Source organism: Pogona vitticeps, chromosome 2, assembly GCF_051106095.1.
Source record: "Pogona vitticeps strain Pit_001003342236 chromosome 2, PviZW2.1, whole genome shotgun sequence".
NCBI lineage: Eukaryota > Metazoa > Chordata > Lepidosauria > Squamata > Agamidae > Pogona > Pogona vitticeps.
The window spans coordinates 159,088,395-159,213,313 of NC_135784.1; the positions used below are offsets into that span (position 1 = coordinate 159,088,395).

At 41.3% G+C, this 124,919-nt stretch overlaps 2 protein-coding genes and 1 long non-coding RNA gene across 7 annotated transcripts; 1 reads left to right on the forward strand and 2 right to left on the reverse strand.

Moving 5' to 3' along the window:
- Window positions 1-467: 467 nt before the first annotated feature.
- ORMDL2 (ORMDL sphingolipid biosynthesis regulator 2) lies at window positions 468-5,499 on the reverse strand. Of its 4 annotated transcripts, none has more exons than XR_012083951.2 (4): window positions 5,369-5,499; window positions 2,844-3,018; window positions 2,261-2,494; window positions 468-1,307 (listed from the first exon to the last, which is right to left on the reverse strand). XR_012083951.2 is itself a non-coding variant. In XM_020783014.3 (4 exons), exons 2-4 carry the CDS (start codon window positions 3,015-3,017, stop codon window positions 1,172-1,174), a joined length of 462 nt encoding a protein of 153 aa, XP_020638673.2. In that variant the 5' UTR covers window position 3,018; window positions 5,369-5,499; the 3' UTR covers window positions 468-1,171. The 4 variants fall into 4 exon arrangements, 3 of the variants coding, with proteins under 3 accessions (XP_020638673.2, XP_020638680.2, XP_078240691.1); XM_020783014.3 differs by having other exon boundaries at window positions 2,343-2,494; XM_020783021.3 differs by having other exon boundaries at window positions 2,343-2,494; window positions 5,272-5,390.
- Window positions 5,500-5,554: 55 nt separating this feature from the next.
- Window positions 5,555-109,462, forward strand: SARNP (SAP domain containing ribonucleoprotein). Of its 2 annotated transcripts, XM_020782993.3 has the most exons (11): window positions 5,555-5,738; window positions 7,830-7,929; window positions 22,079-22,125; window positions 24,237-24,304; window positions 37,683-37,734; window positions 43,349-43,422; window positions 50,525-50,553; window positions 52,640-52,665; window positions 55,850-55,918; window positions 105,627-105,716; window positions 107,564-109,462. In XM_020782993.3, the coding sequence occupies exons 1-11, from the start codon at window positions 5,703-5,705 to the stop codon at window positions 107,603-107,605; spliced, it is 633 nt and encodes a 210-aa protein (XP_020638652.1). In that variant the 5' UTR covers window positions 5,555-5,702; the 3' UTR covers window positions 107,606-109,462. The 2 variants fall into 2 exon arrangements, with proteins under 2 accessions (XP_020638652.1, XP_020638658.1); XM_020782999.3 differs by lacking the exon at window positions 55,850-55,918.
- Window positions 85,722-86,953, reverse strand: LOC144586400 (uncharacterized). Its single transcript, XR_013541204.1, has 3 exons — window positions 86,835-86,953; window positions 86,400-86,462; window positions 85,722-85,800 (listed from the first exon to the last, which is right to left on the reverse strand). It is a non-coding gene; the product is annotated as an uncharacterized LOC144586400 (long non-coding RNA).
- Window positions 109,463-124,919: the final 15,457 nt, after the last annotated feature.

Here is a 124,919-nt window from a genome sequence, read left to right on the forward strand (position 1 = left end):
GGTGAGTGGCTTTTTTAGCCAGAGAAAGTGAGGGAAGGGAACAGCAGTACCTGCGCTGCTGCCTTGATGAACCGGGACAAACCGGTTCATGCCTATCTCTAGTGCCTATTGCTGTTTTGTGACTAACCAGACCCACCACAACACCCAGTGTGCAAATGAGCAAAATCTTCCCAATCCCAGAATGGCATCCAGATAATCCCAAAACAGTGGGGATCCCTGACCGAAAGCCACCAATGGGATCTTTATCTTAAATCCACTTGTTTCACCCTTTTCAAATGATTCTGTTTATAAATATGGAAAGCCTGGAATTAGAATTTCTTGAAGGGAAATAAAACCCTCCTGCCTCATAGCCTCCATTACTGTTTATTAAAAATATTTTTTTAAAAAATAAAAATAAATAAATAAATTTAAAAAGATGATGGGGAAAGATAAGCTAAGTGGACAAAAATTATTCAGAAGCAATGCAGAACACTGGCAAAACTATATTTTAATTGGAGTCTATCAGAAATAGCATAGACTCAGATTTTTTATTTTCCATCAGAAAACCCCAGAAGGTGAGAGTGAAGAATCCAACATATGTTGCTTAACAGTTACACTTAAAGCTGATGTATTCTTACCCAGTGAGAATCTAAGGACTATAGTAGATAATTATATATAATCTTCATAGCACAGGATCAGAATGGTTGGTTAATCATTACATCATGGTAGTCCACTTTTTTTTTTAAAAAAGGCCTCTTTCAGATGCTCTATTACCCTGAAAAAAATAATAAAATCTAACAACACAAACTGGTTTCAAGCAGGAATGTCTAAAAGTAGAGAACGTTTACACAGAATGGCTCTCTGTCAGAAGCTGATACAAGTCACCAATTACAAACAGCTCAAGCCGAAATCTTGCAAGGAAAACCACCCACCAGAGTCCTCAAATGTCTTCTCATTCCAGGAGGAGAAGTGCCAGCCCAACTGCTGACTGGCAACAGGGACAACAGTCCAAACGTCCTGGCCAGAAGCAGCATGCAGCGTTGCTCTCTTCTCCAGAATCCAAATCCTCTTTGGCTCACTGTGTGATGTACAGTCAGTCGTACAGAGCTTCACATGGTGTGATCACAGCTTTCTGTGAGGAGCTGGGAGTTGTTCTTCTTGTGACAAAGTCAGTCTCAGGAGTAGAAATGTTTCAGTATTTGTTGATACCAAAGATGCGGACACCATGGAACAGGGGTAGCTTGGGCAGGAGGACGCTCAGCAGCGAGGTTGTGTTGATTATAAAGTGCATGGGGTCATACTTAGTATAAAAGCTTGTTAAGATGTAGCTGGATGGGAAAGAAATGTATTGTGTTAGCGCTACATATGTTCAGAATGGCTTTTCAATCTTTGGCACAATTAGACTCCAACACTTGAAAATATTTTCTGATTTTAAAAAAAATGACTTGCCTTAATTTTAATTTAAGGATGGATGGTGGAAATAGGTCTCCATGCTTTAAGATACATCAATAGCTAGAAATGCTCCTTTTTCTTTTTAAATCCTCAGAGCATCAAGAGTAGAAAAATACTTATAAAATTGTGTTTGTAAACAAAGTCCACCTAATCATGCTTCTCACTAGCAAACAGATGCCTTAAAAACCCTTTCAATAGGACAGAAATGCAGAATGAGAGGCCCTACAGATGTTGAATGGCAACATCCATCATTTCTAACCTGTGGCTTGGCTGCCTAGAACTGATAGGAACTGCAGCACAACAATATCTGTTGTGCAACAAACAGTTGCATTAGGCTTCTACAGAGATTTAAATTACTTATTTATTTTTAAGACCAGGCTAAAGAAACTGTGGCTGCTGAATTCCAGTCTTCAGCATGTGTAGCCAGCTTCGCTAATACCGATATACATTAGTTGATGAGAGAAGTAATTCAACAACTTCTCTGGGATGAAAGTTTGCCCAAGAGAACATCCATTCTAATCATGTGCCTACAGATGTCTGAGTTGTAGGCAATGGTTTCAGCTCTCTAGGCTGCAAGAGACACACAAGGAGAGAATAGATGCTCTGCTTCATAACTATCAGATTAATTTTTTTGAAAGTACCAAAGCAAGTTTTTTAAAGATGCAGAATATATCTCACAATCAAAGCCTTAGGCTCTTTATATGTCATTCTTTGGCAAGGACTAGACAGCATACACACAGCCCAAGTACTGAGAAAACAAGCGAAAGCTTGATCAGAAAGAAAATAGGCAGATTCAGAGCTATGACGCGGTACAGCATAACCAAAGTACCCTGAATACCATCTGTTTCCAAAGTAGTAGACTTTATAATAAGAAATAATTAATGCAGCTCTGAGCAATTCCTGGTGCTTACAGGACAATTGGTGAGATGATCAAGAACTTGCGGGAAGAAGTCCATTGTGTACCATAATCAATCTGCTCCCAGTGTGTGAGCAGGCGATCCTTGCCCTGGTCAGGTGTTTCAAATGGGGTCCCTTTCACTGTGTGCAGGAGCCAATACATGGCCTAAAAAAGAGAAAGAAAAAACATTGTGATCTTTCCCCCTCTTTTTTATGGGTACAAGAGGAAAGAGGACAGCAGGCATGGCTTCTTGTACTGTCAAGATTAAAACATAGTTCCAAGGAATTTTGGAGGATCCAACATATAATGACAACCAGGACTGCAAGACAGAAATTCTAAACAGATTTCATACTTCCGTATACATATTAGGCAAGACTTCTCGGGGAAAAACAAAAATAATATATATCAGAGAAACAACTCCACTGAGAAAACAATCTAAGAGCAAAGATGAAAAATAAAATTCAAGGAACTATAGCCCCTGACCAGATCTGACAGTTAGTGAGAGTTGACCTACCAGGTTATGGATGACATTGGTCAGAGTCCAGACCACAGGAACACTAAAGAAAGGGATGCTGAGAAGGATCACATGGAGGACAGCCACCGAGATGCCATAAGCAAGCCAGATGCCTCGGCTATTCATCACTCGAGTGTTGGGATTTACTTCACTATGGGCTACCCCAACATTCATCCTGGAGAAAACACAGAAAAGAACTCCAAATTTTCAGTAGGCTTAATACTGTTCTCTTCTCTTCCTCTATGCAGATTTGGCCTCTGAACTTGCTCATAGGCTTCTTTCAGGTATTACCTCTGAATATCAGCCATCCTCAGAACCTCCTAAGCATCAGTGTCAGAAAATAAAGGTCAAAGCAAAACCGTCCTCTGCCTTAATGTCAGAGAACTGGTGCAAGGACATGTGCTTAACTCAGAATAATCAGAGCTTCCAAATTTTTACATTTATCATGCTCAATTGTCTTAGGACAGTAGTTCCCATCCCGGGGTAACCCAGGTGTTCTTGGACTGCAACTTCCAGAAACCCCAACCATCACAGTTGGTGGTAAAGTTATCTGGGAATTGCCTACTTCATATCTGATGAAGAAGACTGCAGTACATGAAAGCTTATGTGAAATGAAATCTCTTAATCTTTCAGACAATGCAAAACTCTTCATTGTTACAACTCCGCCTTTCCACATCCTTCTTTTCCCACGTCAAAGCCACTTTGAACTATTATTCAAAAAGAGCCAGGACCATGCAGGTTTACAAAAACTATTACTGTAGATGTATTTTGCTCACCACAGAGGATCAAGCAGAAGAAAAGGAACAGAGTAAAAGAGTATTGCTGCCTACCAGCTTGTTGACTACAGCTTTAGTGGGGACAAAGGAGGGATATAAACATATCAAATATGCATTGCTCTACACTTTGCAGTAGTCATTTTATGAGCTAACTTGGTGGTCTTGGCCAAGAGAGATTATTCCAGAGATCTCTATCAATTATTTAAAAGGCTTGTCTATAGCTTAATGTATGCTTTAGTGTACACCAGCTTTTAGTGTAAAGCTGAACCCCTTACGTTAAAGAAATTTGCTTCTTCATTCCAATATGCCACGCAAGGACCAAAGCAGAGAAAGCAGATGCACAACTTTCCAGTCCTTTCCATCTATCTCGGGGAAGAAAACCATAATCACTTTCGAACAATGTGAGTCGAAGAAGAACTGGAGAGGAATTGTGGTTTTGGGTGGAAGAATGAAACACGGCAAAATCTTTCTGTTTCAACCTAGCAAGCAAAATACCTTAGTTCAGTGGAAAGTAACTCACTGTGCACAGAAAAAACTTCACCAAACAGGACTTAGAACCTTGATCTAATTGTAGAGGGCCAGAAGTGTAGGCAATATCAAACGTGATGGACCTACAGCGCGACTCGATGTAAAGCAAGTCTCTTATGACAGCCCATGGAGCTGCCTGATTATGGCTGTGTGCTGTCAAATCACCTCAGACTTTTGGTGACCCTATGCATGAGTGATTTCCAAAATGTCCGGCCCTCAACAGCCCTGCTCAACTTTTTTGTAAACTGAAGTCTGTGGCTTCCTTCAGGGAGCCAATGCACTCCCATAGTTAGTCTTGCTCTTTCCTGATGTATTCAAAGTGTGACCCTCTGTTCTGTCAATTCACTTTGCTTCTAGAGAGAGCTGATTTGATCCAGGGCCCTCCTGTTCCTTCGTTTGGTTTTGATGGTCCCTAAAGCTACCCTGAGTGCTCACTGGAAGGACAGATCCTGAAGCTGAGGCTCCAATCCTTTGGCCATCTCATGAGAAGAGAAGACTCCCTGGAAAAGACTCTGATGTTGGGAAACTGTGAAGGAAAGAGGACAAGGGGACGCCAGAGGACGAGATGGTTGGACAGCGTCATCAAAGCAACCAACATGACTTTGACCCAACTCCGGGAGGCAGTGGAAGACAGGAAGGCCTGGCGTGCTCTGCTCCATGGGGCAAGAAGAGTCGGACACGACTTAACGACTAAGCAACAACCACAAAAGCTCTCCTCCTGCACCACAATTTGAACAAATCGATTTCCGCCCGCCCTCGGCTTTCTTCCCTGCCATCTCTACCTGTTCGCCTCTGAGGGCTAGCCAATGTCATACAGTACTGTTAGGTGCCGTCGACTCGTTTCTGCGAGATGTTCAAGACACTGCGGCCACCTCCACCCACCTGCCCGTCCACCCAGCGAGTTTCTATGGCTGAGGAGGCAGCTCGGAACTCAGCTCTCCTGAATCTCAGTTGAAAGCTCCGGCTACTACACCGCCTCCGCCTCCCACGACGCCCATCGATATCACTGCCACGGGACTGCCGGGAGACGGTCCAGGTCCTGCCTTCTTCCGCACCCAACAGGCCTCCCCATTTCCCATCCCTTGTCCAGAGACCGGAGGCAAGCACCGATGCCTGAGCCCCACCTCCGTTTATCTCCTGGGTCTCCGGAATTAAGAGCCCCAAAGCCCAAAGCAGTTCGCGTCCGCTAGTCATGACCGTGGCCACCCCCGTCTCTCGTACCTGGCGGCTTCCGCGACACCCCGTGAGGCCGGCCAAGCCGAAATCTGCGGATCGCTGCGACGCTACAGGCGGCTTCCAGGAAACGAGCCGCCCTCCGCCTTTCCTCCTCCGACCTGGACCGGTTAGCCAATAAGCGACGTGTCCGATCTCCTTCCTTCCTCTCTATTGGTCAGTATTCGCTGCCATTCTTAACTTCCAGCCGTTTCTCAGTGAAAGGAGCCAATGAAGATAAAGGACGTTAGGAGGTTTAAAGTTCAAGAGAAACAGCGGTCTCGATTGGGTGGCATGTGAGGGGAGAAGGCGGGATTGGTTTCCTGAGAGAGGCGACGAGAAGATGGCGGCGGAAACCGTGGAACTGCATAAACTGAAGGTATTGACTGCGGTCTCGGGGTGGTGCGTCTTTCTTGCTCCGAGGAAACGGTGCTTGGCTGTCTTCTCGAATTCTGTTGATGGCCTTGTGTTTCCTTTCAGGGAAAAGAGGGAGTGGTTTTTCCTCTGTGGGTGGGTTTCTGTTGTCAGACCGACGGCTCCGCCACCTTCCGCGGGGGCGGGAAAGAAACGCTGCGTCTGTCCGGGTCCCGTTACCCCCCCCCTCCCGGCGTTGAGTGTCCTCCCTTTCCCTGGCTTGGTCTCGAAGTGCGGGCCTTTTCTTGCATGTCTCTCTGTCTTAGCTCCTCGCATCTCAAAAGAGGGCAGCGCGTTTATTTCCACATTGTTATTTTGTTTTGAATATATATATTCATTTATACTGCTGAGGGCTGTGTAGCTATCCGAACTAGCTTCCCACACATGTTTGTTGAATATATTTTTAAAATCTATTCCCGTGCTTTGGAATTGTAGGGTGCTAAGAGTTTCGCAGTAATGGCGAAACTGAGGTTTTCGTGCTTTCAGTACGTTAGGAAGGGACAAAGGCATGTTGGAAAAGTTAAAGGCAGCTGGAAGAGGAAGGCCAAACGTGAGTTGAGTTGACTCTATAAAATGAAGCTAGGGCCTTGAGTTGACAAGAGCTGCTGAGGACAGGACATTTTGGAGATCACCCTTTCATAGGCTTGTCATAAATCTGAGGTAACTTGGCAGCACATAGAATGTGCTGTAATGAGAGATTTGCTTTATATTGGCTCATGCCATAAGTCAATTAATCTTGAAACAATAGAAATGATATTAACATGACTTAGTGAGGAGGAAGAAAATATGCAAATATTGAGCTTTGTGTGAAAAGTACCATTTATTGCAGCGAATTATTGAAGATAAAGTAAATGAGTGAAGTACAGGAAGGAGAAGTATGTATTAGCTGAAGAACTTGACACCCTGTTTTGGATCCACCACAACATAATTGTTTAGAGTTGCAGCATTCAAAGTCAAAATGGCCATGATGATGCCCAGCTGCTGGTAGAAGAGAAACAACAGTAGAAGGGCCTGAAACAGTAATCTGAAACACAAAACTAATGTGTGGAATAAAAGTTTCACCTGGTAAGCTGATGTTTACCAGGCAGCTATTAAAAACCCTGTAAAGGAATTGTTAGAGTTACACTGCTGTTTATAGTTTTCTGCAACTGGCACAATACACATTTGTTTTTATTCCTAAAAATGGAGATAAGGGTGTTTTTTTTTTGCTTCTATCATTCAGTTTGATGTCCATAGCCTTAAAGAAACAGAAGCAAAAAGATAAATGGATGCTACATTTGAATGTACTGTGAGGAAAATTTGCAGTTAGAATTCTTCTGTGACGTAAGTGCAAGGCTCATTATAAGGACAAGATCCATGATTATTCATATCCTAGAAGAGAAGCATCATAATATGTCCCAGTCAGTAAATAGGTCACTTTCCATCACCAGAATCAGATTTGCAGAGAAACTTTTTTGATCTCTTTTTAAGGCCATAAAATCAATTCTGTTGGATAATTTACACCAGCATAAAGCAAGCAACATCACCACAGACGCAGAGCACTGCTCATTAGAATTCCTGCTTCGATATCTCTTAGGATTCAGTGCTGCCTGCAAATAAGGTGCCAATCCATGTAAAGACTTAACCCTGCCTAGACTGTAATTGAGGTGTATATCAAATTGATTCACACACAGCAAGGAATCCTTGAGGAATCGCAGTAGGAACTCCAATGAATGGCAGTTCTCCTCTGCAGTGATATCATTTCCCAAATAGCAGCATAAGTTATCCAATAGAATTTTGGCTGTTGATGTAAAAAAAACTAAGATGATTATGGAGTTTCAATTAAATTGCATGGTCTTGGACTGCCTGAGGCCTTTTTCTTTCTTTTAGATCTGTTATCTTTATGGATCTTCTGCATTTTTCTTTCAGCTGCATGAGCCCAGTGTGCTTTGTTGAGGCAGATACAAAAATGACAGTCACTTTGGTGGTTTGTAATACCAGAACTGAATGTAAAATCCGTAGGTGGACATTATTAGATCCAGCTGTAAGTTAAGGCAAGTTCTTCTGTACTTTACAGCTTGCTGAACTGAAGCAGGAATGTTTAGCCAGAGGTCTGGAGGCAAAAGGAAATAAACAAGATCTTATCAACAGATTGCAAACCTATCTTGAACAGCATGGTAGGTACCTAAACCAAGTCTTTTCTATCCTGTACCAAGATCCTTCATAATTGAGCCTATCCAACAGATGCTGTTGCGAAATCTGAACAAGTTTGTTTTGTTTGTTGTTTACTTGTAGGGGTGTGAAATTCAAATCTTCGATTTTTCTGTTTAGTTCCCTTACTGGTCTCTTTTCATAATGCTCCCTTCATATATATATTCCCTTCATGAATAAAAAGAGTTTCTGACAAGGACTGCATTGACAATAACGAGAAAGATTATATTCTTATGTTACATATATCTTGGAATTAGGAGAGTCATCTTGTATTTCTTATGGGAATTAGGACATTTTGTCCATCAGTTACCATTGCTAAAACATTCTTGGCAATGATGATACTGTCTTAGCTGAGGCATTGCTGTTTCTACCTGTAGTATGTCTTATCTCAGTTATAGCTCTACATCTTGACAATACCAGGATGACAGTTGCTGGGTATTGCCTCTGATTAGCATCTGCTATAGACCCAAAGTGCACAACAGATTTTGTATACATATTTGGCATCTAGTATAGAGTTATTTTGAAGTGTACAGAGGCAGGAAAAAAGTAGTCTGGCTGGAGTGGAATTAGAACCCAGGGGTCACATGCTAAGGATGCACTTTACTTTTTAATTTTTTAATTTTTTTTAAATGAGTGAAATCAAGGAGGCTATTAGAATTCTTGAAATAAGTCCTTTCAAAAACTGAAAGATCAAACTAGCATATTTCAGATCAAAGAACAGTGATACAAAGGGGTCTGACAGGAGGAGGAAGGCCCCATAATGTCACAAGAGAATTCTAAGAATCACAAAGTACGATTGGTAGAGATGGCAAATCAGATGTAGTGATACACTCAAAATCTATTGGGAGAGCTAAGAAATATGCGATCAGGAAGTTTGTTATAATTCTGGATTCCAAGCAGGGTCACTTAAAACGGAATGGCGAACACTGAGATATCAGGCTAATATACATCCTCCCTCTTGTCACATCAGTAGAAGAAAATTGATAGTTCCACTGGTGATGGGGGCACAGAAACTCTCGAGTAGAGATTGCCATCTTCCATATTCTGCTCCATAGAACCAGATGAGGGGATATCTGTTTCAACAAGTTTTATTGAAATGACAACAAACTTTCTATATAAATGAACACTTAATCAGTCCAGATTAGCTTTCAGCCTTGCATTTATAGCATCAACATTACAGACATGATTTCCATCTCTAACCTCTGGTCCAATCCCCAATATTTGGTACTCCCACCCTGGGTCTGACAGGTTGCCTTAGTTAAATGTGGCATGAGGTTCTGCAATATGTGGTCTATAGGAGTACGGGTGGATGGGACTGGATAACTTCCCTTCTCTTCCCCTTACCAGGGGGTCTGGTAAGTTCTGTTCCAGGCTCACATCTAGGTCTGTTTAGAGGTAGGTGGGTGAACTCCAGGAGCCTTTCCCTGACCCAGGCGTTTTCTCCCTCTTTTTCTCTTCTGCTCCAGAATGAAAGTTTATGGGGAGGTGGCTTATTGCTATGACATTCTGCCTTAGCTTTGGGTAACCTTAGAGAAACTACCTCTCTCATCCACTAGTGCTTTTTCTCAATATATCCCTATTTGGACTGGGGGGATAGCTCTCACTGCCACCTATCTATGAAGCGCTTCCTCCTGCTGTTCCTCTAGAGCAGTGGGTTTTGCATACATATTCATACACGTTAACTTTAATATCTCACTCCGAAAGGTCAAGGAAGAAGTTATGGCGCAAAGCCTCTGGGCTGCAAGGTTGAAATATTTATTTGTTTATTTGTTGACTTTATACCATGCCCATATAGTCAACAGACTACTCTGGGCGGCTAACAACATATAAAATAAACAATTTAAAATATAGGAACAATAGACAAGAACTCAAGATGGAAGAACAAAATAAATCAAGAAATGACTGGAGAGAAGGCTTGCCTAAATAGCCAGGTTTGCAGTTGGCCTTTGAAAATGCCCAGCAAAGGGGCCATATGGATCTCAGAAGGGAGGTTATTCCAGAGGCGAGGAGCCACTGCCGAGAAGGCCCGGTTTCTTGTTTTTTCCTTCCTGGCCTCTCTCGGCATTAGACCCCTCAACCTCACCTCTTAGCTAGATCGGGTGATATGAGTAGATTTAGGTGGGAGGAGGCGTTCTGTCAGATATCAGCAGTTTGAATCCACACGACAGAGTGAGCTCCCATCGCTTGTCCCAGTTCCTGCCAACCTAGCAGTTTGAAAGCATGCAAAAATGCAAGTAGATAAATAGGTACCACCATGGTGGGAATGTAACAACGTTCCATTACCATGTCACCATGGAAACTGTCAACGGACAAACGCTGGCTCTACAGCTTGGAAATGGGGATGAGCACCGCCCCCTAGAGTTGGACATGACTGGACATTTGTCAAGGGGAACCTTTACCTTACAACACATATAAAGTGACCCACATGCTGTTAGGGTTCGACTTTCGGCTCCCTGTTCGGTTTAAAGAAATCAGTAGATTTTTGTTGCTTCCAAACAGGTGAAAGATTTTTTGATTGATTTAACAAAAAACAGGTGTCCGCAACATGATTGTGAGTCTTTTCTCCTTCTGCCAACGGGTCTGGAAGGGGTTTCCAATCTTCAAAGAGGAACGGGTTTTCATAACTATTGTTCCATGGTCCCGGTAGATCTGAGGGGACCCAGTCTCTTATGGTCTTCCCCATTGAGCCTTCCACCAAGGGCACGGTCTCGTCGTCCCAGTCATCATCCCACAGGATCTGTCTCTCGGAGTCTTGGTTCTCCCAGGAGCTTCCCTGTTAACTCCTTCTCATCTCCCTTACTCTCCATTCTAATCTTTCTTTCTTTTCTCTCTCAACTCTCTCTCCTCTCTGTCTCCTCCTCCACTCTCTTGCCTTGGCTTCACCCCAATAAGAGGGTCTGGGTGAAATCTCCGCTGTCCTTCTATAATCTGCCTCTTCCTTAAGCACTTTTAGCCTCTCCCATAATCCCATCCAGGGATCCTCCATCCACACCCATTCCCAACTGGGTGGACGGCAACTGTCCTTCCCTTCCCTCCTTTCTACCTCCCCTGTTCCTGCCTCAAACTCCACCCTCTTTCTTCTCTCCCGCCTTTTCCTCCTGAACCTCCCTCATCGTCACTTTCTGCACCTCTTCTGTTCGTTCCTCTATTTCTGGCTCTTGCTGAGGTCTCGGTGTAGGCTCTGGTGCGGGCTTGGGTTTTGCTTTCTTATCCTTGCTGTTGAGGAGGGATGGTTCTCCAGCGAGTGGAGTATCCCTCTTGCCTTCTGTCTCACATGTGCCCCCAGAAAACATTTGCAACTTGCTTGGAGGTCATGACTCCCAGACTGGGAAACATTTCTCTACAGCCCCAGTTTTCTTCTTCCTCCCCACCTCTCCTACAGTCTTCTCCTCCTTTGATTTCTTCACCCATGTCTGTAACTATGAGGCACTCCTTTCCTTATCTTGTTCTCTTTCGCCTATAGTCTCTAATTCTCTTTTTATAACTTTAACATCCCAACTCCCTTATTCTGCCTCTAGTTTTGAGGGCACACCAATAGGAATCCTGAAGTTTCTGTTAGCGTCCTGTTGCTCACAATGATTTAGGATTTTTCACAGATAACATCACTGACACTCAAGCAAACACTTGAAATTTAAAAAAAGTGCTGGAAGATGTGACTCCTAGGTCAAAAGGCAGTTTTGATCAAGCTGCACAGGAAGAGCAAAAGAAGGTATGAATAGTGGTATTTTTAATGAAATAACTAGATTAAAGCATGAAATGACTTTAAGTGACTGATGTGCATAGAGACAAAAAGGAAATCTGTTGCTGCACGATGCATATACAGTAATTACAAAAATGTTTTATTTTGTAAATGACAAAGTCAGAAGAAACAGTGTTAATATTGAATGAAGATGTACCACAAGCAGTTAGGTGCTATAACAGGAACTCTGACCAGATAATATTAGGTGCTATAATGTTAACTCTAATGAAATAATATAAATCAATCTTAACAGAAAATCTGTCACCATGATTCAGATCTGTTCTCCAACCAGAAATGCTAAAGATAAAAGTTACTCTTTATGCACATGTCCAAGAGGAATTTGATCACATACAAAAATGACACATCCTGACACGAATGCAAAAGTAGTAATTAAAGCAGAACCAAACATTGTTGGAGAATTTTATTTGTTTATTACTTGAATTTTTGGTGCCTAAGCACTACTCTGGGTGGCTTATAATAGTAAGCAAAACAAGATAAAAATGAAACTATTTAAAACAAAGATAGCAACTAACCAGTAAAAAGTTAAAAAATAGAACAGGTGAACAACTCATAGAATTATGTGACGCTTGCAAAATGTTTATTGCAAATACATGCTTTAGGCAACCAGTCAGATCAGTGTACACATAGACATCACCAGGTGACTGGCAAAGTAGTCCAACAGGCTTTGTAATTGAAAGTAGTAATCATCACCATCATTTTAGAACTACATAGCTGGAAGGGACCCTATGGATCATCGAGTCCAGACCCTGCCAAGGATGCACAGTGGAGAACTAAATTCCCAACCTCTGCCTCTGCAGCCAGAGACCTAAACCACAGATCTATAGATGGAGTTGTTCTCTTTACCAAAAGAATCAGATTGTGGTACTGGCTTTGAATTGTTAGTATAAAAAAATTAGAATAGAACTGAGGAAGAACACAAAAAGAATCTTAGTGCCAAAATGTAATTTAAATTACATTTCTTGTGAATTTACAGGCTGTATGACGTGTACATATATAAATTCATTTGACCATGAACAAGAACTGTGAATAAAAAGCAGATCTGTTATAAGGGAAGAATGAAAAAAGATTCCTGTATCCAAAATAAATATTTCAGAAGAAAATCAGTGTGTGCTTTATATATTACAGCAGAGTAGTTTCGTCGTGGATCATGAAAAGTTATGGATTGTTGTAAAAGAAAGGAGTGTGCCCTATCATTTGTTTTTCCTGATACATAACCTATAATCTGCACAAGAAGCTATGGGTATGAAAAAACAGTGTAGTTTCCCATAAGCAAAGATCTCATAGAAGGATGTATAATATCTTCTTAATTTGCTTAACCTGTATGCAGAAATGTGATCCAGAAAAATGGATTAGACTCAGAAGAAGGAGGAGTTGATATTGGTGGGAGTAGTATCAATAATTAATGGTATATAGAAGCATTATATTAGTGGGAGATAGCAACAGAGAGTTGAAATTAATAATAATAATTTATTGTCATTGTAAGTATATACACATACAACGAAATTCACAAATTACTATTGATATAGCTGAATAAGAAAACACAAAAGCAGGACTGCAGTTGAATATTGGAAAAACAAAAATTATGTCTACAGAAGAATTTCATAGCTTTAATATTGACAGTGAAGGATTTGAAATTATTAAAGAGATTGTATACCTCAATCTAATCATCAATTAGCAATCCATATGAAGACTGTAGCCAAGAAACCAGAATCTGTCAGAGATTTGGAGGGATATCTGTGAATGAACTAAAAGGTCCTGAAATGTAAGAATCACCACTGAAGACCAAAAGGAAGATGATCTATAACTCATCTCCCAAGTACTACATATGAATATGAATGCTGGGTAGTGAAGAAAGCTGAGAGGGAAAAGAAGTGAGTTCATTTGAAATGGGATGTGGGAGGGAAGATTTTCAAATACCATGAACTACCAGAAAAACAAGTTGGTACTAGATCATGTCAAATCCAAAGTCTCTAGAAGCAAAAAATGTTTAAACTGAGGAAGTCGTACTTTGGACACATAATGAAATGACAAAGCTTGCTGGAAAAGACAAGTACAGTGGTGCCTTGCATAGTGATTGCTCCGTTTAGCAATGAAATCGCTTTGCGATGCATTTTTTGCGATTGCAAAAGCGATTGCTTTGCGATGTTCCTTATGGGGAATTTCTCTTTGCGATGACCGATCATTGCAAAGTGACCATTTTTGGCCAGCTGATCGGCGGTTTCAAAATGGCCACTGGGAAAAAAACATGGCCACTCGCTGTTTTCTGGGACGGATTCCTCGCTTAAGAGGCACCAGTAATGGCTGCGCTATGGAGGATCTTTGCTGAACTGTGCGTTTTAAGCCCATAGGAACGCATGAATTGCATTTTAATGCATTTCTCTGGGCTTTTTTTATTTCGCATTGCGGCGTTTTCGTTCTGCAGCGATTTTTGAGGAACGAATTAACGTCGCAGTGCGAGGCACCACTGTAATGTTGAGGAAATCTGAAGGCAGCATGAAAAGACGAAGACAAGATTGGAGATGGATTGACTCAATAAAGACACCATGGTATTGAATTTGCAAGAACTGTGCAGGACTGTTAAGGATAGGTCCTTTTAGAGAACACTAATTTGTAGTGTTGCCATAAATCAGAGGTAAATTGATGGCACATAACAAGGAGACAATTGGAATTAAGTTGTACAACACAGCCTTTTGAAAGATAGCTGCAAAAATGTTAAACACGCATACCAGTATATTTTTTAAAATGGCAGGTGAAGCACTGGAAATGCAACCAAGACAGCCTCCTCCTTTAAAAACGTTTCAAAATGAAAAATGCATGTGTTAGTGTACAAAGTCTTTAGAAAACACAGCAGGTGTCTGAGCCTTCCAATAAGAGTGGTTAAAGAGTCATCTGAGGACAAAGCATGATTTATTTCTTAATATAGTTTACAGTTCTGTGCCTGGATTCAGCAGGATCACATGGATAGAGCCACAGGACTATATTTGTTAAACAGCCATTAACTTCCTAATCAGAGAAAGTACTCTTCTATTATAGCCGATCAGTTACAAAACAATATTTTAAAAAACCCTCCCACCTTGGCATATATAAGACAAATAGGACAACTTTACACCACTGATTAACATATCCATCGCTTTCATGATTTGAGGAAAGAAACTTCCAAAACAATTCTTTACATCTTATATGGACCAACTCACTAATGTGAGGTTCCTGGAAGTTTTTCCAGAATTTTTTCCAATGTCCTAGATCAGGGGCAGGTCCTAGATTTTGTTGAGTGTTAACCGCCATAACCAGTGTTTGAGGAAGGCCGGTAGTTGCAGTCCAGCATCTGTAGCACTGCATTTTGTCAGCCTTTGCCCTAAATAGAGCATCATCTGATATAGGATGTTTATTAGACTAATACTCACTAAACAATTTTTTTTAATGTCCTCAGACTCTATAAGTGCTAGAGCTAATATGTGTGATCCAGTGGTAAGAGTGCTTGACTAGAATTGGGAGACCTCAGTTCAAACCTCCCCTAAACCCATCCTTTCAGTTGTGATCCCCTTTTATATTAGCCAAGTAACACACGGAGTGTCACATTTGCAGGGGGGAGCATTTAATGTGGTAAATTTCTCTCTTCTCATACATACACATACCCGCTAATGATGTCCCGTTCCAAAAGGTCAAGGAAGAAATTATGTAACAAGGATTATAACACATATAAGGGAACCCGTGACCTCTCAGAAAACAGTTTGTGATCCCCAGGTTGGGAAACACTGATGTTTATAACCTAACCCATGAAGTTCATTTTTTTGACCTTTGGTCAGTCAGTCTGTCTTTGCCTTATCTTCCTCACTGGGAGCATTATGCATTCATGCTCTTTAAATCTAAAATGTATCAGTGGTCTACATAAAATAGCTGAGGAGTCAGACTGATGTAGTGGTTAAGAGGTTCATGGATTGTTGTGAAAAATGTCCTAGGCAAAGGAAAATGAGACATGGCTGAAAATGGAACAAGAATTAATCACAGGTTATTTTGGTTTCAATTTCATTTGTATCATAAAAATATGAATTCTTATATTTTTAATGGTTTGAATTATTTTAAGTATTTGTACGGTGCATTTTACTCATTTGCTCAGAAATCAATAAAATATATATATTTTTACTATCCTGGACTTTTTTCGAGCTAATCAGCTAAATGTACTCTCATACACTTTTCTAAGGGCTGATCACCTAAAATAAGATCTCAGAACAGCTAGAGCACAGTTAAACTGAAGTCTGACTTAAATGTTAGTTAAATATTTAATAATTTTTACTGAGGAAGATAACTTTGAAATTGCCGAAACTGTTAATAGCCATACATTGGTACCATATCCATTTATTAGAACTTCCATATATAGGTTCAGTGGAATTAATGATTTTTTAAAATGAAATGATTTATTTTTTTCTTTAAAAATGGGCATTCTTCCAATGGAAAAAAATGAAGCACTAGACATTTTTCCATTTTGGAAAAAAATGCAGTGCTTTATTATTTTTTTTTTCCATAGGAACTAAGTCCACCTCAACTCAAATGGCCCACTATTGTTGCAAATAAACAGCTAGCTAGGATAGTGGTGAGGATAGTACTTATGAAAAGAATTTTCTAGAAGAAATGCAGAAATGGAAAACAAAGGCTATTGTATCTGAAAGGTAGATGCTCAACACAGATACGTTGAGAACACTGGGAAAATATAAACTCTGCTATTGGGAAGTATTATACAGCTGTGTTTATTTAATATGGTGATATTGTCTATATACACCGGAAAATGTTGTTCAAATCAGAACACAAGGTGTATTTTAGAAAGCATAAAACATTGGTTTACGTACTATATCGGGAGTGCTATGTCAGACTACTAGCTCACTCCCATCGGTCGCTCATGTACTGTATAGGAAGAGGCCATTGTATCTCAAGCATGAGGTAAGGAATTCTGAGCAATATTTTTCTTTGTTCATTCATGTCAGATACATTGCAGTATGAGTAATAAATATATCAGATAATTTTTGCCCAATAACAGGCAACACCAAGAGCATTTGAGGCAGCTAGCATCAAGACTTCCATGATACATGTTGAGGGGCCTAGACTGTAGTGATGTAGATGTGACATTGACTATTCTTCATACTCGCAAAGGCTAGTGTCAGTGGAAAAACTTCATTTTCTTAGGTTCACTTTGGTTCTGTCAAGTCCAGTCTTTTGGCTCTTGAGTGACTTCCAAGTAACCCAGTTCTCATTGTGACTGGGAGATAGACTTTCCAGAGGTTCCGTCCATTATAAGAGGTGGGTGGTTCATTCTTTCTACATTATCATTTGACAGTATTTGTGGTTGCATCAAGATTCATAGAAGGAACCTCTGCAAAGAATGTGAATACATTTGGGCAGTCTCTGGGCAATGACAGCACCTATCAGCTGATCCTTACCCTTTGGAAGCACCAACATAAGTTTGTACAAGCACAGTTAGATGAGTGACTATATGATTTTGACAGTTGCCTTAAAGCAGCTACTAATAACCCAAGGATCCTTGTCAGCACTCAAGCTAACTATAATCATTATTAGCATAAAGGACTTATCAACATCTAAAGCAGAGGTACTGCATCAACTCTGCCAGACACATGATTGTGATATACAGTGGTGCCTTGACTTATGTACGTAATCTGTATTGGAACGGTGGCCATAAGTCAAAACGTTCATAAGTCAAAGCACCATTTCCAATAGGAATGCACTGAAAACAAATTAATCCGTTCTGGCCAGAAAAAAAAATACCTAAAATAAAAAATAAAACACTGCAAGTCCCATGCTGGGACTGCAAAAAACAAAACTTCACCAAAAAACAAAACAACACAGAAACGTAACCTCCCCAGCCCAAACCTACCCTCCAAAACCCACCCAGAACAACTTTTTAAAAAGGAAAAAGTAGCACCTTACCAGTCCGAAGTCTCTGTGGAGGCTTCCCGGGCTTCCAAAGCACTGGCACCCAACCGCTTCTTCCTCCCCCTGCGCCGCCACGGAGCCCCTCTTACCCACGCCTTCAACAGTGCTTACTCACAAGTAGACCCATACCTTGTGCAGCACTTACTCATGAGTAGGCCCACACCGCCTCTCCTTCCTCCTCCTGCACCCCAGGAGTAAAAAAGTTCCCTAACCTCCTGCTCTAACTGTTGGAGCAAAAGAGCTACAAAGAAGCAGCCTCTTTGCCACCAATGGTTTGAATTTCCCGCCTTTTCCCCCTGCCTTTTTCCATTCGTAAGTCAAAACTCCGGCTGCAACTCAAAGCAAAATTTTGCAGCCAGAGCTGTTCATAAGTCAAATTGTTCGTAGGTCATAAACCATGTAATGCAAGCTTATCTTTAACACATTGGGAGAGTTTTGTAAGCAAAAAAATTATTTTTAATCTGAGCAGTGTCTGTGAATAGGCACTTGATGATAACATTGGAGAAGCAGCACCAAAATGGGTAGAAACATCACAGCTAGCCCTTGCTCACAACAACAAACTTTCTCCACCTTTTAATGGCAGAAGATGGCAACCTGGCTAAAGCCCCGAATTGATATTTGCTAGTGAGCCTGTAGCCCAACAGTGCATGAAGTCAGCCTGTACCCCATTTCCAAATACCCATCACCAGCCCATAATGGCCCTATTCATGGTAATGCTCCAACTATCACCATTTCTCAGAAGATACGGTTTTTTAAAAGCCAATTGACAGAAGTTTGGTACAACATTGGGGACGTGGTGGTGCAGTCATAAGATTGAATTCATGCAATGGAGTGAGCCCCCGTCGCTTGTCCCAGCTCCCGCCTACCTAGCGGTTCGGAAGCATGCAAAATCCGAGTAGATAAATAGGTACCACCACGGTGGGAAGGTAACGGTGTTCCTTGTCTAGTCACGCTGGCCACGTGACCACGGAAGATTGTCTTCAGACAAATGCTAGCTCTACAGGTTGGAAACGGAGATGAACACTGCCCCCTAGAGTCAGACAGGACTGGACAAATTGTCAAGGGGAATCTTTACATTTACCTGGTACAACATTGGATGGAATCATATCAAATATTTGTCCAGTCCCCAAGGCCTATGATGAATTCATTGAATCAGTGAAATAATAATTCCAACTGTCCATACTCTGGGGATTCAGAATCACTACTTCCAACACCTAACATCAGAAACAGTCACCGAAATGAATACAGTGGTGCCTCGCTTAGCGATTGCTCCGTTGAGCGATGAAATTGCTTTGCGATGGACTTTTGGCCATCGCTGGAGCGATCGCTTAGCGATGTCCCCTATGGCTAAAATTCGCTTTGCCATGATCGCGGGGCAAAGTGAACTTTTTTAATCATGGCAAAGTGAACTTTTTTAAACAGCTGATCGGCGGTTCCAAAATGGCCGCCACAAAAACAAAATGGCCGCCGCTGTTTTGCCTCGCTTTAGAGGCACCCAAAATGGCCACCGCTATGGAGGAATTTCGCTTTAAGGTAAGTTTTTAGCCCATAGGAACGTATTAAACGCATTTTAATACGTTCCTATGGGCTTTTTAATATTGCTTAGTGATTAAATCACTTAGCGATGTTTTTCCCGGAATGGATTAACATCGCTAAGTGAGGCACCACTGTACTTATTTTTCATTATATGAACAAAATCCTTTGAGCAAAGAAAATACTTTGGCTGGTTTCTTCAGTTTCAGAAACTAGAAGAGGTAAGTGCTTTGCTTTCAGAAACTAAAAGAGACAATTGGATAAAACTCATGAAAGAAATAACTTCTTTGTTAAGGCACCAGAAGTTTTATTTATGTTGACAATCTCACACTTCCTGCGCAGAGATAATTCAGACAATAGAACATCTTCTGAGAGATATATTAAATGTACTTGGCACATATTATGATTGAAATCAACTTAAACCCAGTCTTGCTAGGATTCAGATATGAGCCTTTCATCTGAGAAACAAGGTGTCTCAAAAACATCAGGTTACCAACTAGATCATTATTGTTTTGCCCCCAAATATCTAGGTGTTTACTTTGGATCATATGTTGACCTGTAAGAAACACTCCCCAATCAGATAGTAAGATGTGTTTACATTCAATGTTTTAGTTGTGTTATTTAACAGATTTATTTTTGGATTCGAAACTACAGTAGTAGTAATTAAGATGATAAGTAAGTTACTTGTTATAAAGAAGTGAGAGACCCATGCTCTGGCTTGGAGACCTCTTAATTGGGAGGTATAGAAAGCCTCTTGGTGAAATTTTCTAATTTTTGAATTAATGCATTCTGGAGAGACCCCAGGAAAAGAGAGATTTATTATGAAGCAAAGGTGGGCAACTTCTGGGGTCAGAAGTGCAATTTTGTCCTTTCTCCCAATCATCTTCCTGTATGCTGAAAAAAATGGTCCCTTGTGAATTTTATTTGCTCTCTAAACATAATTCCTGCAGTTTGCTTTAGGTCTTGTTTAAGAAAATGGAAGTGACCAGCTGTTGCAATCCATGGGTATGGAGATGGTGACATTATGTTTAAAGAACAAGTCACAAAACTGAGAAGAAGATTCTTTTGGGGAAATGTTGGTTTGGTGCAGGCCTCCAAGATCAAGAGAAGGGACCAATGGAAGGATATGCATTAAAGAAATGAGGCAGTTATTGGTATGGGATGTGCAATTGACAATCAGTGAAAGAATGCAGAGCAGAGAAGTGGATTTCATTTTGTAATATCTGAAAAAAAGATGTGCAACAGGATTCATTAGGCCTCTTTATGCAATTTAATTTTAGTGTGGATGAAATAGCACAAGAAATTAGCACTATCGTAGCTGATGACATTTTGAATTATTCCAGATTTAATTATTGTTTTCAAATGGTGCTGATAGTCTGTTTAGGTGGTAGTGTCAATTAGATTCGAAATAAATTGAATAATTTTGTCAATTATGAGATGATTTTTATCCCTTAAGTAGTTGTTCAGTTTGAACTGCAATCATTAATTTATAATAAAGATAAATTTGAAAAATATGGAATGTGTGAATCTAAACTTTATAGATTAAAAAATCTACATGAAGAAATGACAAATTATGCCTTACAAAACAAAGAGCAATATAAGAAATTAAAATAGCTCCAAATAGACAAAACTGCAATTTATTTCAAATCCAATTGCTATGACCCAAATAATTAGATTATCAACATAATTTGAAAACAGCAATACGATCTGGCACTATTTCAGAAGGCCTCGTGTTACAAACATACAGCATGCTATTTGTGGTATGTGGTATTATAAAAAGGTAATATCAAACTTGAGGGATTCCAGCCTGGGAGTCAAACTGCAATTTGGGAAGGATCTTGAGTAAAGCATCTGTGCATAAGTTTCACAGGCTACAAAGCCATGTTCAGCTCCATGATTTATCTTCTTCAGGTACAAATAGCTACTAATAAGAGTAGCAAAAAGAAAAAGGTCTAGGCACATAAATAATGCCTGTGCACTGGAGGTTCTCCACCCGTATTCTAGGTATAAACACTCTTCTCTGTAGCTCATGAGATGTGATGACAGGAGTGACATGGGGAGGAGACAAAGAAAAGAATTAGGGACAAAGAAAACAATGCTGACGGGGAAAAATGACTTAACGTGAGGGTTCGAGTGTAGCCTTTGCCTTACAATATTTTTTTTTTAAAAAAACAGGTGTCCAAACTAGTGTTTATTTCGTTATTCAACGGTAAAGCTTCTTTTAAAGTGTCCTTTTGTAACATCTCTTGCGGTGCCAACGGGCGGCTTAAGGGTAACCATAATTCAGAGTCAAAGGGGTTCAGGGACTTAATAAATGTTGGTCCCAGTACAGATACTTGAGGAATCACACTGTTCACATTCCTCCATTTTGGACCTGACTGCCTTCTATTTCCTGTCCTTCATTCTTCAATCTCTCATCTTATTCCAAGCCTGCTTTGTTTGCTTAGAAGTCTTCGGAGATTTTTTCAAAATATTTTTTGAAGTGCAGGCAAAGCAGTGTCTATGAGATAGTTTTGTTGATAAGTTAATTGAAACTTTCTAAGTACTCTAAAAGGTTAGTGAGACAGGACATAAAATTTCAGAAGGTGATTTTTGTTTTTAGCAGGATTTGCGCTTACGTTTGAGATTTTTATCCTTAATGTTTCCACAAATTTATCTGGATCCATAATTGATTTCAATTGCTATAATACAGTTTTCTCTACATCTCCTAACTTTGAGGCAATTTGGATGATTCTGAAAGTGCATGACATACTAAAATAGAAAATTCTGTCTTAAGTTGAGACTGTGAGCAATCTAGCAAGTAGAATTAAGGTGCAGGCAGAAAATGAAATATATATAACTGGTAACTTTGTCTGTTTTTTCCGCCCTGATTATTTTAGCTGAGGAGGAGGCAAATGAAGAAGATGTATTGGGAGAAGAAACAGAGGTAAATATTCTTCTGTGTAAGACTGTTCTTTAGTCTTGTAACCCAGGTAACTTACATTATTCCCCATCCTGATCTTAATTGTTTTTTACCTTGGGGGGCAATTAACAGAATGCATAGCAGATCCATAGATTGTATTTTTGTCACCAGTTTGAGTTTGAACTAATAAATAATAGCACTACTGTTGCAAATACTTGTAGAGTATGATTTCCCCTTCCCCTCTGCATATGCAGGAATACTAATGATCAGGAGGAAATAATGGACTTGGATTTATCTGTATTACTGGGTTTGTACAATTTATGAGCTTTGAATCTCCAAATAAATATTCATATACTTTAGCTTACTTGCAGAACCAGCAGTAGTAAGGTACCCTCAGGATCCTTTCAGTTCTGTGATTCTCATTTGGCAATACTCTACACTGAACACAGTGGAACATACTTAATAGATAAATAGCACTTGAATTTCAGTTGATCAGACAGTTGGGGTTTTTGTCTCCATCTTAGGGAAAACACCTACCTGTAAAGATTTGTTTTTAGCAATTACATCAGGGCAGATACTTCTGAATTCTGAAGTACCATGAAAGCTCTGCGATCAACTGGCATTGTTTAAAAAAAAAAAAAAAAAAAATTCTTGTCCTGTGTAATCAAGGGTTGGTACTTTAAAATTTTCTAAATCTCTTTGAATATTTACTAGAATTCTTTCAAACTTAGAAAGCTTGGATATAGTGTTCTGTATATTATTTTTCAAAAATTAAACTCACTCTAAAAACAGTAAGAAAGAAAATGGATGTTGTGAAGTATCTGGTGATTCACCAGCAAAACAGAGTGATTATCACATTCTAATTCCAGTTTTGGGTTAGTATTCACATTTTTAAAGAATGTGAACTGATTAATGACTTGCATTTATGAGTAATTAAAAAGCAGGAAGTGCTATACAATCTTGTATCTGAAAAATTTAGATTATTCACATAATCAGTAGTTTACAAAACCAGAATAGCTGTTTGCAAAGATATAATGATACTGTACATCTGGATAATTGGACACTTCAGTTTTAATCATTTTAGAACCAATTTGTGTTAAGAATTCTTGATGGCTTATGTTGGTCCTGTAAATAAATGTAGTGGGGAAGACTATGATGGGAAACTATGCTCTCTAAGAGGTTTATAAACAACTTATGACCTCCTCATAGATGTCAGTGACATGATCTCTGCAGGTCCCAAAGACCCATACACTCCAGTTCCAGAAATAAGTATGAAATGAATCTCTGACTTCCATACTGACTATGCAAGTTTGATTATATGTGCAGTCACTGTCTATAGAATCATCAGAAAGAGCTTTCAGGAGGAATATGAAGACAGGAAAACCAATTAGCCTGAACAGTCAACAGTAGGTTATATATACTAAAAATGTAAAGGAATTGCTGTGTTTGTGCTGAAATAATTTGACTTTTATGACCTATATAATCATGTATATTTAGCATTTACTGTACATTTAATTATATTTGGATTGTTATTCTCCTCCTACTAGTTGCGAAAAGAAGCAGGGAGTTACACAGGATACTGGACTATGTTTGCTCAGTCATCTGATTCTCTCATCCCATGCTTTTGAAACTTCAATATATATTGCCCACATATCCTCAAATATGCTTTGTTTTTAAATGGAAGTGAAACTCATATGGCTAACATTCCTGGCAGCTGTAGTCTTGCTTTTATGCTGTCTGATCATGGAAGTCATAAATGACTATGGCTCTCATAGTCATGCCTTCTAAGAGGTTTGTAAACAACCTCACAAAAGTTACTTGCCTGATAATTTTTTACTGGTTCTCTAGGCAGCTGAAAACTATCTTTTCCAATCTTCTCCCTGTCAGTCCTGCAGAAGAAGAAGCCCCCTCTCTGCGTTCAGCGCTGTGCGCCAGCCATGACTGGAACTAAATGGGTGTCAACACTGGCTGTGTGTGTGCAGCTCTGATGCAGCAATGTGTGGCCACACACCCATGCAGCTTAGAGGGAATGTTGGACTGAAGTCATTCTTGTAGCCCTCAGCAGCAGCAGCATCTATGAAGCTTAGTTTCTGTTCCCTTAGTTGACCCTCTACATTTTTACTGTTGTATTTCAGGAAGAAGAACAGAAACCCATAGACACTCCTATCAAAGAGGAAGTAGCTACTGAGAAATCAACTGAAGTGTAATTATCTGTCCTTAATAGATTAGAATTGGTCAAACATTCATGTCTTAATATATATCTTCACTGTGTCTGTGACACCTGCTTATTGATATTTTGTTTATCTATGAATCTGCTTGATAGATAGATAGATAGATAGATAGATAGATAGATAGATAGATAGATAGATAGATAGATAGATAGATAGATAGATAGATAGATAGATAGATAGATAGATAGATAGATAGATAGATAGATATGAGAAAGTACACAGGTAGTAGAATGGACAAGGAAGAGTTATTAGGGATTACATTTGGGGAAAAAAGTCTTTAGAAAGTAAAATATGAGATGCCAGGAGGCTAAGTATAATGAACACAAAAAGTAAGTTAAACTTAATGTAGCTATTTTTTAAAAAATACATTTCTTTTCCATTGCATCAGGGAAGATTGTTGGAAAGAGAATTTGGAACTTAATGTAGCTATTTTAAAATTGACAGTCTCGTATTTGTTTATGGGACATCTAAACTTCATCGAGTGCAGAAATTAGGAATTTACTTATATTGTGTTTGGGGCATATGTATTTAATCTGTATAAATGAAGGTGTTATTTTTACCAAGCTATTTCATTGACAGTACTGTATATTATCTTTCTTTATGCATATGTGAAGCAGAGAATCTGGCATTTAATTCTAGTAAGCATCCCTAGGTATTTAATGCTAGGATGGTCATCCGAGCATTAACAAAGACAAAACAAAGTTACCCAGTTGCATGCTCATTCTCATTCCACATCAAGGAACAGCCAAGTTGTAAAAAAGAATAGGGCCACCTGTGTCAACGGCATGCTTTAAAGACTAAAAGAGAGAAGCAAATTGCCCATTTGTCCCTAGTGCCATTCGTCAACTGAACATTTGAAGGAATACACAGCTTACTTCTGACCTGATAAAGCAGGCTTGCACACAAACAGTATTATAAAAAGAGGTCAAGGAAGGTGAGCTAGTACCTCCCACAGCAGTTGCCCTGCATCTCCTAAGAGGTTGCCTCATATTTTGAAAACCATGATTTTATGATAGAAAATAGAAGGCTTGTGTCGGGTTTTAAGCACTTCTCATGTACTTGTTTTCCAAGCTGTTTTCGGCTTTCTTACCAGATTCTTGCAGATGACCCCTTGATACAGTAATCAGTTTGAAATGTCCTGGGATACCTGAGAGAATGGGCCTTGAAATTAACCTCCTTAATTTTAAGTATTTTTACCTGCTTTTTAATGAAGGGGACACTCAAGCCTCTAGTAATAGACAAACAATTCACTATGCAGCAGCAGTTTTTGCAGCAGAAGTATAATACTTTATATCTAGTTAGTTCTGTGCTGTTAAGTCAGAAATTATGTATAGCAAACCTAATAGGACTTTCAAGGTAAGTGAGATATTTAAGGGGTGGTTATACCACATCCACTCCCCCAGAGATTCCATGGCAGATTGTGAATTTGAACCCAGCCTCATGAGTCCTAGTCCATCACTCTGTTTACTGCACCACACTGTATACCAAAATATATCCAGTTACAGGATGATAAACAGAATTTTAAAAAATCCAGTAGTCCTGTCCATCTTCATTCCATTTTCTGGCTTTTTCCAACTGCAGAGAAGGTTGGAAAGTGATTTTCAAAAAAATCTTTTTCTCAAATGGCAAAATAGGTTAAAATATAAGTTAAATTGTTAACTTCTAATTTGTTTTGAAGTGCTCCTAGAAGAAATTAAGGTATTAAATTGTTTATTTTATCATTCCCATTCTAGAGTGCCCCTATTCTGACTGAAATCTAGTTGTTCTCTTTGTAATTGCAGCATACACATTTTCAGTCTTTTTAAAAATCAATTGCTGTAGTTTAGCATTTCTCAAACAGTAGGGCTTGTCCCCTGGAAGGGGGGATGTATCAGGGTTTCAGAGGAGGTGTGTGCAGTTTAAAAAACCATCAATATTATATGTATTTTAAAATATAGAAACAGGAGAAAAAGAATTACACCCATCACATTTTTAGTATGCAGCTTGCTGAACCATCCTGCGTGACATGCAAGAGTGTACATACTCCCCTTAATCTGTCTTTATCTCTAGTGATGCTTTGGCGTAGAGTTTGTTCTATATGGATGATACCATATTGAACCCCAAAGCTAGATTATGTCCTGGAAACACAGTTTCTCCACCTTCCCCATTTTACAGCTGGCAAGTTTGAAGATGGCATGGTTTTAAAAACGTTTTTAGAACGGGGCATGCATTCAAAAGATTATGAAACAGTGCTGGAGATAAGTAATAAAACTTTTGCTTTGCATTTGATTGGGTGTGCAAAGCCTGGTGCCTCCTTTTTTTCTATAGAAAAAATTCTTGTTTTTTTCACAGCAAAATTTGAGTGAATTATTTTCTAGTTGATTTTAAGTTAGCAAAACAGGGATGCCATGGCTTGACAGCCTAGATAGGTATGTCAGGAGCTACTGTAGAGGCAACGTACTGTAGTAGAACGTATAGCACTCTAGCATGATCATTTTCAGTTTTAATTATGGCTGACTCACAGTGCAGTGCAGCAAGATTATAACATGTGAATCACTCCTTTTGTTTTCTGCACAGATGTAGATGAAAGTACTTACTGAATGAAACTTACAGGCTCGAGTTCCTGACCATCAAAATCTGCAGGGGCTGCAAATTGCTTGTGAATTACTGGAGTGTTTAATCTGAGTGCTCCATAGCACGTTTTGCTCATACAATTTCTAATCGATTCAAAAAGGCTATGTAAACCATAAAGTTTGCCAAAATCCCACTCAGTGTTTCTGAAGCTTGATTTTAGAGGCCACAATTATGTGTATTTTAATGCAGTGCGAAGTTCTAGACGGCAGGGGGTGCCCTTCCTCCATATCACAATTAGAAGACTGCAAAGAGTGCTGCAAGTATAACAAGTCCCTGGTTCCTGTTCTGAATTGCTTCCTGTGAAAAAGTCATTAAACCATTACTACCTTTCAGGGCATAAAATGGGAAAACTGTCCAGGAATCTAGAACAAAAGCCATCCATTTCTCTAAATGGGAGACCTTAATGAGTCAGGCTATGACCCACTGTTTTATGGGAGCTGTTTGGAGGAGGAGGATACTGTTTCATTTAGCCTGGGAACTTCCGAACTTTGTATCTTCCTCCTTTGTTTTCTCTTGCAAACCTCAACCCTGTTTTCAGAGCATAAACTTCGAAGCACGCCCACTCCATTATATTTTTGTTCAAGCTGTTTACTGGCTCCCATTGCACATTGTTAAAGAAGTGTGTGTTTGAAATGGAGCTAAAGCTGACCTGGCTAAAAGTCAACCATAACTGCCCCATGGACTAACTAGAACAGAGCAGCACCTTTGTGAATATATATATGGCCATAAAGATTCCTGGGGCACATAACACATGTACAGATTCTTCATTGTGATAATTATTCCACATGTACCTCCAGTAATTCTGTATACATGTGATTGAAGACATGCTATCTAAAGTGTGCTGCTTGTGCTGCTTATATCTAAAATCTCATACATGTATTTTTTTAACATTTTATTCGTTAATCCATATATGCAAATTGGGGGAAAATGTACAAAGTTTCCTTATAAGTAAAGTAACCGAGAAAATGTGAAGCTTATTTAAGTCCTTAAATTGCTGCCTATTTACAGCTCTTTACTATGAAACTTCCATCTTTGAAATGAGTTTATATGTCATTACATAAGCATGTCTCTCCAGAATACACCATTTACCTAACTTCTGTACGAGGCATCTAGATATTTGATGAACAATCAGAAATTAAGATGAAGAGTTTGGCTTGCACTGAAAGACAGTGAATTTGGAAAACAGTAGTTTAGATAGTTGGATTCCTCTTATGCCCCTGGATCAGGAGTCTTCATGCTTTGCCAGTGCCTTGTGTTCTTCCCATGCTTTTGAGTTGAATGACATCTGTTTTACTCGGAGCTGAAGATAATTTCATTCCTTTCAGTATTGTACAGATAACCATGAATTGTTGTTGTTTAGTCGTTAAGTCGTGTCCGACTCTTCGTGACCCCATGGACTAGAGCACGCCAGGCCCTCTTGTATTCCACTGCCTCCCGGAGTTGGGTCAAATTCATGTTGGTAGCTTTGATGACACTGTCCAACCATCTTGTCCTCTGTCGTCCCCTTCTCCTCTTGCCTTCACTCTTTCCCAACATCAGGGTCTTCTGTTCTCATGAGATGGCCAAAGTATTGGAGACTCAGCTTCAGGATCTGTCCTTCCAGTGAGCACACACCAAAATTCAAAAGCATCAATTCTTCAGCAGTCAGCCTTCTTTATGGTCCAGCTCTCACTTCCATACATCACTACTGGAAAAAACCATAGCTTTGACTATGAGGACCTTTGTCGGCAAGGTGATGTCTCTGCTTTTTAAGATGCTTTCTAGCTTTCCTCCCAAGAAACAGACATATTTTAATTTCATGGCTGCTGTCACCATCTGCAGTGATCATGGAGCCCAAGAAAGTAAAATCTGTCACTACCTCCATGTCTTCTATTTGCCAGGAGGTGATGGGACCAGTGGCCATTATCTTAGTTTTTTTGATGTTGAGCTTGAGACCGTTTTTTTCGCTCTCCTCTTTCACCCTTATTAAGAGGTTCTTTAATTCCTCCTCACTTTCTGCCATCAGAGTGTTATCATCTGCATATTAGAGGTTGTTGATATTACTTCCGGCAGTCTTAATTCCGGTTTGGGATTCATCCAGTCCTGTACTCTGTCCACCAATTCTAGTTCCTTAAATCTGTTCTTCACTTCCACTGTATACTCATAAGTGATTTAGTTTAGATTATACCTGACTAGCCCAGTGGGTTTTCCTACTTTCTTCAGTTTAAGCTTGAGTTTTGCTATAAGAAGCTGATGATCAGAGCCACAATCAGCTGCAGGTTTTGTTTTTGCTGACTGTATAGACCATCTTTGGCTGCAGAGAATGTAATCAATCTGATTTCGGTATTGCCCATTTGGTGATGTCCCTGTGCAGAGTCGCCTCTTCGGTTGTTGGAAAAAAAGTGTTTTTGATGACCAGCTTGTTCTCTTGGCAAAACTCTATTAGCTTTTGCCCTGCTTCGTTTCGAACTCCTACGCCAAACTTACCTGTTGTTCCTTTTATCTCTTGACTCCCTACTTTAGCATTCGAGTCCCCTATATTGACAAGAACATTTTTCTTTGGTGTCAGTTCTAGAAGGTGTTGTAAGTCTTCATAGAATTGGTCAATTTCAGCCTCTTCAGCATGGGTCGTTGGTGCATAATTTTGGATTACTGTGATGTTTGTTGAAAGGTCTTTCATGGATTCATATTGAAATCATTCTTATCATTTTTTAAGATTGTATCCCAGTACAACTTTTCCCACTCTTTTGTTGACTATGAGGGCTACTTCATTTCTTCTACGGGATTCTTGCCCACAGTAGTAGATACGATAATCGTCTGAATTGAATTCACCCATTCCCATCCATTTTAGTTTACTGGTGCCCAGGATATCAATGTTTATTCTTGCTCTCTTGTGTTTGACCAAATCCAGCTTACCAAGGTTCATCGTCTTACATTCCAGGTTCCTATGCAGTATTTTTCTTTGCAGCATCAGACTTCCTTTCACTTCCAGGCGCGAAGCGTCCTTTCAGCTTTGGCCCAACCACTTCATTCACTCTGGAGCTACTTGTCCTTGTCCTCCACTCTTCCTCAATAGCATATTGGACACCTTCTGACCTGAGGGGTTCATCTTCCAGCGTCATATCTTTTAGCCTTTTGTTTGTCCATAGAGTTTTCTTGGCAAAGATACTGGAATGTTTTGCCAGTTCCTGCTCCAGGTGGATCACGTCAGAACTCTCCACTATGACCTGTCCATCTTGGGTGTCCCTGCAGGGTATAGCCCATAGCTTCTCTGAATTACTCGAGCCATTTTGCCACAAGGCAGCAATCCGTGAAGGAACCATGAATTAGACAGAGACTAAAATAGCAAGAGAAAGAACTGCAATAATAACCATTAAGGTCCATATTTGGTCCTTTAATCATGCATTCTGCTATATCTCAAACCATGAGTTAGTGAAAATGTTACCATTGTTAGGAAATACTATCTTTTAACATAAATTGTTATGAGTTATTTTTTTCTTTTTCTTTTCTGTACCTTGTCCTGTACAAAACATATCGTTTCATGGGGTTCATTGAGCATTTCAACAAGCATTAGAACAAACACATTCATCTTCTACCATTACCTTGTTTATCTTGATTGAGGCTGTTTATTCTGTAGGAGATAAAAATGTTTCTTCCTGGACTTCTGAACATGCTAAAATTGAAAACAATGGAGTAGTTTCCAAGATTGACATTAGATAGCGGGGACCTATGTGGTCTTTTCTTCAGCAATCTATCCTCAAATCCAGTGTTTAAAATTCTTCCGTTACATTATAGTATTATCAAAATAATTTGTTTCTGATTTATTTTGTTCTGAAGAATACAATTATTGACTGTTCTTGCCAAATGTTTTCTGCTTTTCCACATATATTATAATTTCCTAGTTAGATTCAGTTTTGGCACTGCTTTGCAAAGATAATTTGCTACTAAACTCCCATATGGGAGGGGGCAGAATCCCAAAACTATTATTTCTTCAGCGTGGTCTCTATGAATCCACACTAGTGGGTTAAGACAGCGCTTGCGCTGGCCTCTCGGAATCTTCTAGAGCTATAGGGAAAAGTAACAAAGTTTGAGTTGCCCTATATTGCGCACACTCCGCCCGCCAAACCCCAGTTCCATTTTTCTGCCAGTGGAGTTGGAACCTCTCGGTTAGAGCTGCTTAAAAAGATTCATTTCTTCTTCGTGTTTTTGACCTGGACTTGGCTTTTTGACCTCCTTATCTCTGTTGCCCTGACTACGGATCGTTTTGACTTCTCTTCTGCCTCTGGCGATACCGCAAGTAGTCTCTAAATTGGCTAATTGTGGCCTATTTACCTCCCGCTGTGGTGCCACGCACCTACCGGACTCTTTCTATTTCGCGGTTTCCTGCTTCTATTAGCTTATGCCACCAAAAAGAAAACCGTCTCCTAAAAGAGGCCCTTTCAGACTTTGCTCATCCTGTTCCAGAAAACTGCCTTTTCAGGACGGACATTCCCTCTTCTGTCTAGAGGAAACTCATTTAACTTCGCATTGCAAGCACTGCAAAGAGTTTACCAAAGCCACGCTCAACGCTCGTCAGCAGTGCCTTAAATATTCTCTGTGGAAGCAAACACTATCTGCTTCACAACCGTTGGATATGGAGTCTGTCCCATCTACATCTTCAGTCCGTTGTGAAGTCACGATAGTTTCTCCTCCTCCTGAATCCGCCAAAGATAAGACCAAAGAAAAAGCAAAAAAAGAAGTCTACAGCTACAAAAAAATCTATCACTTCATCGGTTCCCTTAACATCTTCTGCCCCACAGGCTTCTCAACAACTGAAACAGAAGAAACTGCTGGTTAAGACCAAATCAAAGTCTAAGGAGATCACTTTGGTTGTGCCTCCTATATCAGCGTCTCTTCCTTCACCTATACTCAAAGACTCTTCCCGGGACCGGGATTTGATGTCGGAAATGGGTGCCTCTTTACTGCCTCTACAGGAGTCTCCGGTCGACGTCGAGAGGTCACCAACGGCTAGCCAGCTAGTACAAGCAATTGCTGGAATAGCCAATGCCGCTCATAGCCTTGTATTAACCGGGCGGGCGTCTCGATCCCAGTCTTCGGCACCGGAATAACTCGGCTCCAAGTCTCCATCTCCACCTCGAGGGAGCCCTCAGAAGCCTTTGGATGTCCCTTCTCCTCGACATCCATCGTCAGATTGGGATGGAGAGCCTCCATCTAAACGATCTTGACGCCATCATAAGCACAGACATGGCTCCGGCGTCGACAGGAGAAAAAAGTGCCGGCATCGAGACTACATTTCCGCTTCTGACTCAGACGACAGTGTCAAAAGAAGGAAGTCCCGCTGTCGACGTCGAAGACGGGATTATTCTTCTGAGTCATCATCGACATCGAGAGACCACAGAAGGAGAAGGAAGAAGGCACAATACGCTTCTTCATCTTCACCATCTATCTCACCTCCAAGAAAGCCTCGACAGCAAAAGTCCCTCGGTGTTGATAGACAAGAACCCTTGATGTTGAAGGGAAAGGGAGCTTCCATGTCGACGGGTCATAAGCCTGATAGTCATGCCACAGTGCCTCGACCTGCTCACCCCACTATTCCCCAGAAAACCGCTACTGGAGCAGATAGGGGTTAACACCCTGACATATTTCCTGTCTCTGATGCTGAACATCAGCTTTCGGAGGACTCTTCCGAAAAAGATTAAGAGGTGACATCTGAAGCTTCCTTGGACACACCTCTCCCAGGGGAGCCTTTAGGATCGGATGCTGCTGACATCCACCCATCCTCTCCGAGGACTTTTCCTCTTACTCCCAGATGGTTTCAAGAATGGCAACCACCTTAAGAATGGAAGTTGAAAAATCTCCCACACGTGAGGATAATCTAATCTTCGGAGACATTAATAAAGGTCTCACCCTGTCAGCCTTTCTTATGTACCTGAGTTACTAGATCTTATTATGCAATATTGGGAACATCCTGCCAATTCCACCTCAATATCCAGAAGGACTGAAAACCTCTATCGGATTCATGGTCCTAAAACCTCCTTTCTGCTGAAGCACCCTGCTCCGAATTCCCTGGTAGTGGAATCCAGTTCTTCGAAGATTCCTACAAAGGATCATGCTACACCTTCCAACAAAGAGGGTAGGAAATTGGAAGTGTTGGGACGTCGACTTTACACCATGACCACTTTTGTCTTAAGGGCGATCAATTATTTGGTAGCCATGGGTGTATACCAGAAGCAACTCTGGGCAAGAGTTCTACCAGCTTTGCAAGTTGCACCAGAGGATATCAGGCAGATATGCCTCAACGCCCACTCTGAAGCATTAACTGTGTCCAAACATCAATGCTTGGCATCCCGACACATTGCGGATGCCACTGCCAGAAATCTTGCTTCTATCATCACCTTATGACACCATGCTTGGCTCAGATCAGCAAATATCATGGAGGATATTAGAACCAGGGTTGAGACTTTACCCTTTGATGCATCTGGCTTATTCAGTGAAAAAGCTGATGAAAACCTGGAGAACTTGCAAAAGAGTAAAAAGACTTACTCTATCCAGCAACAACCTCGAACCTCCAAATTCCAATGGCGTCTGAAATATTCACAACAATCATATCACCAGTCTACACTTTCCACCTATCGTCCTTTCCGGAACCAAGGTCAACTAAGGTCTTCCCAGGCCTCTTCTTCCACCTCTACCTTTAAGCCCCAATCAACCAAGCGGCAGTCTTACAGGCCATCCGGGAGGAAGTCCAAACAATATCTTTGACTTCACCAGAACCATCTCCACTATGGACCACACAACCCGCCTATCTCCTCATCTTCACAACTGGCTCAAGATAACGCAAGATTCCTGGGTCTTAAGCATTATAAGCTCAGGCTACCGGCTGGAGTTTATAGAATTGCCTCCTCTGGGATGGGTGAAGCCTACATCATTCGATCCCATCCTAGAAGAAGAGATTCTCACCCTTCTTGCAAAACAAGCCATCCAGAAGGTACCAAACCGGGACATACTAAACGGTTTTTACTCCCGGTACTTCACAGTACCCAAGAAGGACAGCGGTCTAAGACCAATTCTGGATCTAAGGGACCTAAATACCTACCTCAAACCACTTCTTTTCAGGATGGTCACTTTAGAAGCAATTATTCACCTATTGAAAAGAGGAGACTGGTTTGTTGTTGTGGATCCAAAAGATGCGTATTTCCACATCACCATCCATCAAAAGTACAGGAAATACCTGCGTCTAATCTTCATGGACACCATCTACCAATATGTGGCTCTTCCATTCGGCCTCTCAACAGCTCCCAGGACCTTCACCAAATGCATGGCCCCGCTGGCAGCTTACCTCCGTCTACAAGGGATACCGATTTACCCTTATATTGACGACTGGTTGATTGTGTCCAGATCCAGAGCAAGAGCAGTCAAGGACACACAGTATGTTCTACACACTCTACAGACTCTAGGCCTGTCAATAAATTACGAGAAGTCCCACTTGGAACCATCTCAAGTAACGGATTACATCGGGGCAAGACTGGACTCAGTCCATGCTCGCATGTTCTTACCTCCAGAGTGCATACAAAAAATAAGAAGGGCAGTTCGGAAATTCAAGCCCAAGGGCAGAGTATCAGCAAAACACGCACATCTTCTGGGTCTCATGGCATCAACAACTTGTGCCTTATCCCACCCTCGCCTCAAGATGCGCTCCCTTCAGTCTTGGCTACTTGCTCTATTCAATCCTCTGCAGGACAGCCAGCGCAAGCGTCTAACAGTCACTCCAGAGCTAGCAGAACAACTTCAGTGGTGGACATTCCTACCTCATTTCTCGTAGGACGACCTTTTCGACTCCTGCAGTTAACACGACAGGTTACAACAGATGCCAGTCCCCTAGGTTGGGGAGCCCACTGCAAGGGACACCAAATTCACGCTCTTTGGTCCCCTCAAGAAGTCTCACTCCACATCAGTCACCTGGAGCTGATGGTGGTGATGAAGGTTCTCAGAGCATTTCTCCCTCTGGTCAAGGGCAGAATGATACAACTAGTCACAGACAACACGACGACCATGTTCTATATAAACAAGCAGGGAGGAACACGGTCGAAGTCCCTTCTGTTTCTGGCAGTTCACCTATGGGAGTGGTGCTACTATCAGCACATCTTCCCTGTGGCCATCCATGTATCCACGACGGACAACCAGCTGGCAGATGAGTTGAACAGACGCTCCTTTCAATCTCACAAGTGGGAACTCGATCAGGAGGTGTTCCTGAGTCTATGTCACAAGTGGGGACGTCCATCCATGGACATGTTCACGACGCAGACCAACAAGAAGTGCGACAAATATGCTTCCCGTGCAGGAAAGGGCGAAGGGTCCCTAGGAGATGCCTTTATGGTTCCATGGAACAGAGGGCTCCTCTACCTCTTTCCACTGATACCCATCATTCAAAGAGCCCTGATCAGGGCACTCCAGATGGAAGCGGAGGCAATCTTCATTGCTCCTTGGTGGCCACGACAACCATGATTCTCCATGCTCCTGCAATCAGTGGTGGACAGGATTCGGTTACCCCTTCTACCACACCTGATCACTCAGGACACAGGGGGCATCCTTCATCCAGACTTGGAATCTCTCCACTTGACAGCGTGGAGGATTTCCCTTCAATAAAAGAAGTCATTGATAAAGCAAGGAAGCCAGCCACTAAGCTACTCTACAAATACAAGTGGCAAAACTTCCTCAAGTTCACTGAGGAGCACATATTGCAATCGTCACCTGTGGCCTTGTCTACGCTCCTCCTTTATCTTCACTATCTGTTTGACCTAGGACTTTCCAAGTCTACCTTAAAAGTGTACACCTCAGCCATTGTTGCCTTTCAGCCCCATGGCTCTGAATCATCCAGGTGGTTTTTGCATCCCACACTGAAAGCTTTCTTCAAAGCTCTGTCCAACATGATACCTCCTCTGAAGAAACCTATACCGCAATGGTCACTGCAAATAGTGCTTCATTGCCTCACTCGCCATCCGTTTGAGCCTATGGCTTCCTGTGACCTTCGGTTGCTCTCATTCAAGACTTTATTCCTGGTGGTCATTACTTCTGCTCGTAGAGCTAGTGAATTGGCAGCACTTCGTATGGACTCCCCATACCTACAGTATTTTAAGGACAAGGTGGTGTTACACCCTGATGTATCTTTTCTTCCTAAAGTGGTTTCTGAGTTCCACATTAATCAGCCTTTAATATTACCAACTTGGTTTCCTGATCCAGTTTCAGATGTTGAGCGCATGCTCCATTCTTTAGATGTTCGAAGAGCATTCACTTATTATGTTACTAGAACTAAAGACTTTAGAAAGGTTCCAAGACTGTTCCTCTGTTTCTATGGTCAGCGTAAAGGTTCCGCTGCTTCTTCTTCTACTCTGTCCAGATGGTTGGTTTCCACCATTTCTCTGGCCTATGAATTGCAGAACAAGCCTCTCCCTTAAGGTCTTAGAGCTCATTCCACCAGAGCTGTTGCCACATCCACGGCCCTGCTGCGAGGTGTTGACATCAGGACATTTGCAGAGCAGCAGCCTGGTCCAATGTGTCTACCTTTGTTACACATTACACACTGGACCTCCGGGCCAAGAATGAGACCATGTTTGGGAGAGCAGTGCTTCCTTCACTTCTCCAGTGACGGCCCTCCTTCCGGTAAGTGAGCTTGCTAGTCACCCACTAGTGTGGATTCATAGAGACCACGTTGAAGAAGGACAGGTTACTTACCTGTAAACATGGTTCTTCAAGTGGATCTCTATGAATACACACATCCCGCCCAGCCTCCCCGCTCTCCGTCACTGTATGGTCAAGTCCAACTCCGACTATGTGGTGGGCGGATGGAACTGGGGTTTGGCGGGCGGAGCATGCGCAATACAGGGCAACTCAAACTGTGTTACTTTTCCCTATAGCTCTAGAAGATTCCGAGAGGCCAGCGCAGGCGCTGTCTTAACCCACTAGTGTGGATTCATAGAGATCCACTTGGAAGAACCATGTTTACAAGCAAGTAACCTGTCCTTATAATTGAATATCTTAAATAGTTGTGATTTAATTGGGGCATGTAGCATCTTCATTGATGGCTAGTGCAGTTATTCTACTCCATCATTGTGTTCATAGTTGTCAGCTGTAGCCATGTTTTTGGTGATGAACCTTTCCAAACTTGGTTAGCCTCTCCTTAGCCGGTAAATATGTAGTTTTATCTCCAGAGCTGTATTCAGAAGCCTTACCAACTTGTTAAAATGTGCCAGAACTTCTACTGCATTAACATCGTGTTTTACAGCTTTGTAGAAGATGATTGTATAATACAATTTCTACAGAAGTCTCATTCATAGTTAGTTCTGTTATTTTTCATTTTTAGTACCGGTATTTTAAAATTCTTATCATTGCCATGGAACACATTGAAATATTAGCATACTTATCTTGGTACCCACAGTTTCCTGAATTTTCATATATCTTCCTCAGTTATAAAGGACTCAATGTAACAGAAATAGAATTTTATGCAAATTCTTTTTAAAAGTAGTATAGATACTGTGAGCCACTTTTCCCTGGAGAAGTGCCACCCTCGTGTAGAGAACTCACCTAAAATGATGAATGGCATGTTCTTGGAACATGTTGGAGCAGATCTTGGGGAGATGGAGGCAGCATATTATGCCCTCTGATTTTTCCTCCATGCCTGAAACAGCATATTTCTCAGATAGGAGTAGGAAGCTGAGGACTTATTCATGTCTTAATCCATCTGTTTTTGCCTTTCATTAGAGGTTCAGAAAAGAAAGTGGTGAAAATTACCTCAGAAATTCCACAAATGGAGGTAAGCTACTTTTTTCTTCAACTCCTATTAGCTGTCACATGTGCAAATGTTGTGTTGATGTCATTGTGTGAAGCTGACTTTTGAGTTATATTTCATAATGTGTATGACTGAATTTTTCCTTTTCTAGTTTGTCTTATGTTGTTATTAGGTCAATGTTGTTGGTTGGTTGAGATGTAATAGAAAATCATGTTTTTCTCTTGGTAATGGAGTAGGCAACCTTAGCATGGTTTTGTAGATTTGCCACAGGGCTAGGGTTGAGTTCCCGAGGGGCAACAGCTAAAGGTTGTGGTGAAAGAGAGTGTCTCGTACCCTTATTTGTTTTTTTAAAAGTGTTTTGAAATTATTGTGTCTTTTAAATTAAAATAAATAAATTTAAAACATTGTTTCAAGTTAAAAAATAAATTGGGGGACTCTGGATGTCCTGGTATGTTAATAATCATCAAAATATGGCAACATTGTCTACTCCCCTTCTCCCCCCCCCCGAGACTTCCTGAGGGACCAAAAAATATTAAAATGGAGGCAAAGTTGGAAGCTCCATGTGGTTTGGGGGGGCACAAAAATATCACTGTGGTCCACATTTTGCCCACCCTATGTTGTATAAATAAATTCCAGTGGGTCTTGTGTTTTCATTCTGCTCACCTTCCCATGTGCACTTGAGAAAACCGTTCTCTCTGGCCCTGGAATTCAGAAGACTATCATCTGTGTAAACTAGAAGTGGCTTTCCAGATTTTGTTGAGCTGCAACTCCCATTAGGCTTGGCCTGCATAACCAGTTGTGGTGGATGATAGCAGTTGCAGTTCAGCAACTTCTGGAGGGCCACATATTCCCTGCCCTTGGTGCAAACTATCATTTCTAAAGATCTAAAATGACAGTTTAGTCCAAACCTTTTAAACCCAATCCCAAAACTCAGACCTCATAGAGAAATTTTAACAAGGAAGATAGATATTAAATTAGAAGATTGGTATAATGAAGTATGGGACATTGCATTAGACGATAAATTGATTACTGAACTTAAGATGAAAAGAGGGGAATAAGTTCAGATATTTTTATGCCATTTGGGGTAGATTTGTTGAATTTGTATTAATGAAAGGAAAGGGGATTGCCTCTAAACAACAATCAATACAATTTTGGAAAGGAAGTTCGTATTTAAAGTATTGCTCCAAAGGGTCCTGTGGGTATGGGGTGCACGGTAGTTTAGATTGTATAGTAAGTATATTGTATTTTTATATTTGTTTTTGTTTTGAAAAAAGCAAACAAAAAACAAAACAACAACAACAAGGGAGATAGAAACCTCTCCCTTTCTTTTGGGTGGAAAAGGTGTGATGTAGAGGATACTTGAATCCCAGAATTGCTTTAGCTTATTGATACAATAGTACACCATGGTTTCTCATTTACTCTGAATGGGGTTATATTATTACTGTATTATTATTATTATTATTATTAGTAGTAGTAGTAGTAGTAGTAGCAGTAGCAGCAGCAGCAGCAGCAGTAGCAGTAGCAGCAGCAGCAGCAGCAGCTTGGGAGCTGCCACAGAGAAGGCCCTCTCCTGTGTCCCCATCAGCTGTGCTTGTGCTGGCAATGGGACCAAGGGGAGGGCCTCCACTGCTGATCTTAATTGCCGAGAAGGCGCATATAGGGAGATACAGTTCTTCATCTGTATGTTTAATATAGACTGGTTTATGCCATATTAGATTTACTTTGTGTGGATCTGTTGCTATAGTCTTTATTTTGGTCAGAAATAACACATGTGCAAGAAGAAACATGTAAGTTAACATGATTATTTGACAGGGTGTCTGATGTGTGCTGGGTATGTAATTGGCATGTGCCTGGCACCATGTCAGTTAGCTGTGGCAACTTAACATGATTCTTTTTGTGCATGCCTAAAAACCTAACCAGGTTAATAAAAAACAGATTTGAAGCAATGTTATAATTGCTTGATAAATGCAACCCCTACTGTCTTCTGGCTTATGCTGCCAAGAGATGTCACTAGGCTTATGTGAGAAAACCTTACCACATGAGATGACTAAACTGTATCTCTATTTCTGCTTTTTGGATTGTTCTCCTCAAATTCTTTAGTATCTAAAAAAAGGAGGGGGCTGCCTAAGGTACATCTGGATAAGCTAAGATTCATCAGATTTTCAGATGACAGCCAGCTAGGAGTGGTGGCTAATACTTGTGAAGACAGAATCAGGAGTCAAGATGACTTAAGTTTGGTAACTAGGCCAAAACAAAAGAGTTTCAACAAAGATAAATAAAATGTTTGGGAAAATCAAATGCAGGATATAAAATGGGTGACACTTGGTTTGACAGTAGTATGGAAAGCATCAAGGGCTAATATTTATTGAGTTTCCACTAAATGGAAAGCACTACTTGCACTTGCCATTGCACAAACAGTGATCTCCAAAAGAATAACTGCCTTCCACTTGCACAACTGCAATGATTACATAAGCAGCACTGTCCTACATTACTGTGTAGTCAGGATTTTCTGCTTGAGAGACAGCCAGCAGGACACTTGCCTAAAGTCTTCGTAGACCACAAGCTATACATGAATCAACCAAGTGATGCATCACTAAATAAAGCAAATGTAAAATTCTAGGCTGTATGAACAGAAGTACAGGATCCAGGTCATTGGTGGTACCACTCTCTTCTACTTAGGATACTATATCTAATTCTGGGCACACCCTTTAAGAAAGATATTGGCAAGCTGGAACATGTCCAGAAGAGGGTGATCAAAATGATAAATGGAATCAAGCCCTGTAAAGAATGGCTGAGAGAATAAAATATTTTAGCATTAGAGCAGAAAATTTTGTGAAATTATATGATAACCATCTTCAAATATTTGAAGAACTGTTGTATGGAAAGTAGAGTAACTTTGTATTCTATGGCTCCGGCGTGTAGGCCTGGAAGAAGTGGATTTAAACTACAAGGAAGTAGATTTCAGTGAAATAGTAGGAAGAACGTCATGAGAGTAAGAGTGGTCCCAACGGTGGATTAGCTCAGAAGGTGGTAGACTGTCTCTCAATGGAGTTTGGGTGGCCATTTGCCAGATAACCTTGAATTGCGGATTTCTTTCATTGGCAAGATGTTGGACTCTTCTGTGATTCCCGCAACAGAGTAAAAGATGCTCTGGAGAAACTTGGCACATGCTTTCTCTCAAACAAACTTTTTGGCTTCCATTAGTCCTTGATCTTCATCACTTTTGACTGATTGTACTCTCAGATATGAAAACATAATTTTCTCCCTGCTGTTCAACTGCCAGCTCCAAGAATGACTCCTTTTTGTAAGCTGACCACAGCTATTGAGAGCTGCTGTCACAAATTACAGATTATTGCTTCAATTTGACAGGTAACCAGAAACAATAAATATTATCTGAAATGGAACTGGTGCTGAATGACGTCTTCTAAACTTTGTGGGAAGCCTTCATCAATGGATCATTAAATTATTTTACTTACGTCCTCTTTCACACTTTCTCTACTTGAGATTCGCAACTCTGCCAAGCTCTAGTTTTTTAAAATACACTGATGTTGTACAAATTTTTTGAACCACACAATGAATGCTTTCTAGGTTCATTTGACATGTTGACCTGATGTATGATGGTAACCTTCTCAATATACCAGCATTTTATTCTCACTGCCATTGTTCAGGCCATGGCAGTAGAACTGGCTAATGGTCGTATTAGTTGCTATTAGGCTACATCTTGAAGTGCCACTGGCTGAAAGAATTTAGATTTATTTTCTGCAGGCAGAAAAACTGTATTGGCCTAATGAAAAGAAATTATACAGAATAAGCAGTTTTAATGCATGCAGTAGGATTAGCAATTTTGTTAGGGCTGGGGGCAATAACTAAAACAAAATCTAGAAATCAAAAGAGGAAACAATCAGATGCACAGGTCTATTTTTTGCTTTTGTTTTGTTTGTCTGGGAGTCTTTTTCAGACTGGGATGACTTGTCCAGCAAATGTGTTAATGAGTCTCACTGGTTACCAATATGTTGTTGAAAGAAGCATTTTATTTACTAGTCCAAATATGCTTCTGTCTTCATAAAGTTTTACAGTTATTAAGAATTCTCTTCCTTTTTATTCTGAAATGTTTTATATTTTTGCCTTCTGCACATTTCATCAAGTTGTTTCTTCCCCAAAATACACTACATTCCCCTTTATGATCACCTTAGATTTTAGGTCACCAATTATTTTGAATAGTGTGTTCTATGAAAAATTATTTCGTTTGTAAAAAGTTGTCCAAGAGATCTTTCGAATGCAACTGTGCGGTGGTCAGCTTTCAAAGGTCCACCAAGGTCAACATGTCCATTCCTGAATTTAAAAGGGCTTGGCCCACCCGTAATACCAACCACAGTGGTCCTTATTAAATGAGGGAGGGAGTCTGAGGGGCCACATATATCGCCTGGGTGATCCTTTGCACACCCTGTGATTAATGGGCACATTTGACTATATTAGTGCCATATCAAGAGGTTGGTGAGGAAGCAGAATTTTGAACAGAAGCAGACAAACTAGAAGAAAATGTGGCACTCTTTCCAAACCCAGTGCTATCTCAGTGTAATGTTTTGTATTGCAGCTTCTATCATCTGTGACCATTGGCCATGTGGGCTGGGACTGATAGGGTTGGGAAAGGATGATGTAGAGTTTCTCATTCTATCTTAGAACCTATTCCAGTTACACTGTATAACAGAACTGGAGCATGTCTGGAGAAGAAATACAGATTTAAGTAAGGTGCTCAACATCCTAAACCTGTGTTAATATTAATAGAATTCTCATTCTTCAATACAAAAACTAGTTTGGGGTTTGAAGGACCCAGTTGTTTGATTTTTATTACTAGCCAGCTGTTACTCTGCTGAGTCAGAAGAGAATCTCTAAGTAAGCTCCTAAGTAAAGCTAGTCAGCAAGTTTCGAGGCTTCAGAGGGCCACTGCAGGTTTCACCAGCCCACAAAAAATAAAATAAAATTGAAATGGTAATTGATCAGAAGTTGTCTTCTTGTTTTGGTTTTTGGAGTTTGTGTGCAAAACATTGTCCGTGAGAGTATTTTTTAAAATGTAGGATTGTCATACTAGGGGCCCAGAAATACATTTCTGACCACCACCTCAAAAAACGTTAGGGGACATGGGAGATCCAGAGAGGTTATAAAACAGCATTGGGTCTACAAGTAATCCCCTAGCTGCACTTTATTCACCCATGTTATACAACAACTAAGTAATGTGGGTTTCTGCTTGGATTCCATGAATCAGAGAGATAATTTTTCTGTCCTCGCTACAATAGCATTTCTGTTTTGTTTCAGTTTAAGGCAGAGTACAGACAAAAGAGAAAGAATATGCTAACATTCCTTCGCTGTCCTGTATGAGATTATATTTCCAGTAGAACCCAAATTTTCCATTCTGCTACTTGAAGCTGGCCTTGTTGAGTTTCTGCCATTGGAATCTTTTCTGATTCCAATAATTATTTTCTGAATCTTGAAATATCCAGAAATGTTACCACTTGGGGGGGGAGTTACCCCTTCAATGGATGGTGGAAGGCTGAAACATACTGCAGATCTTATATTTGAAAGTAAATTCATTTTTCTTTAATGTCTACATTAGGTTTGTCTGCTTTAACTTCTGTTTCAGAGAATGCAAAAACGGGCAGAGAGATTCAATGTTCCTGTGAGTTTGGAGAGTAAAAAAGCTGCACGAGCAGCTCGGTAAGTCTGTCATTGAAATACTGCCATTCTTTCCTGCTGCTTATTCATGATTCAGATAAGTGTTTATTATTGATGCTGCTTCTAGCTGTTGTGTAGTAGTTTATCGGGTAAATATGATAGAAAACATCAGTGGTCTGAATTCTGATTAACAACGTATGACTACCACTTTGCAGAGATGCTTAGATGGGCACTACAAACATTTTGGGTACCTTAAGTAACACTTTGCTTTTTTCACATTACTGATACCAATTTCATATATATTACTAAAAGATCTTTCATCTAAGTCAAGTGTGGGTTACCAGTTGCACTTCAGATGTTGTTGGATTAGAATTTAGATTCTTTTTCGTGGCCTCTGTGAATGCACACATATGGGATATTGTCCGCCTGCGCTGACTCTCTCGGAAGATTCTAGAGCTAAAAGTAACAATTTTATGGTGTGATCCTCCACGAGGTATATGCTCCTCCCACCCACCATCTTCCCCAGTTTCTTTTTTCCCGGCCGAGCTGAATGGTTCTCAGGAAAGATTGAGCGCTTCACTATTTGCCTTTTGGCTAGTTTTCTAGGCTCCTTTGAGCTTTTGTTTGTTTATCTTTAAATTATCTACTTAGTGATCCTCTGCGTCTTTTGTTTGCCTAATCGGCTTTCCGCAGTCTTTTTATTCCCTTCCCTTTCCCCTTCCCCCCCCCCCCCCCCAGTTCTTTGCTTATGGCCTCACCGTCTCCTTTTAAGAGGTGTATGACCTGTGCGAATAAAATCGCACTTTCGGACGGTCATAGCCAGTGCCGTTTTTGTTTGGGTGAGGAACATCCTACCCATTCGTGTCCTGCTTGTAAAAATTTAACCAAGCCGGCACTTAAACAGAGGCTCCAAAGACTCCAGTCCTACCTTTGGCAAACAGCCATGAATCCTCCTACTACGTCTTCAGAAGCGGCTAGATCTCCTGCCCTTTCAGCCGATAGACTTCCAGCGGGCCAGTCTACCTCTGATTCTACCTCTGTGCTACCAGCTAAAGACACTGTTGAGAAAGCAAAATTGTCTGGTAAACACAAGTTGCCCTCCTCTCAGAAGTCTCGAGCGCACGATGCAAGCTCGAAGAAAAAGCCCAAACCTGCCCCTAAGAGGCCTAGAAAGGACAAAGTTCCCCAAGTGGAGCCCCCTCAGCCTTCTCTGCCTTCCCCCATCCTCACGGAATCATCCAGAGAAGCCCTTGACTTGGCCTCGGATGGAGATGAAGCCCATGATGTCGCCCCCCCCATGATGCCGCTCCTCCCAAGCATTGGCCTCAACGCGGCTGCGCCACAGTCCAGCCCGGCCTCAGCCCATTCCAACCCTGACTCAGGGCGGGCAGCTGAAAGCTCGGCATCCAATCTGGGGGTTCCCCCTTCACCTCCACGGAAGAGAAAAGAGAAATGAAAGCACCTCTCCCCGCCGAGGTCCGTGTCATTGCAAGGCGATTTTTGCCCTTTTCCAATGGTACCATACCATTTTGACCCTTTCATCTGGCAAACCCTGTACGAAAGGTACCAGCCTGAACAGGCTAAACCAGTGGTCCCCAACCTTGGGCCTCCAGATGTTCTTGGACTTCAACTCCCAGAAATCCTAGCCAGCAGAGGTGGTGGTGAGGGCTTGTGGGAGCTGTAGTCCAAGAACATCTGGAGGCCCAAGGTTGGGGACCACTGGGCTAAACGACTACGAATGATGCCGGAACTTCCCCATGCCGCCCCTTTCGTGGACTCGAATAGCCTCCGCGCAACCACTTTGGCCCCAGTGGCTTCAGCTCCGCCTGTATGCCCTCCTGCCCCATCTAAGCCAATGCCTCTAACTCAAATGCGAGACAGAGCTCATGAAGCCGTACCCCTACGTCCTGCACAATCGATGCTGGACCCGATGCCATCTCAAGGCCCCTTTGAAGGCATGCCTATCTAAAGGCACCAAGCTCCCCTGACAGAGGGCTTTGGTCCATCAGACTACCCTTCATCTCCAGGCTCCCCTGCATCTTCGGAGGCACAACACTCTGAGTCCTCCCATGAGCCTGAGCTTCCCCCTCCAGTCCCAGATACGAAGGGCAGCCATGCTTTGTCCTCCTCGGATGATTTCTCCTCCTATTCTACGCTTATTTTCCGAATGGTACAAGCCCTGAATCTCGACACTGAACAGCCCTTGTCTGCGGATGCCAACCTGGTGTTCGATGACATCAACCAGGAGCGTCCCGTTTCTTTGAGTCTCCCCTTTAACAAGTCCATCCTTCAACTTATTAAGCATACTTGAGGAAAACCTCCTTCTACTATGCAGATTTCTTGCCGCACCAATGGCCTCTGTAGGACCCACGGTGTCGATGCCGAATTCCTCAATAAACATCCAGTGCCTAACTCTGTTATCGTCGAATCCAGTCAGGCCCGAACCCAGGCTAGGTCCAAGCCTACCCTTGCCAACAAAGATGGCAGGAAAGTTGACACAATGGCAAAACGAATTTACTCTCTGCAAGCCTTTTTGCTCAGGAGTATCAGTTACCAGGCAACTATGGGCGCCTTTCAGCATCGTCTTTGGAATCAAGTCCTTCCTCTTTTTGACTCATCTCCTGAACCCATGAGATTTGATCTCATCAACATCCATTCGCAAGCCATTTCTCTTGCCAAATATCAGAGGATTGCGGCGCAACACACTGCTGAGGCCGCTTCTAAAGCTTTGGTTACCTCCATCTCTATTCGACACCATGCCTGGCTCAAATCCTCCACAATATCTGAGGACACCAAATCCAGAGTTGAGGACTTACCCTTTGATGGTGCCGGCCTGTTCAATTCCACAACCGATGATACCATGGAGGACTTTCATAAGAAGCGCAAAACTGTGCACTCCTATTCGGCTCAGCCATCTACCTCTTACCAACGGCCCTTCTACCGTTCGGGCCAGTTTCATCCCAAACAATACCAGAATCGACGGTATAGACAGTATCGTCCCCATCAAACCAACAGGTCGTTACCTGCCCCTCAACCTCTGATGGCATCATACCGGCCTCAAAGCCTACCTCGGCAGCATCATCCTTTTGTAAAGGACAACGAAAGGGTAAGCAATATTGACAACTACCTATGCCTGCCTTTTCTGACATTCCTCTTTACCCACTGAACTGTACCAGACTAGCCCCATTTTTCCATTGTTGGCAATCCATCACCTCAGACAAATGGGTTCTATCCATCGTAGCATCTGACTACCTCATAGAATTCTCCGAATTACCCCTGTTGGGGTTTATTCAATACACCCCCTACTCCTCTGCTCTGCAGGACGAGGTTACCAAGCTTCTCCAGAAACATGCCATTTTTCCAGTCCCTACTTCGGACTCCCTCAACGATTTCTACTCAAAATACTTTACTGTTCCTAAAAAAGATGGAGGCCTCCGCCTCATCCTTGATCTCACTCACCTCAGCCATTTCATATCTCCCCGCAAATTCCGCATGCTTACACTGGACTCTATTATCCCTTTGCTTTCGCATGGAGACTGGTTCATAATTATCGACCTGCAGGACGCCCATTTCCACATCTCCGTTCATCCAGACCATCAAAAATTCCTCCGGTTTCATTTCAGCGGCACTGCTTTCCAATTCTGTGCCCTCCCGTTCGGGCTCTCCACCCCCCCCCCCCCGGCTTTCACCAAGTGCATGGCACCGGTGGCTGCCTTCCTCCGGCTACAGGGAGTAAACATTTATCCCTACATCGACGACTGGTTGATAGTGGCAACATCGTACCATGACGCCATAAAAGCACGAGACACAACGCTCCATACGCTTCACAGTCTCGGCCTCAAGATCAACCTCAAGAAGTCGCACTTGATCCCAAAGCAGACGGCCAAGTTCATAGGCATGGAAATAGACTCCCTCCATGCAAGAGCCTTCCTGCCTCCAGACAAGATCAGGAAAATCCAAAAGGCTGTCCGCCTTTTCCAAACACATCACTCCGTTTCGGTGCATCACGCCCAAAACCTCCTGGGGCTCATGGCATCGACGACAGCTGTCGTCCAACACGTCAGGCTCAAAATGAGATCCCTGCAGGCATTGTTCCTTTCCCTGTTCAATCCCGAAACAGGTCTCCCTTCTACCCTACTGCAGGTGACACCAGAACTAGCCTCCCAGCTCGACTGGTGGACTCGCCCCGACAACCTTCTCGTTGGCAGGCTTTTCTCGCCTCTCAGACCTTCCATACAGGTCATGACCGACGCCAGCCCCACAGGGTGGGGTGCGCACTGCCTTCAACACACAGTCCACGGACTCTGGTCAAATCAAGAACTGCCACTTCACATAAACCACCTGGAACTGTTGCCAATCATCAAAGCGTTCCATGCTTTTCTTCCCCTCATCCGAGGTCAGGTAGTGCAGTTGGCAACAGACAACACCACTGCTCTCTTTTGTGTCAACAAGCAAGGAGGTACCCACTCCCCTTCTCTGCTCTACCTAGCTGTCAACCTCTGGGAGTGGTGCTATTTCCACCATGTTTTCCCTATTGCTGTCCACATCTCCACCGACGACAACACCTAGGCAGACTGGCTCAGTCGGCTACCTACGAGAACGCACGAATGGACTCTGAACGATGTCATCTTTCAGCACCTGTGCCGACGATGGGGCACTCCCTCACTAGACCTCTTTGCAGTCGATGCCAACAAGAAATGTCCCTGATTCTGCTCCAGAGACACCAACTCTCTGGGAGACGCATTCCTGATGGACTGGTCTCGAGATCTCCTTTACGTATTTCCCCCTCTGCCTCTAATCCAGAGAGTAATCTTCCGTCTCCAACACGACGGAGCCAACGCAATCCTGATAGCCCCGTACTGGCCGTGCCAGCCATCGTTCACTCACCTGGTCTCGATGTCGTCAGACATGCTCCACCTTCCTCTCCGCCCAGATCTCCTCTCGCTCAACCACGGCCTCGTTCTTCACCCAGACGTCACCTCTCTCAGTCTTGCGGCATGGAGGATACTCCCGATGTGGTGCAGGTTCTTCTTCGAGCCCTGAAAACCTTCCACTACCCTCCTATATGAAAATAAATGGAAGTCTTTTCTAAAATATACTCATGACAATAACGTACCTGCCATACCTGTCTCTTTGAAGACTCTGCTCGGTTATCTCCTGCATCTTTTCAGTTTTGGCCTTTCCCAGTCCACATTAAAGGTTTATCTTTCAGCCATTATGGCTCACCAGCCAGATGATTCTCCCTCCTCCAAGTTGTTTTCTCACCCAACTGTCAAAAAGTTCCTCAAAGGGCTCAACAACATTCGCCCTCCTCAACAACGTATCATCCCCCAGTGATCACTGCAGCTGGTTCTCAATGCCTTGATGCGGCCTCCATTTGAGCCCATGGCATCCATCGACCTCAAATTACTGACCCTTAAATCGGCCTTCCTTGTTGCAAACACATCAGCCAAACGGGCTAGTGAGCTCGCCAGTCTTTGAGCCAATCCTTCCTTTATCCAGTTTCACCCCGATAAAGTGACTCTTTATTTTGACTTTTCTTTTCTCCCAAAGGTGGTCTCTGACTTCCACCTCAACCAACCCATCATACTACCTTGCTTCTTCAAGTCTCCTTCATCGCCCCAGAACACATGCTCCATAATCTCGATGTCAGACGTGCCCTGACTTTCTACGTTGAAAGGACAAAAGCTTTTAGGAAGTCCAATAAATTTTTTCTTTGCTTTCACGGCCCACACAAAGGGGTCCCAGCCTCCTCTCAATCCATAGCACGTTGGATTGTACAGACTATCTCCCTTGCTTACAGCCTGTCGGGGAAATCCCCTCCAGAACATCTGACAGCTCATTCTACCAGGGCGCTGTCCACCTCTGCTGCCTTTCAATGTGGCACCGAGGTTCCTGACATCTGTTGTGCCGCTATGTGGTCCACACCATCCATGTTTGTCAAGCACTACCGCCTGGACGTCGGAGCACACCAAGATGCTGCATTTGGCAGAGCTGTCCTGTCATCCTTCTTACCATGACGACCCACCAATCGGTAAGTGCAGCTTGCTAGTCACTCATATGTGTGCATTCACAGAGGCCACGAAAAAGAAAAAGAGGGTACTTACCTGTAACCATAGTTCTTTGAGTGGTCCTCTGTGAATTCACACAACCCGCCCATCCTTCCCCTCTATCCGTCATGGGTTGATTATATAATTAATTAATTCTTTCCTTCATACCTGGCGGATAAAATTCAGGAACTGGGGAAGATAGTGGGTGGGAGGAGCATATACCTCGTTGAGGATCACACCATAAAATTGTTACTTTTAGCTCTAGAATCTTCTGAGAGAGTCAGCGCAGGCGCAGACAATACCCCATATGTGCGAATTCACAGAGGACCACTCAAAGAACTTGGTTACAGATAAGTAGCCTCTTTTTATCTTTGACTCTGATGGGAGTTAAAGTCAAGCAGCCTCAAATTGGTTGACAAGACATAAAGGAAAATATGATATTTTGGGAGCAACATTTTTTAATTATGTAAAAGCCCATAGTGGCTGCTGTTGTAATGTCCTACTCCGGTTAGGACACAGTCCATTCATAGAAAAATTCCTCTAAAATACAAGGAAGATGAGTAGCAATTTCAGTTCCTTTTACAGCCTTTGATGCCCAGCAGATCTAGAAATAATTATGTTTGTCATTGATTACATGATGTTCTGTAGTTGGTATCAATGAGTGTCATGGATATTATTGAACTGAGTAAAAGGATAACAACTGAGCAAAACATGTTACATAGAACGCTTCTTTAATTCTGGCAGTAACTGATAACATACTTGATATATGTTTGATGAGTACCTTAAAGACTTGTAAGATGTAAAATTCAGTAATTAAAGAATACAGAATAGCAAGTATTAAACCACAAGAGCATCTTTGTTGGACTGCCTGTTCTACTGTGCTGAGGAAGGTATTGTGAACAACAAAAGTGCTGTTTGCATCTGTCATTATTTGCTAATCTTGTTCAAAGTCCAGACAAGTGTTCCAGATTTTCCTTGATGTATTTACAAGGTAAATCATAACTTAGCTTGTATTGAGACTGTTTTCTGTTCTGTGTCATAGCTTAGATCCTGAACTCAAAACTTTCTAACTAGGGTTGCTGTCTTTCCCACAGGTTTGGTATGTCTACAGCTTCAGCTAAAGGTATGTCAGTATGACGTGGAAAAATTATCCATCATGTTTCCCTTCCCATAAATGATTTCACCTCTTTTATTCCAATCATCTTGTTAAAATAAGATTGTGGCTGTTTGTTAAGATACGACTGGAACTGAAGTGGCACTGTATTTTTGAACTTTTATATATTGCTAATAATACCTACAGTCTAACCTTGACTGTTATACTAGGTTTTTAAAATTGTAACTAATAGTTAGAACTGAAAGCATTGCATGTATGCAAGTTTCATTCTATGGAACTTAAGCTTTCATGCAGATAGGTTAATGTAACTGGGCTTATAGATAAAGGTACGTGATAAATCCTGACAAGATTTGGACATAAAGTCATACATGCTGTTCACCAAACCATTGAAAATCCAATGTATCTTCATTTAAATAGTAATGTTAAATTCTGAATGTGATGCTGTCTTTACAGTAGTGCATCTGATAAAATTTATCCACCTTTGGGTTTCATATAGCAGCAACATCAAGAAATTCAAAGTACTGTCTTTTGTGAAAAACCTGCTTTTTAAATTTTGTTGATGGGGAACATACGGCACTTCAGATGTTGTTGGCCTCCAAATCCCATCATCTTCTCTATTGACTTTATTGGCTCATCTTAATAGGATTTGCAATTTAAGTTCAAAAGTTGCACTGTTTGCATAAGTGCACAATAGGATTTTTGTCACTCTTCTACATGCTTTTTTGCAACTTGCACAGAAACATGAAAAGACATAAAAGACATATCCCAGGAAGAAGAAAAAAGAATATAAAGGAGTTCTTCTCAAAGGAGTCTGAAGCTGAAATAGAAATCAAAGTCTCAGAAATAATGCTTGAATTAAGGAAAATGTATTGGAAAACATCATAGCTTTGATCTTATGCTGCTCTTCCAGGAACAGAAGGGTCTGTATCCATTAGGTATTCCCACTGATAGAATCGGGAGGTGAAGTGATTTTCCTTGATTCCTCCCCCCCACATCCAGACATAGGACCAGGGTGGATAAAAATAAATGATTTTTAAAAAATCAAAAAATCACAATTTAAAATTGAAAAATCATTTTTTTAGATTTAAATTCTCAGAAAAATCTCATTTGTTTATTTAAATTGTTTGATTTATTTAAATTGATTGTTTATTTAAATTGATTTAAATCAAATCTATCCTGTGTAGGACTTTCATATTTTTGGACTGTAGTCCCTAGATGTCTGCAGGAATTTCTCCCAGCTGGAATTTGGGGTGGGGGGAGGTGTTACCAAAAAATCAAAGTCCTCTCAGGTGATTAAAATTATTTACAGCTGAGAAAAAACAGTCTTGTTTGGGACATGATGACTCCCTGAGAAAATAAAGGAAGTAGCTAGGAGGGCTAAGCTCTATGTTGAGCTGCAAGACATTTGTCTCTGTGTCCATTATGCTCTGTAAAGGGTGCATCTCAGAAAGCTACCAGATTCGTAAAGCTCTGCAGCTCATCATATGATTAAAAACACTTGTGAGGAAAAAAGCCTCTCGTTTTGCTTAAATACTTGGAGCAAATTCCAGAAGATTACAAGTTCCACAAGAAATGAGAATTTGCAAAAATCATCTCACCACTTGAGGCCATAGAGGCACTCTGTGGTAGGAGTTCTATTTGTGGAAATTTAATATTCAAACCTGTGCGTCTAGTGCAAATTTCCTACTTCAGGGCTAAAGAAATTTCTATTTTGTAGAATTCACCAAATTCAGTGGAATTGCCAGAGAACTTACTATAGGGTTATAGCCACAGGGAGGTATATCCCCCACCTCCCTCCAGCAGCCATCTTCTTCATTCAGAAGAGTGTCCCAGTCCCCTAGTGGTGTTTTTGTGGAGTTGCAAATGGCTGCAGAAGGGAGGAAATGGCAGAACATTTTCCTTTCGTTGGTTTCCTTCAATTAAATTAGAATTTAAGTTATGTTTTCCAGTGAATTTTTTTATATATGAATGGAATTTTCAGGGTAGATTTTATGGTTATGAGGCACATTCCATCAATTTTGCTTCCACTACCTTTTTCACTCAACTCTCAAACAATTTGAATTTGTAATTCAAAATATTCTTTTTCCTATTTCAGGTCTCTTAGCAGAAAGTAAGACTTCAGTAAGTAACTATTTTTCTTACATTTGTAGCTGACTGCATTTTTAAATGTTAATTATGTAATTAAGACATTCTGATGGATCCCATTCCCACAAACAGACAAATTGAAAGACTAGTGTGAAAACTGTGGTCTTCAGTGAATAGGACCTCAAATTTAACAATAAACATAGATCCAGGTAATTATTTAATTTACACATCATCAAAATTTTATTCCTTTCTTTACTTAATGCAATTATTTGATTCCTAACAGCATAAAACACAAGATTTACATTTCATGTATATGATGCTCTCTATCTCGGGGATTGTCAACCCCCAGACCGCAGCCTGGTGCTGGTCTGTGGGCTTGCCGGAACTGGGCCGCGGATACAGATCTCCACCCCCCTTGCACTTATAAGACATCCAAACACACACTTTTCTAACCCAAAAATTAAGAAAACTTAGCTTTGAGGATTCAGCCTCTGGGCTGAGAACAGAGTCCCTGTTGAATATGAACTTACAGGCTCCACCTCCAACTAGGTGTATTCCAGTTGGTTTGTTCAGCATCAGCTGATGTCAGTTCCATAAGGCTCATGATTGGAGGAAACGATGCCTCCTGACTGTAGGAAGCTAAGCCTTGTGGCTGAAGGAAACCTGTTTAAAGAGGCAAGGTACAGGCCATTTTGTTCTCTCCTCAGCTATCTCAGCTTACTTCCGTGTAAAAGATGCCCCTAAATTTTTTGTGTAATGATTTTAGGGGAAAGTAGCATCTTATACACTGGAGGCATTCAAGAAAAACTTAGATAATCACCTGGCAGATATGCTTTGATTGTATTCCTGAACTGAGCAGGGGATTGTACTTGATGGCCTTATAGGCCCCTTCCAACTTCACTTTTCTATGATTCTATGATACACGGAAAAATATGGTATGTCACAGCTATAGATTCTGTAGTTCTAACTGACAGATGTTAAGCTGTGCAGAGGTCCCTGGCTTTATCTTTATTCCTTCAACCTCTTTGTTCCTCATTTTTTTAAGTTACTAAATTCATATTGCTTCTGCCTGTACCATGTTTTCCAAACCTGATAATTTTTGTTTCTTCAAAAAGTTTGTTCATGTTTCAACTGTTTCCTACATTAATTATTGCTAATATCTGATTTTTCTATATCATGCCTTTGATCTATCCAGAAAGTTCCTGTCAGAATAATACCTTTAAAAAAAACATTTCTCAGAATTCATGTTTTGTTCTCTTTTTCAAATCCCTTCACTTTCCACAACATGAACAAATGCGTAATCTTTGCTTATGACTTTCTTTTCTCCATTTCAACTACCAAAAAAATCTTACCTTCCTTTGTATGTCTCTGTGCATTATTCCTTACCTATATGTTGTAGATTCTGTCCACTTCCTTAATGCTTTTGCCTTAACCCTTCAAACCTCAACCAAATGAAGTCTCAATATGTGGACTTTTGTATATTTATTCCTGTTAAATCTGCGTAATTTTCAAAATTTAGATTCCAAGCTCTCTGGCATGGAAATAGGACTCCTTGTGTTTATTAATCTGCAAGAAATTGTCTCATACTGTAGAATGATTTGCTTATATTCGTTTATAAGTTGTTGACAACAGTGTTGTAAGTAAACAACTAGATGCCCTGCTGATGGGTCAGTGTTTCTCCAAGAGCTAGAAGAGGGAATGTTAGTGTTGCTTATTCAATATTAGGAAATAGATTCCAACCAAATATTCTTGGGTTCTTCCATAGTACAGTGGTGCCCTGCATAACAGGCACCCCGTTTAACGACGAATCCGCGATGTTTTTTGTGATCATTTTTGTGATTGCATTGCGATGTTTTAAATGGTAAAACATCGCTTCACGACGATCGGTAAGCTGTTTCGCTTACCGATTTTCGCATAGCGATGTTTTCCTAACAGCTGATCGGCGGTTCCAAAATGGCCGCCAGGTAAAAAAAATGGCTGCCCGTATTGTTTTCGCGCCCATTCCTCGCTTACCGGGCAGCGAAAATGGCAGGCATATGGAGGATTTTCACAGAACGGTGAGGTTTTTGCCCATAGGAATGCATTAAACGTGTGGGCCACCACTATATAAACCTTTACAGTACACAGTTGTTTAGTAATTGCCAAATATTCCTCCATTAGGGATGTTGAATGTTGCTTCAAGTAATTTAAAGAAAATGGGTAATACTGAGATAACTTTGTCAATATAAATTTATTGATAACTTTAGGATTACATGAAGTGCCACTTTAAAGGAAACTATTTGCATGATTACTGGTTTGTGTACTGTGATAATCCACCCCACCCCCTTCTCCATTTAGAAGAGAAAGGGAAGGTTGTGCTGCTGGTCACATCCTTAAAGTGACTGTTTCTGTTACTCTGAAGGAGTCAATCTGTAGAGTATTGTGTGTTAGAATAATTTATCAAGGTAGTACTTGAATGACAAAGGGGAAAGGGTGGCTGTTTTGCACAAAAACTAGAAATTCCTCAAGATAGAATCATAAAATAATGGAGTTAGAAGGGGCCTGTAAAGCACTTAGATCCAGCTCCCTCCTCAATGCAGAACGCCAAATCAAAGTATACCTGACAGCTACCTAATTTTCTCTTAAATGCTTCCAGTGCCTGAGTGCTCACTACTTCCCAAAGTAGATGTCATCTTTTGCTTCAGAGAAAATACTCAAAAATTGTCCTCATGTTTAAACTGGTTCTTAGCTCCATGCTTTCTTAAATACAACATTTACAGGAAGTTTTTATGCAGATTGTTCCCTTTGATTCTAGAGTTTTTTCATATTTATTGTCTTGAAGTTAGGTAGCATATATATATATTTGTATATAATAGGTGACTTAAAAATTTCATTTGGAATGAAAATTACTGGGAGAGTTAGAAATAAATGTCATGATTCCTTTCTTTTTGCTATTGCCAGTGCTTCTTAAAAGAAATAAAAAAGGATAATTCTGCACAGACATTAACAGAAGCCATACTTAGAAGTAATTTGCCACACAACTGTATCTTGAATGCAGATCTTTTTGTTCTACTTTCACGATGTTATTACCAAAAAAGGATTATTGCAGTGTTGATTCAGTGAGGCATTTTTAATTAGGGTATAGTAGTTTAATGCGTACAGGTGCCCAATTTTAAGTCTCTTGTTTTTCTAGGCATAGATGCTTATTGTCTTTAGGTTGATAACAGTATAAATTTTCTAGGTAAATATAGACAAATTGAAGGAGAGGGCTCAGAGATTCGGCTTGAATGTCTCCACTGTCTCCAAAAAGGTAAGTTTCCAAGACAAGTGTTACTATAGTAGAGTAGTGGATAATTTAAAAATTAAGAAACTAGAACAAATCTATCACTTAGCCTCTATAATTCTGCTTTCTTAATGTTACTTATTTTGATGAAATTTGCTGGTGAATTGAGGATCTTAAATGAGCTTCATTAACCAACCTTCAAATACTATTTACAGACTTAAAGCCTTCTGTAATGAGCTCAAACTTCCATGTTTATTACTAAAGTATGGGACATAATGACTTCTGATTTACTAATGTGTATATCTAAAAGTGGGTACCTAGGACAGAATGAGGATTCTGTTGGTTTGCTACACCTACTGTTGCTCAGTGGTATCTCTTTTTGAGCTTACAGAATTGGACTCCGGATGGTGATGGATTCTTTTTGGATTGTTATGCTGAGGGATGTCTACATCTATGCTAACCCTCCTTTTTCCAAGGACTTTATTTCCTCCATAACAGCCACATGTCCCTTGCAGCTGATGTCTGGCCCCACTGATGCTGAAAGGCAGATTCTAAATCTAGTTTTCTGTGCTGCCTGGATGATCTGGATGTGGAGGAACTTTATGTAATTCTATTGTCATGTGTAGACCCCTAGAGGGTTAGATTCACGGGAGCATGAAGCTTATGCATAGACTGATAAAGGTGCTTCACCCCAGAAAACTGGTGGATCTGACTGGTTTCTTAAGTATTTGCCTGTGGGATTTTCCTGTTGTGAAAAGGCTTCTTCCATAGTTGCAATTCTTCTCTGTCAGCATTGCTTCTGCCCAGAGTTGTGTAAATGAGCTTTCTTGATTAGTCAAGAACCTGTTCCGGTCTGGCCCCTGAGAAGACAATTTAGATCATTTGTCTGCCTACTGTGAACAGTTTGAACAACACTTTAGCTAAAATCTCTTGGATCTGCTTTGACTACAATGCTGTAGTTGATCCAGGCCCAAATCCAGATTAGCTTTATTGTTGCTTGTCTAGTAATAGTGGATATTTTTCAGTTTGTTTGGTTCAAAGATACAAATAGGTTTCTTGGAGAGATGAGAGGTGCTGTGCATGTCTTGGTCTTCCTGGTCCATAAAAGTGGTCAGAGTATTGACCGAATTGGTAAGAGAAGTGGTAAACACCTCATTGCAATAAGGTGGGTTTCCAGCATGTCTGAAAGAAGCAACTGTGAGACTTTTGCTGGAAAAGTCCCACTTAACTCCATGGTATTAGATAATTACTGGTCAGTCTCCAGTTGCTGGAATGAGTGGTAGAATTTCAGTTCGAAGGATAATATCCTCCAGGAATGTTTAGAGATGACAGCCATGAAAGGAATACTGGAGATTGGCTGGGAATTGTCCAGTACAATAGGTTTAAAATGGCGGTTCAGCAAATGTTTTATGACTGCTTCTTTTATATCCATTTCACTGTCAGATCCATTATGGAACAGAAAAGACTTTTGTTCCTTTGATTGATTATTTGTATGAGGAGCTAGATAAGGAGAGTGCTCCTGTGCTTTCTGCTTGGCCTCTCAGTGGCTTTTGATGCCCTCAACCATAGCCTCATCCTGAACATCCTCTCTGGGATGGAGCTTTGACTCACTGTTTCACAACAGCTTTGGTTGAGTTAAACTCAGAGGTGGTTCAGGAGACCTATTCAACACCTTGACCGCTATCCTTCGGCGTCATTCTGGTTCTGTCCTCTCTCCTGTATTATTTAACATAATATATGAAATCTCCAGGAGAATTTGGGGGTTCCCTAAGATGATACCAACTCTATTTCTCATTTGCATATAGATCCAATGAAATTGTTTCATTTTTAAAAATTGTATCTGATGGACTGAGTGAGGGTGAACAGATTGAAGCTTAGTCTAGAGAACACTGTCAAAAGGCTCCTGGTCTGTTTGATTCCCCCACCCCCAAACATAGGGCTGAGAAATATGTAGCCCTCAAATTGGTGTTAGACTGTAGTTCTGATGATTATAGGACCTGAAATTTAGTTGGATCTAGATGGCTACGAGTTCTTCACTACTATTCTAAGAGATGAATGCCTGCAATCCTAAAGTTAATTCTCCCAAAGATAATAAAACATCTGCCTAGGTATTTTTCTTCAGGTTGCACAGGGGACTGGAACTGGCATCTAATTTTCTTTGTGGAATATTTATTTATTTATTTATTTATTTATTTATTTATTTATTTATTTATTTATTTATTTATTTATTTATTGGTATGTAGAAATATGAGCCCTGAAGTAGTACAACTATACTCTAATATGATGTAATTCCAGATTCCCCTCTGCCTTCTGGTACATTCCTAAAACAGAATATAAAGAACTTAGTTTAATTAATTTCTAATATGAAAAATGCAGTTATGTCAGAAAGTACAGTCAACCCTCGACTTACGAACTGCCCTACTTGCGAACAATTCAACTTACGAACCGCTCTGATAGGGAACCCAACATGCGAACTTCCCTCCAGTTACAAACAGAAAAAAAAGTGCCCCCTTCCCTCCCCACCTCTCAGCTGAGGGGAAAAAAAGGTCAGAAACTTAAAAAAAAAAAAAAAAGCCACTTACCAGGCCTTGGTAGCCTATAGTGAGTTCCAGTTCAGTAGTATTTGAGAAGGAAATTCTGCGGCAGAATGTATTAGATCAAGTGATATATATGTGCTGTATTAAGAATTGTGATGATGTAAAAGATTAAGAAAAAACTGTATCTGGTTCTGCAAACTGGTATAAAATAGAATTATTACTTTACATGGGTCTGAATGCTCCAGGCAATTCTACAGTTCACTACCACATTTGAGGTGGGGGAGAGGAGAACACTCGTTCATAATTTCAGGCTTGGAAATATTATTCTGCAAAAGACTAGAGGAGAAAGAAAGCTGTCATTTTGCCTTAACCCTTGGCAAATAAACCATTCCATCCCTCATGGGATTTGCACGCTGAACTCTTAATGCATTCCATTCTGCAGTAAGGCACTGAACCTGGCACCAGGGAGTTCAACCATGTAGAAAATAACTGGACGTGGAGGCCACTTTCCTCCCCACCCTCTGCTCTGGGGGCAGGGTGAAATCATGCAAGTGCATTAAAGCTGGAATATGTGGAGGGGCAGGTCAGGGTGAGAGGCTGCTCAAACATCATTAACCCTGTCACTGGGAGTGCACATTTTTCAGGAAGAATATATGCTTTGTCAGCATTTATGACCAAGTTTCCTTTGAGCAGAATTGTGCAAATGAGGCTTAGTATTTATTGTAAGCTTGCTTTAAGAGCTTTCTGCAGTTATCCCTTTGAAATACTTTATCAGAAACAAAACAAAAAGGGGTTGTTTCTCTTAAGAACTACAAGATAATCTAGTTTCATTAGAGAATTGATCCATATTATGCACTTGGAAAAAATGCCAGTAGTACAATATGTCCAAGGTCAGAAATTGATTGGTAAGTTAGGTCTAAAAATCTATTCTTTAGATACTGCCTCTTTTTCTCTGTGTCTCCTACGTACATATATTAGGAAAGGTCAGCAGTAGTAAATTTAGTTGTTATAGTGGTTTGTATTGAGAATTTGTGTTTATTCTTCTGTGAGGAAGTAGATATACAGGTGAGGAAATGCCTTTTCGTCCTCTGAAGAGCACAGTCCTAAATTCTATAGAGAAATATTGGTTACTTCAATTAGCCTCTAATATTGTGTTTTCCACCTGGGTGTTCTTTATAGTGTTTCATTATAGATTAGCTTGGTTACATATGTTCTCAGATTTTTAACAACATGCAGTGCAGCAAAAACTTTACAGTAAACCATTGTCTCTCTGGAGCCACATTTCATTTCCTATTCAAATTGGTTTTGGAGAGGGGGAGGGGGCAGAAATATGGCCACAGGCAATTTCAAGCCTGCTGAGATCAGGGAAACAAACCTAGATCTGAGGGAGAGGCTCTCCAGCTAATCTGTAGCTTTGAACCTACTGCTGGTGTGGAATCTATTACCTTCAAAATCCTCTTCCTGAAAGATAACAAAGGTCCTATTAGTACAGTAGAATAGAGGTGGTGACTGGCCCTATCTAGCATAATAGAAGTGGCAGGTGCTCGCTTGTGTTTTCTTATCAGCACATAGCCATCAAATTAATTTTTAAAATAAATCAAGAAAGCATTTTTCTTTCCAGAACTAATCACATCCCTTCTCTGTGCTCTCCTGGGAGGCCTCCTTTTAAAATTTACCCTCTGACCTGCGGCTGCTGTCCCTTGATTTCTGCTAGTTACACTTAAACTGTTCCCTTTTCTTGTAAATTTTCCCTCTATAGCAGCTGCTCCCTGGACCACTCTGAACCCCTGCTTTCCCAGTGGGAGAGTTGATAGCTGCAGGCTTCAGTGTTGCAAAGAGGGCCGCATCGTAATGCATCAGCACATTCTCAGAAGGCTTGCTTTTTCTTTTTATGCATAAAACAGTTTCTTAGATATCCAGCAGAGAGAATATTACCACAAAATAGAAGACTGGGATGCCTTAGAGAACTCTTAAGTTAGTATAAATGTTCTTTTCTCCTTCATGTGCTCCATTATCCAGTACCATTCCCTCACAGAGCAGATGACTAATATAATTCATGCTTTGCATCAGCTAATGTAAGGGTCTTGAACTGTCTTACAAGTACCTAATTAACCTGCAGTCTTGTCAGAGGTTGGAACTAGGGAAGTATAGTATTAACATGTCAGAGTCATGCTGCAAATGGAAATAGAAATGCAAGGATCTAAACTCAGACACCTTAGCACCAGTTTCTTTGACATTTGAGTTTCAATTGCATTGAAAAAGAAAAAAGGAATTTTTAACTTGAGTTTTTTCCTTGAACCTAGAAGATTGGTGTTGGGTAATCAAGCAGGACTTCATTAACAAATATAGTAATATCAAAATTTGTTATAATTGATGTTACCGAGTAAGCAGAAGGGTATCAGCTGCAAGAAATATAAACATACTTAATACAATTTCAAAATAGCAGGGCATATTGATAAAACAAGATTAAGATATATAATGTTCTCATCCCTTGCACTAATAAAATAGCATACAGACCTCCAGTGGATCTCTTTGCCATTCTTCCTGGTTGAGATTAGAAGAGAGTAGGGGCTCTTTTAGCATATCTTGGTGCAAGTTTGCCATCTTCCTGGCAAAGTTCATTTTATCATGTGGATTTTGGAAGACAATTACACCAGCAAGTTTTGACTTAAAAACCGAATGCCAAAATACAGTTGGTTTGCTTAGTTTTTAGCAAATTTAGAGCAAGGTATGGAGTAGAGAACCGTTTCCTTGCTCATTCTTTTCACTGCAGTATTACCACTCCCATTCCACTCATCAGATAATACTTTATTAACATGCCTGGAGAAGCCTTAAGCCCTTTTATTACAAGGTTTTATAACTGCTATCCCATATCTAGTACTTCTTTTCTCTAATTAATCCATAACATCAAGTAAAGAGCACATAACAACCAGTCACATTCATAAAATGGCTAGCAAAGTTTTCACGTACTTATGTATTTTACTTTACTCTTTCTTTTGATGGTTCAGGGCAGCAGTCTCATTTCCATGCATTAATAAGATCCAGAATTGTTTGTCTTCAATAATACTTCTACTATGGGTGTTCTCCAAGAGATCACAGCAGTGTAGTCTGAATAAAGGACTCTGTCCAAGGTGCCCAGGTGGTCTCACAAAGTTTTGCCAGATGTTTTACAGGCAAATTTATTCTGTTGCCCTTACACTTACCAAAAGATATAAGGAGAAACAGTCTCAGGATGTCTGGAATAGGTAACAATCTGTGGTATCTTTATTGTGTGGTGAAAAGTTTAACACGTTTCAGCAGGGCCTTCATCAGAAGCTTAAAAATGAACAAAATTAAATGTATACATATCAAGTATATTTTTATAAACTATTATGTGACTCAAGACGTTACTAACTCATCATATAGCTTATAAAAACCAAGCAAAATCCTTACACTTATATTTGGTTCCTTCATAAAACTTGTACTGATATATCCCAGAGACTATCATACACATTTTTGCAGATTGAGTCTCAAGCATCTTTCTTTTCTTTTCTTTTCTTTTCTGTGCTGCATTCATAAAACACTGTCTTTATACTGATGGTCCAGTCAAATTACTATAAAAAAGATTCCTGCCCTTCAGATCGGCAGTGACCTAAAATACAATATCATTTTTCAAAGTAGCGAAAGTTTGGTAAATGTGCATAATTTAGCAACTGAAAATTTCCCCCAAATGGCTTTTTAAAAGGCTTGTAATGTACGTATATTCCCCTCTCTATTATGGCTACAAGGCAGAAACTCAGCTTTCTTGTTGTTCATTGTTTTAAGATGCCATAAATGGTGAGATGAAACCCAGAATGAGCCTTTATTGGAAAGCTAAGAGGCCAAACAGTTCTGTCAGTTGTATCCCAGTATTTTCCCCTCCCCAGGCTTTCAAACATGCTGAAGGTGCATTAAGTTTTTTAGTTCATATTTTCTCTTAAATTATCTGTATGGATGGCAAAAATCCACAATGTGGATAGCAGTTAGAGGAGTAAAAGCTGTAGTTCTTTTTTCATTTCCATTATACACAGCTTCATTTTGTAAATGGAAAAGACACAGATGTGCTAATAAAAAGTCTTATGTAGCAATGAAATCAAGGAGATCCAAAATCCCTATCAGTTATTCTCCATTCATAGGATAGTTCTGCTGGAGGATGAGATAATTTTCACCTGTCTCCTCTTCTGCCTCTGGTCTTTGACAAGCAGCCACAGAGAACTGTGGAATCTGAAACAGAATGTGGTGTAGCATGATAGCCCCTCCCCACCTCAGCTGCAGGGGAAAAGGGAAAATAATAGAGAATCACCTCCCTCTCACTTCCTCCAGCAGGAGGAGCCTTCCCTGGATCTCAGCACCATACACAAACAGAGGCCTTTTAATTTAGAGAAGGGAAGTCTTTAAAATAACTATGTTATTCCTTACAGTGTGTAACTCCAGTTATTCGCAGAATGATAGCCTATTCCTTCACTAATGAGCCATTGTCATTTTGTCCATTTTCTGTATCCCTACCTGGTCATAGGCACAGATTAAAATGGCTAGTCTTCTGAAAGCTCCACACGCTACTGTGTCTTTTCTTATTGGTTGGGGTCACAGTTTTTAAGACCATGATCCAGCCATAGTAGAGTCATAAAGCTTCTTCCAAATAACATTACTCTAAGGATTGGGGTTCTTCATACAGGTTGGTTATGTCTTGTTGTATGATTCAAAGCTTAGCTTTAAATTTCAAATTTCTTTGTGGTTGATTATGGTAATTGGAGCTGAAGCACACTTTTCTTGAGCAAGTACAGATGCATTGGAAAAGTTTGGTCATAATTATAAAGTAGACGACCAGAGGTCCTTCAGGAGGTACCCAAGGTTTCACAAGTAGAAATGGTACCATGTGAAGCTGCAGATCAGTATAAAATAATATACTGAGTGCATTGACTGTCAAACAGCTGAGTTACTGCCTGGTTGTAAGTTGGAGCTCATGGTTTCAACTGATTATAGGCCAGACTCTAATATTCCTTTTCTGGGCAGGATCCTTAAGCATGTGATGACCTCTCAGCTCCAGATGTTTCTGGTGAAGCAGATTATCTAGATCAGTTGTTCCCAATCTTGGGTTGGCAGAAGCTCATGGAATAAAACTCCCAGAAGCCTTCACAACTCGCTGTGCTGGCCACGATTTCTGGGAATTATAGTCCAAGGATGCCTGGAGACCTGAGGCTGGGAACTACTGATCTGATGGCTGTGTAGTTTGTGGATGATCTACACCATGAACTGAACAACGAGAATGTTTCCCTGTTGCTTCTACTGGACCTCAGAGCGGCTTTTGATACCATAGACCTTGGTATCTTTCTGGGTTCCATCTTGAGATGGGACTTAGGGGCACTCTTACAGAGACTCAGTTTGTATCTGTGTAGAGAGACTTGGAATATGGTGTTGAGGGGGTTCCTGTTCAACTCTTTGGTCAAATACTTGCCTGCATAGTCCTTTAAGGCAGTGGTCCCCAATCTTTTTGGGGCTGCGAACTGGTTGGGGGGAGCGAGCTCCATGCAGGAGCATGCTGTGCTCGTGCACTATGCGTGAGCATGACACGCCCCCCAGGTGCGACACACCCCTCCACACAAGTGGAGATCCTTATCCGCGGCCCAGTTGTGGCAAACCCATTGACTGGCACCGGGCTGCGAACCAGTTGTTGAAGACCCCTGCTTTAAGGGCAGTAGTTCTCAAAACTTTTGGACTCATGGCTCCCATGGGCAGCAGTGGTATAGCAGGAGGACGCGTGTGGGACAATCATAGAGGCAAAGGCACGTGAATGAGCCAGAGCTGGAAGAGCAGCAGCAAAAGCCACAGTGAAAAAACAAAGAGAAGCTTTTGTGTTGCTCCTGGTTGGTTTGATGGTGCCTCAGGGATTCATGGGACAATGCAAGGGCCGTAGGGCACCATTGGATACACTTTGTGAACTTCTGCTTTAGAGATCAGTTGTATTTCTTGTGTTGTTTAATATAGATTAAACAAGATTGTGAGAGATTGTCCAGAGTTTTAGTGACATCACAATGCTAATGATAATGCACATTTCTCCTTTATATCTAAATCCAAGGAATTCTAACTGTAAACAAGTGTCTAGTATCAATAATGGACTGAATGAGGGTGAACAAATTGAAACTTAATCTACTTACAGTACAGTGGTGCCTCGCAAGATGATTGCCTCGCGGGATGAAAAACCTGCGAGATGATTGGTTTCTGCGATCGCTGTGGTGCTTCGCAAGATGGTTTCTTCTATGACCATGCTTCGCAAGGCGGGTTTTTTTCCCCCCGAGACCGATGCCTCACAAGATGAATAAATTTCATTCATCTTGCGAGGTTCCCATAGGGAACCTCACAAGATGATTTTTTTCTCAAGACAGCGATTCTCACGGAACGAATTACGTTAGTCTTGTGGGGCACCATTGCACTTTAATATTTAGATATGTTTTTGTAATGTTTTAATAGGTGTTAATTCTTTGTTTAGTCACTTTTAAATGTTTGATTTGTTATGATTCATTTGGCTGTTTTAAATGTTGTAAACTGCCTTGAGTTGCTTACACAGAAAAACGGAAGGAAAGAAAGAAAAAGTCAGTTTAAGGTTGGGCCTGGAAGTTTCCTTGGCTGGGAAAAAACAAATAATAGTTAATTCCTGCAAGTTGAAAGTGTACATCCAGCTATTACTCATAACTGTATCCATCTTTAAATGAGTACAGTTTCCTTGATCAACAGAAAACCAAAGCAGAGGTAAGAACTACTGGGTGAAACTTCCAGTTGTGAAGGGATGTTAAAGAGGCATTGAATTCTCCTGGTAGGTTCCAGTACAAAGGCTCTGAAAATCCAGTATTTTTAGTTTTCTAAAAGAGAGAGTTCCAAGAATATCTAATTTTTATCAGATTTCCTTTGTCACATTACCTCTGTTTGATCCATATATGTAAAATTGCCTCATGCTGATTATTCCAACAAATAGTCTGCCTACCTAATTTCCCTCCCTCTTGCTCCTTGCTTCAGTCTGCTACGCATCTTTTATCCCCACCATCCCTAGTCTTTCCTCTCATTTTGCCTCACTGTCACCATTCTCCTCGCCCTCTTCTGTCCTTGGCTTGCCTTGCCACTGGCACTTCAGCCTCTTTGTCCAGGCGTTCCTGTCCCTCTCCTTGCCTTTCTGCCACCCTATGCTTCCTTAGTGTGCCTACTTGCCCCAGTCTTCCCCTCCTCTGTTTTTGTCTCACTGTTGCCAATTCTGGGATTTTTTTAGACTAGTGCCAAAATCCTGAGTAGGGAAAATGTAACTGAAAGTATCCAAAAAAGTTCAGCACTTTCACGTTTACTGAAGGGGCTGCTATCCAAATGACCTCAAAGCTGATAAGGCACACAAACCTCAGAAAACCTCTCAAAAAACAAAACCTAGACATTTTCTTTATGCACATCTCTAGTAGGAAGTTTGAGTAATTTTACATACTAGTCAGAGGGAATGAACCCTCAGAGAATACAGTCCCAGCTTCAGGTGGCATAGAATTCTTTTCTGCTGTTAAAAGAAAAGGATTTTCTTTTAGGCATTATTGTCAAGAGTCATATTGGTCAAGAGAGAAAAATCTGTTTTAAGGTAATAATTTGCCAGTTTAGTGTCTATAACCCCCCCTTTTTTTTTTTTTTTGCAAAATGTTAAAAAAACCCTGGGGGAATAGGAAGAAAGGCTTCAAACATTGGGGAGAGTATAGAATAATTGAGCTGAAAGGGGCCTATAAGGCCATCATATCCAACCTCCTGCTTAATACAGGAATCTAAATCAAAACAGATCTCACAGATGGTTGTCCAGTTTTCTCTTGAATGTCTCCAGCTTTAGAGTGCTCACCACGTCCTGAGGGAATGGGTTCTATTGTCATACTCCTCTAACAGTTACAAAGTTTTTTCTGATATTCAGCCTAAATCTGACTTCCTGTAACTGGATCCCATTATTATGTATCCTGCACTCCGTGATGATCAAGAATATACATCCTGCCCTTCTTCTCTATGACTACCTTTCAAGTACTTGAAAAGTGTTATCATGCCAAAATAGTAGTGAGGAACTACTTAATGTCAGTTTCTTATTGCAACTTCCACTCACATGCTGCTGTTTGTCCCAAAAGTTCCAGTTTATTTTAAATAGATCCATGGAGGGAATGTTTTTAGCAGAAAACTGGCATAAGGCCTCAATCCTAATTAGACGTCTATTACAGACATTAGTCTCACAGATCCTTCCTCTTCAAAAGAAAAAAACGGCCAGCTTAAGTGCCCATTTTCTGTGACAAACCTGGATCCTAACTGAAGTCTTTGTGAGTTTTTATATTTAAAACTTTTGGATCAAAAATTATGTTAGTCTGATTTATTTGAAGGAAAGACAGTGTAACATTTAGATTCAAATTTTATCTGTGAAACACTTTTGCCAGAGACAAACATGTTAAAGGAGTGGGAAACTGGTTCAGAGTTATGAGCTGTGTTCAGAATTGCTTCTGAAGCTTCAGTCATAAATACACTTGCAAAGGATACAGCCCAGTGAAAACAGTGAGATTTAATTGTAAGCAAGCATGTATAGGTTTGTGCTGACAATCTCATTTTTTAAATGCTTTGATTGATAGTTTTGGTTTGTCAAGACTTGTCTGCATAACAGCAAGTTCACACTTTTAACATTTTGAACCTCATACTTAACTTCAGAACATAATTATGAATCTAATCTGATGTAAAACAATGTATCTACATATCCAGTGCAGAGATTTGCCCTTGATATGCTGTCTCCCATTTTTCTGTCCCCACCCCCACCCCCTTGAAATGATGTCACCCGGCTCCAACTTGAGTAGCCATGAATGTAGGCCTGTTGATTTTAGAATAATGGGAAATGACAAGGTGAAGAATAGTGCTGGCAGTCATGGACATTTCAACACAGGGATGCTGAAAGCAAGGCCACCTCCTCCCCCACACCCTGAGTCGTTTAGAAAAGAGTCCAGTGGCTTATGTAGGGCTGTGCAGAGATAGAGATACATAAGCTGTGTGGCTTGCAGATCAAGTTATAAAATGGGTGCCTTATATCTCTCCATAAATATTCCATCTGTTTTATTCAACATTCTGTTATGAATGGTGCAGAAACAGCAGAGTTTGCTCTTAATATATTCTTCTATAAAACCACCACATTTACGACCATTGGATTTCTCTGATACAGTAGATGTTACCTGAAATGGTCATTTATTTTCATGTTTCCCAAACATGGCCTTCTATAAAGTTAGACCTTGTCTCAGTAAAAAGGCAACTCATTATATGCTCACATACTTAGATTTATAGTCTGCCTTATAGGACTTAGAGCAGATTAAACTAGTTATAAATAGACAAGATAGATCAATGTCCAAAAAATGTTTTGCAGCCTTTGTCAAATGCTGACCCTTCACCCCAACCCCTATTCCCTTGTTCCTGTTTTTCTATTATTCCCTACATCTAGCCAACATTCTTTTTTTTCCTCCTATGAGATTCTGAAGCTGTCTTTGTGACTGAGACATACTGCCTCATATGTTTGAGGCTAATGCTGTGATAGGTAGTCTTGCCCACACATCATCTATCCTCTAATATTACATCTCTCACTGAGAGGAAGAAGTAATAAAGATGATGCTTTGAAAAGAATTAAGCATCAAATATATCTGAATAAGGCTTTGAGACATTTCTTTGAGAAAAGCCAGTCATAATCACGAGGCAGCACTCAAGGAAGCAAATAAGATCCACAGTTCAGTTGAAGGACTTAAAGCTACTTCAGGAAAAAATGTAGGGCTGTGCAGAGGAGGAAAAGAGCAGTTCTTTTTTGGATGAGTTTATGATATATTTCCCATATTTTACAGGAATTTGATGGCTATTTTTGTAAGAAGTTGGCAGATTGGTCTCCCTAGAAGGCAAATATGAATATCACCACCACAAGCGGCTGGGCCAATTGGACCCTCTACCCAGAACCAGGGCATACACTTACCTCTTGTGGCACAAAGTCTCCAGCCCATCATAGTTCATGTCACGCCAATAGCGGAAGTAGCCTGGCTGAGGCTTTCCCGCCTCCCTGTGCTGCTGACCACTCAGCAGCTGAGCGGGGAGACTAATCATCCTGCGTCCTTGTCGGATTGATTAGCACGACTGGGCTACTTCTGCAATTGGCACAGCGTGAACTACAATGAGCCATGCGCACCGCAAAGGGTAAGTGGACGGCCTGGTTCCGAGGGATTCAGTTGGCCTCACCACCTATGCTGGCAGTGTCCCATCTCTATAATAATGTATTATAAATACTAAATTACTGTTAGTAAATAGGAATTAGGTGGGACATTTTGGGAAGAAGTTGGCACTTACAGTAAATTACTAGGTGATCTAATGTTAATTAATTTTGAAAGAGTGGTTATTTTGCAGCTCCTGTGTTATCTTTATGATTTATTTATGATCATAATTTTAATCCAGATGTTCTAGTATATAAATTCTATACAGTGGTGCCTCGCTTAACGAGCGCACCGTTTAACAACGACTCTGCATAGCGATGTCGCTTTTGCAATCGCAAAAGCGATCGCATTGCGATGTTTACGTAGGCAAAAACTCGCATTGCTTAACGATCTTCGCATTGTGATGTTTTTTAAACAGCTGATCGGCGGTTCCAAAATGGCCGCCGGGTGCCCAAAATGGCCACCGCAAGTGTTTTCGCACCCTGCCCTCACTTACTGAGGGCGCGAAAATGGCGGCGCTATGGAGGAACTTCGCTGAGCGGTGAGTTTGGGCCCCATAGGAACGCATTAAAGCAAGTTTAATGCGTTCCTATGGGTTTTTTCGATCCGTTTAGTGATGTTTCTGCATAGCGACTATTAATCCGGAACGGATTAACGTCACTATGTGGGGCACCACTGTATTCTGATATAAGTATTTCAATTAAGTATACTTTTTTCAGGATATGATATTATAGAATTTGTGGTGATAAGACTAGTGGAATGAAAGAAAGGACAGATGAACAACTCATTAAATGCTTAACTTAAATCCAATGTTAACTTAAATCCAGTTGACTTCACTTACTACCTTATAATAATTGGACGTAGATATTGAATTCAGCAGTATTTTAGTAGCCTGTCTACAGAAGTTTGCCATCTAATGGGCTACTGTGCATCTGCTTCAGAAAAGTTTTGAAATAATTGCTGCTGCACTGGGAAGTATTAGTCCTCCTTTTGAAGTTTCTAGCCAGTGTATTTTACTGTTACTGTGTTTGGTATACAAAATTGCTAAAATATGATTGGAAGAAAACTGTGTTAAAATCCTGACTTGGACTTGTTAAACTTAGATCTCTGAGAATGGTTGTTGTTTAGTTGTTTAGCCATGTCCGACTCTTCTTGACCCCATGGAGCAGAACACGCCACACCCTCCTGTCTTCCACTGCCTCCCAGAGTTTGGTCAAATTCATGTTGGTTGCTTCAATGACACTGTCCAACCATCTCATCCTCTGTCGTCCCCTTCTCCTCCTGCCTTCACACTTTCCCAACATCAGAGTCTTTTCTAGAGAATCTTCTCTTCTCATGAGATGGCCAAAGTATTGGAGCCTCAGCTTCAGGATCTGCCCTTCCAGTGAGCACTCAGGGTTGATTTCCTTTAGAATCGATAAGTTTGTTCTCCTTGCGGTCCAGGGGATTCTCAAGAGCCTCCTCCAGCACCACAATTCAAAAGCATCAATTCTTCGGCGGTCAGCTTTCTTTATGGTCCAGCTCTCACTTCCGTACATCACTACAGGGAAAATCATAGCTTTGACTATTCGGACTTTTGTCGGCAAGGTGATGTCTCTGCTTTTTAAGATTTTGTCTAGGTTTGTCATCGCTTTCCTCCCAAGAAGAAGGCGTCTTTTAATTTCGTGGCTGCTGTCAACATCTGCAGTGATCATGGAGCCCAAGAAAGTAAAATCTGTTACTGCCTCCATCTCTTCCCCTTCTATTTGCCAAGAGGTGATGGGACCAGTGGCCATGATCTTAGTTTTTTTGATGCTGAACTTCAGACCGTTTTTTGCACTCTCCTCTTTCACCCTAATTACAAGGTTCCTTAATTCCTCCTGAGAGTGGTAACAGACCTAATATGATATTCTGATGTTTACTTCTGAACCTCATGCCCCCCATGCACAGCTTAACATGATGAGAGAGAGTTGAATGTTTCTCCTGAAGCAATATTTTCAGGGGTGTGTGTTCCATTCTGTGCAGGGTCCCCAATGAAGGCATAGTTAAAGTTCAGACATCAAACTAAGAAGCCTCCATCCTCTTATTCTCTACAGTTGCATTTAAAAAATATAGTGGTACCTTGATTTACGAGCTTAATCCGTATTGGAATGACATTCGTAAGTCAAAATGTTCGTCGGTAAAAAGCACCATTTCCCATTGAAATTCAAGGAACGGGATTAATCCGTTCCAGCATTTCAAAAAAAATAACCCCCAAAAATAAAAAAAGAGAAAAAAATAAAAAATAAACAGAGCAAGTCCCTCACTGGGACTGCAAAAAAATAATAATCCAAAAACAAAACAACACAGCACAGAAAATAACCCTCCCCCCAGTCTAAACCCATACTCCAAAACACGCCCAGAATGGTTTTTTAAAAAAATGATAAGGACCTTACCTTTGCAGCTGCCTGACCATCATGGACCCCATGCGGAGCGGCGGAGGAGAAAGCAGTAATGGACAATAGCAGCCGGGAGGCAGGAGCTCAGGAAATTCAAATGGCCTCCTGGCCAGGCTCAAGCCTCCCGACGCTGGGCCACCCCCGCTGCAGCCGCATCCCTTTCCCGAACCGAGCGAAAGAGCTACAAAGAAGCAGCCTCTTCATCACCAACGGTTTGAATTTCCCACCCCTTTCCCCTGCCTTTTTTTGTTTGTAGGTCAAAGCTCCAGCCGCAAGTCAAAGCAAAATTTTGCAGCCGGAGCTGTTTGTAAGTCAAAATGTTTGTAGGTCAGGGTGTTCGTAAGTCAAGGCACCACTGTAGTTCCAGTGGTAATTGGATTGGATAAATTCTAGAAGCACAGACAATGGGAGCACCAGTAGTAGAAGGTAACAGCTAGCAGAGGATGTTTCATGTATACTTAAGCTGATGCTTGGTAGTACTGTGCAGAAGAAAACAGTGGTAAACTACCTCTGAATGCTTTATATCTTAGAATCTCTGTGATGAGACAATCCAAATTGAGACATGATGGTGCTGAAAGATGAGATTCACAGGCAGGTCAGAAACAACTGAACCAAAGCCAAAAGGCCATACCGCTACTGCAGCTGTGCACAGCTGCAAAGAGGTAGTCCAAAGCTATATGACGCATATAGCTGGAACTTAGAATGTTAGAAGATTAATAAAGGCAAGTTTGTGAAACAAGAAATGAAATGTACAAATATTATAATCCTTGGTGTGAGTGAACTAAATTGGAATGAAATGTGTAAAATGCTTTGCTCTGGGAGTAATCTACTCAGAAGAAACAGAGTGGCTCTGATAGTGAGACATGATATAGCACAAGCAGTTAAGGGGTAAAAATGCAAAATCTGACCAATTAAAATCTTTCAAACTTCATAGAAAGTCTATCAGTATAATCATTCATGTCTATGCTCCAGCTGAGATGCAGGAGAAGAATTGAAGGACAGCTTTTAGGTGTCCCTAAAGCAGGGGTCAGGGAACCTTTTTACCTTTTACCCCCTAAAAAATGTATATACGCCGACATTACCCCCTTGATTTGAAAGGATCTCGGTCACATGCGGCCAGTCGAGCACCACCACCACCTCCTCCTCCTCCTCCGCCTGGCGAGGCTGCGCTCAGTCCTTGGAACTGAGGGGGCAGTGCCCTTTCTCCACCAGTGGGTGGCTCCTGGGCAGCCGTCAAAGAGCAGCAAGTGGCTTGCCCACTGGGGGTGCCCCACGCTGCCTACCGCTCCAGCACCAATGGTTGCTCGCCAGGGCGGCCATGTCAGGCCTTGGTGTCAGGGCCCTGGCAGGCCTCCCCGTTGAAGTGCCATGACAGCTGCCACATGGAGGGTGAGAGGCTCTATCAGGCCCGGCCAACTGACATGGAGGCGCTGCAGAAGGAAGATGTGCGGCTGGGCAAGCACTGCCACCGCCTGATGGGCTCAGATGGGGATGGGGCATGGGGCGGTGTCCTGGAGCCAGGAGGCTGAGCCTGGCCGCTCCCCTCCGCTATGATCCACCTCTCCAGGCACTGGAAGGAGATGCTTCTCCTGGCCGGGGTGCCCCGGCCTTGCCCTCCACCATGGCTGGCCCCGCTGCCGCCTTGGCTGCCGTACACTGCCGACTGAGGCCCATCACTGGCCGCCATCCACCGTGGCTTGGTTGCAGCCGGGCCAGAGAAAGGGACAGGAAGGGGGCGATCGGGCAGCCAGGGGCCCGCCTCTGAGCAGAAGAGGAGGAGGAGGAGGGAAGGGGTTAGGGTCGCGTCCTCATTACACCCAGGATTTTCATTTTTACCCCATTTGGGGTAAGTTACCCCTGTTCCCTGACCACTGCCCTAAAGTGACAGATCCCACACCAAAGCAGGATATGGTGATAACCGTACATTAGTGGAATTCAGAAGCAGAACCAAGTGTTGTTGGAGGTTATGGACTTGGAGATAAAAGGTGGAAAAACAATTCATAGAATTATCTAAAGACAACAGTCTATTGATTGAAAATATATTCTTCAGGCAAGCAACACATTTTTGTATGGATGGATATCATCGGATGGCCAATAAACAAATCTAGTAGACTATATAATTGGGAGCAGAAGATGGAGAAGATCTATTCTTTCTTTAAAATCAAGATCAAGAGTCAACTGTAGTATAGACCATGAACTGCTAACATCAAAAATTAAAACAAAGTGGGAGAAGAACAGAAAAACAATCATAAACTGAAATATTATTTTGAATAACATTCCAGATGAATGTCAAGATAATGCAAATAACAGATTTACACTGTCAAGGTTAATATACGGAGAAGTGTAAAAAGTTTGATCTGAAACTAAAAATACAGTCATAAAGAATGCAGAAAAACTATACTGTATATGTAACCAAAAGGATAACTGATAAATTTCTTAAAATTGTTAACAACAGAGAAGAAGCAAAAGTAAAAGATAATAGAATTAGAATCACAATCCTAAATACAGTACAACTTTTCTGCAGCTTGCATGTAAGAACAAAGAGAACTGTTATAATAATCATTGCAAAGAAATAGAAGAGAGAAACGAGAGCTTTTCTGTAAGGTCCAAGAAAGGGGGGGGGTGTTAAACAAAAATTAGGTATGCTGAAAGATCAATAGAGAAATATGTTATCGAATTATTATTATTATTATTATTTATTATTATTATTTATTATTATTTTTATTTATTTATTTATTTATTTATTTATTTATTTATTTATTTATTTATTTATTTATTTATTTAATTTATATGCCGCCCACACTACCCAAAGGTCTCTGGGCGGCTTACAGCATTTAAAATACAATAAAGATATGTACAATTAAAATACAATTAAAATATATATAAAATTGCCATCAGACCCACAGTTAATATTATTTCAGTTAAAAGCCTTCTGGAACAGGAAGGTTTTGACCTGGCGCCGAAATGTCATCAGTGTCGGCGCCAGACGAATCTCAGTCGGGAGGGCATTCCATAGTCTGGGGGCAGCTGCCGAAAAGGCCCTTTGTCTGCAAGCCACCCCTCTTACCTCCTTGAGGGATGGCTCTTTCAAAAGGGCCCCCTGGCTAGATCTTAACTGCCGGGTAGGCTCATATGGAAGGAGGCGGTCCTTCAGGTATCCAGGGCCCAAGCCATTTAGGGCTTTATATGTCAAAACAAGCACTTTGAATTGGGCCCGGGCAGCAACTGGTAGCCAATGTAACTTGTACAGAATCGGCTTGATATGTTCCCTGGCGGCCACACCACTTACCAGCCGCGCCGCTCGATTCTGAACCAGTTGCAGTCGCCGGACCGTCTTCAAAGGCAGCCCCACGTAAAGCGCATTGCAGTAATCTATACGGGATGTTACCAGTGCATGTGTAACTGTCATGAGACTCCGCTCGTCCAGGTAGGGCCGTAGCTGGTATAGCTTCCGCAGCTGGAGGAAGGCGCCCCTGGCCACCGAGTCCACCTGGGCTTCCAAAGTTAGACTGGGGTCCAGGAGCACCCCCAAGCTGCGGACCCTGTCCCTTAGGGGGAGTGTAACCCCATTCAGGGCAGGGAGATGGCCCTCCAGCCTGTCTGGCGAAGCACCCACTAACATATAATAATAAACCTTTATTGGCATACAGCAGAAGGAGCCGCAAAATAAATACAGTAAAATACGCATACAGGGTTCGTTGCATGCGAGTGGGGTGGAGAAAATAACAGCGTTAAGCCCCTCATTTTAGAGAGGGCATGTTGCGACGTCTCTGAATAATGGCGTGAACATATCGAGCAGTTGATACAGTAACTTCCTTGTTAGTACCATTTAAAAGGTATTGGGTTTTCTTTAGGTCATCCCATCGCGTGTATGAGGGGGGAAAGACCGACTGGTGGAGCAGGCGGATATCCATGTACAAAATGCAATGAAATAGCATATGATGCAGAGATTCAGTTTTTCCCTGGCCACATGGACAGGTTCTCAGGTCTGTAGGTAAGCCCAAGTATCTGCCCTGCACTAGATTTGATGGAACTATGTTGCATCTGGCGAGAGTAAATGCCCAGCGCTCTAGTGGCTGTTCAAGGAAATATAGGTAGCTTGGGCTGCGTCCGAGAGTGAGTGAGAGGTGAAGACGAAGTGGAGAGCAGACTTTTTGTGCCGCACTAAACAAAGTTTGCCCTTCAATGTCCAGGACCCTGTTTTTGATGGTTGGAAATACCTTGGAGGGGGGTATAAGGCCCAGAAGGTCGGGAGATAGCCCTAGAGTCTTAACTTTCTTTGTGAATAGGGCCAAGCCATTGGGAAGCAGGCTATCGGCTAGCAACGCTTGCAATAGGGTGTCCTTGGGAGAGAAAAAACAAATTTTGACCCAGTATTTGAGAAATCTGAGCCAGGCCCTAGTCTCAATTCTGTATTGGCCACCTTCAAGACACAGAGCTGCGTATGGAACACAGTGAGGGAGGCCAAGGATTTTGTATAAAAATACAGATTGTACTCTCTCCACAGAGCTGTGTAGTGAGGACAACCAAATAGGGACGCCGTATAGTAGCTGAGCAACTGATTTCGCATTAAAGATCTGTAAAGCAGCGGGAATAAAGCCATGGCCCCAGGTGTGGTGAAATCGTAGGATGGCTTGGGCTGAGAGTTTGGCTGTCTTGATTGCTGCCCGTTGGTGAGTTAACCAGGAGTGTCGGTGATGGAAAGTAATGCCCAGATACTTAAACTCTCTGACCTGCTGAATGGAATTCCCATGGAATGACCATACGAAGGGTTTCCACGCTTTGCCAAAGACCACAATTTTGGTTTTCTCAAAGTTGAGTTGAAGGTTGTTGTGTGACAGGTATTCAAGGCAGCAAGTAATTAGTCTCTTTAAGCCCACTCTTGAGCGTGAGAGGAGAACCATGTCGTCCGCGTACAAAAGGATTGGTATCGAGAGGTGGCCAATTTTGGGGCTGTGACCGTTGACAGTGCGTAAGAGAGGGGCGAGATCGTTGATAAACAGGTTGAACAGGGTTGGAGCCAGGACGCAGCCTTGCTTCACTCCTCTATTGGCAGGAATTGGGTTGGAGAGGGCCCCCTTCGACGAGATTTTAATGCGGCAAGTGGAACCCGCGTGCAGTTTTTGGATTAGAAAAAGTAGCCTTCTGTCGATACCCAACCTGGCAAGCTTGAGCCATAGAATGTCTCTGTCGATCGAATCGAAGGCCCCTTTCAGATCTAGAAAGGCTGCATAAAGGCGAGTGTTTGGCTGCGAGGCGTATTTAGAAATCATGTGGGATAGGATCAGGCAGTGGTCTAGTGTTGACTTTCCCTCCCTGAAGCCCGCTTGCTCTAGGCCCATGATGTCTTGATCATGAAGCCAGTCTTGCAGTTTGTAAAGTAGGTGACTGGCGTACATCTTCCCTATAATGTCAAGGAGGCTTATGGGTCTGTAATTAGCTGGAGTTTTCTTGTCTCCCTTCTTTAGGATCGGAATTATTATTGCCTGTGTCCATGACTTGGGCATCATGCCAGATTCATTAATAGCGGTGAATAGGACAGCAAGTACCGGGGCCCACCAGTCCGTATATGCCTTTATCAGTTCCGGAGGAAGGGCATCGGGGCCAGGGGCCTTACCATTTCTGAGTTGGCCTATGAGTTTTGTTGTTTGACTGGTTGTGATTGGGGCCCACTCTGGGAGGTCTCGGGGTGGAGGCGCAGCTGATGGAGTTGTTGGCTTACAGCTGTCGTGAAAGGTGGCCAGGAAATGATGTTCCCACGTCTCGGCTGGTATGTAAGGGAGATCAGGTGATGTCTGCTTGAAGATGAAGGAACCGGAAACCACTTCCCAGAATTTTTTGTTGTTACCTGAATGGAGCGCCTCGGCTAGTTGGGACCATCGGGCCATTGCCGAGCGGTGATGGAGATTCTTAATGGCTGAACTGAGGAGGGTTTTCAGCTCGAAGTAAAGGGAAGGGGGCTTGGAAGCCTTGGAGGATCTGTAGTTGTTGTAGATCTTTCTCAGGTGCTGCTTCAGGGCAATGGAGACCTTGTCTAGCCTGTAACAGGGGGCTGAGGCCTGTTTTGACAGGGATTGGGGGAAGGGTCGCCCCAGGTTAGCTGTTATGGTATCTGTTAGGTTCTCAAAACCTTGGATGTAGTCCTCGGGCTTTGATGACGATAGCCAGTTAAGAGAACTATACGGAGATATGTCTGGCTTGGTTATTTTTTCAAAGAGTTGTTTGGCTCTGAGGTTCCAGTGAATTCTGAGCAGGGTCGGTGAGTGCTCCGGAGGAGCCAGGTTCATCGGGGGTATCGGGTCTGTGTAGGGGGCAAGGCTGCAGGATAGAGGAAGATGGTCACTGGCTAGACTAACAGCACTAACAGCACTTCCGTCTTGTCTGGATTGAGTTTCAATTTATTGACCCTCATCCAGTCCATTATCAGGTCCAGACACGAGTTCAGCACAGAAACCGCCTCACCTGGATTGGTGGAAAACGAGAGGTAGAGCTGAGTGTCGTCAGCATATTGCTGACTCCTCAGCCCAAACCTCCTGATGACCTCTCCCAGCGGTTTCATGTAGATGTTAAACAGCATGGGGGACAGTATCGAGCCCTGAGGAACCCCATGACATGGGGCAGAGCAACTGTCCCCCAGCACCACCCTCTGGACACGGTCAGCCAGGAAGGAGCGGAACCACCGTAAAACAGTGCCCCCAACTCCCAACCCAGCCAGCCTATCCAGAAGGACACCATGGTCGATGGTGTCGAAAGCCGCTGAGAGGTCCAGGAGTATCAACAGGGTCACACTCCCCCTGTCTCTCTCCTGGCAAAGGTCATCATACAGGGCGACCAAGGCAGTCTCTGTACCAAAACCCAGCCTGAAACCCGATTGAAATGGATCCAGAAAATCCGTTTCATCCAGCAGCGCCTGGAGTTGCCCAGCCACAACCCGCTCCAACACTTTGCCCAAATAAGGGAGGTTCGCTACTGGTCGGTAGTTAGCCACCAGCCTTGGGTCCAGGTTTGGCTTTTTAAGGAGTGGTCGAATTACCGCCTCTTTCAAGGTGGTAGGGACCACTCCCTCTCTCAAAGAGGCGTTCACGGCCTCCTGGACCCAGGTGCGAACCCCCCTGGCTGATCTTCTAATTAGCCAGGATGGGCAAGGGTCGAGCGGAGTTGTGGTAGAACGGACAGATCCAAGCACCCTGTCCACATCCTCAGGTCTCAACAATTGAAACTCATCCATTAATACCTGACCAAAGCACGGTGCGCTGGACACATCCTCTGATTCTGCAGTAACTGTGGAGTCCAACCCACTGCGAATCTGAGCGATTTTTTCCTCAAAATGGATGGCAAACTCATCACAGCGAACTGATGAGCAGTCCGGGACCTCCACCGGATTTCCCGGTTGAAGAAGATCCTGGACCACCCGAAACAGCTCGGCTGGGTGACATTCTGAGGAAGCAATACGGCTGGAGAAATATTGCCGTTTCGCCAGCCGTATTGCCACGAAATAGGCCCGATAATGGGCTCTAAGTCGTGTTCGGTCGGACTCCCAGCGGGATTTCCTCCACCTGCGCTCCAGCCGTCTCCCCTCTCGCTTCATCGTCCGCAGTTCAGAAGTATACCAAGGGGCTGTCTGGGCTCGGCGAGCAGGGAGAGGGCGCTTAGGCGCAATCGTGTCAACAGCCCGGGTCATCTCCTTATTCCATAGGGTGACCTGAGCTTCGACAGGAGCGCCGACCATATCAGACGGATAATCCCCCAGAGCATTCAGGAATCCATCTGGATCCATTAGTCTCCGAGGGCGGATCATCTTAATAGATCCCCCACCCTTGCAGAGGGAAGAAGAAGCTAATAGACTAAACTTGACCAGGAAGTGGTCTGACCATGACAATGGGGTCACAACCAACCCCTCCACATCCAAACCACCATCTTCCAGTCCCGTTGAGAAAACCAGGTCCAAGGTATGGCCCTTCTCATGCGTTGGGCTGATGACACATTGAGACAGCCCCATGGTTGTCATGGTGGCCATGAAGTCCTGAGCCGCCCCAGTCAAGGGAGCCTCGGCGTGAATGTTGAGGTCTCCCAGCACCAACAGCCTGGGAGTCCTCAACACCAGGTCCGAGACTACCTCCGTCAGCTCAGGCAGGGAGACTGTTGGTACACAGCAGGGTGGGCGGTACACCAACAGAATCCCTAACCTGTCTCGCGAGCCCAACACACAATACAGGCCCTCGAGACCTCCTCTCAAAGGGATAGGAAGCCTGGTCAAGGAGATAGAACTCCTATAGACTATAGCAACTCCCCCTCCCCGACCCTCCGAGTGACCTTGGTGCTGGACCGAGTACCCAGGCGGACACAGCTGGGAGAGGGGAACACCACCCTCCTCTCCCACCCAGGTCTCAGTAATGCACGCCAGGTCAGCCCCCTCATCCAGAATTACATCATGGATGAGGGCAGTTTTATTTTGTACTGACCTGGCGTTCATCAACAGCACCGTGTGGCTCGAGGGTTTGCTGATATGGTCACCTGATACCATCTGGTTGGGAGTAGGACTAGAAGAGGGGATAGATGTAAGATATCTAACCTCTCTTCTCCTACGCGGGCATGTTCTACCCCCACCGCCATTCCTTCCCCTACCCAGCACCACCTCAATGGCTGCCCCCTCCAACTCCCTCCCCCCTTCCTGTTCCATTAGATCCACTGTGGGTCTCTTCTTAATTGATGGCAATTAAAAACAATTTAAAAAACATTTAAAACATATATAAAATAAAACATTTCTAAAACCCCTTCTCTCCCCCCCACCAAGTCATGTGGCTCATGTTGAGAGGAATGAGGCAGCCTGGAGCAGCAGGACCTGGTCCTGCAGACACAGAGGGGGCCGAGCAGCTCTTCTGGAAAAGAGGGCTGGCATCCAGCAGGGGCCGAACCACAGTCCACTGCCTCTCACCCAGTGGCTGTGGCCGGCCGATGGTCCCTGGCTTCCTCCTCATGCAGGCACGCTGGTCTGGTCAGGTCCCAAAAGCAGCTCTGGCTAAGAGCTCTCTCTCTCCCTAGGCCAGGTGGCTGGTGTTCGAAGGGAATGAGGCAGCCTAGAGCAGCAGGACCTGGTCCTGCAGACACAGAGGGGGCCGAGCAGCTCTTCTGGAAAAGAGGGCTGGCATCCAGCAGGGGCCCAACCACAGTCAACTGCCTCTCACCCAGTGGCTGTGGCCGGCCGATGGTCCCTGGCTTCCTCCTCACGCAGGCACGCTGGTCTGGTCAGGTCCCAAAAGCAGCTCTGGCTAAGAGCTCTCTCTCTCCCTAGGCCAGGTGGCTGGTGTTCGAAGGGAATGAGGCAGCCTAGAGCAGCAGGACCTGGTCCTGCAGACACAGAGGGGACCGAGCAGCTCTTCTGGAAAAGAGGGCTGGCATCCAGCAGGGGCCCAACCACAGTCCACTGCCTCTCACCCAGTGGCTGTGGCCGGCCGATGGTCCCTGGCTTCCTCCTCACGCAGGCACGCTGGTCTGGTCAGGTCCCAAAAGCAGCTCTGGCTAAGAGCTCTCTCTCTCCCTAGGCCAGGTGGCTGGTGTTCGAAGGGAATGAGGCAGCCTAGAGCAGCAGGACCTGGTCCTGCAGACACAGAGGGGACCGAGCAGTTCTTCTGGAAAAGAGGGCTGGCATCCAGCAGGGGCCCAACCACAGTCCACTGCCTCTCACCCAGTGGCTGTGGCCGGCCGATGGTCCCTGGCTTCCTCCTCACGCAGGCACGCTGGTCTGGTCAGGTCCCAAAAGCAGCTCTGGCTAAGAGCTCTCTCTCTCCCTAGGCCAGGTGGCTGGTGTTCGAAGGGAATGAGGCAGCCTAGAGCAGCAGGACCTGGTCCTGCAGACACAGAGGGGACCGAGCAGTTCTTCTGGAAAAGAGGGCTGGCATCCAGCAGGGGCCCAACCACAGTCCACTGCCTCTCACCCAGTGGCTGTGGCCGGCCGATGGTCCCTGGCGAAAAATAAAAAGAGGGTGAAAACAATTCAAACAAATCTTCCAGAAAAAAATGAAAGGTGACAGATTTCTTTGAAGAAGAATCCTGTGATGAAGTACCTGCAGTTTTAAAAGGCAGTGAAAACAGCCCTTAAAACAATTTGAAGAAACAAAGCACCAGGTAGGGGTACAGCTGTGTGAAGCAACAAAGATTAGATTTACTGTAGTTCTAACAAGACCATGCTAAATATGTAAAACAAAACAATGAACCACAGATCAGAAACATTTAGTGTACATTTCATTACTAGCAAAGGAAGACACAAAGACTGGGTTGGCTTTAGAATCATTGCATTAATTTTCTATTCAGGTATAGTAATGCTCAAGATATTACAACAAAGCCTTTTGCCATATGTAAAGTAAGAAATGTTGGAGTTGGAAAAGCAAGAGGCACTAAAGATCATATTGAAAATATATGTTGGTTACTGGGACATAGAATTTCAGAAGAATATCAGTCTTGTGCTTTATAGATTACAGGAAAGACTTTGACTGTGTAGATCACAAAAGCCTGTTGATTGTTCTACTAGAAATGGGTATGTCACAGCATTTGGTTGTCTTGATGTGTCACCTATACTGTACACTAAAAAGAGGCTGTCATTAGGACAGAATATAGAGAGAAATAATGGTTTCCACTTGGGAAAGAAGTGAGACAGGGGTACATTTTATCTCCTTATCTGCTCAAATGATGTGCAGAAGATATTATATGAAAAGTTGGGTTAGGTTCAGAAGAAAAAGAAATGTTAAATGGGTGGAAGAAATACTAAAGAATTAAGATATGCAGGTGACCTTATATTATTCAACAACTTAGAATTGTTGGTGATTAAAATTAAGAAAATGCAAAATTAGGATTTAAGCTGAGCATTAAGAAGACAAAAATCATGAGTATGGAAAACTTGTGTGACTTGAACATTGACAACAAAGAAATCAACATTATTATCCATTGTTATAAAGACTGCAGCCAAGAAATCAAAAAAGGGTAAGACATTGAGGGACAGCTATGAAGGAGTTAGAAAAGATCTTGAAGTGTGAAAGTGTGCTACTAGAGACCAGGACCCAGATTATCCATATTAAAGTACTCCCAAGTTATATGTTGTTGTTGTTTAGTCGTTTAGTTGTGTCCGACTCTTCATGACCCCATGGACCAGAGCACGCCAGGCCCTCCTGTCTTCCACTGCCTCCCAGAGTTGGGTCAAATTCATGATGGTCACTTCGATGACACTGTACAACCATCTCATCCTTTGTCGTCCTCTTTTCCTCTTGGCTTCACACTTTCCCAACATCAGGGTCTTTTCCAGGGAGTCTTCTCTTCTCATGAGATGGCCAAAGTATTGGTATTCTTCAGCAGTCAGCTTTCTTCATGGTCCAGCTCTCACTTCTGTACATCACTACTGGAAAAAAACATAGCTTTGACTACTTGGACTTTTGTTGGCAAGGTGATGTCTCTGCTTTTTAAGATGCTGTCCAGATTTGTCATTGCTTTCCTCCCAAGAAGAAGGCGTCTTTTAATTTCATGGCTGCTGTCCCCATTTGCAGTGATCATGGAGCCCAAGAAAGTAAAATATCTCACTGCCTCCATCTCTTCCCCTTCTATTTGCCAGGAGGTGATGGGACCAGTGGCCATGATCTTAATTTTTTTTTAAATGTTGAGCTTCAGACTGGTTTTTGCACTCTCCTCTTTCACCCTCACTACTAGGTTCCTTAATTCCTCCTCACTTTCTGCCCAAGTAATATACAAACATGAATACTGTACAATTTTTTTAAAAAAAGCTTTTTATATTTGGGATGTATCTTAAGAAGACAGGACTCACTAAAAAAACAGTCATGAAGAAACCTCAAGAAAGTAGGCAAAGAGGAAGACTAGGCATAAGATGGGTTCAATAAAGAAAGCCATGGCATTTAATTTGCAAGACCTGAATACCGTAGGACTATAAATGACTGGACCTTTGGGGAGACATTAATTCATGGGATTACCATAACTCAGAAGCAACTTGGCAACACATAACAAAAGCAATAAATTCATGTAACATTTCCTGCGGCTAGGTGTGAGTTGGCTGCAAGTATTGAAATTGTTCTTATACCAATATTTTCAATTTATGGAATGTACCTTTTCTTTTTTGCATGTACATTTCTTAATTGGGCTTCCTAACTAATTTTTATCCAATCCTTGTCATCCAACATCCAATCCCGAAGGGCTGCCTCTCTGCAGGTCAGGCGGGTGGGCAAGCGGCTGAGGGAAAGTGGAGGGAACCGCCTTCGTCCCTCAGGGACAGGCTTCGAAAGCCTCACCTCTGTCTCTTCCTCTGCCCACTCATGGCCAGTATTGAAATTGTTCTTATACCAATATTTTTATTTAATTAATATGTTCAATTTATGGATGTGCCTTTTCTTTTGTTGCATGTACATTTCATAATTGGGCTTGCTAACTAATTTTTATCCAATCCTTGTCATCCATTGCAAGGCTGCAAATGTTGTGTCTTCCTCTTATGACCAATTTTAGCTGTAGTGGAAATGCCTGCTGTGTCCTTTCCATCCTCCTATGCAAGAGCCCATTGGAATTGCCTGGATCTACATAAATAGGGGGAAAGCAGCAAGGCTTCTTCCTTGGCTAAAGTTTGCCTGAAGAGAACATTCAGCTTTTTGCCATCTTGGGAGATGGCATGACTTTATGCAGAAGATGCTCAGGGCTTCGTTTTGGTTTCCCTCCCCAGGTCCTGCTCAGGTTGAACCAGGAGACAGCATTTGTGTCAGGTCTGGCTGCGTTCACATGACCAAACAGCTGTGCAGAGGTTGCTTGATAATGCATTGAGCACCTCAGCAAACTTGGTTAGGTGTGAACTGAGAAATAAGCCTGGTACAATTTTTTGTGCCCTCCACTAGTCAAGTGATAACAATACCCAGTGATTTGGTAGAGGGGTTCTCACTCTGGCAATGAACATAAAAGTAATTTTTTAAAAAACAAAATGCCTATTTCTTCCCTTCCACATTTTGCTGATTGTGATGGCTGGACTGAGCCTTTTTGGTGTGGAATGAACTCCAGGGAGTGATATTCACCAGGTAACATAAATATCAGAAAGGAAACAGCCAACAAAAACCATACAGTGCAGTATTTATAGGGGCAGTATGTCCTAATACTAGTAGTTGGAGTGGCAATTTGGATGGGAAAGCAGTAGCCATGCCATGTCATTCATGGATGGATCTATAGCAACTGGTGTCATATCCCCGACACTGTTGATTGGTATTAATAGACACTTCCTCCTTTGATAATTGCATAGATTTATGTCAGACCTGGGCAAAGTGCCTGTCAGGTCATCGCTCCAGTCCGGCCCACCTGTCGCCGCTGAGTGAGCTGGAGCTCCAGCTCCGGTCACGCAGCATGGCAGTAAGCAAAACTTGTGACATCTGACTCTGGGATCTTGCAAGTTTTGACTGTTACTCTTGAGCCGCAGGCTGCGGAGCCTATGGCTCAAGAGGCCAGAAGCAATCCTTGCACAGGCGACGTGATGGTGCATCACATCGCCTGTGCGGGATAGAGGATAGTCGGAGAGGAAGGCCGCAGGGGAACAGAGGACAGGTGAGTTAGCTCAGTGTCGGGGTTTTTTTCCTCTCTCCCCCCCCCCCGCTGTGAACGAATGACAATTTCATTTTATTTTTAAGTAAAGTTGGTTTGCCCCCCGAACACAGTTCAGATTTTTCATGAGGCCCCCTATAGAAATTAATTGCCTACCCCTGCGCTAGAGTAAGTCCATAGAATTTGGGGATTTGGTGAATCACCTCCTCTGTATATTCTGTGGATTCAAATAGGCCTATACAGTGGTGCCTCGCTTAACGATTTTAATTGGTTCCAAAAAATTCATCGCTATGGGAAAACATCGCTAAGCGAAACGCGTTTTCCCATAGAGATGCATTGAAAACTGGATAATCCGTTCCAATGAGAATGGATTGCTGTCCTTAAGCGAAAATCGCCATAGGAAACATCGCTAAGCGAAATGCGGTTCCCCCATTGGAATGCATTGAAACCTTTTCAATGCATTTCAATGGGGGAGAAAAAAATCACCAAAAATTCAAAAAGAGTCAGAACAAAGCCAAATTTGGTTAACAAAGGGTTTATTAAGTGCACTATCGATTTCAAGCACTCTAAACCCTTTTTAAACAATTTAACACCATTTAGAAATAGCAAAAACGGAGCTGTCAAAAACATCGCTAAGCGAAACAGGGGGACCTAAACTCATCGCTAAGCGAAGCAAGGTCCTGAATATTGCTATGCGAAATTCCCCCATTGTAAACATCGCTAAACGGAGCGCAAGATTGCTCCTAAAACCTCATCGCTAAGTGAATACATCGTTAAATGAGGCAATCGCTAAGCGAGGCACCACTGTACTACTGCAAATTACTAAGCTTCAGGATTCCAGCTATTAATATATTTTAATAAACAATGGCTTAGTCCTGTATTGTGTTTTGTGATGAAAAAGTCACATATGTCCAAGATTTCTGGCTGTTTCATTTAGTATCAGTAAATAAGCATGTATAGTAATACTGTACTGTGTATCATCCATTTCCTATGTAGTCCAGTCTTGTCTAGTCCAGAGTGAACAAAATGTGGCTCTTCAGATGTTGATGGACTAATAGAAATAACAATTCTTCTGCGTGGTCTTCTGTGAATGCACACAATAAGGGGTTAAGTCAGCGCCTGCGCTGGTCTTCTCGGAATGTTCTAGAGCTCTGCAAGAGAAACATTGTCAACATTATCTATACTGCGCATGCTCCGCCCGCCCAATCCTCAGTTCCATTTCTCCGCCGTGTGGAATGGTTCTTCTCGGTAGAGCTCCACTACTCTCGCCCTTTTCTATTGCTATTTTGGTCAGGATTGCTCGGTTTTTCGACTATTGCGCGTCTTATGACTTCTTCTACTGCCTATCGGACTTATTTTCTTCAGCGGCCGCTCTGCTTACCGCTTGTGAGTCTCGCGTCTTCCCGCCCTTTCCAACGGCCGTTGCGAGCACTCTATTCTCCTATGCCCCCTCCGCCCTCGGGCCCCTTTAGCCACTGTGTCGTTTGCTCGGGTAAAATCCCTTTTCAGGACGGGCACGACACTTGTCTTTTTTGCCTGGGAGAATCCCATTCGGCCCAGAGCTGTGAACATTGCCAGGCGTTTACCAAGGCAGCTCTAAAGGCTCGACAACAGAGGCTGAAACTACACCTTTGGAATTCAGCCCTGGCTGCTTCCCAACCTTCGCCCATGGAGCTTCCCTCCACCTCTTCAGCCTCCCATTCTGAGGGCGCCCCGAGCCTTGCAGTAGCCAGTAAGCCTTCGGACCTACCTGCAAAAACTAAGAAGCCTTCTAAAAAATCTTCGACGTCCAAGGCTGCGGTTCCCGCAAAACCTGCAAAACAGGCGAAAACTAAGGCTTCTACAAAGGCTAAGGACGCTGTATCCCAAGCTTTGCCGGGATCTGTCGACCTTCTCTCGCCTTTATTGGAGGATTTGTCGAGAGACAAAGATTCGACATCGGGGGCGGCTACCCCCCTTCCTCCTCGTCAGCCTGAGCCGGCTATACCCCTTGGCGCTCCCTCCCCGACGCCAAGTCAGCTTGTTCGAGCAACAACAAGCTTGGGTTCTGCCCCGGTTAGCCCTGTGTCTTCTGGGCGGGCTTCACCGGCTCCATCTGTATCTCCTCTACCTCCTCACCCTCCCTCGCCACCGAGGAAGAAACCGGCAAAGAGGAAGCATTGTTCCAGGGAACGCTCTGTCTCACCTCATAGAAACAGCAGAGACAGGCGCAAACGCTCTCGACGTCGCCATAGATCGACGTCGGTTGACTCCTCCTCATCCGGCTCTCATCGTCGCCGACACAAGCGTCGGTCCAGACACCGCTCCTATTCCTCTTCGACATCGACGTCGCCCGACCGCCGTCATCGTCGTCGGAGGGTCAGATACATTTATCTCTCCCCCTCTTCTTCTTCCTCTTCACCGTCGACCCCCCCTAGGAAACATCGACGTCGACATAAGAAGAGGGTAGGGGACGCCGTTCAACCTCCTCCACTACCAGTTCCACCCATTGCTCCGCCTTCTACGGTCCCGTCGACGTCGACCGCGCCTCCTCCTCCTCCTCCCCCTCCTCAACCCGTTCCTCCAGTCATACCTCAGGCCCCACCTCCACGTCGAACGAGAGGACATGAGCTCTCATCTGATGATGATGATGTTTCCTTTTCATCACAAGAATCTCAGTCGGAGGAAGAACCGCCTCCTCAACCTACACCTCACGAGTTACCGGTAGGAGAGACGGTAGACTCGGATACAGGCAGCCCTCACGATTCCTCACCCTCGGAGGATTTTTCCTCTTACTCACAAATGTTATCAAGACTAGCAAAGACACTTAAGCTACGCGTCGACAAACCCGCACCACCAGAAGAGGACCTCATCTTTGGTGATATTAATAAAGAACGATCACCACCTCCTAGCCTTTGCTTTCTACCTACCTTATTAAAGATCATTCAAGAGTTTTGGGAACACCCTTCAGCAACGGTGCCATTACCCAAGAGAACGGAGAACATGTATAAAATTGTTGGGGAGGATGCTAAATTCCTTTTAAAGCATCCTATCCCCAATTCCCTTATAGTGGAGACCAGCTGCACTAAACCATCAGGAAGGGCGCATGTGATCCCCACAAACAAAGAAGGAAAAAAGCTTGAGTTAATCGGTAGAAGGCTTTATTCTTTAATCACCTTTATACTCAGAGTCGCTAATTATCAAACTGCTCTAGGAGCATATCAAAAGCAGCTGTGGGTCAAAATATTGCCAGCTTTGCACATGCTGCCAGCTGATGCACGCCAAGCTTTCCTAAACACCTATGAGGAAGCACAAACGGTTTCCAAACACCAAAGGATTGCAACCAGACATTCAGTGGAAGCATCAGCTAGAATCCTCGTTACTGCTGTCAACCTGCGTCGACATGCCTGGTTACGTGCTGCAAACATCCTTGAGGATGTGAAGGCTAAAGTGGAGGATTTACCATTCGATTCTTCTGGTCTTTTTAGCGAGAAAACGGATAACCATCTTGAGGACTTACACAAAGCTAAGAAAACTGCTAAGTCCTATTATATTCAGCCACAACCAAAGTTCAACAGATACCAATGGAAACGGTCTTCTAATCAATACACTCAACCTTCCCAACAGTTCAGACAGTTCAAAGAGACTTCCCGCTCTGCTTTACCTCAAAATTCCTCTACTCCATCTACTTACCGTGCTCACCACGCGTCGCAGCGTCGTCAGACCTTCAAGCCACCTGCAAAGAAACACAAACAATATCTTTGACTGGTTAGCATACCCCTCAGCTATCGTCACAGACATAAGACTCCAGCCATATTCTCAAAACTGGTCGGTTATCACAAGCGATTCCTGGGTTCTAAGAATTGTTTCATCTGGTTATCGCCTAGAGTTTATGGAATATCCTCCTCTAGGAAGGGTAGAGTATACTACATCAAACCCTATTCTAGAGGAGGAGGTTCAGTCTCTACTTCAAAACGGAGCCATTCAAGCAGTGCCAACAGCAGATATGCCCAACGGCTTCTATTCAAGATACTTTGCCGTCACCAAAAAGGACGGCGGCATGAGGCCTATCTTGGACTTAAGACACTTAAATACTTACCTGCATCCTCGTCGATTTCGCATGGTGACGTTGGAGTCCATCACACACCTCCTGAAAAAGAAACACTGGTTTGTCCTCATAGATCTGAAGGACGCCTACTTTCACATCACCATCCATCCAGATCACCGAAAGTTCCTCAGATTCGTCTTCCAGAACACAATTTACCAGTACCTAGCTCTCCCATTCGGCCTCGCCACAGCGCCTCGCACGTTCACAAAATGCATGGCTCCTGTGGCGGCTTACCTCAGACTCAGCGGCATTCACGTATTCCCATACATCGACGATTGGTTAGTCGTCTCTCCATCCAGGCGCAGGGCCTTCAGAGATACCAAATTCATCCTTCGCCTCCTCAAGGGCCTAGGACTCACAATAAATTACAAAAAATCACATCTTTATCCATCCAAGATAGTACACTACATTGGTGCCAGGATAGATGCGCAGAAGGGGCGCATCTTTCTTCCACGTCAGCGAATACGGAAGATTCGCAACGCCATCCGGAAGTTCCACCCGGGTCGCTCTGTATCGGCAAGACATGCTCAACATCTTCTAGGGCTCATGTCCTCCACGACTCCCGCAGTCGCCCACGCTCGACTAAAACTCAGGTCCTTACAAATCTGGCTGTTATCCCTTTTCAATCCTCTCCAGGATCACCAGGGGAAGAGACTGCTGGTGTCACAGGAGTTAGTAGAACAACTCCAATGGTGGGCTTTCCCTCCACATCTGAAAGTGGGCCGTCCATTTCGCCCTCTACGGCTCACGGCCCAAATTACTACGGATGCGAGCCCCACGCTCTATGATCTCATCACGAGAGGTCTTTTCACATCAATCACCTCGAGATTCTAGCAGTCTTCAAGGCACTAAAAGCCTTTTTTCCCCTAGTACGTGGCCGTGGTGTTCAAATAGTCACCGACAACACCACGGCCATGTACTATATAAACAAACAAGGGGGAACACATTCTCCGTCTCTGCTGTTCCTCACAGTAACTCTCTGGGAATGGTGCTACCAGAACCACATATTCCCAGTAGCAGTTCATCTATCCACAGAGGACAATTTCCTTGCAGACCAACTCAGCCGCCGTCTGGACCAGATGCACGAATGGGAGCTGGACATCTCGGTGTTCCATCAACTCTGTCGACGCTGGGGCAAGCCTCTTATAGATCTTTTTGCCACGCACCGGAATGCGAAATGTCCACACTACGCATCCAGAGCGGGCTTAGGCCGCAACTCACTGGGAGATGCCTTCATGCTATCTTGGAAGCAGGGCCTGCTTTACGCCTTCCCTCCGTTCCCATTAATACAGAAAACTCTAGTACAACTCCGCCATCAGTCAGCGGAAGCCATACTCGTAACTCCCTTCTGGCCTCGGCAGCCTTGGTTTCCAACGTTGATGGAAATGGCAGTGGACTCAGTGCGCCTCCCCAACTTCCCGGCGCTCATCACACAGGATGCGGGAACAGTGTTTCATCCCGATCTCCACACTCTCCGCCTCACAGCGTGGAGGATGTCCCGCAGATCAAGGAAATCCTAGATCAGTCCAAAAAGGCGTCTACTTCCACGTTATATGCCTATAAATGGAAGAGCTTCATCAAATTCACTGAATCCAAAGGTTTATCGCCTGTTCCGGCTTCACTTTCTACAGTGCTTCAGTTCCTTCGTTACTTGTTTGACCTCAAGCTATCTGTTGCCACCTTAAAGGTTTACCTCGCCGCAATTGTATCCTTTCAACCCAGGGAGTCACCTTCTTCACGTCTTTTCTCTCATCCCACAGTCAAAGCCTTCCTCAAAGGACTCACTCACATTAGACCACCCTTCAAACCATTGATACCCCAGTGGTCTTTGAATTTGGTTCTCAAGGCACTCATGTGTCCTCCCTTTGAACCTCTAGCTACATGTTCTCTAAAGTTACTGTCTCTAAAAGTTTTATTTCTTGTAGCAATTACCTCTGCCCGTCGTGCTAGTGAACTGGCTGCATTGCGAGCAGATCAACCTTTCCTACAATTCTTCAACGACAAGGTCATTCTTCACACAGATGTGTCCTTCCTTCCGAAGGTCGTCTCAGAGTTTCATCTGAATCAACCACTGGTTCTACCTACTTTCTTCTCACAACCCACCAACGAAACAGAACGCATGCTCCATTCTCTGGATGTAAGGAGGGCACTCTCCTTTTACGTCGCACGTACCAAGGAATTCAGATTGTCTCCTAAACTTTTTCTATGCTATTTTGGACACAAAAAAGGTTTACCAGCCTCCTCCTCATCTATCTCTCGCTGGCTGGTTTCAGCAATATCCTTAGCATACGAGTTACAACACAAGTCTCCTCCTGAAGGTCTGCGTGCCCACTCCACCAGGGCAGTGGCCTCTTCCACAGCACTTCTGCGCGGAGTTGATCTTCCTGATATATGCAGAACTGCTACGTGGTCAAGTGTCTCCACATTCATCTCCCACTATAGACTGGACATGAGAGCGAAAAGGGAGACAAGATTTGGGAGAGCTGTCCTTGCATCTGCCCTCCAGTGACGACCCACCAACCGGTAAGCCAGCTTGTTAATCACCCCTTATTGTGTGCATTCACAGAAGACCACGCAGAAGAAAGACGGGTTACTTACCTGTAACCATGGTTCTTCCAGTGGTCATTCTGTGAATTCACACAAACCCGCCCGTCCTCCCCACTATCCGTCACTGTATATCTGCAGATCACTTGCACAGGGTATATGGCGGATAAATGGAACTGAGGATTGGGCGGGCGGAGCATGCGCAGTATAGATAATGTTGACAATGTTTCTCTTGCAGAGCTCTAGAACATTCCGAGAAGACCAGCGCAGGCGCTGACTTAACCCCTTATTGTGTGAATTCACAGAATGACCACTGGAAGAACCATGGTTACAGGTAAGTAACCCGTCTTTTTATGCTGTCAAATAAATTCTGACTTATGGTGACCCTTTTCAAGGTTTTCTAGGTAAAGAGTTCTCAGAAGTTATTTACCATTCCCTTCTAAGGGCACTGTGGGACCATGTTACTTGTCCAAGGCCACATAGTCTAGCTCTTCTGGGATGCACGGTATATTGAACTCTTATCCTCTGCCTCCACAGCCAGATACCTAAAGCACTGTTCTAGCTCCCCTAAATCCTCAAGATTGGCTCTTCAGGCAGTATAGTAACAGGCGGAGGGCTATGTGTTTCCCATACCTGATCCCTACTTAGTCGTAGCAGTTTTCAGTGATCACAGGCAAAATTATTTCCAAGCTCTAAACCTTTCAGTTGGCAATACCAATGATTGAACTTACTATTTTCAATATATGCATCCATGCATTTTACCACTGACATGTGGCCTTTTAATCATAAATCCAAATGGCAAGTGCAACCAGAAAATCAGAAAAAGACTGAGACTCAGAAGGACAGCCATTAAGGAACTAGAAAGGATCATCAAGGATGTGAGCAAGATCACCCACACTCTTGTATTTCTGACCACCATGTATGGGTGTGAAAGTTGGACAGTAATGAAAGTTGACAGGGGAAAAAATGTTCCGTTTGAAATGTGGTGGTGGAGAAGAACTTTGTGAATACCCTGGACTATTGCTGCTTCCTGCATTAGTGTGGACTCATCTGCATATCTTAAGTTATTAATGTTTCTTCTGCCAATTTTCACTCTTTCATCTGAATCTGTTTGTGTATGATATGTTCTATGTACAGATTGAACAGACAAGGGAATAAAGTGCACCTTTGTTTGACACCTTTGCCTACCAGAAACCATTCTGTCTCTCCATATTCTATACTAATGATAACTTCTTGTCCACAATACAGGTTACACATCAGAACAATTAAGTGCTGTGGCACACCAGTTTCTTCTTTCAGAACAAGCTATGATTTCTCATGATCCTCACAGTCAAAGGCTTTGCTATAGTCTATAAAGTACAGTATAGAGTGATCTTTTTTCTAAAATTCTCTGGTGATCTCCAGTAGCCAACAGATATTTGCAATATAATCTTGAGTGCCTTTTTCCTTTCCAGAATCCAGCTTGAACATCACACATTTCTCACGCCATATAAAGTAAAAGCTTTTGTTGCAACAGCTCGAGCATCACTGTGCTTGCATGGGAAATTAAAGCAATAATCCTATAGTTACTGCACTCCTTGGCATCTCCTTTCTTGGGGATTGGTATGTGTATTAAACATTTCCAGTTTGTCATTGTTTTGTCTTCCTCATTTGTATGCATATTCTTGTTAGGATTTTGACAGAATACATCTTGATTGGTTGAAACAATTCTATCAGTATTCCTTCGACTCCTGGTGATTTATTTTTTCCTAGTCCTTTTAGAGCTGCTTTTATTTCACTTCTAGAACTGCAGGTTCTTTGTCATAGGATTCCTCTTCAAGGGAGTCTGTCATCCTTTTATCTCCTCTCTAGGTCTTAAGTATACTTTCTTTACCTTCTATTTATTTTCTCCTAGTCAGATAGTGTGCTTCCCTGTTGGACATTCAGCACTTCTCATCTAGGTTTGAAATTCCCTTTGATTTCTTATATCTTCTGGAAGAGATCTCTTGGTTTTCCGTTTTGTTGTTTATTTCTTTGCACTGGTTGTAGTAGTAGTTCATTTTGTGATTTTTTTCAGGCCTAAATCCAGTTGGTAGTCACTAAAATGGACCCATTGAATCAATAGTTTAAAGATAAGCCAACATTTAGAGCCAACATAAAATCCCATTGAGCCAGTGAATCAGCGCTAATTGAGAGTACCGGTTTAATATTTCTTACTTTTTAATGTGTTGGCATTGCTATGCCAGTGAATGTTTTTCATTTTACATTTTAGACTCTTAGTGGTTTCATCAGAATTAATAACTACATTTCTTATCCACTACACTTGTCATATCTTAAAGTCAGGAGAATATCATATTCCTGCCAACGTATTTTAGAGTACCATTGCTTTGTATAGAAAGGATTTACAAGGAATGAAGCAAGTATAATTTGGAGACAAACTCAAAGATCTTGATACTTCAGTCCAGGTTTTGCAAACAGTGCAAACCAATCTTTCAGATTAGCACACTTCCCCAGATTTGTGGTCCAGATACCTCTGACAGGTTTCTAATGCATGCTAGAGTTGTGTCCAGTAAAACCCACAATATTGGGAAAAAATGATTACTTTTGTGAAAAGACTAGAATGCTGAAATTGAAGATGGTTAACATTGAATGCAAAGGTTTTTTTGTTGGTGGTTTTTTTCTTACATATTTTAATATTTCTGATGTCCGTCGTCATTCAATGTTTAATACATGATATTTTAAAAATAAATGATGAGAGAGTTGTGAAGGGTCAGCAGGACTCCTGAACTTTCTTTTCTCCACAGTGCCATTTGAAAAGGATTTTGAGTCCCTAACAAACCTTTAGGGAGTAATGGAAGGGTTGCTTAAAGCAAAGACAATGGCAAGGGGTACTCTGCGACCTCACTCTGTCCAGTCATCTGGTTCTTCATTTGTCCCTGCTGTGAAACAGAACTTATCTTTTGTCTGTAACACAAATACATCTTTTCCACCAACCCCCCCTTTCCCTTCTATTATAGTTCAATCAATGATGTCATTATGTGTGCCATTCAGGAACTGTTGAACCACTTGGCTGCAGGAATTTGGAGGAGCAACCAGGGGAAGAATGGAGAACTGTGCTCTCACTGCTAGTCTTCAAGGGTCTATTCTGATTTTAGCCAGAGAAACAAAGTCACATTTCTTTTTTTAAAAAAAACCCTGTTCAGCATGAAAAACAAAAGTAATCTAAAGTGAGAAAGAGAGAGGGATATGTGTTCAAGAGGTTGGTACTGCAGCCCACTGTGGTACTCTTTTTTTTCATAAATTAATTTTTTTCAAAGTTCTGTTTAGATGTCAAAGGATTTTTAAGAATTTTTAACAGTGCCCTGTTTACTTACCAAAAATACCAGCATCTGTGGAATTTTTGTCATTTTCTGTAATTATAGTTTCATTGTTGATAACCTTTGTTATACTCTTTCATTTTGGTTAGGCAGTTGTTTAGCAGAGTTGGGAAAGGAGATATTAATGTAAACAAGGACCTGCAGGCACTAGTGTGCCAGTATACGTTGCTGGGATGTTTGATTAGGACCCCTCTCCAAAAAAGGGGTCCTGAATTAATGCAGAAGCGCCATGTCTCATTGGTGCAATGTCAGTAGCAGACTTGATGCACATAGCTTGTATGTTTGTGTATTTACTTGGAAGTAAGTGCCACTGAGTTCAGTAGACTTATGTTTTATTTAGCATGACAGTGAGAAATATGTTATATTCTAGATTTTATACCAGTCAAATACTACAACCTTATTCATAGAGCTCATCTTTGTAAACACATACTGTACATGAAAACATATTGTGGATTTATACAATTTCTAGCTTGCTTTGTTGCTATCCACATGTTCAGAAGGTAATTAGTATCAAAGATGACTCTTCCCCTGAGTTTGTACTTCATTCAGTGTGTTTGAAAGATTACTGTAATACATCATAATGAAACATTTATTGTTTGATACACTACAATACAATGTTTGGCATCAGTAATATTCTTATTTAATAGTGATGCAGAATACTTAGTAAGACACTGGTCAAAATCCTGTTGGGCAGGGTCCATCTGTGCAATGGGAATAATGTCATTAAAAGTGGCAGATTACTGTTAATTCTAGGCTTTATTTTGTGATCCTTCCTTCCTACCTATCACTGTAACCTGAGCTCAGGGATGAGTCTTAGGAGAGTGTCCAGTCTGTGAATCTGAGTTCTCAGGAGGAGTGTAAAACCCGCCCCTTGTGGCATAGGTTAGATCCCTGTTCCCTGATATGCATTATGACAGGCCAGAAACACTTTTGTCTTGGCTTGTTTAAACTTCAGTTTGCTCTTCCTCATTTAGTGAATATCTGACATCCCGACACTAATTTGCCTAAATGTGTCTCTTCAGTGCTGAGAAGCAGATCCTCCTTCGTATGGGGAGTCAGTATAAAGTACTTCCAGAAGAAACACTATTGCAATTAGATATGCATTGTTGTTTGAAATCGTAAAATGCTAGGTTATATTGTTAAAAGCCTGCAGAGATGCTTTACTGTTTCTCTTTGTACCAGAGACATGGCCCTTGCACTCTGCTATGTGGCATTCTTTATATGTATGTTTCATTCTCTGATGTCTAACTCAAAGAATGCTTTTCAACTTCAGAATTAAACTCTGGGAGTTGCAGGTGTGCTCCTAACACAAGACTGTGACTTTTTTTGTGTATCTCACTCCCCTTCTGATCCTGTTCGGAATGAGCATAAACTTTTATCTGTGAATTTTGACACACAGGTCTTTCAAAGCTGCTGATTCTCTCAGAACTTTGTCCTTTAACAATTTCAGCACCTCAAATAATTTTGGTCTCTTAAGCTTTTTCCTTTTTAACCCAGATTGTCTCTGTTTTAAGTAGAAGAGTTAAGGAAGAAAGGAAGAGTGAAAGTAACTTTCATTTTTGTTATTGTTTGACTTTATTTATTTACTTGATCATGATGCTAGTACTATGATGTTCTGCTGATGAAGATATGTGTGTAACTTGAAAACATATCAAACAAAGTCAAGGAGATAATACAATTGTACAAAGATATATTGTCAGTAAGACGAATTCTTTTTCCACTGTATTGGATACATGCTTAAATTTTGTTAGTCACTGTCATTTTTGTACATGCAGTTAGTTTATTGTCTTTAGTAATTGCACATAGGATGGTATGTCCTAGTGAAAAAAATGTTTGAATATTGATGTTTCATGTTTTCTTGACATCTTGCACTCCGGTTAAAGGTATCGTCATGGTATGGTAAACAAATACTACAGTAGTTCACCTCCTCTTCCTTCTTTTCCCCCCCTCAAGTTATGTTACGAACCTACCAGCTGTTTGTTGGCATTATAACAAAAGCATTACCTTATTTAACACTACTTCACAACCGTAGCTTCATTTCTGAATAAAACTTTGGAGGCTCTGAAAATATCTTGTTTCATTGTCAACGCATCCTTATACAACTACATGGAATTTTTGGTCAAACATGACTTATTAGGGGATGAGAAGACATGCACAGTATTTGGCTTAATCTGATCTTTTAGATTAAAGGGTTATGTTGATTTGACTGACTGATCCTGAAAGGAGGAGGTCAATCACATATTCTTGAGGTCTTTTGCGAAAAGCAGAGTGAGAAGGTAAGCAGTATTGGAGTCTATAAAACCAACTGCTTTTTGACTCATCTGTGAAAGTATGCAGCTATACATTCCGAATACCTCACAAAAGATCATTCTAGCGTTATAAAAGTACAGATAACTTACCTTAAAGGATACACTAAAAGAATTTCCTTCATGCCTCCTACTATATATTTGTTGCTACGTGTTGGCCACATATCTGATGCACACAGATGCAGAATTACATCCACTAGGGAGAAGAGCAAGGAGGTATAAATATGTTGGGATGAATTTCAAAAAGGTGGTGGGTGACAGCTGTGCATCTAGGATTAGAGTATTTCCAAGAACAAAACTATCAGTTGCTGTCATTCACCCTCTGGGTATGAAATTGGAAGCCAGCTACTCGTGAGTGTTTCATAACCTTTACCTTTTGGAGGTCAAGGCCATGTCATCATTAATCTACCATCGCCTGAAAGCCTGGAGGCTCTGCTTTTCATCCTACCATCCGTCATTCTGCAGTGGAGATACAGGGGTGGTGGCCAGAAGGGTTCATTTTTTATATATAAATGCTGAGTGTTCTCATTGGCTTGTAAAGTGCTATTTGTGATAATGCCATGTTGTTGAAAATTTATTTTAAAGGGACGCCTGAAGAAATTAAAAGGCTGCAGGTTTAGAACAAAGAGAGTTTTTCTCCATCCACTATTATTACATATAGTTATCACAAACAGTTATTTGTTGGAATTTGCTTTTTATAATGTTAACATAATGGTCAATATAAGAAAAAGATGACTTGTTAAGCTATAGTTGCAGTATAGACACACAGCTAATGTTTAGGGAATTGCTAGATATTTGACTTTTAGAAGATTATAATAATGATTGGAATAGCTGTGTTGTTTTCTAGACTGTGTGAATTCTTGATATCAAGTTTATCCCTTACAGGTGGTGAGCTTATTGCTTTTGTCTTACTATTACAGAGTTCTGGTACAGTGAAAGAGAAGTGCATTGCTTCTTTCACAGGTTCTGTTCTTCGTTGAAAGCATACTTTTACCATTTTTGTCTAAGTTTAATATTTCCAGGTTGTATACTTTTGTATACTCTCTAGCCTTGTAGTTCACAAGTGGATCAGGTTGGAGGAATTCCTGGTGAATTCTGGGGGCAAAAGTCTATGAAATTTAGATGTCCCTTACAAAAAAGCACTGTGGAAGAAGTTGTATCCTCCATTTCCTCTGGGCAATAATTGAAGTATGGGAATTTGGGGAGGCTGCAAGCCAGAACTGGGCAAAGTGCGGCCTCCAGATATTCCTAAACTGCAAATCCCAACATTCCTCACTTGTGGGCTAGGCCCAACTCTCCTCACACTAATGGCTGTGTGGGCTAGGTCCAGATCTCCTCACTATTGGCTGTATGGGCTAGGAATTATGGGAGTTGCAGTTCAGCAACATCTGGAGGGCCGCATTTTGCCCACCCCTGTTGCAAGCTGTGACAGAGGAGATTGTACACAGTACATCCACGCATGCTTTTGGCCACTTCATAAGAAGAATAAGAACTAGGATACTGAGAATGAGAATTTTTTTTCTATCAGATTGAATGAATATAGTGAAGGGAAATGTGTGTGGGAATTCAGCACAAATGGGAATTCAAATGGGTTGCTGTTTTTCTATGTGTTTACTTTTAGTAATTGTGAAACTGTTAATCCTGGTGGGAGACAATGGCTGAAGAAATTGACTCATCAAATCCACACTGATTCAGCCAGCCTACCGTAGTTGCAACAGTATACTGTTGGTTTTCAGCCAATATATCATAGCAAATATTTCTTATGTGGCAGCTTTAGTTATGGGTAGATGATGTTAGCTAGCTGGATAGCTCAGTGAATTGTGGTGCCTGGCGAGCCAAGGGCTGGCAGTTCAGCTTGCCATGTGCCTAGCACAAGAGCCAGCCTGTGTAGTCTTCATCAAGCTTCACAGTCCCAGGGTGTCCCCAGAGGAAGGGACTGGTAAACCACTTCTGAGTGCTTTAAACCTAGGAACCCATGGCAAAAGTCAACTTGATGGCACATTATTATTATTATTTAGATAATGTTAGTCATTTTAGAATATAAATCCATAGAGATTCTTTCTGTATTATTTGTTAAGTTACAATTACCTGACCGGTGAAATATCTTTGGATTTGGATAGATGGGCATATTTGGCTTGAATTTGTGGAGTAAGAGCAATACACTCAAATTTAATACTATACCTTGGATGTTGTATGTTTTTCAAATGTTTCCTATTAGAGGATGAAATTTAGAAATTAAAAGAACCTTTTGATTTTCTTGACTGTGTTTCATGTCATCGGACTTATTTGTGATTTAAGTATTTGTTCTGAAATTTTCGAAACATAAATGCCAGCTCATCTTATTCATTTCACTGATAATGTTTTTTCTGATTCAGCATTTGAATCTGTGGTATGCATACGACAACTTCTATGGTGTCTGTTGCCAAGTTTCTTTGTCATTTGTTGAACTTTACACATAGCTTTTTACCTTTCATTTGCATTTTTGTTTCCTTCTCTCCTCCACCCCCAGTTGTACAGCTTTGTGATAAAATGTTAATGTTATGCTGGCAAATCTCAAATTCAGAAGGTTACTATCTACTACTGGAAGGGACTAAACATTGCCCAGAATGCAGAATTCCCTAAGGACCTTTCCACAATTCTTATGGCTTATTGAGCCCCACTTTTGAGTTTTGTTAGCTTATTCAGTGGCAAACATCTCTTCTATTTCCCTTTTCCCCCCTGAAAAAATCAATGTCTAAATATGCTCTGCTTGGAAAACAGAGACAGAGAGAGTATAAGTTATTCTTCTACACAATCCACCGTGTAGTGTGAAGCAAAAACAAAACAAAATCCAAAGTACAGTTAGTACAGGACAAACTCGCTAACTGGCTATATTAACCTCAGTGACATGGATGTGAAGGAAGTAATTATCTGTATCATGGCTTGGGTGTCATACCGAAGGAGCACATTATAATAGTTAGGATCCTATGGAAAGATTGCAACCACAGTAAGAGAAAAATCCAGATAGGTTACTGGTTTCCCACATTATTTTGGCCATTCATGAGTGCACCCCTCTTCCCTGCAACTGTACGTTTAAAACCAAAGCCTTCAGCAATGACTAAATGTTCTTGCAGCTTGATCAGACTCTCTTCAAACATCTTTGTGGCATTTTAAAATCTTACAAAACATACTACAGTACTACTACTGCGATTGAGCTGATTCCTTAACAGATAGTCGTCCCTTGGCCAGGTAAAACCTGTGCTTAGTTCAGTCTCTGGTTACTTAACTTTCACTTATGATTTCCTAATCATTTCTTCTCTGCTAAGAGAATTTTTTTTTTGAAAAATGGTGTTGAAGGTTTCTTGATACTGTGTTTACTTAGAGTGTGTTTATTGATCTGTATGCTGTCATTCAAACCTTACAAGTGTACATAGTTTTTATTTAAGCCTATATTTTGAAATAGCCTTTAGATTCTTGGGATGCCAGTCTCTATATCATATTTCAAACTAGAGATTCCCGAATAAATAAGGTAAAATAATTCAAATTGGAAATGTTATTGACAAGTATCCCCCTCTACAGTCTTTGTGTATGAACAGTTAGAGAAGAACCCTGGAAATCACAACCTTCATGAAATTTATCTGTCACTTCACAGGAAAAGTCAGCTTCTACCCCCACTTCACATACACAAATGCCCATGTGCATATTTGAGCATGCCCCAGGGCTCTAGCAGAGCTTGATAGATGCTGAGATAGCAGTGTTTTGATAGAGGTAATTTTCCTCAGATGGGTTTCAGCACCCCATGAATCAAAACCTGTCAGTGAGGAGCTAAAGATGGAGTGAAGTTTATTGTAAGCGTGTTTGCATCTGACACTGGTGTGCTAGGGGGTCAAGTGAGCGAGATCATTAGAACAGTGTTGATTTAGTGGGATTGTTACACACTTTCCCTTTAGGCAGTGAGTGGGGGTCCGGTGATTATAGTGGGTTACTACAAAAATAAATAAAAACCTCAGTTCACTTCAGTCTCTTACATGCCCAACAACATCCGTTCATACATTTAAAGTTTTTGTTGGTTTTCCTGAAATTCCTCTTTGGCTATAAAGATACAGAATTGATTACCATCAGCATTCTAATAAATTTTTTCATGCTATATTGGAATATGTTTAAATTATATGTTGTGGATTTTAGCTTTCTTTGCCTTATGCAATTCTTCCATACTATTTTAGCTGGCAAGTAAGAAGGTATAGAATTAAGTCTTAAAAAGTCTTAAAACTGTTTTAGTGTTTGTAGATTGTTTCATATTCATATTAATCTTACCATATAAGAAATGTGACATTTGAATGGCTGTGTGTACACATATGTAAGGAGGTCACTATATACTGCTTTCACAATTACTATAGTCATAGCAAAAAGGATATTCACATTGCTGTAGACACATTAACATGTCATGTAAAACTTCCCTCAAGAATGCCACTAAGTGAGGTGTATCTTTGTTCTTCCTAGTCATGTTATTTTTGTTTTTTCTTAACATTATCTTATACTTAGCATTTTTTATTTTGATTTTATTTGTATGAGGTTATAGTTTTCTTTACTTCATTGGTTTCTATATAAAAGGAGGGAAAAAAATAAAACAGCAAAATATCATTACCCTGTCTCCCCGAAAATAAGACCTAACGTGAAAATAAGCCCTGATATGATTTTTCATGATGCTCATAATATAAGCCCTACCCCCAAAAAAGCCCTAGTTAAGTGAAACCCACCCTCCACCATTGTGCAGCAACCAAAAGAAGATGACATGACTGTAAAATAAAACATCCCCTGAAAATAAGCCCTAATGTGTTTTTTGGAGCAAAAATTAATATAAGACCCTGTCTTATTTTGGGGGAACCGTTGTAAGAAGCTTTTGTATATGGGATGACTGTGAAAACTATGAAACATGTATAGTATCGATTCTCCAGTCTACTTAGATAATAGTGCATTTTAAATATTTAAGCTTTAGAACAGCTGTTCTAAAAAAGTTAGCATTCTGTTTTACCTTGGTAAACAAGTCCAGCCATCAGTGTTAATATGAGTTTTAAAAACAAAGCCTCTCATCTTAAATGTAAAACTGCAGATCTTCCTGATCCAAATAGCCCTACATTTTCAGGATGTTGTGTCTCCATATAACATTCAGTGAGGTAGAAATGAAATCAGAATTTATGTTCACTCTATGCCACATCTTAATAGCTATGGTTATCCAGATTTGTATAGCTAGACCAAACATTTACTATCTGGACTTCTCAATGTTACTTTGTTATGTTCCAAGACTGACAGCCATTTTGTAGCCTGAAATCATCTGTGAGGTTGAGGTTAAGCCTACAGGACTTAAGAAACAAAGGGCGTGAATCATTATTTCTTCATCTAATTGCTGACTATTATAGATACTCCATGGTGCTAGGGGTACTCCCATGTTATATTTGCAAAAAACATATTTTCGTATTTAATATGAAAAATTAGTAATACCTATAATAACATATATTTATTGTCTGAAAAAGGAAACCTTGTTGGTGCATTGGACTAGAAAATTCAGTATGAAAAATATCCTGAGGCAAAAGAAATGGTAGACCCATAGGGTTTGGCAGTAATGATTACTAAGTGTTATACATGCACAAAATATTATATGCATGCTGTTTCAATAACAACAGCTTCTGTTTTCAGAAGCCCCTGAGAAATTGCAGCATTTTTAATTAAACATTTCAATTATTCCTGTTGCCACAACAGATGAAGATGTCATAATTAATAAAGCTCAGCCTGGTTGCTATGGTGTCATTTATGTAAGTGATTGACATAATGAAGGCAGTCCTACCACTTGCTGAGGAGGTGTTGAACACAACTTCTGCAATAAAAATTGCCTGCTGCACCAATGATGTCATTGGCCTTGCATTGTAAATTAATGGGGGTTTGTTTTAAAAAGCAGAACTGCATGTTATTCTTTGACTGATTAATATCAATTAATCAAACCTCAGCAATCCTCACTAGAAGTTATTGTACAAATGGAATGTGAAGGAAAGAATTCTTTATGCAATCATAGAAGGAGTGTCATCTTGGATTTTCATACATTTAATGTGACCTGGCTGATGGCAGGGTTCAAAGGTGCATTTTATCAGAGTGGTTAATGGACCTGGGAAGCTATGCATTCAAGTAGAAATTCACAGAGGCCATCAAATATAGTTAAAGGTTTTAACTTATCTCATTGCCTGTTTTCATTATTCCACTGACTCTCACATCCTCAACATGATTATTGTGAAAGGCTATCATTACTTTAGGGCTCTTGTGGCCAACATTGTTGGAAAAACCAAATACAGTAGGTCAAATAGGCAAGATAGTAGTGATTGTAAATGCATTGCATAAGCAGGTGAGAAGAATTACAGGAGTAGAGCAAGGTAATTGGACAATCTTTTGAAGCTGAAAATAATGCAAGAGAACTTCAATGGCAAATGGGTGCAGTGGAGCTTTTAAAGGATAATGATGGTCTTGATTATTATTGGAGACTGAGCATGGCTAAAGGTTAAGAAAGTAAAAAGCCTCAAGCTTATGGAAAAACCAAACAGACTCAAAGTATCTGCAAAGTACTAAACACAAAATTTATTAATATTATTTATATATTAGTACCATTCTGGTCAGCTTAATGAATAAACAGCTTTGTTTAAAACTGAAGCAATTGATAAAATATAAAATTTATTTATTTATTTATTTATTGAATTTATATGCCGCCCACTCTACCAAGAGGTCTCTGGGCGGCTTACAATAATTAAAATTCAATACAATAAAAATAAAATGATTAAAATACAATTAAAATACAATTAAAATTGCCATCATCAGGACCCACAGTTGATGTTATTTCAATTAAAAGCCTTCTGGAACAGGAAGGTTTTGACCTGGCGCCGAAATGTCATCAACGTCGTCGCCAGACGAATTTCAGTTGGGAGGGCGTTCCATAGTCTGGGGGCAGCTGCTGAGAAGGCCCTTTGTCTATAAGCCACCCCTCTTACCTCCTTGAGGGATGGCTCTTTCAAAAGTGCCCCCTGGCTAGATCTTAACTGCCGGGTAGGTTCATATGGAAGGAGGCGGTCCTTCAAGTATCCAGGGCCCAAGCCGTTTAGGGCTTTATATGTCAAAACAAGCACTTTGAATTGGGCCCAGGCAGCAACTGGTAACCAATGTAAGTTAAACAGAATCGGCTTTTTAAGAAATGGGAGAATAAATTGGTGAAGAAGGTATACTTCCCAACACTGAGAAGTGCTATTTCTTAGGTCTTGTACAGTGTGCAGTGGTGCTTCGCTTAACAATGTTAATTGGTTCCCAAAAAAAATTGCTATGGGAAAACATCGCTAAGCGAAACACCATTTCCCATAGGAATGCATTGAAAACCGGATAATCCATTCCAGTGGGAACGGATTACCGTCCTTAAGCGAAAATCGCCATAGGAAACATCGCTAAGCGAAACAATGTTTCCCCCATTGGAATGCATTGAAGCCTATTCAATGCATTTCAATGGTTTTGACAGGTCCGTTTTCGCTATTTTAAAAGTGTCTTAAAATGTTCAAAAACTGTTCTAAATGCTTGGGATCATTAGTGCACTTTGTAAAACCTTTGCAAACTTAATTTGGCTTTGTTCTGACTCTTCGTTAATTTTTGGCGAATTCCCCCCACCCCATTGGAATGCATTGAACTGTAGGTTTGACAGCTGTAGTATAAAGTAGGGTGCCTTGCACAGAGTCTCTTGTGTTCACACTGACACAATACTTTATAGAACTGTATATACTTTATAGAACTGTTTGGGAACAGCCTTAAATCTTATGTTGGGTTGTCCTGACATTTAGAACAGATTGCAAAATACTTTGTTCTCTTGCAAAGCAGATTCTCTTTTTTCTGCACATTATTCTGAACAAGATGTAGGAAAAGAGCTTTCAAATTGTAGAGATAAGAAAAAGGTTTTATCTAATATTGTGGCTCTTATTATGTAACAAGTACTGCTGTCACCTTTATTAAGTTTTTTAGGGATCTGACTATTAGTTTTGGCCTTTTAGACTAGGAAAAAATGGTTATACTTCTTCTTCTAACAGAGTACAATATCTGCTAGCTGCACTGTTCCACTGTTTCTTATTTTAAAGGGGTGTTGGTATTACCCCAGGTTTCTTCCCAGGAGAAAAGCCATTTGAAGTTATTTAGCCGCCACTGCTAATTATTAATGACCAAGACTGGCATACTAGGTAGTGCAGAACAATAGAAGTAAGGTGATGAGCAGTGGGAGAGAAGAAAGAGGCAGAAATGATGAGCAAACAAAATGGGAGTAAGTGCCCCCTGTAAAATTATTTCCATCACTATTCTCAATTGTGTTCTACATAGGGAAGGATTATGTCACACAAGGACAATTGCAAAAGGCAGATGAGAGAGAGAAAAGATTGAAATAAATGGTCCTATCTTGTTCAGAGACTGGGGACCTTTTCCTTCATAACATCATTGGTTTATATACCACCCATTTAAAAAATGCTTTCAACCCAATGGATAGCATAACAGTTCAGAAAGGTGATGTCCAAGTGCAAATATGTTTATGTTTTCCAGCAAACTGTTTTGTGTGGCATAGGCCAATAAAGAAAGAATTTATCAGAAATTATAATTTTAGCTTAAAAAGCTGGCTAAACATCTTCTTCCTTATTTTTGTGTAGAATGAAGATGATGAGAAGCTGAAAAAGAGAAAGGAGAGGTTTGGTATTGTAACAAGTTCAGCTGGGACAGGAACAACAGAAGACACAGAGGTAACCTGTCAAAACAAAGATAAAAGCAATTTGTTCTGGTCCATGGGCAGGAACTGATAACACTTTCTATGATTCATTGAAATCATGCTAAACACTCCACAAGATGGCACTGTGTATCCTTTATCCTTTTATGCGCCCTCACATCTATGATCCTACCAAACCAACCTTCTTGAAACTGGTGTCCTCCAGATTTTTTGGACTAAAGTTCCCAGACAGCATGAACAGTGGTCACAGACTGGGAGTTGTAGTTCAGAACATATGGAAGGTGTACAGGGTTCAAGAAGATTGTGCTAAACAGTCCTTGGACCTTGTATAGTACCTCAAATATTTCCTTCAGCAGATTAACTCAGAAATACCTATGTAACTGAGCTGAAACTTGTGTTTGGGTCAGAGGAGCCAAACCTATCTTTCTGTCCTTTACAGAGCTTACACCATGACTTTTAATTTAATTGGGTGTGTGTGTGTGAAAATGAGTGCCACTCTGGATGCACAGAACATTCTTTGACTGCCTCTTCCAGGGCTACTGAAAATTTGCCTGTTGAAATTAATGGCAGCAATGGAGAAAATAAAGTAATTACCTTGACAGTAATTTCAGCTTATAAAACCCAGCTCTAGTTTCTTCTTTACACTTTGTGGTATGATGCAAGTTACTTTATGAGCTCACACAACCCCTTGAAAGTGTTATAAAATTGGATGGGTGAAATCTAAAGTTAATTTCTTTCATACTGAATGTTTGGTGATCTTTTTTTCCAGGGTATTTTATTATTTTTATCATGCACATATACCAGTTCTCTATCTCATCTTGTAATTTCCTTGTGGCATAGAACTGTCATTTTAGGGGTCTGCTGATTCCTCTTTTTAAAATTATTTGTCTGACTTGAATGAGATCCATTTATTTTAGTATGCCAATTCTTTTGTTTCTATAAATCCATATTCATGCTTATTGTAGTTGGTATTAAGCTATAGTCCCTATCACAGAAGGTCTTCTTGCTGTGGGCTTGTTTTGCTTGTGCAATGGAGGTAATGTAGGGGTCTCTGAACCTTCTTTTGATAAATCCCTGAGTATTATATACAGGAAGTTTATTTTCTTTGGCATCTTATATGGAGTTCAGATATGGTTTGGTGCCTTTTGTTTCTGCCAGATGCTGTGCAAGCATTGCTCTACAAAATGAAGTAGAATGATCCCCCTGTTCATTTTGAATGAAGGGGGTGGCTGAGCTCTGGTCTGAGGGATTCCATGCTTTTCCGTTAGGTCACTTAGAGAGTGTGCCTAAAACAAAAAGGTCTTTTTCTCTTATTCTGTATGCTAAATGGCACCTTTCCCCTGGAGATTCTTGATTAGGACTTCTGCTACCCCCAGGCTATTTATCCTGGTAAAAATTAAGATTTATATGCCCCTGGTGTATTGACTTAGAGGCATATCTCAGAGACGCATGGGTATATTTAATGCATTTGACTGTGACCCTCTCGCCTTCCCCATGAATAGAAGAGTGTTAACCCTTTGGCCTTTTACATTTCCCACCTCCCTATTGCCTGGAAGGCTTTCCAGGCCTCTAAAGTGGTCATTGTTCCAAGCATAGCCTTCTTATATAAGCCAGCAAGATGAAGCAACCACCAGGCCACTGTATCTCATGCTTTTACAGCTTAATTTCTGACTCTAGATGGAAGCCTTGCTGCAACAGTCGTGCCCCTTGTAAAATTTGATATGAAAAAATGCTTTCTTAAACTAACACCATGGCATTCTTCATAGACTTTCTACCTTCTTTTGTGACAGAACACATGCTCAGAGTTGCAATTCTGCACAACCTTCCCCTTTTTTTAACCTTTCTTTTAATTCCTGTTTGCAGGCAAAGAAGAGAAAAAGAGCAGAACGTTTTGGCATTGTCTGAAGATCTTCCTCTTAGCCTTTGCCTGGTTGGGTGTATCTTTTACACATTTTTGTTCTTCATACTTAATGCAGGATATAGTTTTTTTCCTCACACAAAACTTGCCTTTGCATTTTAAAGCTAACTATTCAGTTGTGTTCCCTGCCTCTCTTGGACTTGAAATACATTTTAAAATATTGGGTGCAGAATTCTTTTGATTGTGTAATGTAAACAGTTTGAATTCACTGGCAGAATGTCATATCAGTCACTTACATTTTAATTACTCCTCCAGCTTGCTTCTCTGTGTAAGTTTAAATAGCTGCACAAAATAGAAATACTTATTAGGAGCACTATGAATACTTTCATCCCATTAGTCAGTCCCAGCCCCAGTTGAAATCTGTAATAACTAAATCATTAATTGTCTTAATTTCCCTTGGTTTTAACTTAGGCGTTCGTTGTCTGCTCACTTCAGTGTTTTCATTGCCCATGGTTAGGAAATGGCCTTCCTTTTCTGTCCCCATCCATGAGCAAAATACTGTAAGTCATAAACATAGTCTGTCTCAGTTGATTTAATCTGATGTCATTTTTATACTCATAGTTTAACTTTTTCTCTCATTGGGTTCAATTACAATCTTACTAACACTGGGTCTTATAAGGTCATGAGACATTCGATCTACCATGTACCTGGATGCATCATATATAATCATCAGTTAAGATATTTTTTCCTTTTTATATCTTGCGCAGCTGTTACACATTTTGAAGGACACCGTTGGTCCATAGAATAGTTTTAATTGTGTCAGACACTGATTGGCTGCAGTTTGAAATATCCCAAAGTGAAAGAAGTCAGGTAGTCATGGATTTAACAACCAACACTACACAGTCCCTCAGAGACACCTTGTTAGTAATGATATCTCTAGATCGTTTCCATGAGGCTTCATATTTTCTTGACCAAATTTTCTTTCCCTTTGAAGATAGTATCAACAGAGATTTAAAACAATGGAATTATTCATTGTAAATACAATATTCATGTTTAACTTTTAATCATTTCATGTTTCTCCCTAAATTGAATGTATCCTGAAAAGTGATATTTCCATTTGCAGTGCTGCAGTTTATTAAACATAATGAGTTGGAGAAAACCCTTTCTCCCATCGTGTTGTTGCATTTACTTTTCCTGCAAACAAATTGTTCATGCTTGCTATCTGAGTAAAATGCAGCTGAGAGCTCAACATCTTCATCAATGTGATTCCATCTTTTTTTAAACCTGTATGAAGATATTTTCTTCATATAGCCCAAATGTCATTTAGCTAATATTACAGACCCTTTCTTGTCTGTCACAGATTTTATATATTGTTATTGACTGGTGGTTTAAATGTTAGTCCACTTGGACATCTTTGGATTTTTAAATTTTTTTTACCTTAGACATTCCCTGAATGATTAGTGTTTTTTTCTGATGTCCCTTACACATCTTCTTCCTCTTATGTGCAGTGCAGATTAAAGAACATGTAGAAAAATGATTAGCTGAGTCTTCTTCATTTTCTACTGGATTCCTTAAAAATTCTCTATTCTTAATTAATCAGGCTGTCATTGTGCTCCTGCTCTTCATTAATTACATAATGTCTAAGCAGTATTCAAGGATGTACTGTATTTGCTACCAAATCCTGTGGTTATGTGGTATCAGTTGAACCACCCTTAAGGTTTCAAAATGTACTGTATATTCTAACGTATTTTCCTTTTATTTTATATATTGAATTTTGTATTGTGTTTGTTTTTTTGCTAAACAACTTTGAGCAGTTTGCTTGCATTAAATTGTTTTATGGGGCATGTTGAAATCAAAACTAGATTTTATTCTTGTTTTCATAATAAAACTGCTTCTTCAAGGCAGTGCATGTTATTTGAATTTTTGGTGGACCAGAACGTAACTGCTCTAACAGTTAGGTAGTTTTCCCTGATATTCATCTGAAATCTGGCTTCCTGTAATTTGAAACCATTATTATGTGTCGTGCACTGTGGGATGAGAGTGTTTGAAAAGTGCTGTCATATCTCCCATCAGTCTTCTTTTCTCAAGTCTAAGCAGGCCCAGTTCTTTCACTTTTTCCTCATAGGGCTTGATGTCCAGTTTTCTGATAATGCTTGTTGCCCTCCTCTGAACTTGTTCCAGTTCATTTGACTTGTCAGGAAGATGTTTGGATGCTTTAGAAAATTGCAAACCTGGCTGAAATTATGTTGCTTAGTGTTACTTTAATTCAGTTGATTCAAATAGGCCTAATCTAGTTGTAATTTACTATGGTAAAGTAAGTCACAACTAGAATAGGCCTATGTGAATCAATGGAATTTATGGAGAAGTTGAATCACTAGATCTCAGATATATCAGGGATCTCCTACCAACTCTCCTCAGACTGAAGAAGCTACTTGGATGAGTAGTGAAACATTTCAACCTAATAAGAAAGTGGTACAGTTGCCATGACTCAACTTCCAGATAACCTCACTTGGATGACTGAGAATCTTCACAGATATAGATCCCAAATGATTCAATAGGCCTATTTTAGTAAGATTTGCTATGCTATGCAATAGGATTTCATCCCTTAATTTTGAAGAGTTGCATTAAATACCACAGTATATTTTATTAAATATGGAATTTTTTCATATATGTTAATTGTTTGTATTATCAAACTTGTATCAAAGTATAAGGGGCAGAGAGAGTTGCATGAATGCTGATTTTCTGGAAAAAGTATTATAGCAATCAAAGTAACTTAATTTATTCTCCTAAAAATATGTATCAAATTTTAAGGCTCAGAAACATTCACTAAAAAAGAACTTGAGGGAATATGAGGAAATTGTTTATTAATTTTTTTATTAAATTAAGACAACAAAATCATGACCACAGAAGAACTACAGTACACATTAGTTTTGACAGTGAAGGAACTGAATTTGTTAATGATTTTGTATACCTTGGTTCAGCCATCAGTCCAAATGGAAACTGCAGCCAAGAAATCAGAAGAAGACTGAGACTTGGAAGGGCAGCCATGAAGGAATTAGAAAAGATCAAGTGTAAGGATGTTTCACTTGAGACCAATACCAAGACTATCCACAGCTGTGTATTCCTAATGTACGTGTGTGAAAGCTGGGCAGTAAAGAAAGCTGACAAGAAAAAAATTGATCCATTTGATATGTGGTGCTGGAGGAAAGCTTTGTGGGTACCCTGGACTTCCAGAAAGATGAACAAATGGGTACTAGATCAAATCAAACCTGAACAATCTCTGGAGGTGAAAATAATGAAACCGAGGCTGTCCTACTATCAGCACATAGTGAGAAGGCAGGATCCTCTAGAAAAAAGCAATAACGCTAGGAAAGTGTGAAGGCAGCAGGAAAAAAGGTACACAGAATATGAGATGGATTGACTCCTTAACGAAAGTCACAGACTTGAGTTTACAAGAACTGAACAAGGCTGTTGAGGATGAGACATTTAGCAATCACTCATTCATGTGATTACTATTAAGTTGGAAGTGACTTGATGTCAAGTGAGAACAATACCAAGGAAATATTTTTACTTTTGGTACAGGTGAAATGGTTTTCAAAATGCCAGGAACTGCATAGTTTGACATTTGTATATAAGAGAGTCTACATAATTAGAGGATAGTGATTCCATTACATCCTCTGAAAATATTGTTGTTTAGTCGTTGTGTCCAACTCTTTGTGACCCCATGGACCAGAGCACGCTAGGCCCTCCTGTCTTCTACTGCCTCCCGGAGTTTGGTCAAATTCATGTTGGTAGCCTCGATGACACTGTCCAGCCATCTCATTGTCGTCCCCTTCTCCTCTTGCCTTCACTCTTTCCCAACATCAGGGTCTTTTCCAGGGAGTCTTCTCATGAGATGGCCAAAGTATTGGAGCCTCAGCTTCAGGATCTGTTCTTCATATGAGCAATCAGGGTTGATTTCCTTCAGAATGGATAGGTTTGTTCTCCTTGCAGTCCAGGGGACTCTCAAGAGTCTCCTCCAGCACCACAATTCAAAAGCATCCATTATTTGGCGGTCAGCATTCTTTATGGTCCAGCTCTCATTTCCATATGTCACTACTGGAAAAACCATAGCTTTGACTATGCGGACCTTTGTCGGCAAGATGACATCTCTGCTTTTTAAGATTTTGTCTAGGTTTGTCATTGCTTTCCTACCAAGAAACAAGTGTCTTTTAATTTCATGGCTGCTGTCACCATCTGCAGTGATCATGGAGCCCAAGAAAGTAAAATCTGTCAGTACCTCCAGGAAACTGAAAATATACAACCTTCAAATCCTACATGTATTTCTATGCCAAATAGATACCATAATCCTGTGAGGAACATACATGGACCTTCATTGCTGCTTGACTTCTGGTGATAATTTTTCCTAGCTTGGCGGAGGCAGTCACAGCAGAAGCAAGACTTACTCTTTCTGAATATTAGACTTCATTTAATTTATTACAAAACCTGCAGTTTCTGTTTTCCTTTGTCCCAATTTTTCAGGTATCAAAAACCTAGGATGTTAGAATTTCCTTTTCAGCCAGACATGTTTCAGTAATGGAGGGTATCCATTCTCATCAGGTGAGCTGAATACAGTGGACCCTCTACTTACGGAATTAATCCGTATTGGAACGGTGGCTGCAAGTCGAAAAGTCTGTAGGTCGAATCTCCATTGACCTAGAATGCATTGAAAATCGCTTAATCCCATAACTGGCAGTTTTTATTCTATTTTTGTTCCATTTTGGTTTTTTTCTGGTCTGTAAGTCGATTCTCCGGCTGCAAGTCAAATCTAAATTTTGTGGCCAGAGAAGTCTGTAAGTCGAGCCGTCTGTAAGTCGAGGGTCCACTGTAGTAATTATTCACACTAAATATTTTTGAGTATGGATCTCCAAATCATTTGTCTTGGGACATAACAGAAGTTAAATGAAAAAGGTTACTTCCTGGGGCTTCCTAGCTACAGAGCCATTTCATTCTGAAATAGAACTAGAGAGGGACCCTTTACCAATTGCTAAATAATAAGTCAGCATTTAAATGCATATTGTTGATTCTGTGGTTTGGCACTTGATGGGACTAATGACTGGATTTTATGTCTTAGTGTTCTATACTTGTATCTGGTAGGATAAAGCCTGAATTCTACAAGTAAAATGTACCGTAATTGTTTTGCTATTTGTTTTACTGTATGTATCCCTACTCAGTATATTGATCCAAGTAGTCTGCTTCTAAATCACTGAAGGCAGCAGAAAGCTTTTCCCTTGTTTTGTCACAGGGAACTGAGATATTATCTTGTTTCTGCCTGTGACTACCCAAATGATCATTTTATAACAAGAGATTTAACTATCAGTTTGTTGATTTTTTTTTAATTGGAGAGAACAGAATATCCGGTATATTTTATAATATATAAAGTGTAAACAGACTAGATGGAGAGCAGTCTAGATTAGGCTGCCTCCAGAAAGTACAGGCATGTGTGGATAGGCTCAGAAAAATTTATCATCAAATTATTTTTAGACTGGATGCCTGTGCTCTTGTAGATAAATCTATATTTTGCCCAAATCCTCATTACCATGTTTAAAAGAAAAATGTTTCTAGGATGCATTGCTTATGAATTATCTCTGCCGTGTAATAAATCCTATTCCCCATCCCCGTTCCTTACCTAGCCACTTATACAGATGTGCACCTGCCATCTGTACTCCAAGAGATAACTACCCTCAAGGTTTTTATCCTCTGCCTTGTGCCCTACTCTTGTGCAGCGGGGTTGTTTTAGGGAGATCCTATCTTTTAAAGAGTGTGCATTCCCCCATCTTCAGCAAAGTGTGTGTGAAGGGGAGGGGGGAATAATTCTAATCAAACTGTGTTTAAAACACTACCTAATTTATTTTTCCTCTCTAAGCTGGGGGCCGCTCGTGACTAATTTGAACTGAATAGGCAGATAGAAAAAGCAGCAGGCACACAATGAGCGGCAGAAAGTGTGGGAAAACCAGCGAAAGAAAGGGATGGCCAAGCCTTGCTGCGTGAGACCTAGAGAAGGCCATGTAGCACCCAAATTCAGCATGAAGTCACTTTTCAACAGTAGACGCTTGGGCTCTAAATGCAACTGGAACTATAGGTCAGGGAGGGGGAAGATGGGAACTTGTGTTAGGCATGCACAGTTCAGGCAGGAAAAAGGAAGGGGGAGAAGGGACCCTCTATGTGCGTGTGTGCGTGCGTACATCCCTTCACAAAGAAATACAAACACATGTTCTTCCCAATTGCAACGTCCTCTTCTCCCCAGTGGCCTCTTGCCCCTGAGCCCTCTGTGGGTGGGTTTAAAAATCTCCTTCCTGTTTAAATATGGGAGAATAACAAAACAAAAGGAGAACGAGAGCTTGGAAGTGTGTGCCAGTGAGGAGTTAATAAAGAGAAATGTGTTGTTCTCCCTGCCCCCAATCCCACTGCTCTTTTAAATATTTATAAGGACACACAGTGAAATTTTATTCCTAGAGGCAGGGAAACCCAGTGACCTCTCACCTGAAATTCTGACCTTGTGAAACTCAGAATATTCCTCCTCTGCCAAGGAAGCGGTTAGAGGCGATTGGTCAGTTTCTTGCTAGCTGAGAGGTGAACTTTTATCAGTTCTTTTAGAATGGATACTCCCTCTGTTAACTACACTATAGTCTTGCCACCACTAATTCAATTTTACTTATTGTGAACAGTGTCCTTGTAGTATCATTAGCTATCAATGGTGTCCCCAACAAAGGAATATGTAGCAAGCATAGTGCAGCATAGTGGAAAGCAATGCATATTATCATATGGTTTCCTTCTCCAGTGTTTTTAGTGTTAGCATCATACTTGCAGATCAGTTTCATGCTTCAGTCCTTAAACATTTCTGTTTTGTAAATGTGGCCCTGCAATATTATGCCCATATTGACAGCAAAAGAAAAGATGGCATGCTTTACATAACAGTATCAGCAGCCAGGAGGGTCTGATAGAGCATCTCCTCTTGCACTTCCTACAATTCACTCATAGATATCAAGCAAGGGAAATTCCTAGAACTTGACTCCATTTTCATCAGTTAATTGCATCTCTCCCAACCAAAGCAATGGTCAGCAACTATTTTTCAACAAGTTCTCTAAATTTTCAGTGCTGGCTTATGTTTTGAATCATGGACACAGAAGCAGCATCCCACATTTATAAAATAGACATTTTTGAAAGATTGATTTTCCCAGCTTTTTAAAACAATACAAAATAAACCATCATTTTCAATTAAATAAATTGGAGGTCTCAGCTATAATACAAATATATGCCTGGCAGTAGATCCCACTGAATTCAGTAGGACTTCCTTCTGAGTAGTCTCACACAAGATTGTAGTACAAGTGTTTATGTAATTAATTTTACATGATTAATTTTATATGAGGCCTTCATTTGAAAAAAGCCCATATTTTGGCTATACAGAAGATGCAGTGCAACTTTGCATAGGATCTTCCTCTAGACCAGCAATGGCGGACCTATGGCACACATGCCACAGCTGGCACGCAGAGCCCTCTCTGCGGGCACACGAGCCATAAGTCACCGGATTGCTACCCCCCCCCCCCAGCAGCCAAACCTGAGGAAGCGGCTGCAGTCACAGTGCTAGCACCCCGACAGGCGGTGGGTCAGGATCCAGAGCAGCAGGAACTGGCAGAGATTGGACACAATTGGAGGCAGATCCAGAGTGGGCTCTGGAGGCACCTCCATGCCCAGGATTCCCTCTTCCATATCTGCTGCCGCCCGCCAGGGTCCCCCCCCCCCAAATTTGGGTACTCGGGCTCGAAAAGGTTCCCTGTCCCTGCTCTAGGCCATTCTCACCCGTGCCATTTGTTTTAACAGACTTTCTTGTAGTTTAAATGTTCCATGGTTCCCTGTTGTGTCCGTGTCCCACTTACTATGCTGCTGTGGCTTCTTCTGTTAATGGAGCAATGACAAGTTTGTTTTCCCAGAATATTTGGCCATGAATCCTCAATTTGGCTCCATGACAATTCTTGTGTTTACAAATCCGGCAGCCACCTTGAAACCACAGACAGTTCCAGGAATGTCACAAAAATGATTTGCCGCTTTTTTTCACAACATGCTTCTGTCTGTGAATTTCATTTCTTAGCCCATGGCTCTAGCTCCTTGGTTTATTTTCCAGACTGAACTAAAGGTTATTTAGCACTGTTGTATTTCTATATATTATTCTGGTTTCTGGGTTCACTTTCAGAGAAACCTGGCTGCCCCGACTTTTGACCATTACTTTAAAACTGTTTTCTGTGCAATATCTTTGTGACAGTGGAAGGGAGTTTTTTATTCCAGCCTCTCTCTTTTGCTGGAGGCTTTTACTATTTTTCTCCATATTCATGGTGAAAAGCCACATGGCATTGCCAATATGGGATAAAAATTATAATTTCCTAACCCTAGACCCTCCTTGGGTGAGACAAGCTTTTGGTGGAATATGTTCAATCTTGGAATATGTTCCTTAGTGGAAAACTTTGATCAGCACATCAGTAGCCTATGGGGGCATATATGTTACTAACAATTGGTAGTATGTAGTTATTTAAACATGAAACTGAAATGTTATCTACTTCACTTTTGTGAGTGGGTGTGGTTTCCTTAGAGATCTAGCTAGAACAAGTTAAGAGTGGTCTGTCTGCTTTGTATAATCAGTCCAAGATGTCAGGTTGCTGTTAACTGTTTGCATTTATTTATAAGATGACTTTTAAAAACCATTTCCTCTTATTTTAAACCTTGTGCCTATCATAAAGACAGAGATGTTGATGTTCATTTGTTCCTACATTTCAACAAGTTCCTTGAAGTTGGGGGGAAAACATTTCTTTTAAAGCAAAACTGTTTGAAACTGTAACCCTAAAAGCAAGGAAATTCAGACCACATGTACCTTTTCTTTTAATATACTTTCATCTAGTTTAAATATGTGGTCCTGCCTGTCCTTATTCAGAATATTGATACAGGAGTACACATTTTTGTGTGTATTAAATTCCATCACATGTTATTACAAGTAAGTACCACTCTTTCATTCCCCAAGAAGAAAAACAGTCTGCTTTTCTTGGAGAAGCACATTAAACACAACAAAGCTTCCTTTCTTCAATTATGGATCAATTGGACAAGATTACCAAGATAATGTAACAATGGATTGGGATGCACCGCAGATTTGCTGTTGATATTATCAAGGTCTGTGTCTCATTTCAGCTCTTCCATGCCACTAGTGTTGGCAAAATATAATGACTGGAGTGGCTACTAGGATTGTTATATTGTACTTACTTTCAGTGGTCTAAATGTCTTTGATTTTAGGGTCTAGATCAGGAGGGGAGTTTTGGTCCCAAGGTTTGTTTTTTTCCTGTTCAGAAATCCTTTTTTAAAAAGTGATCTTCCACAGAGTACACATGCCCTGGGTGGCTGGTATTTGATTTGTTTTCTCTCCAGCGTAAAAACGTTTCTGGTGCATCTTGGCTAACAAGAAACACAAATAAGCTCCTGGATATCTCATTGATGTTGTGAAATAAACCCTGTGCTTTCAGACCCTTTCTTACCTTGTCTTCTTGCCATTGCTGTTTCGGTTTATGCTTCTTTACTGAAAAAGTTGCATTTTGTCAAGCCATTTAACTCTGACAACTCATATAGCAAACATATTGGAGTTGCACTGATTGGCTTCATGTCCATGTGTGTATGCATTTGCACCACTTCCTCTGATTGGGGCTATATGATTAGCTCTTGCATTCTCAGCATACCTGTCACCTCCTAATGAGGGCTCCATAAAACAACATCTCATGATCTAGTTTCCTGCAGCACTTCTGGTGAGCTGTAAATCTTAGATTTTACAATTTCGGGATAGCAAAACAAATGGAATAATTTTTCTGTCTGAACTGGCTTTTTAAGACATTTGAATTGTTTCATGTAATAGACATGCATCTTGCTAAGAAGGAAACAAAAGTTTAATGAAAATAACTATTAGTAATGCAGTGTTAGATAAAACAGAATCCAGAAATGCACAGTTGCTATCTAATGCCTTGCAAGACAGGATGAAAGTCAGAGATGAGATTTAAAGGAAAAACTAAAAAGGAAAGAGGAGAGTTAGTGACATACTTAAGTGTCATTCTCCGTACTTTGAAGGAGGAAAAAAAAACTTTGCCATGTTTGTCCATGTTCTGGTGTGTGACAAAAAAGTGTTGCTTCATAATGCTTGTGTTGAGCCAGTAGCAGAGCTTATATTTACATAGATCGAGATACAGATTTAACTTTTGATGAGTTCACATTTCCCCTGCAGGACAACGTAAAGTGCAATTTACCACTTTTTGCTGGTTTATCAGCTGCAACCCCATCTGAAGAAACCAACGTAGCCACAGTTAAGCACCCATCAGATGCATGTAGATCACTTTGCTGTTAATGTGCTTGATGTGAGGTTGCTATTAAAGATGGTATAGAATGTCACTTGTGGGACTTAGGCACTTGGATCACATTACACTAGTAGCATTTACATTGGTTGCCTACAAATTCTGGGCCCACTTCAGGATGCTGGTCTGGTCTTTGAAGGCTTAAATAGAAAAAACAAACTCCCACTCTCAGAATTTGGCAACAACCCTCAAGCTGAATTATGGGACTCAGGGGTGTCAAATGGCAGGAGGCAGAGCAGCCCTCTTTACCTTCATGCCCTTCTTATGCTGCTGCTTTACACCCTCTGAAAAGTGTTCAGCTTCACCTTTGTGAATCACAGGTGGACTGAGTACCGATGGAGACAATCTCCATTGGAACTCATTCCTCCATGCACCTTGTGTGAGTTACAGGGAATCCTCATGATTCTCAAAGGAACACTTGGACACTTTTCAGAGGGCCCCAAAGAAGTGGCATGAAAATGGTATGGAGCCAAGAAGGTTGCTTGACCTCCTGACATTTGTCAATTGCCAGTCCCATAATTTGGCCTGGAGGATCCCCACTGAATTATAGGGCTGGAGGTTCTTTCCCCCCACCCCAAAAGTCCCATCCCTATTAAATAGTTTGGAGCCACATTACTTAAAAGAGTGCCAGCATTAGTTTCAAGCTATCCAAGAACTAAGATTAGCAGCAAAGGGCCAGCAGTTAGGCTGCCAGATATCAGGCAGGTCTTCTCAGCATTGGCCTCACATATTTCAAGTTCCCTCCTCAGGGATGTGCCTCATCAACTCATCATTACTTGTTGTAAAAAACATTGAAGACAGGCTTCCACTAATTAAAAAAAATAGTGCTTGGATGTGTGTGTGTTTTACTTAATTGATTTTTCATGTTTCGTGCTATCTTATAATAGCCATATGCCCTGAAAACCAGGTTTAAAGTCTCATAAAGATATAATAGTGCTTATATTAAAAACCCAAACCAGCAAGGATATTCTGGAAATATCAGACTAACCTGGGTAATGTACAGTTCAGGTTATGCATATCACTGGAGTTTTATTTAGAGCATTCCAGCATAAATAAGAAATGATTTCAAACTCTCTTCTACCCTCCCCCACAGCTTATTTAAGCAGCATTTACTACCTGTTGCAGTGAACCTCTGTGTGTGTGTGTGTGTGTGTGTGTGTGTGAGAGAGAGAGAGAGAGAGAAGTTCACTTATATATGCTTTCATATATATATATATATATGAGAGCTTTCATATATATATGAAAGCTCAGAGTGTTCAGTAGGGCTTGTTCCCTAATAAACCTTTCCCAAGATGTTATATTCCAGACAGAGTGTGGAAAGTAATTTCTAGGAAATATGAATCAGATGACATTTCAAAGCCATCCATTACTAAGAAGTGTCAGGGAGATGCGCTGGAATCCAGAGCTTATAATCTCACTTCTCAGTTGTGGATTGCTTGACCACATCATTACGTTCATTCTTAAAAATAATTTCAAGCTGCAGATGTTTGGTCTTCAAACAGTGACAGTGTTTAGGAATCCTGGGAATTGTAGTCCAGAATATCTGCAGGGCATCAGATCTAATAGGAAGAGTCCATAGCTGAGGATTGCTTTGAAATATGTTTCGTTTGGGCTGGTCTCATGGTTGAGCTGGTTGAGCTCAGTGGATTCAAGTGCCTGGCTGCAGATCTATGAGTTTGAATCCCTACTGGGTTCCTGGGGGGGGGGGGGGAGAGGGCAGGTGGAGTATGTGTAGCTGTTGAGGTTACATGACCTGCCACCTGTGTATTTGTGAACAAGCTGTGTAGCCCCAGAGCACCATCTGAAGGAGGGACTGGTAAACAACTTCAGAGCACTTTAGACTTAGAACATCTTATAATGATAGCCAAATATCAGAAACAACTTGTTGGCACTTGTTAGTCTGATGACTTACTGTCAGAAATTATGCGGGAAAACAGTAGAAAATAGTTTAAGATGTACTCCAAATTGTTGTTGCTTTATAGTTTGGTCCAAGAGTCTTTTTAGGGCTGGGATGGGGAACATGTGGCCCTCCAGATGTTGCACTGAAAGTCCTATGATTCCTCACCCTGATTATGCTGGAAAGGGTGGGTGGGAATTGCAGTCCAACAATATCTAGAAGTTCACACATTGCAACAAAAGGTCATACAAGCTGATTTGTCTTTTTCGTTCTTGTTTTTTTTTTAAAAAAATAGTTTCTCCTTGGCATGCTTTAATTGATCAGATTGATTCCTGCAACATGAATGTTATGCTGTCCAGTAAATGAGATGGGAGAGTAAAAGGGGGGGGGGAATTGAGCATCAGGATACCTGTTGTTCTGTTTATCTTCTGGGAATTGTGTGTGTACCTTCTGTTCTAACTGGTCACCATGTTTTTTTCATTTTCCCTCTGGAAACAGAGTTGGAGACTCCTGTGTACAGATATATCAAAGTAACTGTCTCAAATTGTTCCAGCTGTATTGTGAACACAAACCCTCCCTTTCCTGTGATAAGTGCCAGACTAGAAAATATTGTTGCATATCATTAGCGTAATTCCTTTACCATGTAAAAGAGGAATGCACCAGCTTTCCTTGCCTCCACATGTTCCAAACTAGCTTACTGATTTCTCAGTAGGAGATAGAAAAAGTTCATTTGCAAATCAACTGTTACTTGCCAAGCTGCCATTTCATATAGTTTGACCCTTGCATAGGCTGAAGTCCTGTTGCTTTGTTACACATGCAGAAGGCAAAAGGTGTAAGGTTAGGTTGTTCCTAGCCAGTAATTAATTAATCAGTCTGCAAAGCCAGTAGGCACATGTCCCCTTGAGTATCCCAGCTACAACTTAATTGCCAACTAGGAATGACTGAATGTTAAGCCTTCTGCCTGTATTACAAAGCAACAGAATTTCAGCCATACTCAAAAGATTTGTTTGTTTGTTTATTGGATTTCTATCCCACCCATCTAGACCAAAGGTCTATTTAGAATTCTTTTATTAAAGCATCAAAAGAAGAGAATGCTTTTTGCTATACTGTATGTATTTATTGTACAAAAAAAATCTTAAAAAGGACAAAGAAACTGGAACAGAAGCAATGGTTATGATATACTAGACAGACTAAAACCAGTTACAGAACAAATTTAGTTTATACAACACAGAAGAGAAATACCCAAGGCAATCCTTTTTGTTTTGTTTTTTCCCCATTTTTTCTAATTTGTATATGAAAGAACAGCTGTTACAGTCCCCAGTTGTTCTGACCTCACCTTCTCATAAATAAGTGCCACCTCAGTTAAATTCTCATGTTTTCACTTAGAAAACCCTGTAGAGCAGGAAGAGAGCACACACCTGCCTAAAATATGTCTATTTATTGAGTTTTTGGCAAAGGGGACCTAGCTGGGAACTTTTCCAACTGGGCAAGAAAGACTATTTTCATGGGGAAACATTTGTCACATTGTTCTTTTCCAGCTTTAAAGCTGTTACATGAAACAGGCCAGAGCTGTGTTCATTTGATAAATGACAATGAAGCCATTTAAGAAATCAGTTTCACCAGTGTCCAAGTAGTAGAAGGAGGAATAATGAAACATCTGACATCAGAAGATAAACTAATGTAGGGGATGTTGTTTCAATAAGCTGGTTCTAAGTAACTGAAATATTTCCTGTAACTTCCACATGTTATTCATCTATGGATTCTATAAAGCTTTAAAATACACCAATTAAAATTCATTAACAGAAACTTTATCCTTCTTCCATAAATGACACAGAAGTAAAGCTAATTTGTCTCAGAATTAACACAGTTTCAATTATAAAGCTTGCAGAAGAATTCAGAACTAAACCGTCCATTCTCTGTTTCCACATTTTGACTCTAGGCAAAAAAAAACAAAAAAACTTGGTCTCTAGGTTTCCTGTTACAGTAGGAAAAATCTATAATAGTGCTAGTAGTTCAGCTGTAGTTTTCTGTTCCAAACTAATTACTGAAGATGTGGGTTCTTTTTCCTCATCCATTACAACTCATGGGAAGCTGAGCCTAGCTGGAGATTGGTTGAATAATTCTATATTTAAGAGTCTCAAAAAGATGTAACACAGTGAAAATGCACATAAATACATAATAGGAATTTAATGGAAAAAAAGTAAGTATTGGGTTAGTTTGCCCTCACAGAGTTGTGTTCAGCAGTATAGTAGCAAGACACTTTGTGGCTTGGAAGTCAGATACAACTGTTTATAATTGCTCAGATCACAGTACTACACAGTAAATTGCCTTCAGCAGGGAGGGAACTACACCAGGGTTGATATGTACTAATCCTCCCACACAGCCTTTACAAAAAGAGAAAGCACAGACATAAAAGTATCTCTTCTTGAGCTCTAGGGTGTGTCACAAAAGGGAAACCCCATCCTAGTCTCTTTAAATTTTCTTTAACCTTCCATAGTGCAAATGGTACCTTAGCCCAAAGAAGTCTCTCAATATTCCATTTTTACAACGAACATTCAGCATTTTTTAAGTCCAGGCGCTTTGCTTCACTCCTGCAAAGTCTCTGAGGCCTCTCCAAACAGGCTGTCAGGACTGCCTCCTGCTTCCAAAGTGAATTGCCATCCGTTTTGTAAAGAAAGGCAGCATCTCAGGGAGGAGGTGGAAAACTGTGAATGGACATACAAACCAAATACAACAGGTTCCCTGTTGATTAAACATCAGTCATAGACTTGCACCTGTTTTTGGAAACTGAAATTACTGTATGGCACAATGCCTGTTGCAGTGGCATTAAACTTTCCCCTTAGAAACCTAGTTTCTTCTCACTAGTAGGCTCTTCTCTCTCAGCCAGTGACGTTTCCATCTGGAAAGTTGAAGTAACAGCTGTGCATGTCCCAGGTGCAGGATTGGAGTGAAAAGCTCTGAACTCTCTTTTTTTTATATTTTATTTTTATATATTTTAAATTTTTATTTTGATGCTCAAGTGCTGTGTTTGGTCATGTGATCAAAACAAACAAACAAAAACAATCTTAACCAGTGAATGGCCTTTTGGTCATGTGATTAAAATAAAAACAACACATCTTAGCCCATGTCATTATTCTCAAACTAATTTCTTCATTTCATCCTCTCATCCATCCACACGCACAGAGGCACATATACACAACCCAACATTCATACACACCACTATGACATTTATGGACAGTAACATAAACAAAGTAAATAATAATATACTTGAAGGACTTATATTTACAAGCGTACATCCAAAAATAACCATGCCTGTCTGCCTTTTGTGAGTCAAATTACCCAAAGGAGATTCTTGTCCCATTGGAAGAATCCATTAGTAATAGCAGGTTGTTTGGATATTATCTTTCTAGTTTAGCACCACTGGGCAGTAGGAGGAGAGGGGAATCAGACCACCCAAAACCCAGAAAGAAAGCATCCATGTTTTAGGTGAGACCTGCCCAATTTTGTTGTGTCATAATGTCATGGATGAATACTGTCAGTGGTTAATAAAGAAGTATGGGTCTCTATATACAGGGGAACATTAGAAAGAACTGCATAATTGCTTACTTAGGGTGCAAGACTAAGCACCTTAAGTAAGTGCTTTTACTTCTAAGTAAGCACTCATAGGAGCTAGCTGCAAGTCTCTGAAAAGAATTGCTTGTGATTTTGAACACTTGGACCAGTAGGGAGGTTATGAAACAGTCTATAAGAAATTACACCAATAGGGCTTTTTTGTATATGTATGATCTACTTGGACTTTTATCTTTGCATGTAAGATTCAAGCAAAAAGAATTCTTCATTCTAAATCTTCAGTAAACATGGGTCATGTGTTTGTAAAATACACATTATCCAAAACACTAAGACAGAGCTTGTTACAATAATAATTGGAAGGGTTTTACTTTACCTCCTTTGCTATCAATGGGTACCTCAGTAGTCTTTTCTGAGCACAAACCCAATATATTAGGCTACTTTGGCATTCGATAAATTACTTTGTAATCACAGTGTCCTCAGGACAACAGATTGCTCAGATTAATTGTCTACTCAGGCCTGTATTTCAGGTCTTTCATATAACGTATTTGTATTTCAGATATCTCTTGTTATGTGTTAAAACTGTTTTGTCTGTATCAGCAAGACATAGTGTCAAATTATTTCTTGGAGAGCCAGGCTGTGTTCAAAAATAGCTGTTTGGAAATATCCTGTTGGAGGTAGCCCAACTCCTAGGGATCCAACATGATCCTAACCATCTCAAGTTTCATACAATGACAAGTATCTATCCCTCACCCCCTACAGCTGAGCAAAACTACCAACAGGAAATTATACTTAATGAAAAATAGCTTTGTCGTGCACTTCCCTCCTCTGTGTCTCCAGCAGAGAAGGACTGTGCATTGCAAAGTATGTGGCTTTGTGCCATAGCAGGTCATCTAAGAACATCTCCATTTTCAAGCATGGTGAAAGTTAAGTATGTGATAACAACAACATAAGCAAAAATCCATCTGATTTAGAATGGGGTATTAAGAAGCAATATTTTTGTGCAAAAGACTTTAGATTTCAGTCCCCTATTTGAAGTCTAGAAATTTGCTCTTTGAACAAAAGTGAAGCCAAATTTCCCAGGAAACCTAGTTATTTAAGGAAATTTACCAGACCAAAAATCAGTGTAATAAATGCCACATATGTGAAGGTTATCAGGAGGCTGAACAATCTCTGGTTAAGTATTTTAGTATTCTAGAGATAAAGTAATAGAGCATGTTGTCTGTATGAGCAAAGACTTGGATTTTCATAGTTCTTGAGTTTATACATCAGGCATATCAGAATAATGACATGCATACAATGCAAAAACTCGTATTCCTAGAAGAATAAACTGAGACCAGCAATCTATGTTCAGATTGTTAATGTGGCCTTTCCAGGATGATGGGAGGAAACCTGGTTGTATTTATATAGCTAAGTGCTGGGGAAAATAGAGTTGTTTTTTTCTTTGTGTAAAATAAATAGAATTTTCAACCAGTGCTGAAG

Coding starts and splice junctions, on each gene's coding strand:
- ORMDL2 (XM_078384565.1), bottom strand. CDS start 3,917: ATGAAGAAGCAAATTTCTTTAAC. Junction 3,019..3,894: donor AAGAAGCAAATTTCTTTAAC/GTAAGGGGTTCA, acceptor TGTTTTCTCCAG/GATGAATGTTGGGGTAGCCC. Junction 2,495..2,843: donor CCAATGTCATCCATAACCTG/GTAGGTCAACTC, acceptor TCTCTTTTTTAG/GCCATGTATTGGCTCCTGCA.
- SARNP (XM_020782993.3), top strand. CDS start 5,703: ATGGCGGCGGAAACCGTGGAACTGCATAAACTGAAG. Junction 24,305..37,682: donor ACTGAGAAATCAACTGAAGT/GTAATTATCTGT, acceptor GCCTTTCATTAG/AGGTTCAGAAAAGAAAGTGG. Junction 50,554..52,639: donor GTCTACAGCTTCAGCTAAAG/GTATGTCAGTAT, acceptor TTCCTATTTCAG/GTCTCTTAGCAGAAAGTAAG.